The sequence below is a fragment of the Helianthus annuus genome, chromosome 3 (assembly GCF_002127325.2).
Source record: "Helianthus annuus cultivar XRQ/B chromosome 3, HanXRQr2.0-SUNRISE, whole genome shotgun sequence".
Taxonomy (NCBI): Eukaryota; Viridiplantae; Streptophyta; class Magnoliopsida; order Asterales; family Asteraceae; genus Helianthus; species Helianthus annuus.
This window is the reverse complement of record NC_035435.2, coordinates 157081905-157226083: the sequence shown is the minus strand read 5'-3', so window position 1 is coordinate 157226083 and position 144179 is coordinate 157081905. Positions and strand designations below refer to the sequence as shown.

Here is a 144179-nt window from a genome sequence, read left to right as displayed (position 1 = left end):
ATTTTCTTTTAATATTGTGATATAAATTTTATAGAGAATGATAGCGATCTCAATCGATCGATACCATTCGAACAACACTGGTATCGATACCTATGTTTGTTTTATTGTTTTCAATCAATATAAAACACGCGTTGATTTCTATATAAAGTGCATGTATCATACTAGTATTGTAACGAACCGAAATTAATCAAATGTTTGCGGTAATGTACCGCCGCAACGTGCCGGGCATATAAATCTAGTTACAAATCATTATAAAGTGTGTTATATATTAGTAATACAATAATATTTAGAGTTAATTATATAAATGGGTCCTGTAGTTTATACCTAGTTTTGCTTTTAGGTACTAACTTTTTTCTAACAGATTTAGGTTTTATGATTTCAATTTTGTAACACCTTTGGGTGTTTTGGTCAAAAATCACACAAGGATAATGTAACCAAACTTTATGAAAACGGGGTATGATGCTTGGTTAATTATGAAAGTAAAGGATCACTTCTGTGATAAAGATGCAAAGACACAATGATTTGTACGAGGAAAAAGCCCTTGATCAATGAATGATCTCCGGCATAAAAAACCTCGGGTGATGGCAACTACCGATCACCAACTTCAATATAATAAAAATGTAGTTACAACTTCGGATAGTAATGAGCTGAGTACAAGGATCACTGAGTGTCTAAGTGTTTGAGAGTTGTGTCGTATGTCGTGTGTGTTCTTCCGAATGAAGAAGGGTGGTACTTATACGTGTGTAGGTGACTTATTTTAGGTAAAAGGACTAATTATCAGCTCATTACCCCTTTTAGAAATAAAGACAATCTAGCCTAAATTGCTGCCCATGAATCAAGCCATGTTTCCATATCCTGTGCAACGTCCTTCTTCAATTAAGCTCTTGCCATATTTGTGAAGACGCGTCCCTGGATCATGATGTCTAGAGCATATCCTGCTGGATGTTCCTGCAAAACAATATTGTATTGAGCGGAAGTAGCCGTTAGCATGAGGATCACCATAATGTCCCATGATCCTGATCCTGAAGTTCTGCTGAGGATCACTGTCTGCCAAAGAAACAAGGATCACTGGTTAGGATCATTTGTAAGGATCACCTATAATAAAATCCAGCCCTAACAATTGCCCCCAAAATATAAGGAGTTAATTGTAAATAGACGAGTTATATTTTGATTCGATCTTATCTCTAACGGGCGATTCCGAATAACTAGCCGTTACACATGGACTAGCCGTTGTTATCATTACGTCATAGATGTGACAATCCCTGCAAATCATCATTATAAATAGGAGATAGGGTTAGGATCATTTTAAATTCGAGATATCTTCCCTTTATAATCGCTACCGAAGACTGATCAGGTATCCTCTTCTTCTCTCTTTCCCTTCTTCCTTCTCTTTGCTCTGTTTTTTCTACTCCGTCTCTGTTTCTGTTCCGTCACAAACATGTTGCTCCGGAATTCTCCACACAAGGATTCCAAGAAGGATAGTCCCCTGAAAAGCCAAGGGATCATTAAGGATTCTCCTACGGAGAGATGTTGCTTTACCGATGCTCATGTAGATAGGATTCGTCATTGCTTCCCGGCGGATGCCGTTTTCAAATCCTTCACATCCACTGCCTTGAGTGATTTTACTTCAGATACCTGGGTGATCTTTCCTGCAACTCCATTTATTATAGGATATTCGTATCCTTTTCCGGCCTTCACCCAATCTTTCTTTTCTCTGACCGGCATATCTTATATCCAAGCTATGCCGATGATCTGGAGGGTCTTGTATACCTTCGAGAGGATCATCGAGCATGAGGGGATTGATTTAGGGATGGCAGAGCTGGCCGCACTTTATGATCTTACCACGTTTGGTTCTCATCGATATTTGTTGAAACGGAAGGCCGGGGAGGATCATCCTGTTTTGAAAGTTACCAAAAATGACACAAATTGGAAGCGTCGTTTCTTCTTCGTGAGAAGGGATTCCCTCCCTAATGGGAATGATCTGCCCAAGGAGTGGGCTACTCATGGTAGGGTAGAGGATCCTCGAAGGATCACTATCAGTCCTGTCTCATTTGATGAAGATCACTAATATCTCTTTTCCTTTGCAGCTATTTCCATCGCTCATCTCAAGTTAACCCCTGCTGCAAGAGAAAGAGTTTTAGCTTTTAAAAGGCTTAATCCTGAGGTCAGAAGTTTTCAAGTCACCATCCGAGATTCACAAGAAGTATCTTCCGCGTCTGCCACAATGTCAAGTAAGTATCCTTACCAAAAAGTAAAATATTAAATTAGTTAGGAGACTTATCTTGTTTTGATTGTGTAGGTGCTGGGAAATCCGCTAAGTCTGCCAAATCTGCCTCCTTGTTTGGGATTGATGATCTTGCCAAGGTCACGTCTTCGAAGAAGAAGACTTCGGTTGCTAGTCCTTCTGCTTCAGCCCCTAAATTACCTATTAGGGGTAAGGGAAAGAAGAGGAAAGTTTCTGAGGATCTTCAAGGATTCCCCCTCCTCCGTCAGCAATTTCTTGATTCTGTCAACGAGGTCAGGATCACTGCCCCTGTTGGTTATCCTGATGGTTTTTGAGGATCACCCGTGTCTGACGTTATATCCTGTTGTTTTTGCAGAAACTTACGGAAATAGAATCTTATGTTAGCCACGTTGAAGATCAGGATCGCCAGATTGCCGACCTTCATCAAATGGGTGTGCTGAAGGATCTCAAGATCACTGATCTTGAGAAGAAGATCCGGGCCGTTAAGGATGAGGCTGTCAAAGCATTGATCAAGTTCGATTATGAGAAGCATGACATTACTCAGGACGCTAAAGTCTCTGCCGCGATAGCTATGTACAAGATACAACTGCAGATGGCCACGGAGGCTCAGGATCCTTCCTTTGATAAGAGCACATGGGATATTGAAGGCTGGAAGGCAAGGCTAGCAGAGTTGGAGGATGACGATGATGTTGAGGATATCCCTATGCTTGAAGGTGGAGATGCCGGTAAGGATCAGGGGGAGGCGAGTGGAGCTGGTGGTGATGGTGCAGCGAAGGTTTGAGCTGCAAGATTGGGCAATGATGGAAACTTCTAGACATAGCCGGAGCCCAATTTTTTAAATTTTAATAGTAGTTTGTGGTGTTTGAAACAATTATGGTCTGTAATCTCTGAACAATAGTTTCTTAGGGTTAAGGATCCTGGATCCTTTGAACAATAGGTAGGATTGCAAAAGGTGGAGGGATCCTCTGTTTGGGGGATGAAGCCTTTGTGATCCTGCCGCTTTAATTTTCCTGCACAATGCTAAGACCGCATAGACAATGGACACCCTTTGCCAACCCATGTGGACGGGCCACGTTTTGCTGGTAGAAATGTGGGTTGGCAATTTTGACAACTTTTTGAAAGGGTTAATGATCCTTTTGTTTAATAATATAACTTAACTTTTCTGGCTTATCTCGTGTTGTTATCCTTATCTTCTTGTTTCTTAGTTGTCTTTGTAATATATTTATCAAGAGTTGAAAATATGTTTTTAATAAATTTAGGATATGATCCTAGATCAAATATCCTGATATCGAAAATATTCAAAGCATTTTAGTTCAAGGATCATAGGTTTGGTTGTCAAAGTATAAGGGTCGGTTAGGATAATGAGTATAATCAAAATAGTCAAGGATCATACCTGAGGATCCAAGTTAGGATCCTAACCTTCAATCGGGATAACCACAAGCAGAACTTTAATGGATGATAAGGATTAAGGATCCTTATTTGTTTAACTTCGAGAACCTGAAAGATGGAACATATCTTGGGACTAAGCCAATGTAAGAGATAAATTAGCAACTGGGGACGTGCCCAAAGGATAACCGAGAATGATCCCGGAGGATCACTGGGGACAAGCCCAAAGGATAACTGGGGATGATCCCGGAGGATCACTGGGACAAGCCCAAAGGATCGTATGTAAACTGGAGTATGGCCCTTACTGGCGACTATCCAAACTTAGTGACATGAAAATGTCAAAACCTTAGCTAACGTGAAAACGTTAGAAACCTTAGGAACGGATGTATGGTACGTCTACCATTATACGTAGGATCCTAAATATAGCCAGTACGATGAGGTTGTCAGCCCCGGAAGTGGGTACTGGTCCCAAAGACGTGAACTATATCAGGATCATCGAGCGCTGCTGGCGGAAACTGGGGATAATCCCAAGGATAACTGGGGTTGGACCCAAGGATCTGTGGTGCTTTTGAAGATCTTTGACGATTTGCTGAAGATACCTGAACTATCATAACTCAAATGGTTTGTGAGTAGAGGATGAAGGATACATGATCCTTATCCTTAGGTAAAAAGTAAGAAAATGCAATAGTTTTAGGATAAGCATATTACCAGAGTAGGGATCATTGATATCACCGGGATCCTTTAAGGATACTGTAAGGATCACGTGCACGGAGGTTCATGTTCACATGAAATATTTCTTTAAGTGAACAGCATTCCAGGCTCTTGGCAACAAGTTTCCTTCCATGGTTAGCAACCTGTATGCCCCCTTTCCTGCTTCAGCTTCAATCAAGTAGGGACCTTCCCATTTCGGTGCTAGCTTCCCGTCAGTAGGATTGATAGTATTTTGAAATGCTTTTCTCAACACCATATCTCCGACTTGGAACTTCCTTATCCTGACATTTTTGTTGTAGGTACCAGCCATTCTTTGTTGGTAGCTTGCCATCCTTATTCTAGCTAGATCCCTGACTTCCTCAATAGTATCCAAATCCTGAGCTAGGATTGCAGCATTTTCTTCAGGATCACAAGCAATTGTTCTAGCAGTTGGGATCACCATCTCTGTTGGGATCACTGCTTCTGCCCCAAATACTAAAGAGAAAGGTGTTTGACCAGTGGCATTCTTGGGGGTTGTTCTATCAGCCCATAGCACATAAGGTAACTCCTCTGCCCATTTCCCCTTCTTGGATCCTAGCTTCTTCTTCAGATTGTTGATGATGATCTTGTTGGATGATTCTGCTTGACCATTGGCTTGTGGATGGACTGGTGTTGATGTTATCATCTTGATTCCCCAACTGTCACAAAAGTTAGTGGTTCTGCTTCCAATGAATTGGGAGCCATTATCACATACAATTTCAGAGGGAATGCCAAATCTAGTTATAATGTTTCTTTTAATGAAGGATATGACTTCCTTTTCTCTGACTTGAGCGAAGGCCTCAGCTTCTATCCACTTGGAAAAATAGTCAGTCATGGCAAGCATAAATACTTTCCCACCAGGTGCTTTAGGGAGCTTGCCAACTATATCCATTCCCCATCTCATGAATGGCCAAGAGGATGGTATTGGGTGTAAAAATTCAGCTGGCTGATGGAGGATATTGCTATGCCTTTGGCAAGGATCATATTTCTTAGCATACTCTATAGCATCCCTTTTCATGGTTGGCCAGTAGTATCCTGTTCTAAGGATCCTTGAGAATAATGCCCTGCCCCCAGTGTGGTTTCCACAATCTCCTTTATGGAAGTCCCTCAATACTTCTTCAATTTCAGGATCCTCAATACATCTTAAATATGGTCCTGCAAGGGATCGTTTATATAGCACATTATTCAAGATTGTAAATTGAGATACCTTGATCCTGAAAGCTCTAGGATTTTCTCCCATTGGAATCTCTCCGCTTTGCAAGTATTTCATGATTGGTGGGATCCATGATCCTGAATAAGATTGAGCTTCTTCACTAGGGATTACTGCAGTATCCTCTTCTATTTCCATGGCCACTTGATTTTCAATAGCAGGAGCCAGGATATGGATGATAGGGATACTTATGTCTTCTGGAATTTTTAAGGATGATCCTAGGTTGGCCAATGCATCAGCTTCCGTGTTATCCTCCCTTGGTACCTGTGTCAAGCTGAAAGAAACAAAAGAGAGTGCCAATTCTTTGACTATCTCTAAATATTTGGTTAGTTTTTCACCTTTAACAGCATAGGATCCGTTAAAGTGATTAGTGATCATTAATGAGTCTACATATACTTTAAGATACTTTACCCCCATATCCTTAGCAATTTGTAAGCCAGCAATTAAGGCTTCATATTCAGCCTCATTGTTAGTTGCTTGGAACTCACAGGCTATGGAGTGGGGTATTATGTCCCCCTGTGGCGATTTTAGTAGGATCCCTAGCCCCGTGCCTTTGATATTTGAGGATCCGTCAGTGTGTAGTATCCAAGGATCCTTGGTCTCATCCAGCTGCTGGACCTCCAATTCTGCTTCTTTTTGTAGATCACTACTGAAATCAGCCACAAAGTCAGCTAGTGCTTGAGATTTAATGGCTGTTCTTGGTTCGTATCTTATATCATGGGCACTAAGCTTCACTGCCCATTTAGCCATTCTCCCTGACATATCTGGTTTCCTGAGGACATTCTTAATTGGAAAATTAGTTCTAACAACAATAGTATGGGTTTCAAAATAATGTCTTAACTTAGTCGATGCCATGATTAATGCAAGGATAAGTTTTTCGAGGTGTGAGTACCTGGATTCGGCATCAAGTAGACTTTTACTTACATAGTAGATAGGATATTGTGTACCTTCGTGATCCTTGACAAGGACAGCACTTACAGCGGTTGAGGATACCGCCAGGTATAAGGATAACACATCTCCTTTTTCTGGTTTTGCTAATGCTGGTGCTGAGGACATATATTCTTTAAGGGCTTGTAAAGCGTTCTCATGTTTCTCAGTCCACTCAAACTTCTTATTCTTCCTTAGGATATCGTAGAATTCTTTGCATTTTTCTGAGGATTTCGATATGAACCTGTTTAAGGCTGCTATCCTGCCTGTCAGTCTTTGAACATCCTTGGCATTGGCAGGAGATTTAATATTTATCAATGCTTTGATTTGTTCCGGGCTTGCTTCAATGCCCCTCTGGGTTACCATGTATCCTAAGAACTTTCCTGCCTTAACACCAAAATGGCATTTTGAAGGATTAAGCTTCATGTTGTAATTATCCAGGATATCGAATGCTTCTTCCAAGTCCCTTAGGTGATCCTCAGCTTTCTTTGACTTGACCACCATATCATCTATGTACACCTCCATAGTTTTTCCAATTTGATCTTTGAACATCATATTTACCAGCCTTTGATATGTTGCACCTGCATTTCTTAGTCCAAAAGGCATGGCAATATAACAATATAAACCGGTTGGGGTCATAAAGGCTGTATCCTCTTGGTCAGATGGTTCCATCTGGATTTGTTGGAATCCAGATGATGCATCCATAAAGGTCAGCAGTTCATGCCCCGCCGTTGCATCCACCATGGAGTCAATGTGGGGTAATGGGAAAGGATCCTTGGGACATGCCTTATTCAAATCAGTGAAATCGACACATACCCTCCACTTTCCGTTTTTATTTTGGACAACAACCACATTGGCTAACCATTTTGGATACCTTACCTCTCTGATCATACCTGCTCGAAGTAGTCTCTCTACTTCTTCTTGGATAATGGCATTCCTTTCTGGTGCAAACTTCCTCCTTTTTTGATGGATTGGTTTGATAGACCTGTCAATGCCAAGTTTGTGAGTAATAATATCCTTAGATATACCTGTCATATCTTCATGTTTCCAAGCAAAGGTAGATTTTCTTCTTTTGAGGAAGGATATCATGTCTTCTTTCATCTCGCCAAGGATCCCTGATCCGATATAGATTTTTGATTCAGGATCACTAGGATCCAAGAGGATTTCATCTACATCTTGTTCCCTTGCCTCCAATACATTCCTTGGAGGATACTGTAATTGCTATTGCTCCCTTGGCTTCGAGGTTGGCTTCATAGATGAGGTATAACAATCCTTAGCCTCCTGCTGGTCACTATCGATCTTGATTATTCCCCATGGGCTAGGGAGCTTCACACATTGATGGTAGGTAGATGGGACTGCTTTCATATCATGTATCCAAGGCCTGCCAAGGATAACGTTGCAACAAGATAAACAGTCAATAACACAAAATTTTTGGTAATTATGTAATCCTTCCACGTAGATTGGGAGTTTGATGTCCCCCAGAGTTTTCTTCGTTTCCCCACTGAATCCTACAAGCACGGAGGATCTTGGTGTGATGTCTGATTCTGGGATTCCCATCTTCTTCAAGACATCAAGCTGGATAATGTTCACTGAGCTCCCTCCGTCAATAAGGATCCTGCGGACAAAATGGTTAGAGATAAAGAGAGTGATAACTAAACTATCATGGTGAGGATCCTGAATGTTAATGCGATCACCCTCATCAAATGTTATCATCTTCCCTTCTGAGACACTTGAGGTTCTAATAGGCCTTTCTCCATTATCCATTTTTGATTCTTTTGCATGTCTTTTGGCCGCTGAAAAGGATGTACCACAAATGTCCGATCCTCCGGATATAAAGTTAATCACTTGTGCGTTTGCCGGGGGTGCCGGAGCTTTTTCAGGGATCCTTTCAGGATCCTGGGTCCTTTTGCTTTTTTCTCCCCAACAATTTCTTATTAGATGCCCCTTGCTTTAGCAGGTTATCCAATTTCTTTTCTTAAGGGGCTATGCAATTCTTCAGTTAGTGCCCGAAATCCTCATGGTAATGCACACCCATTTGGACTATGTGTAGGTGACCTATTTTAGGTAAAATGGACTAATTATCAGCTCATTACCCCTTTAGAAATAAAGACAATCTAGCCTAAATTGCTGCCCATAAATCAAGCCATAGTTTCCATATCCTGTGCAACGTCTTCTTCATTAAGCTCTTGCCATATTTGTGAAGACGCGTCCCTGGATCATGATGTCTAGAGCATATCCTGCTAGATGTTCCTGCAAAACAATATTGTATTAAGCGGAAGTGGCCGTTAGTATGAGGATCACCATAATGTCCCATGATCCTGATCCTGAAGTTCTGCTGAGGATCACTGTCTGCCAAAGAAACAAGGATCACTGGTTAGGATCATGTGTAAGGATCACCTATAATAAAATCCAGCCCTAACAATTGCCCCCAAAATATAAGGAGTTAATTGTAAATAGACGAGTTATATTTTGTTTCGATCTTATCTCTAACGGGCGACTCCAAGAAACTAGCCGTTATGCTCGGACTAGCCGTTGTGATCATTACGTCAGAGATGTGACAATCCTGCAGATCATGATTATAAATAGGAGATAGGGTGAGGATCAGTTTGTATTTAAATTCGGGATACACTCCCTTTATATTCTTCACCGAAGATCGATCAGGTACTCTCCTCTTCTCTTCTTTCCTTCTCTCTACTCTCTTTGCTCTGTTTTCCGTTTCTACTTTGTTTCTGTTCCAAACATGTTGCTCCGGAATTCTCCGCACAAGGATTCCAAGAAGGGTAGTCCCTTAAAAAAGCCAGGGGATTATCAAGGATTCTCCTACGGAGAGGTGTTGCTTAAGTGATGCTCACGTAGACAAAATTCGTCATTGTTTCCGGCGAATGCCGTTTTAAATCCTTTGATCCTACTGCTTTGAGCGACTTTGTCTCGGATGTCTGGGTGGCTTTTCCTGCTACCCCGTTTGCTATAGGGTACTCGTATCCTTTTCCAGACTTTACCCAGTCTTCTTTTCCTTAACCGCATCTCTTACATCCAAGCTATGCCGATGATCTGGAGGGTTCTTTATACCTTCGAGAGGATCATCGAGCAGGAAGGGATTGATCTGGGGATGGCGGAGTTAGCTGAGTTTTACGATCTCACCACCTTCGGTTCTCACCGGTATTTGTTGAAACGGAAAGCTGGGGAGGATCACCCAATCTTCAAAGTTACCAAGAATGATACAAACTGGAAACGTCGGTTTTCTTTGTTAAGAGGGATTCCATCCCGGATGGGAAGGATCTGCCCAAGGAATGGGCCACTCATGGTAGGGTAGAGGATCCTCGAAGGATCACTATCAGTCCTGTCTCATATGATGAGGATCACTGATGTCTTTTTTCCTTTGTCTTTTATGCAGCTATTTCCATTGCTCATCTGAAATTAACCCCCTGCAAAAGAGAGAGTGTTAGCTTTTAAAAAGCTTGATCCTGAAGTTAGAAGCTTCCAAATCACTATCCAAGATTCTCAAGAGATATCCTCTGCATCTGCCACAATGTCAAGTAAGTATCCTTAAGAAAGTTATATGTAAAGTTGTTCAATTAGTAAAGGAACTTATCTTGTTTTTTGATTGTGTAGGTGCTGGAAAGTCTGCCAGGTCCTGAATCGCCTCCAAATTTGGGATAAGTGATCTTGCCAATGTCACGTCTTCAAAGAAGAAGGCTCCTGTGCCAGTCCTTCAGTCAGCTCCTAAAGCACCTATCCGAGGCAAAGGGAAGAAGAGGAAGGCTACTGAAGATCTACAAGGATTTCCCCTCCTCCGTCAGCAATTCCTTGACTACGTGAATGAGGTAAGGATCACTGCCCCTGTTGGTTATCCGTCCCATATCCTGTTGTGTATCCTGTTTTTTGAGGATCATCTGATTCTGAACTTACTTTTTCCCTTTGCAGAAACTTGCCGAGATTGAGACCTATCTTGGCCATGTTGAGGACAAGAGAGCCAGATTGCCGACCTCCAGCAAATGGGTGTGTTAAAGGATCTCAAGATGGCAGATCTTGAGAAGGAACTCCGGCTACCAAAGACGAGGCTGCTCAAGGCTGATTGATATGGATAAGAAGCAGGAGATCACCCAAGACTAAGGTTTCCGCGGCAATTATATGTACAAGATACAACTTCAGATGGCCGAGGAGCTCAGGATCCTACCTTTGACAAAGCTCGTGGATGTTGAAGGTTGGAAGGCAAGGCTGGCGACTGGAGGACGAGGATGAGGCTGAGGACATCCCATGCTGGAAGGTGGTGATGCTGACAGGATCAGGGGAGAAGCTGGTGGTGATGGAGCAGCAAAGGTGTAGGCTGCATGATTGGGCGATGATGGATATTGTTGACTAGGCCGGAGCCCAATTTTTTAGGTTTGGTAGTGGTTTTTGTGGTTGTTGATGTTTGAAACAATTATGGTCTGTAATCTCTGAACAATAGTTTCTTAGGGTTAAGGATCCTGGATCCTTTGAACAATAGGTAGGATTACAAAAGGTGGAGGGATCCTCTGTTTGGGGGATGAAGCCTTTGTGATCCTGCCGCTTTTATTTCCTGCAAATGCTAAGACCGCATAGACAATGGACACCCTTTGCCAACCCATGTGGACGGGCCACGTTTTGCTGGTAGAAATGTGGGTTGGCAATTTTGACAACTTTTTGAAAGGGTTAATGATCCTTTTATTTAATAATATAACTTAACTTTTCTGGCTTATCTCTGTGTTATCCTTATCTTCTTGTTTCTCAGTTGTTTTTGTAGTATATTTAAAGTAGCAAGAGTTGAAAATATGTTATCCAAACTTAGGATATGATCCTAGATCAAATATCCTGATATTGAAAATTTCAAAGTACTTTAGTTCAAGGATCATAGGTTTGGTTGTCAAAGTATAAGGGTCGGTTAGGATAATGAATATAATCAAAATAGTCAAGGATCATACCTGAGGACCAAGTTAGGATCCTAACCTTCAATCAAGACAATCATAGATAAGACTTTGATAGTTAATAAGGATTAAGGATCCTTATATGTTTAGACTCCAAAACCTGAAAAGTGAGATATAACTTGGGACTAAGCCAATGTAAAAGATAAATTAGTAACTGGGGACATGCCCAAAGGATAACTGGGGATGATCCCGGGGATCACTGGGGACAAAACCCAAAGGATAACTGGGGACAAGCCCAAAGGAATCGTATGTAAACTGGAGTATGGCCCTTTCTGGCGACTATCCAAACTTAGTGACATGAAAATGTCAAAACCTTAGCTAACGTGAAACGTTAGAAACCTTAGGAACGGATGTATGGTACGTCTACCATTATACGTAGGATCCTAAATATAGCCAGTACGATGAGGTTGTCAGCCCCGAAAGTGGGTACTGGTCCAAAGACGTGAACTATACCAGGATCATCGTGCGCTGCTGGCGGAAACTGGGGATAATCCCAAGGATAACTGGGGTTGACCCAAGGATCTGTGGTGCTTTTGGAGATCTTTGACGATTTGCTGAAGATACCTGAACTATCATAACTCAAATGGTTTGTGAGTAGAGGATGATCGCCTTTTACTAACAAATAGTTAGAAAATGATTTTAGGTACATTCAGGTAAGGAAGTGCTTCACAGGATCCTTGCTAAATCCAAGTTCCGGAAATTGTCATACAGGATTATCTTAACTAAATTAGTGGTGATAACAATTCTCATATTGATCCTTTATGCATTATTGGGCTTAACAGTAGCCTTCCTTGTGTGCTATTCTAGATTTTATATACTATGAATGATCCTTATACTTGATCCTAACCAGTGATCCTTATTCCTTTGGCAGGCAGTGATCCTCAGCCGGACCTCAGGATCAGGATCACGGGACATTGAGGTGATCCTTATACTAACGGTCACTTTCGATTACTACAATATTATTTTGCAGGAACATCTAGCAGGATATGCCCTACATATCATGATCCAGGGACGCGCTTTTACAAATATGGCAAGAGCTGAATTAAAGATGAACGTTGTGCCGGATATGGAAACATGGCTTGATTAATGGGCAGCAATTTAGGCTAGATTATCTTTATTTCTAAAGGGGTAATGAGCTGATTAGTGGTCTATCTACCTAAAATAAGTTACCTACACATGTATAAATACCACTCTTCCTCATTCGGAAGAACACACACAACATACGACACAACTCTCAACACTTAGACACTCAGTGATCCTTGTACTCAGCTCATTATCATCCGAAGTTGTAACTACATTTTTATTATATTGAAGTTGGTGATCGGTAGTTGCCATCACCCGAGGTTTTTTATGCCGGAGATCATACATTGATCAAGGGCTTTTTCCTCGTATAAATCATTGTGTCTTTGTATCTTTATCACAGAAGTGATCCTTTACTTTCATAGCTAACCAAGCATCATACCCCGTTTACATAAAGTTTGGTTACATTATCCTTGTGTGATTTTTGACCAAAACAGTTTGGCGCCCACCGTGGGGCAATTGGTGCTTCATTCATAAGAAAATCTTTTGTTCGAAATCATTTCAAAGAATTACATGGCTTCATCATTGAAGAACACGTCCACGGCGATGTCTGCGGTCACCTCATCACAGATCACCTTGCCTCCTCCACCGGCAGGATCTCAGAAAAATACTGAGAAGAGATCAACTCCCACTTTCTCTAAACCTCTATCTTCTTCTGCTATGAATTCTTCTATTCCCAGTACTAGTGATGTATTTGCTTTAATTTTGCAGATGAAGGATCGTATGCAGCGGCAAGATGAAACCAACGAAAGGATCCTCAGGGAAATTGGAGATCTCAAAAGACAAAAGAAAGCGGCAGAGGATCATTCTCCACTGATGCCCAAATCCTTGAGCTTCGATACTCCAATAATCACTTCCCAGCCATCAGGGATCCCGGACGTACAAATCATAGGGGAGTCAAGAGGATCACGTTTCAACTCGGCAGCAATGACTCAGACATCAGATTCACATTTTCAGCCAATAGGATCCTATCCTCAGTACATGGGATCCTTCATGAATCCGGGAGCCTATCCGGGGGCACAGCAGTTTCAAGGATCCTACTTTATTCCAGGATCATTCCAGGGCCAAGGATCCTCCTTTGTTCCAGGATCATCCCAGGTTCAAGGATCCTCCTTCGTTCCAGGATCATCCCAGATACCAGGATCCTTACAGATGCCAGGATCCCTAAAAAGTTTGCAAACAGGAAGTCTAGATGTCCATCAAGGGGACTTCATTCCAATGCAGACCATTGCTTCCACTGGTCCCTCCGTTGTTCCAGAATCCCAGCAATGTGGATTCCCTAACCTGAACCCAATGGGAGGTAACACTTTAAATAATTATCCTACTACTAACCTTGGATTTATGCAGGATACAGGTACCAATCATGTTATGGCCAGGGAACTACAGAAACTAAAGGACATGATCTCAAGTGTTCCAGGGGTAGTCAAGCCTATCCCAGAGATTGCAGATGGAAGCCACAAGGTATCTCGCTTTGCACCACCAATTTGTGATGCAGAGGTACCCAAAAGGTTCCATATCCCTACCATGAAGCTATATGATGGCACAACGGATCCAGAGGAGCATATAGCACAATACAGGGAAAGAATGGAAATCAATCCTATCCCAGAAAAGTTGAAGGAAGCGTGCCTATGTAAAGGATTTGGATCCACTCTAACTGGATCAGCTCTTAAGTGGCTGCTAAGTCTTCCCCCTTACTCTATTACTTCATTTGCTAATTTAGTTAATTTATTCAATAACCAATTCTCTTGTAGTAGAAAATTTGAAAAATTAACTAGCGATTTATACAGGATAACTCAAAATCATAATGAATCATTAAGGGATTATATAACTAAATTTAGTAAAGAATCCTTGGATATTCCCAACTTGGATATGGCTACGGCTGTTGAAGCCTTCAAAATGGGACTTCTTAAGGATTCATTATTCTATGATGATCTTGTTATGACACCTTGCAGGAATTTAGATGAAGTAAGAACTCGAGCACTCAGGTTTATCCGGCTAGAGGATGACAAGAGGATCCAGGAGAGACAAGTAGGATCCTCAAAACAAGATAAGCAAGGATCCTCCTTCAAAAACAACAAGTTCAAATCCTACCATAGAAACGAGAACAAGAACGTGCATGCTGTCGACCAAGAAGAGGATGATGAAGAATATCCTCCAATCTCAGAATATTGTTTTTCCGTTGATAATCATGAACTAATCCTTGCAATGCAGAATCTAGGTGAAAAGGCTAGGTGGCCCAGGAAGAATGATAAACCATCCGGGACTAGAGACAAGTCCAAATGGTGTGCATACCATGAGGATTTCGGCCATCTGACTGAAGATTGCATAGCCTTAAGAAAAGAAATTGGATACCTGTTAAGCAAGGGGCATCTAAAAGAATTACTGGGGAGAAAAAAGCAAAGGACCCAGGATCCTGAAAGGATCCCCGAAAAAGCCCCAGCACCTCCGGCAAATGCACAAGTGATCAACTTTATATCCGGAGGATCAGACATCTGTGGTACATCCTTCTCAGCGGCCAAAAGATATGCAAAAGAATCAAAAATGGATAATGGAGAAAGGCCTATTAGAACCTCAAGCGTCTCAGAAGGGAAGATGATAACATTTGATGAGGATGATCGCGTTAATGTTCAGGATCCTCACCATGATAGTTTAGTTATCACTCTCTTTATCTCTAACCATTTTGTCCGCAGGATCCTTATTGACGGAGGGAGCTCAGTGAACATTATCCAGCTTGATGTCTTGAAGAAGATGGGAATCCCAGAATCAGACATCACACCAAGATCCTCCGTGCTTGTAGGATTCAGTGGAGAAACGAAGAAAACTCTGGGGGACATCAAACTCCCAATCTACGTGGAAGGATTACATAATTACCAAAAATTTTGTGTTATTGACTGTTTATCTTGTTGCAACGTTATCCTTGGCAGGCCTTGGATACATGACATGAAAGCAGTTCCATCTACCTACCATCAATGTGTGAAGCTCCCTAGCCCATGGGGGATAATCAAGATCGACAGTGACCAGCAAGAGGCTAAGGATTGCTATACCTCATCCATGAAGCCAACCTCGAAGCCAAGGGAGCAATAGCAATTACAGTATCCTCCGAGGAACGTCTTGGAGGCGAGGGAACAAGATGTAGATGAAATCCTCTTGGATCCTAGTGATCCTGAATCAAAAATCTATATCGGATCAGGGATCCTTAGCAAAATGAAAGAAGATATGATATCCTTCCTCAAAAGAAGAAAATCTACCTTTGCTTGGAAGCATGAAGATATGACAGGTATATCTAAGAATATTATTACTCACAAACTTGGCATTGACAGGTCTATCAAGCCAATCCATCAAAAAAGGAGGAAGTTTGCACCAGAAAGGAATGCCATTATCCAAGAAGAAGTAGAAAGGCTACTTCGAGCAGGTGCAACATATCAAAGACTGGTAAATATGATGTTCAAGGATCAAATTGGAAAAACTATGGAGGTGTACATAGACGATATGGTGGTCAAATCAAAAAAAGCTGAGGATCACCTAAAGGACTTAGAAGAAGCATTCGATATCCTTGATCAGTACAACATGAAACTTAATCCTTCAAAATGCCATTTTGGTGTTAAGGCAGGAAAGTTCTTAGGATACATGGTAACCCAGAGGGGCATTGAAGCAAGCCCGGAACAAATCAAAGCATTAATAAATATCAAATCTCCTGCCAATGCCAAGGATGTCCAAAGACTAACAGGCAGGATAGCAGCTTTGAACAGGTTCATATCGAAATCCTCAGAAAAATGTAAAGAATTCTACGATATCCTAAGGAAGAATAAGAAGTTTGAATGGACTGAGAAACATGAGAACGCTCTACAAGCCCTCAAAGAATATATGTCCTCAGCACCAGCACTAGCAAAACCGGAAAAAGGAGATGTGTTATCCTTGTACCTGGCGGTATCCTCAACCGCTGTAAGTGCAGTCCTTGTCAAGGATCATGTAGGTACACAATATCCTATCTACTATGTAAGTAAAAGTTTACTTGATGCCGAATCCAGGTACTCACACCTCGAAAAACTTATCCTTGCATTAATCATGGCATCCACTAAGTTAAGGCATTATTTTGAAACCCATACTATTATTGTTAAAACTAATTTTCCAATTAAGAATGTCCTCAGGAAACCAGATATGTCAGGGAGAATGGCTAAGTGGGCAGTAAAGCTTAGTGCCCATGATATAAGATACGAACCAAGAACAGCTATTAAATCTCAAGCACTAGCTGACTTTGTGGCTGATTTCAGTAGTGATCTACAAATAGAAGCAGAATTGGAGGTTCAGCAGCTGGATGAGACCAAGGATCCTTGGATACTACACACTGACGGATCCTCAAATATCAAAGGCACAGGGCTAGGGATCCTACTAAAATCGCCACAGGGGGACATAATACCCCACTCCATAGCCTGTGAATTCCAAGCAACTAACAATGAGGCTGAGTATGAAGCCTTAATTGCTGGCTTACAAATTGCTAAGGATATGGGGGTAAAGTATCTCAAAGTATATGTAGATTCATTATTGATCACTAATCACTTTAACGGATCCTATGCTGTTAAAGGTGAAAAACTAACAAAATATTTAGAGATAGTCAAAGAATTGGCACTCTCTTTTGTTTCTTTTAGCTTAACACAGGTACCAAGGGAGGATAACACGGAAGCTGATGCATTGGCCAACCTAGGATCATCCTTGAAGATTTCAGAAGATATAAGTATCCCTATCATCCATATCCTGGCTCCTGCTATTGAAAATCAGGTGGCCATGGAAATAGAAGAGGATACTGCAATGATCCCTAGTGAAGAAGCCCAATCTTATTCAGGATTATGGATCTCACCAATCATGAGATACTTGCAACATGGGGAGGTTCCAACGGGAGAAAATCCTAGAGCTTTCAGGATTAAGGTATCTCAATTTGCAATCTTAAATAATGTGCTATATAAACGATCCCTTGCAGGACCATATTTAAGATGTATTGAAGATCCTGAAATTGAAGAAGTGTTGAGAGACTTCCACGAAGGAGATTGTGGAAACCACACTGGGGGCAGGGCATTATTCTCAAGGATCCTTAGAACAGGATACTACTGGCCAACCATGAAAAGGGATGCTATAGAGTATGCTAAGAGATGTGATCCTTGCCAAAGACATAGCAATATCCTTCACCAACCAGCTGAATTACTACACCCCATACCATCCTCTTGGCCATTCATGAGATGGGGAATGGATATAGTTGGCAAGCTTCCTAAAGCACCTGGTGGAAAAGTATTTATGCTTGCCATGACTGACTATTTTTCCAAGTGGATAGAAGCTGAAGCCTTTGCTCAAGTCAGAGAGAAGGAAGTTATATCCTTTATCAAAAGAAACATTATAACCAGATTTGGCATTCCCTCTGAAATTATATGTGATAATGGTTCTCAATTCATTGGAAGAAGAACCACTAACTTTTGTGACAGTTGGGGAATCAAGATGATAACATCAACACCAGTTCATCCACAAGCCAATGGTCAAGCAGAATCATCCAATAAGATCATCATCAACAATCTGAAGAAAAAGCTAGGATCCAAGAAAGGGAAATGGGCAGAAGAATTGCCTTATGTGCTATGGGCTGATAGGACAACTCCCAAAAACGCCACTGGACAAACACCTTTCTCTTTAGTATTTGGGGCAGAAGTAGTGATCCCAACAGAAATGGTGATCCCAACTGCTAGAACAAGTGCTCGTGATCCTGAAGAAAATGCTGCAACTCTAGCTCAGGATTTGGATACTATTGAGGAAATCAGGGATCTAGCCAGAATAAGGATGGCAAGCTACCAACAAAGAATGGCTGGTGCCTACAACAAAAATGTCAGGATAAGGAAGTTCCAAGTCGGAGATATGGTATTAAGAAAAGCATTTCAAAATACTATTAATCCTGCTGACGGGAAGCTAGCACCAAAATGGGAAGGTCCCTACTTAATTGAAGCCGAAGCAGGAAAGGGGGCATACAGGCTGCTAACCATGGAAGGGAACTTGTTGCCAAGAGCATGGAATGCTGTTCACTTAAAGAAATATTTCATGTGAACATGATCCTTCATGCATGTGATCCTTACATTGGAGTATCCTTGAAGGATCCCGGTGCCATTGATGATCCTCATTCTGGTAATATGCTTATCCTAAAACTATTGCATTTTCTTACTTTTTTCCTAAGGATAAGGATCATGTATCCTTTATCCTCTACTCACAAACCATTTGAGTTATGATAGTTCAGGTATCTTCAGCAAATCGTCAAAGATCTCCAAAAGCACCACAGATCCTTGGGTACAACCCCAGTTATCCTTGGGATTATCCCCAGTTTCCGCCAGCAGCGCACGATGATCCTGATATAGTTCATGTCTTTGGGATCAGTACCCATTTTCGGGGCTGGCGACCTCATCGTACTGGCTATACTTGGGATCCTACGTATAATGGTGGACGCACCATACATCCGTTCCTAAGGTTTCTAACGTTTTCACGTTAGCTAAGGTTTTGACATTTTCATGTCACTAAGTTTGGATAGTTGCCAGAAAGGGCCATACTCCAGTTTACATACGATCCTTTGGGCTTGTCCCCAGTTATCCTATGGGCTTGTCCCCAGTGATCTTCCGGGATCATTCTCAGTTATCCTATGGGCTTGTCCCCAGTGATCTTCCGGGATCATTCTCAGTTATCCTATGGGCTTGTCCCCAGTGATCCTTTGGGATTGTCCCCAGTTACCCTTTGGGCTTGTCCCCAGTTATCCTTTGGGCTTGTCCCTAGTTACTAACTTATCTTTTATATTGGCTTAGTCCCAAGTTATACTCCATTTTTCAGGTTTTCGAAGTTAAACAATTAAGGATCCTTAATCCTTATTGTTCATTAAGATTTTTACTTATGGTTATCCTGATTAAAGGTTAGGATCCTAACTTGGATCCTCAGGTATGATCCTTAACTACTTTTAATTTCATTATTCATTTGAATAACCTTTAGACCTTGACAACTGAACCTATGATCCTTAAAATAAACTATCTTGAAAACTTTCGATTATAGGATATTTGATCCAGGATCATATCCTAAATTTCTTAAACATAATTTGCTCAACTTTTCAAACAAACATGTGTCAAAACAATTGAAAATCAAAAAGGATAATAACACAAGATAAGCGACAGAAGTTTAAGATTTTATTTATTAAACAAAAGGATCTTTAACCCTTTCAAAAAGTTGTCAAAATTACCTACCCAAAGCATCTACCAGCAATACGTGGCCCGTCCGCTGGGGTAGGTAAAGGGTGTCCATGATAATAGGTTCAAAAGTATTGCAGGGAAATTAAAAGGCGGCAGGATCACAACGGCTTCATCCCCCAAACAGAGGATCCCTCCACCATGTGTAATCCTACCTATTGTTCAAAGGATCCAGGATCCTTAACCCTAAGAAACTATTGTTCAGAGATTACAGACCATAATTGTTTCAAGCATCAACAACCACAAAAAACCACTACCAATCCTAAAAAATTGGGCTCCGGCCTAGTCTCGAAATATCCATCATCGCCCAATCATGCAGCTTACTTCTTCGCTGCTCCATCACCACCAGCTTCTCCACCCTGATCCTTGTCAGCATCACCTCCCTCCAACATTGGGATGTCCTCAGCATCATCATCATCTTCCAATTCTGCTAGCCTTGCCTTCCAACCCTCAACATCCCATGTGCTCCTGTCAAAGGAAGGATCCTGAGCCTCCGTAGCCATCTGCAGTTGTATCTTGTACATGGTTACCGCGGCAGAGACCTTAGCGTCTTGGGTAATGTCATGCTTCTCATAATCAAACTTGATCAACGCTTTAACAGCCTCATCTTTGACTGCCCGGATCTCCTTCTCAAGATCGGCAATCTTAAGATCCTTCAGCCCACACGTCTGTTGAAGGTCAGCAATTTGACGATCCTGATCCTCAACCTGATTGACGTAAGTCTCCATTTCGGAGAATTTCTAAAGAAGACAACAGGAAAGCAACATCAGACACATGTGATCCTCGGACTTGTCGAAGACAATTAACAGGGGCAGTGATCCTAACCTCATCAAAATAGTCAAGGAATTGCTGACGAAGAAGAGGAAATCCCTGAAGGTCATCTGAAGCCTTCCTCTTTTTCCCTTTGCCTCGGGCAGGTGCTTTAGGGGCTGAGACTGAAGGGCTGGCAGCAGGAGCCTTCTTCTTCGAGGACGTGACATTGGCAAGATCACTGATCCCAAACTTGGAGGCAGATTTAACAGACCTGGCAGATTTTCCGGCACCTACACAATTCAAAAACAAGATAAGTTCCCTTGTTAAATTAAATACTTTCACATAAAACTTATTTTTTATAAGGATACTTACTTGACATTGTGGCAGACGCAGAGGATATCTCTTGAGAATCTTGGATAATAATCTGGAAGCTTCGAACTTCAGGATCAAGCTTCTTGAAAGCTAACACTCTTTCTTTGGCAGCAGGGGTCAACTTTAAGTGAGCAACAGAGATAGCTGCAAAAAAGAAAAGACATCAGTGATCCTCATCATATGAGACAGAACTGATAGTGATCCTTCGAGGATCCTCTATCCTACCATGAGTGGCCCATTCCTTGGGCAGATCCTTCCCATCCGGGATGGAATCCCTCTTAACAAAGAAAAACCGACGTTTCCAGTTTGTATCATTCTTGGTAACTTTGAAGATAGGGTGATCCTCTCCAGCTTTCCGTTTCAGCAGATAACGATGTGATCCAAACGTAGTAAGATCATAGAGCTCGGCCAGCTCTGCCATCCCCAGATCAATCCCTTCTTGCTCAATGATCCTCTCGAAGGTATATAGAACCCTCCAGATCATCGGCATAGCTTGGATATATGAGATGCCGGTAAGAGAAAAGAAAGATTGGGTGAACATCGGAAAAGGATATGGATACCCAATGAGGAAGGGAGTAGCAGGAAAAGCCACCCAGACATCTGAGACAAGATCGCTCAAAGCAGTAGGATCAAAGGGTTTGAAAACAACATTCGCTGGGAAACAATGGCGAATCTTGTCTATGTGGACATCAGTAAAGCAGCATCTCTCCACGGGAGAATCCTTGATAATTCCCTGGCTCTTTAAGGGACTCTCCTTCTTGGGACTCTTGTGCGGAGAATTACGGAGCAGCATATTTTGAACAAAAAACAGAGTAAAAGCACGAAAGAACAGAGCAAAGAAAAGAAAGAAGAAGATGATACCTGATCAAGAGTCTTCAATGATGGTTATAAAGGGAGATACTTCGAATTTAAATACAAAATGATCCTAACCCTATCTCCTATTTATAATGATGATTTGCAGGGATCGTCACATCAGTGACGTAAATATCACAACGGCTAGTCCATATGTAACGGCTAGAAACCCGGAGTCGCCCGTTAGAGATAAGCTCAAAACAAAATATAACTCATCTATTTACAATTAACTCCTTATATTTTGGGGGCAATTGTTGGGGCTAGATTTTTACTATGAATGATCCTTATACGTGATCCTAACCAGTGATCCTTATTTCTTTGGCAGGCAGTGATCCTCAGCCGGACCTCAGGATCAGGATCACGGGACATTGAGGTGATCCTTATACTAACGGTCACTTTCGATTACTACAATATTATTTTGCAGGAACATCTAGCAGGATATGCCCTACATATCATGATCCAGGGACGCGCTTTTACAAATATGGCAAGAGCTGAATTAAAGATGAACGTTGTGCCGGATATGGAAACATGGCTTGATTAATGGGCAGCAATTTAGGCTAGATTATCTTTATTTCTAAAGGGGTAATGAGCTGATTAGTGGTCTATCTACCTAAAATAAGTTACCTACACATGTATAAATACCACTCTTCCTCATTAGGAAGAACACACACAACATACGACACAACTCTCAACACTTAGACACTCAGTGATCCTTGTACTCAGCTCATTATCATCCGAAGTTGTAACTACATTTTTATTATATTGAAGTTGGTGATCGGTAGTTGCCATCACCCGAGGTTTTTTATGCCGGAGATCATACATTGATCAAGGGCTTTTTCCTCGTATAAATCATTGTGTCTTTGTATCTTTATCACAGAAGTGATCCTTTACTTTCATAGCTAACCAAGCATCATACCCCGTTTACATAAAGTTTGGTTACATTATCCTTGTGTGATTTTTGACCAAAACATCCTGTACAAATCGCTAGTTAATTTTTCAAATTTTCTACTACAAGAGAATTGGTTATTGAATAAATTAACTAAACTAGCAAATGAAGTAATAGAGTAGGGGGGAAGACTTAGCAGCCACTAAAGAGCTGATCCAGTAAGAGTGGATCCAAATCCTTTACATAGGCATGCTTCCTTCAATTTTTCTGGGATAGGATTGATCTCCATCCTTTCCCTGTATTGTGCTATATGCTCCTCTGGATCCGTTGTGCCATCATACAGCTTCATGGTAGGGATATGGAACCTTTTGGGTACCTCTGCATCACAAATTGGTGGTGCAAAGCGAGATACCCTGTGGCTCCCATCTGCAATCTCTGGGATAGGCTTGACTACCCCTGGAACACTTGAGATCATGTCCTTTAGTTTCTGTAATTCCCTGGCCATAGCATGATTGGTACCTGTATCCTGCATGAATCCATGGTTAGTGGTAGGATAATTATTTAAAGTGTTACCTCCCATTGGGTTCAAGTTAGGGAATCCATATTGCTGGGTTTCTGGAATAACGGAGGGACCAGTGGAAGCAATGGTCTGCATTGGAATGAAGTCCCCTTGATGGACATCTAGACTTCCTGTTTGCAAACTTTTTAGGGATCCTGGCATCTGTAAGGATCCTGGTATCTGGGATGATCCTGGAACGAAGGAGGATCCGTGAACCTGGGATGATCCTGGAACAAAGGAGGATCCTTGGCCCTGGAATGATCCGGGAACAAAGTAGGATCCTCGAAACTGCTGTGCCCCCGGATAGGCTCCCGGATTCATGAAGGATCCCATGTATTGAGGATAGGATCCTACAGGCTGAAAATGTGAGTCTGATGTCTGAGTCATTGCTGCCGAGTTGAGATGTGATCCTCTTGACTCCCCTATGATTTGCACGTCCGGGATCCCTGATGGCTGGGAAGTGATCATTGGAGTATCAAAGCTCAAGGATTTGGGCATCAGTGGAGAATGATCCTCTGCCGCTTTCTTTTGTCTTTTGAGATCTCCAATTTCCCTGAGGATCCTTTCGTTAGTTTCATCTTGCCGCTGCATACGATCCTTCATCTGCAAAATTAAAGCAAATACATCACTAGTACTGGGAATAGAAGAATTCATAGCAGAAGAAGATAGAGGTTTAGAGAAAGTGGGAGTTGATCTCTTCTCAGTATTTTTCTGAGATCCTGCCGGTGGAGGAGGCAAGGTGATCTGTGATGAGGTGACCGCAGACATCGCCGTGGACGTGTTCTTCAATGATGAAGCCATGTAACTCTTTCAAATGATTTCGAACAAAAGATTTTTCTTATGAATGAAGCACCAATTGCCCCACGGTGGGCGCCAAACTGTTTTGGTCAAAAATCACACAAGGATAATGTAACCAAACTTTATGAAAACGGGGTATGATGCTTGGTTAATTATGAAAGTAAAGGATCACTTCTGTGATAAAGATGCAAAGACACAATGATTTGTACGAGGAAAAAGCCCTTGATCAATGAATGATCTCCGGCATAAAAAACCTCGGGTGATGGCAACTACCGATCACCAACTTCAATATAATAAAAATGTAGTTACAACTTCGGATAGTAATGAGCTGAGTACAAGGATCACTGAGTGTCTAAGTGTTTGAGAGTTGTGTCGTATGTCGTGTGTGTTCTTCCGAATGAAGAAGGGTGGTACTTATACGTGTGTAGGTGACTTGTTTTAGGTAAAAGGACTAATTATCAGCTCATTACCCCTTTTAGAAATAAAGACAATCTAGCCTAAATTGCTGCCCATGAATCAAGCCACGTTTCCATATCCTGTGCAACGTCCTTCTTCAATTAAGCTCTTGCCATATTTGTGAAGACGCGTCCCTGGATCATGATGTCTAGAGCATATCCTGCTGGATGTTCCTGCAAAACAATATTGTATTGAGCGGAAGTAGCCGTTAGCATGAGGATCACCATAATGTCCCATGATCCTGATCCTGAAGTTCTGCTGAGGATCACTGTCTGCCAAAGAAACAAGGATCACTGGTTAGGATCATTTGTAAGGATCACCTATAATAAAATCCAGCCCTAACATTGGGTACTAACACCAAAATTATCAATATAATGACTAAAATATCCTTCCATTCTTTTTAATTTTATCAATGTAACACCTTTGGGTACTGTTTTGGTCAAAAATTACCGAAGCAATTAAGTGATCAAATTAGTTAAGTGAGGTAGTGTGCTAAAAAGTGTGTTGAAAATATGCTAGTTAAGTTGTTTGGAAAAACAGTGTTCAGGATATTGAGCTGTAACTACGATCAAACAATGAACAAAAAGTAAAGGGGTTGACACGAGATGTACGAGGAAAGCCCTTGATCAATCTAGATCGCCAGCATAAAACCCCGGGAGCTGACAATCGCAGCTACCTAGTTCTTCTTATTGCTTTAAACTTCAGGATACAGTGCAGGATATTGACCAGATCGCTAAGTATTACAATGCTTTGTGTAAAACTAGAAGTTGCGAGAGAACGAGTGTGAGAGTGTAGTGAGTGTTGTTGTGATGTCCTATTCGATCTGATATATCCATCTATTTATAGTAACGACATGTAAACTATAATTCCTATAATCATGGGATGCTCCGAATATTCCAAAGTGAACGTTGTAGGCCGAGTAATGCGGCTTCAACGGCTTCTTGTGAACGACTTGGACCGAGTCTTCAGTAGAAAAGGTCTTCATGAACGTTGCTAGCTTCTGATCCACGTACCTGCACATAATCCATTAGTGATCCTGAGGATACCATTCAGGATGTTACCAATATCCTGAATCAGCATCCTGGATGTGAACAGATATCATATAACCAAGATACAATTCAAGATAATTCTCAGGATATGGGCTCAGAATTTCACCCATAACAATTGTCCCCAAAAAATGTTACCGTTAAGTATCCTGGCACTAACGGTTATATTTTTTCTGGAGAACGAGGCAATTAAGTGATAAGACCCATGATGTGACCACTTGTAACCGTTCAGTCTATATTTACTCATTGCTCCCTATATCTTCTCATGCTTATCTTCTTTTAACCATCACTGAAGAAAAAAAAGGTAAATATTTTCTCTCTCAACTCCATCTTCCTTTTTCATCATCCTCAATATTCCGGCAACAATATGACAAGGCAAACGAGATCCAGCTCCGGCGATTCCGCCCCCACATTTATCCACCAGAATATTCTCCAAGATCCGGAGAAAGAAATAGCACCTTTGACAGTGCACATTTGTCAGCCCTAAAAACCTCCGGCATCTTCCCAAAAGGGAGAGTGTTCCGGCCATTTGATCGGGTAATCCGATCGGATATGGTTTCCGACGAGTGGTTGGGCTTCAATGCTTTTCCTTTTACTTTAGGGCTACAATTTCCTTTTTCTGAGTTTATCACCGAGTTTTTCAACCTCACCAAGATTTATTTTAGTCAAACAATGCCAATGCTTTGGCGGGTCCTGTCTGTTCTTGATCAAATCAAGAATAACCATATCCCTGATCTTTCTGTTCACGACCTTCCTTTAGCATACCGGCTTAGATGTCATGGCTCTTGTCGATTTTTGTTTTACTCCACTTCCAGTGACCAACTGATTCTCCGAGCCACCAGGAATGAAGAGGAATGGAAATCCAAGTTCTTTTTTGTAAAAAGAGATTCAATCCCTGGTGGGGCGGATTATCCGGTGAAATGGTTGAAAAACTGTAGGACCTAGGGTTTTAGGACAATCCTGTCTTATATCCTGCCACATATCTTGAACTGACTTTGTTATTTTCTTGTACACAGCTGATTTTAGGAAGCTTGCACCTCCCTTTGCTGAATCACAGAAGAGGATTGACGCTATCAGACTCCTTCCCGAAGCTGAAAGAAGTTTTAACCCATCTCCACCGTCTCCAAGCCCTCTTTCCAGTGTAAACATGTCTGGTAAGGATCCTGCTCAATATCCTGCACACATGCTTTTATTTGAAATATTTAGGAAAGAATTTTTACTCCCTGTGTGCAGATTCCAGCAAAGTTCCAATCCTCCTTGACATTGACGAACTCGACAGCTATCCTACTCCAGTCATGGTCAAGAAAGAGACACCTGCTGCCACCAGCTCCAAGCCACTCCCGGCCCCCAAGGCTAATCCAAGGACCCGTGCTTCCACAGCAAAAAAGAGGAAGGGCTCTGAAGTTAGTGCCCCAGGCTCTGAAGGGTTCTCCTATGATGAGCTCAGCTTTTCTGACTCCTTAGAGCCAATGACATCCTTCCTCAACAAGGTAATATCCTGCTACACATCCTGCATATATATCCTGATAGGATATCCTGACAGGATATCCTGACTAATATATTCTAACCCATACCTAAATTTAATGTGCAGGGCCTTCAGCATTTGCTCCATCTGTATAATGAAGCCTGCGGTACTGTTGCACTCCACGAAGCCAGAATTAAACAGCTCGAAAGCACTGTTGCTGACCAAGGTGCCATTGCTGAAGCAAAGTCCCGGCACTACGAGAGCATGATGAAGAAGGTCACCCAAGAGGCTGAGCTCAAACTTGCCACCGCCGAAATGGATCACAAACAGGCCATGGTTTCTTTTCGGGAAGGGATCAAAGCCTCTGCCATCGTCTCCTTGCTACAAGCTCGCATCAAGATGGCCTACGAGGCCAAGGAGACAGGCCTCGTGTGGCCAGCTTGGCCGGTTGACTCCTGGGTGGCCAAGCTGAAGGAGCTTGGAGGAAAAGCTGTGCCACTCCCTGCAGAAGCTGGTGAGTCCTCTAAGTCAGTAGAGGTGGCAGATCAGGCTGGAGACAAGAAGGATGCTGGAGCGGATGCTGGTGAGGATGCTGGGCAGGATGCTGGTGCTGAGAAGTCGGAGAAGGTTGGAGAGGATGCCGCTGCGTGAGGGCATCTGAGTGGGCGATGATGGATATTGATGCTTAGGCTGGAGCCCACTTTTTTAGACTTGATGGCTGGTGTTTTGAACAATTTACTTTTCTTGTCTGTTGAACAATTTTAATTTCCTGCACGTAGACAATATGATGGCCAAAGGTGGAGGGATCCTGAGTTTCAGGACGAAGCCCTTGGTCATCAGTTAGTATGGTTTATTTTGAACACTTTTAACAATTGAAGGTGGAGGTATCTTGGGTTCCAAGATGAAACCTTCACTTGTTAAGTAAATATGGTAGAAAACTAATCATGCTTTTGGTGGATGGGTCTCGGTTTGAGACGAAGCCAAAAGCACAATCTTTTGCTATGGTAATAATATAACTCTTTTTTGGCTTTACTCCTTTCATTGCATGAATTTTACTTATGAAAACTGTTTTGCTTGAGAACTCTTGGAAACATTATGGGAACATCATCTAAGAATATCCTGACAAGTATCCTAAGAGATATCCTGGTCAGGATATCATCATACAACTTAGAAAACTTAAGTCTTTTGAAAAAAGGAGAGATCATACCAAAGACCCATGGAGAGTCAACTCCAATCTTCCACCTTAGGAATGTCCCCAGTGCACAGTTATAAACTTGGATCCAACCTTTGAATAGTATAATGTATGTCCCCTGTGTATGACACAGAAATGCAAATGTATTCATGCTCTGGCTTGAATAAATTCCAAACACCTTGAGGCAAAAACCTTGATATCCTGAAATGAATCCTTAGCATACTGGGGTAAACCCTTAATATCCTGGGGATAAACCCTGAGTTTCATGCGCTACAGGCGAGAGTGTATAAACTCCAAGTCTTAGAAAGGTGAAAACCTTTAAACCTTAGAGAGTATGAAAATACCCTTTCGTGAGAGAAGGTGATCAATCCTCATATACCTTCAGGATCCAGGATATAGCCAACAGTAACGAAATTGTCAGCCACTTTTACATGAACTGGTCCCGCTACCTTGAACTATACCTAGATAACTTGCGCTCTAGGCGAGGTGTTTAAACCCAATTCGAAAGAGTTGCACTTGGAAACCTTCATAACCCAAATTTTTGGAGATTCCTGGAGCTCAAGACCTCTTCCTAGTGATCATTAGTCGTGCTTAGGACCTTTGTAAGTGTCCTTAACCTTCCTTAATTCGGTTTAGCTTAGTTTATTAGCTTAAAGTCAATCCGTCGTAATTAAGGTTTGACTTCGTCATTAACCTTAATTTGTCCAGTCAAATTTCAAATTGAAAGTACCTATGAGTTGGTATTTATGTGGGCAATAAACCCTTAAAAGGGGATTCTCTGATTCCCACTCTAATTAGGTCAATTGTCGAGTCAAACTTGATTATAAAAAGTCAACAGGAAGCCTATTTTCAAATAAATGCATAATTAGCAATGTAAAGACTATGCAACCTGTTTGGTCAATAATATAACTTGGTAATTAATGTAAGAACATGTCTAAACATGTTCAACTCGACAATTTTCAATTTAGGCTCGGTTCGGGACCGAAAGTCGCATAGTTTGACTAATGCTTTGACTTTCAATTCTGACCCGTTTGAGCATGATTTAGGAATTCCTTAGAGCCTTAATAGGACCAAGTTACCTATAAGTATAACCCTTTGAGATTATACAACTTGGTTCATTAGTTATCCAATTCATATGCATGATTCCGTTAAATGCTTAAATGTTGACTATTATGCCCATATGGCCTTAAATCATGAATTTTGAAAATGTAAAAGAGTAGAAATCTTAGGTACTGATTTATAAACTCGTACCTAGAATTTGACATCAGTTTGAGGTCTAGATTAAGAGTTACGCTCAATAGCGTAATTAGAAAGCTTTTTAGTAATTAAATGGCGTGATTAGCATATAGCCTATCTAAACCCAATTTTTGATACCAAAATTTTTACCCACTGATATAAAATAATATATTGGGATTTTTGGAGATTTTTATTTTTTTTAGGCTAATCATAACCTAGGGTTCTAAGCTTATTTCGGTAGTTGTCGATTTTACCCCTTTTAAGCTATAAAATGAGTTTTACCAAACCTTTTGATACCAAACCTTTTTCTACTGATCTACTATGATAAATAAAGTATTTTGAGCCTTCTGGAGTAATAAAATTATCAGCTTTCCTTTGAAAACCCGGAAATGGCTCCAAATCGCCTTTTTAAGCGTTTTTAGCACATAAGTATGCACTAGAACCTATTTTAGCATATGGGATTGAAACCTACTGATGTATTCAGTAAAATTTTATATTTTAACAGTAGGAGGATATCTTAAACTCAGAATTTCGGTTTTGACCTTTTAGGCATTTGTGAAATTACCAAAACGCCCCTACGGTGTCTAGAATGATTAAGATTGATAAATTTCACATAGGATTAATACCCTACTGTTATAACTTAGTAAATTAAGTATATTTACTGATTTAATCAGACCTGTAACTTAGGTTATTATTTAAACCCTTTTACACCATTTAAAATGACCAAAATGCCCTTATGAGGCATAAATTGGGTTTAAAACCAATTGGGGCATAATGGAAGGTATCATTCTGATATCACAACATGTTTAAGGCATATTAACTTAGGAAACTTGTATATGACTCTTATGGTTACTCGTTACGCACTTTATGCGTTCGGATCGGCGTAGGTAACTAGTTTACCCATTTTAGCCGAAACGGGTCAAACCATATCATTTCAGTCTCAAAATCCAGAATGTGATTAAGTTACCCATATTAAACAAGTATGCAAGCTTGTTGGGTCAAAACCACATTCTAAAACGGTCTTCGCCTTATCGCGCGTTTAAACCGTAATCTTCATTTAAGAACTAACCGGTCTAGGCTTAGGCCAAATTAAAAGACCCGTTAGGATTCTAATAGGTTATTAAAAACCTTCGTTCCAGATTTAGGAGCCCAGTAAAAGCTATCTGTACTTGCTTGGTGGTATACGACTGGGATAAATTGTATAAATTTGCTCAGGTAAATACGTTTAACTTATTTTCCCTTTACGGGCTTGGGGTACGGTATATAAAATACCGCTTGGTCGGGGAATTGACCTTAACCGGTCGGTGGTTAAGTGTTGTCAAATTAACCCATTTGAAAATGTTGTTTTGTTTGTTTAACGCCTTTGGGGGCTTAATGACCATGTCCCGGATATCCTTGGCATCATTCAAAGAATGGCCACGAACTTAGCACACGGGTGTAGGCGTACACCCGTAGTGCATTTCAATAAAGTATAATCGTCGGTCGAGAGAAGTCTCGCGGCGGAATTATATTAAGTGGTGTGTCTATTAATCTTTAACCCGGCACGACCCGGGCAACTGAACGCATAACAAACATGTAATTCTTTTACAAGATTATTAAGCAAATAATTATCCCAAGTTATAAAATGTTTTGTGCCGTTTGCACTCAAATCAATTTTTAAACTATTTTCAAAATGAGTCAGTTAAATTATATTTACCAGTGAAAACTGACGTATTTTCCCAAAAAGACTAAGTGCAGGTACTACGCGTAATAGGCTGGTTTCTCCTAGCATCAAATAGAAGTCTCGCAAGCTTAGATGCCTGAAGTCTGTTGAACAATGTTATATTTTATTTGCGATCCGCCTGTGGATCTTTTACTCTTCGTTTGTAATACTTGGATATTACTTTTTACCGGATTGTAATATATTTATCTTTTGCTTCCGCTGTGCATATAAATTGTGTTGTTTGACCATGATGATATCAACTACGTCACTATACCCCCACCGGGCCCACCGGTGACACGTGGCAAAATAGGGGTGTGACAGGTTGGTATCAGAGCCAACATTGAGTGAATTAAACACTAGCCTTTTGTGTTTAATCTCAGTTACACAATTGCACATTCTAGAGTCTAGACAAGAACTTAGGACTAATCCCAATTCGTTTTAATTGGTCCTTGATTTGTTCCTTTGTTATTTTCTGATTAGCCCCTGCTGGGCAAGTCATTTTTGTAGAAGTCCCGTTTAGGGCAATCATGTATTTGTTTAAATTTAAGGGAACAGTTAGATTTAAAATAACATTCCCATTATAAGATCTACCATTATAGTAAAATGGCAAAATCTAGAAAGGACAAGACCTAGCTCAGGTGTCGTTCTAAGACAGGGCCAAGATGGTAGTTCCTCAATTAGATTCAGATCCTTGTTAACATCTCAATTTAGGATTGATCTGCGTTTAATATTAAAAGAGAATCTTGGGGGTAAAACCTAGCCACGTGTCATTATAGACATGGCCAAGACGGTAGAACCTGTCCAAAAGATTCCAAATTTTGTTAACATCTGAAAGTATGTTAACATGTTGGGCAAATTGTGATGCAGTACAAATCACACAGGCCATCTTTAAAATTGGGATAATTTAAATTCCCTGTAATTATATAACCATCCTTTGAGGATGAAGTGCCTACGGGTAATAATTAACGTCCTCTGGGACTAAGAGATAGTAGAAGTCTGCAACTCACTGTCTAGAAAAGATAATGAACTTGGATTCAGACCCTAATACCTCGATTCTGTGAGAATCCTGGTTATAAATTAAACTTGTCTACGTGACTAGGCCTTTTGTGCATGATGTGTGGTAAAATACACATATTTGTCCCGTGTAAATTGTATAATTTATGTATAGTTTTTATTTGTTTTTATTTAGTTTTAGTGTATATTATATTATTTGGTGTTTTGCCAGGTCTTGGTGCAAATGGAGCGAAAACGAGTAATATGGAAATGACCAGCCAGTTGGGCAGAGTAAGATGGCAGGAACCGAAGCGAAATTACCGCTATTTTCCGTGATTGGGTCAAGCCCACTACCTCTATATTATTAGAGGCAATAATGAAGGACCAATTATAAAAGAATAGAACTATGAATATTTTTGCATGGCGGCTGCAGTTAGAGGAGAATTGCATTGTGATTAATTAATTAGTTAATTATTAATTTATAGAGGACGGTGGCAGCCAATTTTTGTGAGGGGCGCATATAAGTCAACATCGGATGACATGGGCCAGCCAATTACAAGACAAAATCTAGTGGGCCACAAAAAAAACACATGCAAGCCAAGCATAGCATATGAACGTGAATAGCCTTGGGCCATGTAAAGCATTCATTGTTCAAGGTTGTGGATATATGATTGAACCCTAATCCAAATAGAATATATACGCAAAAATTGGAGGTCAGACGGGGACATCAGAAGGTCACGAAAGAAATAGGAGCCGCACATACAACAGGAATCATCAGACGAATTGTGACGCACGAAGACAAAAAAAGGCACGTACATCAGAAACAATTTTGGGAGGTGACGATCAAGAAGCAAGGGACGAAGAACATCAGTTTTTGAAGATTGTCTTGCAAGAAATCAAGCTCGGGATCGTTGGGGTCAAGTGGGAAGCTTAGAGATCAAGAAATTTACGGGTTCTACCTTACGATTTCTTTTATTTTCTAGTTTCTTGTTTTTACTTCAATGAATTCTTATTTGAGATTTTGTTTGATTGTTTTTAAGACTATGTTTCTTGGCTAGATTTCTTAACTACCTAGGTATGACAATAGTTTAAACAAAGTTCGGATTTTTATTTGATTTTTGGCATGGTTGTGGATTTTTCTTGCATTGTAAAAGCTATGGGAATTTAACTTGGTGCGTATGCATGCTTGTGATTATATTATTATTGTTTATTGCTTCGTTCGATTCTTGGTGACGGTTTTTATCACGGAATAGAGTCGGGCTAGGGTTTTAGGTTTTGGTGAGTGTCTATATTATCACATAATAAATCTTTGATCCTTTAGGGTGAAAATCGAGTAAGTAACCTTAGAAGTAATAATTGGTAATTAAATAAAATCAAGTGTTCTGCTAGACTCGTCGCTGAAAGGCTCGAGGATATTAATAGGTCTCGGTTTGGTTATAAGGACTTAACATTCCATTGTCTATTAAGCCAAGATTAAAACCCATTGTCGCTTTAGACGTTCGCGCTGAAAGGTAGAGCGTCTTACATAAGCACTTTCAAGAAACTAGAGGACGGAAAAGAAATCTAGAAAACCGGTGAGCGTAACAGCCTAGGTAGTGCCATAAGAATCGCCTTGAGAGTGTTTGAGGGGCTTAGTGGTGTCTTAATAGGTTTAGTATCCAAAGATCCCGGTTCCACACCACAAAATTATCGAATAGAGATCCATTCTCAGTTTAGCTTGCGTCTAGCCTAGGTAGTCTTCATCTCCACTGGTCAAAGCCTTCGCCCACATTCGTGTTTAGTCTTTTCTTTGATTTTTCTAGTTTAGTATTTTATTATATTTTTTTAGGATATTTAGAAAACCCCCCATCGAATAAACAATTAGTTAAGTTCGTGTCAGTCTAAGTTTAGATAGAGTCGTTAGCGTAATTCAGTAGAGTCTCTTGGGTTCGATACTCGGACTTCCTTAGGCTATACTGCATCGATCGGTACACTTGCCGGTCGTGTGGTTTAGGGTTTAGAGAGTCTTAGTTTTATAAATTTAAAACTTAGAGAGTCTAGTTTAGGGTAATTTTAGTTGTTTTTAATTAACCCATTTTCAGCACATCAAGTTTTTGGCGCCGTTGCCGGGGACTCTTTGGCGATTGCGTTAATTACTTTGTTTGGACTTAATTGACATCATACGTGCTACTTGCTTTTGTATATTGAGTCGTAGGAGTCTAATTGTCCGTGTCTTTTATTTTTCTTGAGTCTTGTAAATATGTGTGAAATTTGTGGAGGACCTCATTTTACTGTTAAGTGCCCACAATATGAGGGGTCCTCTGCACGATGTGACGCCAACCCTTTTATGTGTCAAAATTGTGGTATACCTCACATATCTATATTTTGTCCATATTCCCCGAGGTACTCCACACGTTACACTAACCCTGTTGTGCAGCCGCAGCCATATTTTTCACAGGGGTATGCTCTGCAAGGTTATGATCATCGGCCATATTACAATGATCTGTATCAGCAGCCGCAACGTAACCTGGTTCAGACGAGCGATAGAGGTTTTGAGGGTAGTATGAGTAGGATAGAAGAGATGTTCGCTCAGACAATGACACAAATGGCGCAGTTCATAGCGCAAAATCAAGCTACCGTGGAAAGCATGGCTGAATATACGGAGAGAAATAAAAAGAGAGTAGAGGAGTTAGTTCGAGAGCGGGGTGAGCTAGAGGAAGTAGAAGAAGAGTCAGATGAGGAGATCATTCCAGTCACGGAGACGATAATGGACGACGAAGTCCCACCTCCGGTCCAGAAGGGTATTATATATGACTTCGGGAGTGACTCTGATGATGAAATAGATGAAGAAGAATGGGTGGCGTATCAAAGGTCGTTAGTGAAGAAAAAAATAATTGAAGAAGAAGTGGAATTGGGGGATTCCACTGGTTGGATGTTTGATGAAGTGGAAAAAGAAAAAGTAATGGAGGAGGAAGTAGAGTTAGGAGACTCAATTGAGTTAATGTTTGGTGCAGAGGAAGAAATTGAAGAGGTTGAAATTAAGTCGTCTGGGGAGGATGAGTTTTTAGAGTTAGAATTAGATGGTTTACCGGTCTATGAAGAGGTAGGAGTGTTGGATCCTGATGGGGACATAGCATACTTTGATGCTCTACTTGAAGGTGAACTGACAGTGGTGATCGAACCTGCCCCAGACGAAGAGACTAAGTGTGGGGATCATCCTGCGAGAGTGGTGGAAGAAGAAGAACACCACAACTGGCCCATGGTATTAGTGATAGGTGAACCTGAAAAATCAGAAAAACCGCAGGAGAGGGCAAAGAAACGAAAAAGAAAGAGAAAGGATCTAAACCGGAAGAGGATCGAAGGTTGGGTCGAGATGGAAAAGAAGAAGCCATTACAATTCACGCACGATCAGTCTTCTCACTACATGTCATGCATTTGGTTTCTTCCAGGTAAGTATAAATTTTGGTGGTCTGACCCGTTTCAAATTTTTAAAATATTTTATAATTCCACCAATAAATTTTTAACTATTTTTGAGGACCGGGTGGAATTAAACGGGTTGGACAGGGTCCAGATCAAAGAGAAGCCTCCTGATTAAATTCAAGTGTGGGGAGGTTTTGTAGAGTTTGTAATTTTATATATTTGGTATATTTTCGGTAGTTTGTATAGTGAGTCATTTATTTTGTATATTGAGTCTAATTTAGTAGTATTGAGTCAGTCGTTTGTGTCAAGTCGGTACTGCTTTGGTGTTTGCTTGTTTTTGTCTATGCAGGTTTAAATCGTACCACCCGTACTCAATCTCCATTCGGGTGATTTTGGAGCTGTTTATTCAAATTTCAGGCATTTATCAAGTATACCAGTTAGAGTCAAGCCGATCGCGAATGAAATGCTATACGATCGAGCTGGATTGGACGAGAGTTTTGGAGCATCTGCGAATTAAACCAGCTAAGTCCTTTCCGATTTGCCCTTGGTCTTTTATTTTTTATTTATTTTTTAGTTTTTTGAGTCGGTTTCCATCTTACATTGAGGGCAATGTAAAATTTAAGTGTGGGGATGGGAACTATCGTTTAGTGTCTAGTTAGTAGTGTCTTGAGTCTTAAAAATTGAAAAAAAAATTCAAAATTTTGAAAAATCCAAAAAAAAATTGAAAAAATCAGAAAATGTCCTTTGAAAATAGAAGTTTGCAAAATAAAAACGGAAAATGATAGAAAAGTAGAGTTTTTGTTTGGGGTTCAAATAATGATAATATGAGAATAAATAATTGAGATTGTGTCTAGTTTGGGATATGCGGGTAGGCTCGGTTCGGTTTTGAGTTCCTTTGATCTTAATATACCTAATGTCGGTCTACTAGTGGGTTCTCATCTAGGAAAAGTGGGGAAGTTGAAACCGCCAAAAATAACATAAGGGGCACCGTTATAAGTTAAAACCGTTAGAGTTTGTGATCATGTGAAAAAAAAAATAGAATAAAAAGTGAGCTAGAAACTAAATGAAAGTAGCCACTTCTATGTAGTCTGTGGTTGGGGATAGCGACTCTACAGCCGGATTACCGCTAGAGTGTGTGAAATCGACCGTGCAAAGCTATGAAAAGAAAAAAATAATAAAAAGTACCGAAATTAAGTAGTCTGTGGTTGGGGATAGCGACTCTACAGCCGGATTGCCGCTTGTTTCGGGAAAGCACCGTCTAGACTCACGGAAAAAAAAATGAAAAAAAAAAGAGAAAAAGAAAAATTTGATTGTAAACTCTCCTGGTTTTGATATAAAACGGTTGGGAATTGGTCCAGTGATCGTTCTCTTTGTCCTATAAGTTTGAGGTGGGAGTAGATGGGCCTGCAATTCTAGTGTGAGACCCTAGGTGGATTGACCCATATTTGAACCTAAATTGCATGATAAGGGCTTGGAACCGGGCTTGGGTTTAAGAGGATCGAAATACTTGCAATGGCAGCTAACACATGTCTCGGTTTTAAATAAATTAATATAAGCTTTTGTCCCGAATGATTATCTCGACTATGATTCCGTTTGCATAATTCTTTTTCGAGGACGAAAAAAGGTTAAGTGTGGGGATATTTGATGTGTGGTAAAATACACATATTTGTCCCGTGTAAATTGTATAATTTATGTATAGTTTTTATTTGTTTTTATTTAGTTTTAGTGTATATTATATTATTTGGTGTTTTGCCAGGTCTTGGTGCAAATGGAGCGAAAACGAGTAATATGGAAATGACCAGCCAGTTGGGCAGAGTAAGATGGCAGGAACCGAAGCGAAATTACCGCTATTTTCCGTGATTGGGTCAAGCCCACTACCTCTATATTATTAGAGGCAATAATGAAGGACCAATTATAAAAGAATAGAACTATGAATATTTTTGCATGGCGGCTGCAGTTAGAGGAGAATTGCATTGTGATTAATTAATTAGTTAATTATTAATTTATAGAGGACGGTGGCAGCCAATTTTTGTGAGGGGCGCATATAAGTCAACATCGGATGACATGGGCCAGCCAATTACAAGACAAAATCTAGTGGGCCACAAAAAAAACACATGCAAGCCAAGCATAGCATATGAACGTGAATAGCCTTGGGCCATGTAAAGCATTCATTGTTCAAGGTTGTGGATATATGATTGAACCCTAATCCAAATAGAATATATATACGCAAAAATTGGAGGTCAGACGGGGACATCAGAAGGTCACGAAAGAAATAGGAGCCGCACATACAACAGGAATCATCAGACGAATTGTGACGCACGAAGACAAAAAAAGGCACGTACATCAGAAACAATTTTGGGAGGTGACGATCAAGAAGCAAGGGACGAAGAACATCAGTTTTTGAAGATTGTCTTGCAAGAAATCAAGCTCGGGATCGTTGGGGTCAAGTGGGAAGCTTAGAGATCAAGAAATTTACGGGTTCTACCTTACGATTTCTTTTATTTTCTAGTTTCTTGTTTTTACTTCAATGAATTCTTATTTGAGATTTTGTTTGATTGTTTTTAAGACTATGTTTCTTGGCTAGATTTCTTAACTACCTAGGCATGACAATAATTTAAACAAAGTTCGGATTTTTATTTGATTTTTGGCGTGGTTGTGGATTTTTCTTGCATTGTAAAAGCTATGGGAATTTAACTTGGTGCGTATGCATGCTTGTGATTATTTTATTATTGTTTATTGCTTCGTTCGATTCTTGGTGACAGTTTTTATCACGGAATAGAGTCGGGCTAGGGTTTTAGGTTTTGGTGAGTGTCTATATTATCACATAATAAATCTTTGATCCTTTAGGGTGAAAATCGAGTAAGTAACCTTAGAAGTAATAATTGGTAATTAAATAAAATCAAGTGTTCTGCTAGACTCGTCGCTGAAAGGCTCGAGTATATTAATAGGTCTAGGTTTGGTTATAAGGACTTAACATTCCATTGTCTATTAAGCCAAGATTAAAACCCATTGTCGCTTTAGACGTTCGCGCTGAAAGGTAGAGCGTCTTACATAAGCACTTTCAAGAAACTAGAGGACGGAAAAGAAATCTAGAAAACCGGTGAGCGTAACAGCCTAGGTAGTGCCATAAGAATCGCCTTGAGAGTGTTTGAGGGGCTTAGTGGTGTCTTAATAGGTTTAGTATCCAAAGATCCCGGTTCCACACCACAAAATTATCGAATAGAGATCCATTCTCAGTTTAGCTTGCGTCTAGCCTAGGTAGTCTTCATCTCCACTGGTCAAAGCCTTCGCCCACATTCGTGTTTAGTCTTTTCTTTGATTTTTCTAGTTTAGTATTTTATTATATTTTTTTAGGATATTTAGAAAACCCCCCATCGAATAAACAATTAGTTAAGTTCGTGTCAGTCTGAGTTTAGATAGAGTCGTTAGCGTAATTCAGTAGAGTCTCTTGGGTTCGATACTCGGACTTCCTTAGGCTATACTGCATCGATCGGTACACTTGCCGGTCGTGTGGTTTAGGGTTTAGAGAGTCTTAGTTTTATAAATTTAAAACTTAGAGAGTCTAGTTTAGGGTAATTTTAGTTGTTTTTAATTAACCCATTTTCAGCACATCAAGTTTTTGGCGCCGTTGCCGGGGACTCTTTGGCGATTGCGTTAATTACTTTGTTTGGACTTAATTGACATCATACGTGCTACTTGCTTTTGTATATTGAGTCGTAGGAGTCTAATTGTCCGTGTCTTTTATTTTTCTTGAGTCTTGTAAATATGTGTGAAATTTGTGGAGGACCTCATTTTACTGTTAAGTGCCCACAATATGAGGGGTCCTCTGCACGATGTGACGCCAACCCTTTTATGTGTCAAAATTGTGGTATACCTCACATATCTATATTTTGTCCATATTCCCCGAGGTACTCCACACGTTACACTAACCCTGTTGTGCAGCCGCAGCCATATTTTTCACAGGGGTATGCTCTGCAAGGTTATGATCATCGGCCATATTACAATGATCTGTATCAGCAGCCGCAACGTAACCTGGTTCAGACGAGCGATAGAGGTTTTGAGGGTAGTATGAGTAGGATAGAAGAGATGTTCGCTCAGACAATGACACAAATGGCGCAGTTCATAGCGCAAAATCAAGCTACCGTGGAAAGCATGGCTGAATATACGGAGAGAAATAAAAAGAGAGTAGAGGAGTTAGTTCGAGAGCGGGGTGAGCTAGAGGAAGTAGAAGAAGAGTCAGATGAGGAGATCATTCCAGTCACGGAGACGATAATGGACGACGAAGTCCCACCTCCGGTCCAGAAGGGTATTATATATGACTTCGGGAGTGACTCTGATGATGAAATAGATGAAGAAGAATGGGTGGCGTATCAAAGGTCGTTAGTGAAGAAAAAAATAATTGAAGAAGAAGTGGAATTGGGGGATTCCACTGGTTGGATGTTTGATGAAGTGGAAAAAGAAAAAGTAATGGAGGAGGAAGTAGAGTTAGGAGACTCAATTGAGTTAATGTTTGGTGCAGAGGAAGAAATTGAAGAGGTTGAAATTAAGTCGTCTGGGGAGGATGAGTTTTTAGAGTTAGAATTAGATGGTTTACCGGTCTATGAAGAGGTAGGAGTGTTGGATCCTGATGGGGACATAGCATACTTTGATGCTCTACTTGAAGGTGAACTGACAGTGGTGATCGAACCTGCCCCAGACGAAGAGACTAAGTGTGGGGATCATCCTGCGAGAGTGGTGGAAGAAGAAGAACACCACAACTGGCCCATGGTATTAGTGATAGGTGAACCTGAAAAATCAGAAAAACCGCAGGAGAGGGCAAAGAAACGAAAAAGAAAGAGAAAGGATCTAAACCGGAAGAGGATCGAAGGTTGGGTCGAGATGGAAAAGAAGAAGCCATTACAATTCACGCACGATCAGTCTTCTCACTACATGTCATGCATTTGGTTTCTTCCAGGTAAGTATAAATTTTGGTGGTCTGACCCGTTTCAAATTTTTAAAATATTTTATAATTCCACCAATAAATTTTTAACTATTTTTGAGGACCGGGTGGAATTAAACGGGTTGGACAGGGTCCAGATCAAAGAGAAGCCTCCTGATTAAATTCAAGTGTGGGGAGGTTTTGTAGAGTTTGTAATTTTATATATTTGGTATATTTTCGGTAGTTTGTATAGTGAGTCATTTATTTTGTATATTGAGTCTAATTTAGTAGTATTGAGTCAGTCGTTTGTGTCAAGTCGGTACTGCTTTGGTGTTTGCTTGTTTTTGTCTATGCAGGTTTAAATCGTACCACCCGTACTCAATCTCCATTCGGGTGATTTTGGAGCTGTTTATTCAAATTTCAGGCATTTATCAAGTATACCAGTTAGAGTCAAGCCGATCGCGAATGAAATGCTATACGATCGAGCTGGATTGGACGAGAGTTTTGGAGCATCTGCGAATTAAACCAGCTAAGTCCTTTCCGATTTGCCCTTGGTCTTTTATTTTTTATTTATTTTTTAGTTTTTTGAGTCGGTTTCCATCTTACATTGAGGGCAATGTAAAATTTAAGTGTGGGGATGGGAACTATCGTTTAGTGTCTAGTTAGTAGTGTCTTGAGTCTTAAAAATTGAAAAAAAAATTCAAAATTTTGAAAAATCCAAAAAAAAATTGAAAAAATCAGAAAATGTCCTTTGAAAATAGAAGTTTGCAAAATAAAAACGGAAAATGATAGAAAAGTAGAGTTTTTGTTTGGGTTCAAATAATGATAATATGAGAATAAATAATTGAGATTGTGTCTAGTTTGGGATATGCGGGTAGGCTCGGTTCGGTTTTGAGTTCCTTTGATCTTAATATACCTAATGTCGGTCTACTAGTGGGTTCTCATCTAGGAAAAGTGGGGAAGTTGAAACCGCCAAAAATAACATAAGGGGCACCGTTATAAGTTAAAACCGTTAGAGTTTGTGATCATGTGAAAAAAAAAATAGAATAAAAAGTGAGCTAGAAACTAAATGAAAGTAGCCACTTCTATGTAGTCTGTGGTTGGGGATAGCGACTCTACAGCCGGATTACCGCTAGAGTGTGTGAAATCGACCGTGCAAAGCTATGAAAAGAAAAAAATAATAAAAAGTACCGAAATTAAGTAGTCTGTGGTTGGGGATAGCGACTCTACAGCCGGATTGCCGCTTGTTTCGGGAAAGCACCGTCTAGACTCACGGAAAAAAAAATGAAAAAAAAAAGAGAAAAAGAAAAATTTGATTGTAAACTCTCCTGGTTTTGATATAAAACGGTTGGGAATTGGTCCAGTGATCGTTCTCTTTGTCCTATAAGTTTGAGGTGGGAGTAGATGGGCCTGCAATTCTAGTGTGAGACCCTAGGTGGATTGACCCATATTTGAACCTAAATTGCATGATAAGGGCTTGGAACCGGGCTTGGGTTTAAGAGGATCGAAATACTTGCAATGGCAGCTAACACATGTCTCGGTTTTAAATAAATTAATATAAGCTTTTGTCCCGAATGATTATCTCGACTATGATTCCGTTTGCATAATTCTTTTTCGAGGACGAAAAAAGGTTAAGTGTGGGGATATTTGATGTGTGGTAAAATACACATATTTGTCCCGTGTAAATTGTATAATTTATGTATAGTTTTTATTTGTTTTTATTTAGTTTTAGTGTATATTATATTATTTGGTGTTTTGCCAGGTCTTGGTGCAAATGGAGCGAAAACGAGTAATATGGAAATGACCAGCCAGTTGGGCAGAGTAAGATGGCAGGAACCGAAGCGAAATTACCGCTATTTTCCGTGATTGGGTCAAGCCCACTACCTCTATATTATTAGAGGCAATAATGAAGGACCAATTATAAAAGAATAGAACTATGAATATTTTTGCATGGCGGCTGCAGTTAGAGGAGAATTGCATTGTGATTAATTAATTAGTTAATTATTAATTTATAGAGGACGGTGGCAGCCAATTTTTGTGAGGGGCGCATATAAGTCAACATCGGATGACATGGGCCAGCCAATTACAAGACAAAATCTAGTGGGCCACAAAAAAAACACATGCAAGCCAAGCATAGCATATGAACGTGAATAGCCTTGGGCCATGTAAAGCATTCATTGTTCAAGGTTGTGGATATATGATTGAACCCTAATCCAAATAGAATATATATACGCAAAAATTGGAGGTCAGACGGGGACATCAGAAGGTCACGAAAGAAATAGGAGCCGCACATACAACAGGAATCATCAGACGAATTGTGACGCACGAAGACAAAAAAAGGCACGTACATCAGAAACAATTTTGGGAGGTGACGATCAAGAAGCAAGGGACGAAGAACATCAGTTTTTGAAGATTGTCTTGCAAGAAATCAAGCTCGGGATCGTTGGGGTCAAGTGGGAAGCTTAGAGATCAAGAAATTTACGGGTTCTACCTTACGATTTCTTTTATTTTCTAGTTTCTTGTTTTTACTTCAATGAATTCTTATTTGAGATTTTGTTTGATTGTTTTTAAGACTATGTTTCTTGGCTAGATTTCTTAACTACCTAGGCATGACAATAATTTAAACAAAGTTCGGATTTTTATTTGATTTTTGGCGTGGTTGTGGATTTTTCTTGCATTGTAAAAGCTATGGGAATTTAACTTGGTGCGTATGCATGCTTGTGATTATTTTATTATTGTTTATTGCTTCGTTCGATTCTTGGTGACAGTTTTTATCACGGAATAGAGTCGGGCTAGGGTTTTAGGTTTTGGTGAGTGTCTATATTATCACATAATAAATCTTTGATCCTTTAGGGTGAAAATCGAGTAAGTAACCTTAGAAGTAATAATTGGTAATTAAATAAAATCAAGTGTTCTGCTAGACTCGTCGCTGAAAGGCTCGAGTATATTAATAGGTCTAGGTTTGGTTATAAGGACTTAACATTCCATTGTCTATTAAGCCAAGATTAAAACCCATTGTCGCTTTAGACGTTCGCGCTGAAAGGTAGAGCGTCTTACATAAGCACTTTCAAGAAACTAGAGGACGGAAAAGAAATCTAGAAAACCGGTGAGCGTAACAGCCTAGGTAGTGCCATAAGAATCGCCTTGAGAGTGTTTGAGGGGCTTAGTGGTGTCTTAATAGGTTTAGTATCCAAAGATCCCGGTTCCACACCACAAAATTATCGAATAGAGATCCATTCTCAGTTTAGCTTGCGTCTAGCCTAGGTAGTCTTCATCTCCACTGGTCAAAGCCTTCGCCCACATTCGTGTTTAGTCTTTTCTTTGATTTTTCTAGTTTAGTATTTTATTATATTTTTTTAGGATATTTAGAAAACCCCCCATCGAATAAACAATTAGTTAAGTTCGTGTCAGTCTAAGTTTAGATAGAGTCGTTAGCGTAATTCAGTAGAGTCTCTTGGGTTCGATACTCGGACTTCCTTAGGCTATACTGCATCGATCGGTACACTTGCCGGTCGTGTGGTTTAGGGTTTAGAGAGTCTTAGTTTTATAAATTTAAAACTTAGAGAGTCTAGTTTAGGGTAATTTTAGTTGTTTTTAATTAACCCATTTTCAGCACATCAGTGCCATAGTTATATTTAAAATAAATTTAGGATAATTATAATGAAAATCCTGAATAAAATAAATATCATTCCTGTTCTGCCAGTGAATATATTAAAAAGAATCTCAAAGGGTATAACCTAGCTTGAATGTCATTAAAGACCTGGCTATGATGGTAAGACCTGTTTAAAGAGATTCAAATTCTTGTTAAACACCTGAAAACGTGTTAACACTCCTGACAATGGGTGATGCGTTGAAATCACACTTGTCATCCTTATATTAGAAATCTTCCAAACCCCCCCCCCTTATTTAGCCTAAATGATCAAGAATGAATCATGGCTAATAATCGTCGAACATGATGTATATGTCAAAACATCCTTTTAAGATGTATGCCTACGGGCAAAGATGTATTCATGATAAAGATAGTTATTCATAACTTCCTGTCAAAAGGTAATGAGTTATGAAATTTTCCGATCCAAAGGAATCATTGATTATGTTTTAGATTGTCCTTGTGACAAGGCTTTGTGCCATCTAAAGAATCCTTTGAAACAAGCCTTTGTGCTGTATAAAGTGTCTGTACGACATTGACAGTTGTGACTTATATCCCCTGTCTAATAAGAAGGATTAGATTCTGTGTGAACGCCAAAGATGGTTTATTTATAAACCTAGGCAAAACATAATCAAATAAATCCTATACGATCTATTGGCCTAAATGGTTTGTTCGCACCTTGGCTAATTAATTATCAAGTTCGACAATTCTCCATATAATTAAATAAATTATTACTACTTAGTTAGTAGCCTTCAAAACTTCGCAATGGCTGACTCCTCTAAAGCTCACAATCATCCAGTTGATCAAAATGATGATGCGAGACTGAATTCAACAAGCACCGAGTTGCAGGCTATGATAGATATAGCCGTAAACAACGCTGTGGACCGTACGTTGAAGGATCATAAGCGAAGGTGCGATGATACTCAAATAAGGGTTATAAAAAGGGTAAGACCGGTTCAAGCTATAACCAGTCCAAGCCAAAGAAGGCAAAACCCAAATCTAAAACCTGCGGGAAGAAGCACTTCGGAAAATGTATCCAAAAGCATATCACGAGGTGTGGCATCTGTAGGAAGACAGATCACAAGACTCATGAATGCAAGGACTTGAAGGACGCCACATGCTATGGTTGTGGCAAGAAGAGGCACATAAAGACCCGCTGCCCAAAGAAGGCGACTAAAGAGAAGGGCACTTGGAATTCACAAGCTAAGCCTTGTGAAATCTATAATAAAGGAAGGCACAAATTTTTGGAGTGCCAAGATAAAAAGGACTCAACCTGCTATGGTTGTAAGGAAATAGGGCGCATCGAAAACTAATTGCCCAAATTAAACCAACAAGCCTGGGGAGGCTAAGAAGACCAAAGCTGGGGACTCTCAAATAGATGCTCAAGAGGCTATTCAGGATGACAATGTCACAACCGGTACTTTCTTTATCAAATAACGCTCATGCGGGAGTATTATTTAATTTAGGTTCAGATAAGTCTTTCGTAGACTATGGATTTTGTAATCTTTATATCTGCCTGTTAAAACTCTAAGCGTTAAGCATAAAGTAGGATTGGCCAATGGTACCTTAGAGACTGCTTCAGCAATTTTAGATGGATGTTTTATATCCATTAGGAACCATTCTTTTCCACTGTCCTTGTTTCCTTTCAAATAGAGGGACTCAATTTAGTAATAGGAATGGATTGGTTGTCTTAAAACCAAGCCCATATTGTGCTTGATAAGAAGCAAGTAGTTATCAAGACTCCTTATGGGGAGCCTTTGACAATTCGAGGAGACACTGGGTATGGATTGCCTAGCTCTTGCCGAATTTGGTATTTAATGCCAAAGCTCCGAGTATGGAAAACTCGGAAGAGATAAAACAACAGTCGCAATGTTAAAGATGCGACGAATGATAATGGTGCATCAAATGTGAACCTCGATGTTAATGGAGTTAATCTCCAAAACTGTAAATAACGCAGCTGTTAGAAAGACTATAAGAAAAGTCATGAAAAGGTTCAAGAAGCCAAATGCTGCTCGCATTAGAACGCATATCGCTGCTCATGAGAAGAGCCATATTCATACTTCAATTGCGAAGAATAAACCCAACAAAGGCATATATGGCAAGGAGCCCATTATTTCTGGATGTACTTAAAAGTACTTCATCTCTGGGAAGTCCAGAGACTTCAATAATAAAAAGGGACCATCGATTGCAGGAAATTGTTGGATAAAGTAGAAACCATTAGGTGTATCAGTGGTTACGCTGAAAAGAACGCTATGAGTTATGCATCACAGTCATCCGATGGCAACACCCTTAATGAGTAAGGACATTAATGAAGTCCACAAGAAAGATCCTCTTGTACATTATGGGATGGTCCAAGTTTTAAGGACCCTATTAGAAAGACCTATTATTCGCATCGAAATGGAAAAAGATGGAATAAGAAATTTCTGAATCTCGCCATAAAAGTTCTAGGATGACGACAGTAGGTTACAAATGTTGATTCATTGGCTGAGATAATACCCTATTCCAATTACCCAAAATCTAAGCTTAAATGCAAGCAATTGTTGGTGGTTAGCATCGGAAATAAGAGGGCACATTAAGGTTTCAAAGCCTGCCTATTATAAGTCCATTATGGATCTACCCCAGCTACTCATGTTATTTAGATTAAGAAATAACCAGTCAAAGCTGAGACTGCCCCGAAATTGTTAAAGATTCTGCAGCTGAGTTTAAAAGGATTAAGAATAGAGGCGTTTAGCCCTCCTGATTTATGATTAGGGGCAGTTCACATTAATAATGATACTAGATAAATCCCCTATTGTGATTTTAGTACTAAGAATTTCGTTTGGTTTCGGGTACTGATAAGTTTTTCATAAAACCATAAGCTTAGCAAACATTTAGAAATTTTCCCGTAAGAACCTTGGATATTAAGTGTAAGGTAAAACTTACAAGTGAAATCATAAGAACCATTTCTTCAGTTCCCATCAGAAACCTTCAGCCGTAAAATTTTTGAACTATCTTCTCTATAGAGGAAGTGCATCGACATAAATAGTTGATATCTCTTTGATCTCTATCGATTACGAATACCAGACGGTATGATAAAAGCGCCATATGGGGATTTGTGTATCTTATTATGTTCCATAGATTGCTTCCATGCCTGATCAGTATGGAGGTTTAATGCATGGAACCACAAAGATATCCCAATAATCATATGATACTAAAAGTCAACTAATGGTATTCAAAAAAGATATCCTCAATGGAATTGTTCAAATAAATGTTCCCGATTAAGGAATTCGTGAACTTATAACATGAATGTGTCACTTATTGGACACAAGCAATGATGGATGAACTGGAGCCTGAGATTTGGAAAATCTCTGTGACCTCCTTGTATCTTGATTATCTCTTCCTAAGATTACCCTACATACCTCATGTGAGGCAAGTAGAGTTAAGATTTATATCCCATTTAGGGCTGTATTAATATGAAATCTCCAAGGTGGCTAGTACCATCATTGGAAGAATCGAAACCCTAATTAAGTAAGTTTTAAAAATAGAGGATTCATATAGCCTAACTCAATATTCTGAGAATTCGGTATAGTTGATTAAGAAAGACGGTACATGTCGCTTATGCATTGTTTACCGCAACCCTAATTAGGCAATAATTAAGAATTGCCGTCAGCTGCCCAGGATCGTTGATTTATTCGACTGACTGAAGGGTTAGCCATCCCTTAAGATAAATTTAAGCAGTGGTTGGAATAACCATCTCACCTTAAGATAAGTTTTTCTATAATAGTTATATAAGCATCAAGGCTGCTCCTTGGGAGACCTTGTATAGATGAAATGTTAAACATCTATTGTTAGAACAATAGATTGGTAAGTCCAATTATCGGGATCTGAAAGTTGTATTGGAAACAACGAATAAGATCATTCGAATTCATAATCATCTTAAAATTTGCCAGTAATCGGCAGAAGAATTAAGGATCAATGCCAAGAGCATTGAGGTCAAGAACAGTCTGAATGAAAGGTTGTTAGCTGCACAGAAGGAAGCTGTGTCAGAAGCTAACTATCCTAATAAAAAGCTGGGAGTAACTGAAGAACAGTTATCCTATGGCAAAGACGGAATCCTGAGATTAAATGGAAGGATATGGGTTCCTGTATATGGAGGACTTCGAGACGTCATCCTTCAGGAAGCCCATAGTTCCAGATATTCCGTTCATCCTGGAACGGATAAGATGTACCAGGATGTGAAGGCAAATTATTGGTGGATAGGCTTGAAAAAGTCTATAGCTACCCATGTGGCTAAATGTCTGACGTGTGCCCAAGTCAAGGCTGAGCATCAGAAGCCGTCAGGTTTGCTGCAACAACCTGAAATTCCCACTTGGAAATGGGAAATGGTGACGATGGATTTCATCACCAAGTTGCCTAAGACGCAGAAAGGAAATGACACTATTTGGGTGATAGTTGATCGACTGACTAAGTCAGCACATTTCCTACCCATTAAAGAGACTTTCAGCTCCGACATGCAAGCCCAACTGTACCGGTATCCATTATCTCTGATAAGATTGTATCCTTACATGGCGTACCGGTATCCATTATCTCTGATAGGGATACTAGATACACGTCCCATTTTTGGAAAAGTTTCCAACAGTCTCTGGGCACGCAATTGAATTTTAGTACGGCTTACCATCCTCAGACGGATGGGCAAAGTGAGCGTACTATTCAAACGTTGGAAGACATGCTGCGTGCATGTGTGATCAATTTAGGTGGTAGCTGGGATAGGCACCTACCTCTGGTCGAGTTCTCCTACAATAATAGCTACCATACCAGCATTCAGGTTGCGCCTTTTGAGGCATTGTATAGTAGGAAGTGCAGAACGCCCATCTGTTGGGCAGAAGTTGGAGACACTCAATTATCAGGTCCTGATTTAGTCTTCGAGACAACGGACAAGATTGTCCAGATTCGCGACCGCCTTAAAACTGCCCGTGATAGGCAGAAGAGCTATGCGGATGAAAGGCGAAAACCTCGCAAGTTCGAAGTTGGTGATAAGGTCTTGCTCAAAGTATCACCTTGGAAGGGGGTGATGCGATTTGGTAAGAAAGGTAAGTTGAGCCCAAGATATATAGGACCATTCGAGATCATCGAATGTGTAGGATCAGTGGCTTAAAAGTTAAACTTACCAGAAGAGCTCAACGGTATCCATAATGTATTCCACGTCTGCAATCTGAAGAAATGTCTAGCTGATGAATCACTAGTCATACCACACACAGATGTGCATATAGACGAGAGCTTGAAATTTGTGGAGAAGCCTGTGTCGATTGAGGACCGACAGGTAAAGAAGCTTTGAAGGAAGCATGTGTTTATTGTCAAGGTGAAATGGGACGCCCGAAGAGGTCCCGAGTATACATGGGAGTTAGAGTCCGCAATGAAAGAGAAGTATCCTCAATTATTCCCATAAATCTCGAGGACGAGATTTCTTTTAAGGGGGTGAGGATGTAACACCTTGAAAATTTATGTCCAATAATGTATGAACACGTGTCATAAGCTCTGAACGTGTGCAAGAATACCTTAGAGGGACTAATGTTGACAAACGGGGAAACTATGTGAATATAAGGGTCCAAAGTGTCAACGATGGATAATTATATTTAAAAATAGCCCTACAAGATGTTTATACCTTCAAACGAATAAATCATGGATCATACGAAACTAAATATGAAAGAAAGTGAGAAGTTACAAACTGCAGGGGCTAATTGTGTCAACATGTGCAAAGTATACCTCTGAGTGACCTTTTTGGCAGACCCGAAGCTTTGTAACGATAAATTATACTCACTAGAATATGTGGTAAAAATTTCATAAAGTTTCGTTATCGTATGAGAAAGTTATGATCAAATTCGTGTACGAGGGGTTAAAAGCGTCAACATTGAATTCTATGGCCTTATGAGTGGTTACAAGGTTAGTCAAGGACTTAACTAAGTTGGTAAAAGTCCTAGAGCCCTTAAAAATAAAGTTAGAGGGTTGAAAATGCAATTTGGACACTTAAAACCACGTTACAAAGGACCAGGGACCAAAAATGCAAAGTTTGAAACTTATTTGGCTGGTTACCTACTTGCTAGCGTAGCGCGAGCAACTCCCCTTCTGTCGTAGCGCTACGCGACGACCAGTGCTGGGTAGAAATCATGCACACCTGCGAGTTAAACCTGTTCCACCGCCTTAGAAGCCTTGTATTCGATTCTAGGGGCTTGTTTGATGGTTTTTCAAGCTTAGGGACACTTGTAAATGATCAAGGAACATCTATAGACTATTGTGGAATGATCTTGTTGCATCTAAAGTGCTATATAAGGAGTTCTAAGTTGCAACACTTAGACTTGCACTTGGAAACCTTCATAACCCAAATTTTTGGAGATTCTTGGAGCTCAAGACCTCTTCCTAGTGATCATTAGTCGTGCTTAGGACCTTTGTAAGTGTCCTTAACCTTCCTTAATTCGGTTTAGCTTAGTTTATTAGCTTAAAGTCAATCCGTCGTAATTAAGGTTTGACTTCGTCATTAACCTTAATTTGTCCAGTTAAATTTCAAATTGAAAGTACCTATGAGTTGGTATTTATGTGGGCAATAAACCCTTAAAAGGGTATTCTCTGATTCCCACTCTAACTAGGTCAATTGTCGAGTTAAACTTGATTATAAAAAGTCAACCGGAAGCCTATTTTCAAATAAATGCATAATTAGCAATGTAAATACTATGCAACCTGTTTGGTCATTAATATAACTTGGTAATTAATGTAAGAACATGTCTAAACATGTTCAACTCGACAATTTTCAGTTTAGGCTCGGTTCGGGACCGAAAGTCGCATAGTTTGACTTATGCTTTGACTTTCAGTTCTGACCCGTTTGAGCATGATTTAGGAATGCCTTAGAGCCTTAATAGGACCAAGTTACCTATAAGTATAACCCTTTGAGATTATACAACTTGGTTCATTAGTTATCCGATTCATATGCATGATTCCGTTAAATGCTTAAATGTTGACTATTATGCCCATATGGCCTTAAATCACGAATTTTGAAAATGTAAAAGAGTAGAAACCTTAGGTACTGATTTATAAACTCGTACCTAGAATTTGACATCAGTTTGAGGTCTAGATTAAGAGTTACGCTCAATAGCGTAATTAGAAAACTTTTTAGTAATTAAATGGCGTAATTAGCATATAGCCTATCTAAACCCAATTTTTGATGCCAAACTTTTTACCCACTAATATAAAATAATATTTTGGGATTTTTGGAGATTTTTATTTATTTTTAGGCTAATCATAACCTAGAGTTCTAAGCTTATTTCGGTTGTTGTCGATTTTACCCCTTTTAAGCTATAAAATGAGTTTTACCAAACCTTTTGATACCAAACCTTTTTCTACTGATCTAATATGATAAATAAAGTATTTTGAGCCTTCTGGAGTAATAAAATTATCAGCTTTCCTTTGAAAACCCAGAAATGGCTCCAAATTGCCTTTTTAAGCTTTTTTAGCACATAAGTATGCACTAGAACCTATTTAAGCATATGGGATTGAAACCTACTGATGTATTCAGTAAAATTTTATACTTTAACAGTAGGAGGATATCTTAAACTCAGAATTTCAGTTTTGACCTTTTAGGCATTTGTGAAATTACCAAAACGCCCCTACGGTGTCTAGAATGATTAAGATTGATAAATTTCACATAGGATTAATACCCTACTGTTATAACTTAGTAAATTAAGTATATTTACTGATTTAATCAGACCTGTAACTTAGGTTATTATTTAAACCCTTTTACACCCATTAAAATGACCAAAATGCCCTTATGAGGCATAAATTGGGTTTAAAACCAATTGGGGCATAATGGAAGGTATCATTCTGATATCACAACATGTTTAAGGCATATTAACTTAGGAAACTTGTATATGACTCTTATGGTTACTCGTTACGCACTTTATGCGTTCGGATCGGCGTAGGTAACTAGTTTACCCATTTTAGCCGAAACGGGTCAAACCATATCATTTCAGTCTCAAAATCCAGAATGTGATTAAGTTACCCATATTAAACAAGTATGCAAGCTTGTTGGGTCAAAACCACATTCTAAAACGGTCTTCGCCTTATCGCGCGTTTAAACCGTAATCTTCATTTAAGAACTAACCGGTCTAGGCTTAGGCCAAATTAAAAGACCCGTTAGGATTCTAATAGGTTATTAAAAACCTTCGTTCCAGATTTAGGAGCCCAGTAAAAGCTATCTGTACTTGCTTGGTGGTATACGGCTGGGATAAATTGTATAAATTTGCTCAGGTAAATACGTTTAACTTATTTTCCCTATACGGGCTTGGGGTACGGTATATAAAATACCGCTTGGTCGGGGAATTGACCTTAACCGGTCGGTGGTTAAGTGTTGTCAAATTAACACGTTTGAAAATACTGTTTTGTTTGTTTAACGCCTTTGGGGGCTTAATAACCATGTCCCGGATATCCTTGGCATCATTCAAAGAATGGCCACGACCTTAGCACACGGGTGTAGGCGTACACCCGTAGTGCATTTCAATAAAGTATAATCGTCGGTCGAGAGAAGTCTCGCGGCGGAATTATATTAAGTGGTGTGTCTATTAATCTTTAACCCGGCACGACCCGGGCAACTGAACGCATAACAAACATGTAATTCTTTTACAAGATTATTAAGCAAATAATTATCCTAAGTTATAAAATGTTTTGTGCCGTTTGCACTCAAATCAATTTTTAAACCATTTTCAAAATGAGTCAGTTAAATTGTATTTACTAGTGAAAACTGACTTACTTTCCCAAAAAGACTAAGTGCAGGTACTACGCGTAATAGGTTGGTTTCTCCTAGCATCAAATAGAAGTCTCGCAATCTTAGATGCCTGAAGTCTGTTGAACAATGTTATATTTTATTTGCGATCTGCCTGTGGATCTTTTACTATCCGTTTGTAATACTTGGATATTACTTTTTACCGGATTGTAATATATTTATCTTTTGCTTCCGCTGTGCATATAAATTGTGTTGTTTGACCATGATGATATCAACTACGTCACTATACCCCCACCGGGCCCACCGGTGACACGTGGCAAAATAGGGGTGTGACAAGTAGGTATCGTCATTTCCGTTGGAATCATTGCTTCTGCTCCAAATACCAAGGAAAATGGGGTCTGGCCTGTCGCATTCTTTACCGTTGTCATATCAGCCCATAAAACAAAGGGTAATTCTTCTGCCCCTCTTCCTTTTTTGGCTCCAAGTCTCTTCTTTAAGTTATTGACAATGATCTTGTTTGAGGATTCTGCTTGTCCATTCGCTTGAGGATGCACCGGAGTAGACGTGATCATTTTCATTCCCCAACTCTTGCAAAAGTCAGTAGTCCTCTTGCTTATAAACTAGGACCCATTATCACAAAGGATTTCAGCTGGTACCCCAAACCTGGTCAGGATATTCCTCTTTATGAAGGATACTACTTCTTGGTCTCTAACTTGGACAAATGTCACACCCCCAAAATCCACTCGCGGAGTATCACCACTTGGGAGCGTGACTGACCAGGATCAAGCCACCAATCATATTGAACATGTAAGAAATAAGTAAAAGTAAATGTAATTCAACCAAACCAATATGAAAGGTGATCAAAACATAAGTGTAATATCAATGTTTAGCGGAAGCATAAAAATAAACCCAACATAAGTATGAATATGTAATGTCAAAATGTTTAATCAAAGCATTCACGATCCTTGTCCACAACGACCACGCCTCCCAGTGCAAGCTCCATGTATACCTAACGACCTGCAAGGCATGTAACAGAGAGTCAACAACTAGTTGAGCGAGTTCACAGTGGGTTGTTTAGTAATAGTGTTCATTTCGTAAAACGTTTGTTTGTTTAGTAACCCATGTATCGTTCATTATTACATCGCGGCCCTCCAGGCATGTTTGCGAAGATTAGTGGGGGTTTCCCATATATTGTAGACTAGTTTTATTTGTATCGCGGCCCTCCAGGCATGTGTGCGAAGTTTAGTATCAGTATTGCAGCCATTCCAGGCATGTGTGTGAAGATCAGTATCAGTATCGCGGCCATTACAGGCATGTGTGCGAAGAGTAGTGGGAGCTTCCCCGTGTATCACTAGTCTAGCAGTATCTATAAGTGACCTTTCCCAACCGAGGTCAGTATTTCATAATTCCCAACAACAACGTAAATACAGATAATCATCCAATCCCATTCCCTACCCCCGGGAATCCCATGCCTTAGTAAGGGTGTGAACTCACCTTGGTTTGCTCGGTTTGTTATTGTGCTTCTAGTGTTAATTAATGGTTAGGTCCGTTACACACGACCTAGGGTACATTGCACATAAACTCGATGTAAGTATTTACGTTCAATTAGGGTTTAAATTCCTTGATGTCCAAACAACTGTGTTCCGTGTGATAATTGTGTACAGAATGACATGACATAGATTGTTCATACATACAGTATCATCCAGTAACATACAGTAACATACAGTAATATACAGTAACATACAGTAATATACAGTAACATACAGTAGCATGCAAGGTGTTCCTCATACAGGGTTTTGAACTTGGCATTATAAGTAAACTTGGATCCCTAGTGTTAACATTAGGCTCTAACACTGGTGTTTGCAATAAACTCAGACACTTATTTATACATGAAATTCAGACCATATAGCATCAACAAACTCAGATCATGCTTTCCCTTCACAAAGTCCGGACCAAGCACCCCCCCCCCCACAAAACTCGGACCAAACACCCCCTCTTAAAACTCGGACCATGTATCAATACTTAAAAAGTCGGACCATACATTACATCACAAAAGTCGGACCATGTGTTCAATCCAAAAGTCGGACCATACATGCATCAAAAAGTCGGACCTTGTGCATTTCATAAAACTCGGACTCAAGGAGTCCTTATAATATTCGGACCATGATTCACTTATATAATTCGGACCATGTTTCATTTACAAAACTCGGATTTTTGTGACTTCACAAAACCCTGACACAAATCTTCGGACTAACAATCATGCAAAATATTCAAAACCAAATCACAGTTTTTCAATGGAACAATTACAGGTTACGATCAAAACCCTACTTTTCATTCATTGGCAAATGCTGTAACCTAATAGACAATCAACCAATTCTAACATATCATGCATCTCATTGTCAGGCATTTGATTACACAACTATTCACAAACCATTTAGGAGGATCAATAAACACAGAACCATTATTTGGAGAACTAGGGTTTGCAAGAATCAAATAATCAATGATTAACAACAAATAATCATTAAACATTTACCTTAGATTGATTCTAGATGAAGAGAGAGATCAAAAGTGATGATTGAGAGCTTGTGCCACCAAGAATGATGAAAAAGATGATTGCAGGAGATGATTGTAGAGGAAGATTGAAAATACGTATAATGATTTGTGAGAGAGATTAGGGTTAGGGGTTATTAAGGTTTCACTAACTACTCTACTCACCCTTAAGTATCATCTTTTACATAAAACACCACGCCACATATAATTTACAGTTTCATCATCAAGTTCATGTATTTGTCAAATCATTCGTAAAATAACACATAACCATGCAACAATCACAATACACTTTATCATATCACAACGTATACAGTTACAAAGCGAACAAATTGTGTAAGTAAACAACTAGACAAACAGTTAACGTGCAATAAATGCGAAAGTGGAATCTCGGAAACTCGAGTTGTCACATTATCCCCAACTTGAAAGGAATTTCGTCCCGAAATTTAGCATGCGGTTACTGAGGAAGCTAATTAAGTTGTATCGTTTACTGGTTTTCTCGGGGTGTCACATCATCCCCCCGTTGATTTGGAATTTCATCCTGAAATTCTGTAGTAGCTTCAGCCTCAGTAGTAGTTGCATTGTTCTGGAATAACTGGGGATATTTGAGTTCCATTTGGTCTTCTCGTTCCCAGGTAAACTCTGGGCCACGACGAGAGTTCCAACGGACTCGAACAAGAGGTATTCTGGTGTTCTTGAGGACCTTAACATCCCGGTCCATGATTTCAACAGGTTCCTCGACGAAATGCAACTGTTCGTCGATAGTGAGTTCCTTCAAAGGGACTATGAGGTCTCATCTGACAGACACTTCTTCAGATTCGACACGTGGAAAACGTTATGAACTGCACCGAGTTCTGCTGGTAAGTTCAGTTTGTAGGCCACCTTGCCTATTCTTTCAATGATTTCGAACGGTCCAACATACCGCGGATTGAGCTTGCCTCGTTTACCAAAATGAACCACACCCTTCCAGGGTGAGACTTTGAGTAGCACTCGATCCCCAACTTGGAACTCGAGTGGTTTTCTGCGTTTATCAGCGTAACTTTTCTGACGGTCACGAGCTGCCGCCATGCGTTGTCGTATCTGTGCAATCCGTTCAGTAGCATCAACTACCATTTCTGGACCTGTAATCTGACTATCACCCACCTCTGCCCAACAAAGAGGTGATCGGCATTTACGTCCGTATAATGCCTCGAATGGAGCGGCTTGAATGCTGGTGTGGTAACTGTTATTATACGAAAACTCCACTAACGGGAGATGTTTTTCCCAGCTGTTGCCGAAGTCGATAACACACGCCCGAAGCATGTCTCCTAGAGTCTGGATAGTGCGCTCAGACTGCCCATCCGTCTAAGGATGATAAGCTGTACTCATGTCTAGCCGTGAGCCAAAAGATTTGTGCATTGCTTGCCACAGTTCTGAAGTGAATCATGCATCACGATCCGAAATAATAGAGGTTGGCACTCCATGCCTCGAAACAACTTCTTTCAAGTAAATGTCTGCTAATGTAGAGAACTTGTCAGTTTCCTTGATAGCCAAGAAGTGAGCAGACTTAGTGAGTCGATCCACGATCACCCAAATAGTATCGTTCCCACGCTGGGATCTAGGCAGGCCAGTAACGAAATCCATGAAAATTTCCTCCCATTTCCATTGTGGTATCTTTGGTTGCTGAAGTAGGCCTGATGGTTTCTGGTTTCTGGGATCTAGGTCAAACACTTGCCGACGTAAGTTGCTATGTGGGCTTTCATGCTAGGCCACCAGTACGTAGTTCTAAGATCGTGGTACATTTTATCCGATCCTGGATGTACCGAGTAGCGGGACTTATGAGCCTCATCCATTACAAGCTCGCGTAAGTTGCCATAATGTGGAACCCAAATGCGTCCTGTTACGTAGTAGGCGCCGTCTTCCCTTTGTTCTAACCGTTGCCTTGAGCCGCGTAAGGCTTCAGCCCTGACGTTTTCTGGTTTCAATGCTTCTACCTGAGCATCCCGTATCTGTGCAGGAAGACTGGACTGGATTGTGAGTTGCAATGCTCGTACGCGCCTAGGCGTAGTGTCTTTCCGACTGAGGGCGTCAGCCACAACATTGGCTTTTCCTGGATGGTATTTGATAGCGCATTCGTAATCATTAAGTAGCTCGACCCATCGACGTTGTCGCATGTTCAATTCCCTCTGCTTGAAGATATGCTCCAGACTCCTGTGATCGGTGTAGATAGTGCACTTGGTACCGTACAGGTAGTGTCGCCATATCTTAAGCGCGAAAACAACAGCTCCAAGTTCTAAATCATGTGTAGTGTAGTTTCGCTCGTGAACTTTAAGTTGCCGCAAAGCGTAGGCTATGACTTTATCCCTTTGCATCAATACACAACCAAGACCCTGAATCGACGCGTCGCAGTAGACCACAAAATCATCCGTGCCCTCTGGCAATGAGAGAATAGGTGCGCTGCAGAGCCTATCCTTTAGGTGTTGAAAAGCCGTTTCTTGTGTATTACCCCAACGATAGGTAACACCTTTCTGTGTTAGTAATGTAAGCGGCTGTGCGATCTTTGAGAAGTCTTTGATGAACCGTCTGTAATAACCCGCCAAACCCAAGAATTGGCGTATTTCCGTTGGTGTACGCGGTGCAGGCCAGTTCCTGATCGAATCTACCTTGGATGGATCAACATGAATCCCATCCTTGTTTACCACATGGCCCAAAAAGTGAACTTCACGAAGCCAGAAGTCGCATTTCGAAAACTTAGCGTACAGATGCTCCTTTCGAAGAAGTTCCAAGATAAGCCGTAAGTGCTGCTCGTGTTCCTCCTGACTCTTGGAGTAGATCAGGATGTCGTCAATGAAAACAATGACGAACTTATCTAGATAAGGCTTGCACACTCTGTTCATAAGATCCATGAAGACTGCCGGTGCGTTCGTTAGCCCGAACGGTATGACTAGAAACTCGTAGTGGCCGTAGCGTATTCTGAATGCTGTCTTAGAGACGTCCTCATCCCGAACTCTCAGCTGATGGTAACCTGACCTCAGGTCAATCTTGGAGTAGTAGCTCGACCCTTGCAGCTGGTCGATTAAGTCATCAATACGTGGCAGAGGGTAGCGGTTCTTCACTGTCACCTTGTTGAGTTCGTGGTAATCTATGCACATCCTGAAAGTTCCATCTTTCTTCTTCACAAACAGTACTGGAGCTCCCCAGGGCGAAGAGCTAGGACGTATAAAACCCTTATCCAATAGTTCTTGCAGTTGTTTAGATAGCTCTTCCAGTTCAGTTGGAGCTAATCGATACGGTGCACGAGCTATTGGTGCTGCTCCAGGAGCTAATTCGATTTGAAATTCGACCTGGCGGTGAGGCGGTAGCCCAGGTAAACCTTTAGGAAACACTTGAGGAAAATCACGTACAACTGGGATATCCTCTAATCTCTTCTCTTTCGTTGACGCATCTGTAACAAGTGCTAAAATGGCAGTGTGACCCTTTCGCAAACATTTCTGAGCCTTCAAAAAGGAGATGATGCCCACCACAGCACCACTCTTGTCGCCTTGAACTTCGAGAGGTTCTTTACCAGAACGGGGAATACGAACTATCTTCTCCTTGCATAGGATCTCTGCTTGCTGCTGGGATAACCAATCCATACCAATAACGATGTCGAAACTACCCAGAACTATAGGAATGAGGTCAATGGAGAAAGTCTGACCGGCTAAGACGATGTTACAACCTTTGACTACATGTGTGGCCTCTAAACTTTTACCGTTGGCTAACTCTACGAGATGTTTGGTGTTTAAGGGTGTTGGTGTACGTTTTAACATTTGACTAACTTTTAGAGACACTAACTGGTATCCGCACCCGAATCAAACAATACAGAAACGTAAAAGTCGTCGAGAAGAAACTTACCCATAACCACGTTAGGATCATTCCTTGCATCACCCTGCCCCAGCACGAACACTCGACCCCTAGCATCATTGCCATTATTGTTTCCCCCGTTGTTGTTGTTGCCATTGCCCTGATTGTTGTTATTGTTGTTGTTCTGGTTCTGGTTTAACTGGGGGCAATCACGTTTGAAGTGGCCTTCAGCACCACATTGATAGCATCCTCTGTTGCCTCGCTGCTGGTTTCGTGGAGCAGGTGGTTGTTGTTGCTGATTCTGGTTCGCAGGTCGTGAGCTTCTGCAATCTTTAGCCTCATGACCCATCTTGAGGCACCGCTGACAACGACCCTTGTTGCACTGGCCGTTGTGGTGCTTGTTGCAAGTATTGCACCTTGGGAGATTTCCTCGATATCCACCCTGTCTTTGATTGCCCGAAGATTGCTGACCAGGGCTCTAGTAGTTATCAGTCTTGCGCTGCTGAACCTGAGACTGAGCTGTAGCTGAACCTTTGCTGGAATCCCCATCCCATTTCCGCTTGTTGTCACTAGGAGTAGCGGAAGTAGTAGCATCGGTAGCACTGATACGTTTAGGCAGCCTGTTCTGTTCCACTTCCTGATCTGTGAGGCGATGAGCAAGGCGCTGAATATCCTGGATGTTAGCAAGGTTGGCCAATTTCACGTGGCTTTGAATTTCTGGTGCCAACCCTTTGAGATACAACTCAATACGTCTGATAGGAGGGTCCACCATAGTTGGACACAGAACGGCCAGCTCGTTTGACCTTTTAGTATATGCCTCAATTTCTGACCCAGTTATCTTCAGATGAAAGAACTCCGCCTCTAACTTGTGGATGTCATCACGTGTGCAGTATTCCCATTTAATCAGCTCCTTGAAATCATTCTAAGGAGTGGCGTTAGCAGCTGCCAATCCTAAAAGTTGAACTTGCGCATTCCACCAAGTCAGCGCAATTCCTTCCAGTGTGCCAGTGGCGTACTTCACCCTGCGAGCCTCAGGGCATTCACACATCTCAAACACTGACTCGAGCTTTTCAAACCAATGGAGGAGTCCCACTGCTCCCTCCGTGCCACTGAATGTGCTAGGACGACAGTCCATGAAATTCTTGAAAGTGCAAACAGGTGGCTGAGCGTGTTGACCTCCTGCTTGTGCGGCTGCAAGTGCCGTAGCAACTTGTTCGTTAATGAGAGCCGTCAACTGGGCTTGTGTCAAGTTAATGCGTCCAGCCATGATCTTCATAGCAAAGGTAACATAAGTGAGAGAGCGTTCGCGAATAGTACGATGACAGAAGAGAGTAAGCACACAAGTGTTCTCAAGAAATAACGAATAGTAGGCAAGGTAATCTAAGCATACCACGAGCAAAGTTCTGTGTAATTCTAGCAAGTAGGTAAAGTAAACATGAATAGCAGTACCTATGATGTTGAGCCTTGCATGTGGAGCGAAGCTTCGTTGTGTATCGTTGAGCACTGTACTGGTTATAGTCTGGTTTTAATAAAAACGTTTTCCCCATATTAAAACCAAGTTCTCTATAACCAATGGCTCTGATACCAATCTGTCACACCCCCAAAATCCACTCACGGAGTATCACCACTTGGGAGCGTGACTGACCAGGATCAAGCCACCAATCATATTGAACATGTAAGAAATAAGTAAAAGTAAATGTAATTCAACCAAACCAATATGAAAGGTGATCAAAACATAAGTGTAATATCAATGTTTAGCGGAAGCATAAAAATAAACCCAACATAAGTATGAATATGTAATGTCAAAATGTTTAATCAAAGCAATCACGATCCTTGTCCACAACGACCACGCCTCCCAGTGCAAGCTCCATGTATACCTAACGACCTGCAAGGCATGTAATAGAGAGTCAACAACTAGTTGAGCGAGTTCACAGTGGGTTGTTTAGTAATAGTGTTCATTTCGTAAAACGTTTGTTTGTTTAGTAACCCATGTATCGTTCGTTATTACATCGCGGCCCTCCAGGCATGTTTGCGAAGATTAGTGGGGGTTTCCCATATATTGTAGACTAGTTTTATTTATACCGCGGCCCTCCAGGCATGTGTGCGAAGTTTAGTATCAGTATCGCGGCCATTCCAGGCATGTGTGCGAAGATCAGTATCAGTATCGCGGCCATTACAGGCATGTGTGCGAAGAGTAGTGGGGGCTTCCCCATGTATCACTAGTCTAGCAGTATCTATAAGTGACCTTTCCCAACCGAGGTCAGTATTTCATAATTCCCAACAACAACGTAAATACAGATAATCATCCAATCCCATTCTCTACCCCCGGGAATCCCATGCCTTAGTACGGGTGTGAACTCACCTTGGTTTGCTCGGTTTGTTATTGTGCTTCTAGTGTTAATTAATGGTTAGGTCCGTTACACACGACCTAGGGTACATTGCACATAAACTCGATGTAAGTGTTTACGTTCAATTAGGGTTTACAATTCCTTGATGTCCAAACAACTGTGTTCCGTGTGATAATTGTGTACAGAATGACATGACATAGATTGTTCATACATACAGTATCATCCAGTAACATACAGTAACATACAGTAATATACAGTAACATACAGTAGCATGCAAGGTGTTCCTCATACAGGGTTTTGAACTTGGCATTATAAGTAAACTCGGATCCCTAGTGTTAACATTAGGCTCTAACACTGGTGTTTGTAATAAACTCAGACACTTATTTATACATGAAATTCGGACCATATAGCATCAACAAACTCGGATCATGCTTTCCCTTCACAAAGTTCGGACCAAGCACCCCCCCCCCCCACAAAACTCGGACCAAACACCCCCTCTTAAAACTCGGACCATGTATCAATACTTAAAAAGTCGGACCATACATTACACCACAAAAGTCGGACCATGTGTTCAATCCAAAAGTCGGACCATACATGCATCAAAAAGTCGGACCTTGTGCATTTCATAAAACTCGGACTCAAGGAGTCCTTATAATATTCGGACCATGATTCACTTATATAATTCGGACCATGTTTCATTTACAAAACTCGGATTTTTGTGACTTCACAAAACCCTGACACAAATCTTCGGACTAACAATCATGCAAAATATTCAAAATCAAATCACAGTTTTTCAATGGAACAGTTACAGGTTACGATCAAAACCCTACTTTTCATTCATTGGCAAATGCTGTAACCAAATAGACAATCAACCAATTCTAACATATCATGCATCTCATTGTCAGGCATTTGATTACACAACTATTCACAAACCATTTCACAATAATCAGGAGGATCAATAAACACAAAACCATTATTTGGAGAACTAGGGTTTGCAAGAATCAAATAATCAATGATTAACAACAAATAATCATTAAACATTTACCTTAGATTGATTCTAGATGAAGAGAGAGATCAAAAGTGATGATTGAGAGCTTGTGCCACCAAGAATGATGAAAAAGATGATTGCAGGAGATGATTGTAGAGGAAGATTGAAAATACGTATAATGATTTGTGAGAGAGATTAGGGTTAGGGGTTATTAAGGTTTCACTAACTACTCTACTCACCCTTAAGTATCATCTTTTACATAAAACACCACACCACATATAATTTACAGTTTCATCATCAAGTTCATGTATTTGTCAAATCATTCGTAAAATAACACATAACCATGCAACAATCACAATACACTTTATCATATCACAACGTATACAGTTACAAAGCGAACAAATTGTGTAAGTAAACAACTAGACAAATAGTTAACGTGCAATAAATGCGAAAGTGGAATCTCGGAAACTCGAGTTGTCACAACAAATGCTTCAGCTTCAACCCACTTAGAGAAATAATCCGTCATTGCTAGCATAAAGACTTTTCCTCCCGGAGCTTTTGGTAACTTCCCTACTATATCCATCCCCCATTTCATGAACGGCCAAGGGGATGCTATAGGATATAGCGGTTCAGCTGGTTGATGTAGTATGTTAATATGCCTTTGACATGCATCACATCTTCGAGCATATTCTGCAGCATCTTTCCTCATTGTTGGCCAATAATATCCTGTCATTAATACTTTGGAGAACAATGACCTGCCCCCAGTGTGGTTACCACAATCCCCTTCATGTATATCCTGAAGTACTTCTTTGGCTTCAGGATCCGCCAAGCACCTCAAATACGGTCCTGCAAGAGATTTCCTATACAAAACATTGTTTATAATAGTGAATCGTGATACCCTCATCCTAAATGCCTTAGGATTTTCATCTCCGAGGATATGTCCTTCTTTGAGATATCTCATGATTGGAGTCATCCAGGATTTAGGATCCTTTTCAGGATACTCCGCTCCAGGATCCTGAATACCTGCTACTTCTTTATCCTGAGGATTCGTTGCAGGATACAAGATATGTAATATTGGTATTTGGGTCCCATCTGGTATCCTGACCGATGATCCCAGGTTTGCTAAGGCATCTGCTTCAGCATTATCCTCCCTTGGTACCTGTTCAAGTGTAAAAACATCGAAATATCCTGCTAATTATTTGAGAATACCGAGGTATTCGATTAATTTTTCACCCTTGACTGCATAGGATCCGTTAAAATGATTAGTAATTAATAAGGAATCAACATATACTTGCAAATTCTTGATACTCAAATTCTTAGCCAATTCTAATCCTGCAATCAAAGCCTCATATTCTGCTTCGTTATTGGTAGCAGGGAATTCACACCTAATAGCCTAGGGTAATATGTTCCCCTGTGGCGATTTTAGTAGTATTCCCAAACCTACTCCTCTTACATTAGATGCACCATCAGTATATAATGTCCAGGATCCTGAGGATTCTCCTAACTGCTGGACTTCTAGGTCTACCTCATCCTGAATGTCACTACTGAAATCAGCCACAAAGTCAGCTAAAGCCTGGGACTTTATGGCATTTCTAGGTTCATATACTAAGTCATAAGCACTCAACTTTACCGACCACTTAGCCATCCTACCGGACATCTCTGGTTTCCTAAGCACATTTTTAACAGGATAATTAGTTTTAACATGAATCCTATGTGTCTCAAAGTAATGTCTAAGCTTTGTTGATGCCATAACTAGAGCCAATATTAACTTTTCTAGGTGAGAATATCTAGTTTCAGCATTTAATAAACTTTTGCTAACATAATAAACAGGATACTGCTGACCTTCGTGATCCTTTACAAGGACTGCACTTACTGCATTCCCTGATACTGCAAGATACAGGGATAATGGTTCACCATCCTCAGGCTTCATCAATAGGGGTGCGGTTGAAAGATACTGCTTCAAATCCTGCAGGGCTGCTTCATGCTTCTCACCCCATTCAAATTTCTTATTCTTTTTCAGGATATCATAAAACTCTTTGCATTTTTCTGAGGATCTTGAAATAAATCGGTTTAGTGCTGCCACTCTCCCTGTTAATCGCTGAACATCTTTCATATTTGAAGGTGATTTAATATCCAATATGGCTTTAATCTGCTCCGGGCTCGCCTCTATTCCCCTTTTGGTCACCATATATCCTAGGAATTTTCCTGCCCCTACTCCGAAATGGCACTTAGCAGGATTTAGCTTCATGTTATACTGGTCCAAGATAATAAATGCTCCCTTAATATCCTGGAGGTGATCCTGGGCTCTCTTTGATTTTACCACCATATCATCAATGTATACCTCCATGGTGTCCCCCAGCTTGTCTTTAAACATCATATTTACCAATCTCTGGTATGTTGCACCTGCATTTTTCAAACCAAAAGGCATAGCCGTATAACAATAAATACCTGTTGGTGTCATGAAGGCAGTATCCTCCTGGTCAGAAGGTTCCATTTGAATCTGCTGAAATCCTGAGGATGCATCCATGAAGCTCAACGTTTCATGCCCGGCAGTAGCATCCACCATTGAGTCGATATGTGAAAGAGGGAACGGGTCTTTTGGACAAACTTTGTTTAGGTCTGTGTAGTCTACACAAACTCTCCATTTCCCATTCTTCTTTTAAACCACTACCACATTTGCTAGCCATCTAGGGAATTTGACTTCTCTGATCATCTTGGACTTTAATAATCTCTCAACTTCCTCTTGGATAATTGCATTTCGTTCAGGGGCGAACTTCCTCCTCTTTTGTTGTACAGGCTTGAATGACCTGTCAATTCCAAGCTTGTGAGTGATAATGTCTTTGGATATACCTGTCATATCCTCATGCTTCCATGCAAATGTTGACATCCTGCATTTCAAAAAGTTAGTTAACTGCTCCTCAATATCCTGAGGGATATTGGTTCCTACAAGCACCGAGATATCAGGATTATCCTGATCCAGGATAATTTTCTTTACATCCTGCTCCGGATCCTCCACGATATCCGGGGCCCGCATCTTTAATTGCTATGCTGCACTAGGCTTGGTTGAGGATTTCATCGAGGATGAGTAACATTCTTTAGCTTCCTGCTGATCACTATCAACTTTCACAACTCCCCAAGGAGTAGGGATCTTGATGCATTGGTGATATGTTGATGGCACAGCCTTCATATCATGAATCCATGGTCTTCCCAGTATGATGTTATAGCAGGATAGAGAATCCATCACACAGAAACGCTGTATCGAGTTGACTCCTTCAACATATACTGGTAACTTTATCTCACCCACTGTGTTCCTAGCCTCCCACTGAACCCAACAAGCACGGTGGACTTTGAAGTGATATCCATCGGAGACACATTCATTCTCTTCAGAGTCTCTAGTTGGATTATATTGACGGAGCTGCCATTATCAACCAATATCCTGCGTACAAAATGGTTAGCCACATATAATGTTATTACTAGAGCATCATGATGAGGATCTTGGATGGTATCCCTGTCATCAGCATCAAATGTGATCATTTTTTCAGTTGTGAGGGTAGTCATCCTGACAGGTTTGTCTCCCCTTTCAGCCTTAGCTTCTTTTGCATGTCTCTTCGCCGCCGAATACGAAGTCCCACAAATGTCGGATCCTCCCGAAATGAAGTTGATTATCTTGGCATCTGCGGGAGGTGAGGCTGCTCGTTCAGGATCCTTCTCAGTATCCTGACCTTTATTCTTCTTTCTTCCTAAGAGATCTTTCAGATACCCCTTGCTCAGAAGATAGCTTATTTCTTTCCTTAGGGCGATGCAATCCTCAGTCACATGTCCGAAATCTTCGTGGAAGGCACACCACTTTGACTTATCTTTCCAATCAGCTTTTTGTTGATTCTTTCGAGGCCACCTAGCCTTGTCTCCTAAACCCTGCATGGCATACATTAATTCAGGAATGTTAACAGAAAAGCAATATTCAGATAACTCGGGATATTCTTCAGGATCCTCATCTTCAACAGCATTCACTCTCTTGTTATCATTTCTACCATACGGCTTAGAGCGGTATGGTTTGTGCGAGGATTCTGACTTCCTGTTAGTTGATTCATATGTCGAGGATGCATTCATCCTCTCTTGCATCTTTCTGTCATCCTCTAATCGAATATATCTTAGGGCCCTATTTCGAGCTTCGTCCAGGTTCCTGCACGGGTTCATTACAAGGTCTTGGTAAAATTGAGAATCCTTTTGCAGCCCCATCTTGAAAGCTTGCACAGCTATTGCAACATCAAGATGCGGAATGTCTAAGGATTCCCGACTAAACTTGTTCACATAATCTCTTAGGGACTCTTGAGGCCCCTGTGTTATCCTGTAAAGGTCACTTGTTAGTTTTTCAAAGCTTCGGCTGCAAGAAAATTGATTATTAAATAAGTTAACCAAATGAGCAAAAGAAGTAATTGAGTGGGGAGGAACGTTTAACAGCCATTTTAAGGCTGATCATGTCAAGGTAGAACCGAATCCCTTGCATAAGCATGCTTCCTTGAGATCTGGAGGGATAGGATTGATTTCCATCCGTTCCCTATACTGGGCAATATGCTCTTCAGGATCCGTGGTTCCATCATAAAGCTTCATGTTGGGAGTTTGGAATCTTTTTGGGATTTCAGCATCACAAATAGGGTGCACAAACCGAGATATCATGTGGCTATCCTGGGATACTTCAGGAATTGGCTGAACCACCCCAGGTACACTGGATATCATATCCTTTAGCTTCTGAAGCTCCCTAGACAACGCTGATGTCACAGCTGTATCCTGCAAAGATCCAACACTGTTAGTGGCAAGAGTATTATTATTATTAGATACGTTACCAGCCTGAGGATTCTGCCCATATCCTGAAGCATATCCTGAGCTCCTCATGGTTGACATTCTGACCGAGGAGGGTATTTCAGGAGTATGATTCTGAGGAAGGCTGGGCACAATATTCCCCCTATTATCCTCAGTATACACAGCCGAACTGAAGTTCAAAGTTCTGGGTTGTAGAGGAGTGACGATATCTTCGGTGGATCTGCTCGAGCCAGCCTTTAAGAGTTGTATTTCTCTTAACAACATTTGGTTTGTTTCCTGTTGCTGCCTCATTTGTTCCTGCACACTTCCAAATAAGGTTAGAATTTCATCATTAGAAGCTAAGATCGGAGCAGATCCCTGAATACTCCGAGTAGGGATAACATCCTGAGGTTGTGAAGGAGCTGGCATCCTTGGAGGAGGTGGTGGAAGCACGGACCAGTAGTAGCAGAAGTCGTAGCAGACATAGTGGAGGAGCTCATGCTTGATCTTGAGGCCATTGTGGACAATGTGGCAAAAAGTTTTGAAAACAGAAAACCAATTAATGATTTCACAAAGATTTTTAGTAAATATAGCACCACTTGCCCCACGGTGGGCGCCAAATTGTTTTGGTCAAAAATTACCGAAGCAATTAAGTGATCAAATTTGTTAAGTGAGGTAGTATGCTAAAAAGTGTGTTGAAAATATGCTAGTTAAGTTGTTTGGAAAAATAGTGTTCAGGATACGGCTCAGGATATTGAGCTGTATCTACGATCAAACAACGAACAAAAAGTGAAGGGGTTGACACGAGATGTACGAGGAAAACCCTTGATCAATCTAGATCGCCGGCATAAAACCTCGGGAGCTGACAATTGCAGCTGCCTAGTTCTTCTTATTGCTTTAAACTTCAGCATACAGTGCAGGATATTGACCAGATCGCTAAGTGTTACAATGCTTTGTGTGAAACTAGAAGTTGCGAGAGAACGAGTGTGAGAGTGTAGTGAGTGTTGTTGTGATGTCCTATTCGATCTGATATACCCATCTATTTATAGTAACGAAATGTAAACTATAATTCCTATAATCATGGGATGCTCCGAATATTCCAAAGTGAACGTTGTAGGTCGAGTAATGCGGCTTCAACGGCTTCTTGTGAACGACTTGGACCGAGTCTTCAGTAGAAAAGGTCTTCATGAACGTTGCTAGCTTCTAATCCACGTACCTGCACATAATCCATTAGTGATCCTGAGGATACCATTCAGGATGTTACCAATATCCTGAATCAGCATCCCGGATGTGAACAGATATCATATAACCAAGATACAATTCAAGATAATTCTCAAGATATGGGCTCAGAATTTCACCCATAACAGGTACTAACACCTAATTTTATTTAAGTTTAAATCAATTTTACAAATCTATTTTTTTTTTATTTTCATCTTTTTATTATATCTCTTAATTAACATAAAATCTATTTATTTTTTTATAAGTAAATGTTTATATAAAATTTTTTACGAAATGATAAATAATTTAGCACAATAGAAGTTGCTCAAAATCTTAAATAATTAAAAATTCAATAGGTATAATAATAGTTGGTAATATGCAAATAAATTATTATTAAGATATTAGGTTAAAACTCCGTGTATTACACTTGTTTAATGTATAAAACTTAGTTTTAATTTTTATAGTTTTAAATATATGGGATTAACTAATGTAAAACCAATAACAATAATAATAAAAGACAGTATCTCATCGGAATTAAAGTGTTTCCTAAGCACATAGTTACATAAATAAAATAGAGATGTCATGGTTTAATCACACCGTCTCAAAATGTGCCAAGTAATTGATCGTGAGAAACAAATCAAATTAGATTATACATTTTTACGATTTTACTACAAAATATATTAAATTAGTTGTAGTTATTTTTAAACATTTTTTCTCGATTATGCTATATATCTTGATATATTAATTTAACTAATTTTCAGATATTATATTCGTGTGTTTTCAAGATTGCTATGGATTTTAATAGATACTTATTATATCATTTGTTTCATTATTTAATTTATGTTTTAAAGAGTTTTTATATATTCATAATATTAGTCAGATATTTATCTAGTATTATTTAGTAATATTATTAATAGATAAAAAATGGAGCGGACGTTTTCTGACTTTTTTAATTTATATTTATAAATGAAAAAATAAATAGATTTTATGTTAATTAAGAGATATAATAAAAAGATGAAAATAAAAAAGATAGACTCTGTAAAATTGATTTAAACTTAAATAAAATTAGGTATTAGTACCCAAAGGTGTTACATTAATAAAATTAAAAAGAATGGAATGGTATTTTAGTCATTATATTGATAATTTTGGTATTAGTACCCAAACGTGTTACAAAATTGAAACCATAAAACCTAAATCTGTTAAAAAAAGTTAGTACCAAAAGGCGAAACTGGGTATAAACCACAGGGCCCACTTATGTAATTAACTCTAGTATTTAACATGATAGTTTTACTTAAATCCAATTAACCTTGCACTTGCAAGGATTTGTACAACACCACTTTTGTGGGGGACAACTACAATACCACTAGATCCAGTGGCGGATCTAAGAACTTTTTTCACTAAGTTCCTTTCTGTAGATTCTCATTAATTCTCCCTGTTTTTTTCCAAATCATACGAGGTTCTCACTAATTTTTTTTTGAAACCGAATGGGTTCCTGAGAACCCACAAAAGTGGGCTAATTCCGCGCCTGACTAGATCACTAGTTCATGAGTATTTAACCTAATAGTTGTTGTCAACTCTTTGCCAATTGTGTTATTCTAAACTGGTATGGAAGGAGATCGATAAAAGGCAAACATGGATTATGTTTCTCACGACTCATGTACACGTGTGTTGCGATCAGACCGATATACAACTCCATGTGTGGCAAGAAAGAAATCGGAAACAGTTTTAGCAAGACCGTAAGGTTGGGTTTTTCCTTTGCAAGCATATTTTTTAAGGTGATTATACTTGAAATCATCAGTCTTGAGCTTCAAATAATGCAAGGTGAAAAGGCTAAAGAAATAATAATTAAGCTTAGGATAACTAAGTGGCTATTTGTTTCAACTTTTAATGGGCTCTTAACGGTTCAGACATTTTTACTCTTCAGTACTTAATGGTTCAGTCTGTTTGTTTGTTTGTTTCGCGAGCAGATGTCTGAATGGTTCAGACATTTGCCTATGAATGGTCAAGCATTATACTGAGTCTGAATGGTTAAGACATCTTATCTGAGTTAGTTAGACATTTGCTTCTAAACGGTTAAGCATTATACTTGCTCTTAACAGGAATGGCAAAAAGCTCGCGCCCAACGCGTATACCCAAAACCCAAAACATACGGGCCGGGTATACCCGAAGCCCAACAGGCATGGGCCGGGTATGGGATTAAAAAATTAAAAAAAAATCGGGTACAGATAAGGGATTGAGTGACACCCGCCCGATACCTGGCTCGTTCACCTGAATAATACACGAAAATTATTTTAATTTAGTTTTCCATTTACATAAACTTAGTGTTACACTTATTACCTCTACTTCTCTAGTACTAGGCTACTTTCACAAGTCATCTCCACAATTATATTTTCATAAAAAGATTTGAATTGATTATTGCTGCTATTTTTCATGTCTAGTGTTCGATTAAACGCATAATTAGGGCTGTCAATTTTAGACACGTATACGAATACACGACATGAATCTACACGAAGTTAACAGGTATCGTATATGGCCTTAACATGTAAAATACTTGTTTACCTGTTTAGTACCTGTTAATACATGTTAACAATTTTAATATAATAAAAAATATAATTTAGTGGGATCATGTGATTTGAAAACTTGATCTTATTACTTATCTCTCTAGTTTCCCTAACCCTCTCGGCACGTTCCCATTCTAATGGACATATTAAAAAAGCCCAAATTATTCCCTTCTCCAGCCCCACTCCCAGCGACACCACCCCAACCATTGGCCGTTAAGAAGAAAGACCCATGTGAACTTTGAATTGAAGATTTAAGAAGAAATACCCATGTGAACTTGCGTTTATGCATTATTTAAGCATATTGTGAAGTTTTGACAACTTTTGATTCACTAAATAGGTTCCTACATATGTAATTATTGAAACATTCGTAAACAGGCATTAACAAGTAATTATCGTGTATACCTGTTAAAAAAATATTTCGTGTTCGTGTATGAAAAACTGGACACGAAAACTTATCATGTCGTGTTCGTGTATGGGATTTCGTGTGTCGTGTGTATTATCGTGTACAGGTATACACGATATGCCAGCCCTACGCATAATACATAAACTGACATTATATGTCTGTCCCAAAGTAGTAGTACCTTAATTAGTTAAGTATGTAAATATATGTTTCAAATGTGCATTTGAATATGATATGTATGTATGTTATTTGTCATATTGTCCTTTGTTTTGGTTATTAAAATAGTAAATTATACGAACATTAATTGTTGTGGCTATTAAAATAGTAAATTATATAACGGGATATTGGATTTTAATAACTCCAACTTTTACCAAGGCCAACAACACTCACAACTTTCGATTTGTACACCAGGACTCCCAACTTTCAACTTATTGGCCGATAACATTCCCTAACTAACTGAACCATAACTCAGTTAGTTTTTGCTGATGTGGCACATGACGTGGCAACAGATGTGGCATTTTGATGATGTGGCAGCTGATGTGGTAACTGACATGGTTTTTTGATGACGTGCCACTTGATGTGGCAGCTGGCATGGCATTTTGATGACGTGGCAGCTGACATCGGCTAACTGGGTTAGGGTTCAGTTAGTTAGGGGATATTATCGGCCAATAAGTTGAAAGTTGGGAGTCCTGGTATACAAATTGAAATTTGGTAGTGTTATTGGCCAATTGGTGAAAGTTAGGGTTATTTAAATCCAATATCCCTTTATATAAACATTAATTAGAGTAAGAAATGCACATGGGAGTTTCAACGGGTATTTTTAATAAATTAGCGGGTATACCCGATACCCACGGGTAATGGGCTGGGTATGGGACAAAGTATTACAAACGGGTATAGGTCTTGGATTACCAATACCCGACCCATTGTCATTTCTAGCTCTTAATGGCTTAGACATGTTTAGGCCTGTAAACGAACCGAACGTTCATGAACTTGTTCGGCGGGAAGTTCGTTTATTTAATAAATGAACGAACACGAACAAAAAATTAAATGAATGAACATGAACACACCTTGTGTTCGTTTATTTATGTTCGTGAACATTCTTTTATGTTCGTGAACGTTCATTTATGTTCGTTTAAATTTAATAAATACATAAATAGTTATATTTATATAAATATTAGGTTTTCTAACTACTTATATAAAATATAATTAATTAGTATATCTATGAATACTTATTTAGATGTGTTTTCGGATGAAATGTAATATATTAGACTTGTTTCTTCAATTATGTTAAATTTATGTTTATTCAAATATAGTTAATTTTTTTTATGTTTGTTTGTGTTCGTTTATGTTCATGAACTGTTCGTTTAGGCTTTAAACGAACGAACATAAACGAACACGAACACGTCTGATTTCTTAATGAACGAACACGAACAAAAAAATGTGTTCGATTATATGTTCGTGTTCGTGTTCGGTTAAAGTTAAATGAACGAACACGAACATGCCTATGTTCGTGTTCGTTCGATTCGTTTACAGGCCTAGACATGTTGTTGTCCAGCACTTAATAGTTCAGACATCTTATTAATTCAGCACTTACTCATTCAGAAGTTGTCAACTAACCATAACACACAAAGCATTGATGACACATTGGTTGTTAATATCCCGGTTTTGATTTAATTATCTTACAAATTTCGATTCTATTAAATAATAAACATGTTGAAACTTCAGTTTGCGTAGGACTCATCTTTAAGATATAATAAGAACCCGATACGATTTTTGTTGGTTAATTTGAATTAATGAAAAATTTGTTGATCTTTCGTAAGCTCGTAAGATATTAAACGGATCCAATTTTGCTTGACGAATTAGTGAATTAAACTCATAATGGGCTGACTTGTTAAGATAAGAAAACATGTGGATTAACCAGCTAATAAGGCCCATAACAATGGTAATACTTTAACAGCTAAATATTGAATATCTTATAGCCAAATTTTATAATTTAATTTACTATAAGTCATATTACGTAATTGCTACCTTGTTATAACTTTAAAATTTTAATTTTAAACAAACTTTAAAAACATAGTACAATCTCTAATTTTATATACATAATTGTTTTATTTTACCTCACTAGCATACTTGTTCATAACCTATTATTTAAAATACCACATGCTTTTTGATGAGAAGCATACATATGATTTTACTCCCCGACTGACTTGTGTCGAAAAGCCCAAGGGGCTTCAAGCGGTCTCCCCTTGCTCTCAACTCTCTCTACCACTTTAAGTATATTATGGAGACACATGTAGTTTAGTATATGCCCTTGATTGACTTGAACATCATAGTGTCCATAGGATTTCAAGTCGACATTACATTAGCACCAAGATCGATCTGAACTGGATCCGCCTTCTCTTAGAATTGTTATCACAGCCCGCACCTAACTGACCGGCATTTGGTAGCACCACTTTTATTAAATTTTATCCATTAAAAATCACATCATTCCACCCACAATTGTGTGATCCCATAATGGTTAAAATGGCTCTCTTTAAAAACGGGCTTAAATCCAAACCCAATTACCTCACATCTCACAATTTAGTCATTACTCATTAGCCATTTAGGTTCCCTTATTATTATTTTTTTTGAATTTTAATAGCAAATTTTATCGTGACTGTACTTTACACTAAATCCTTAAATACGGTTCATGCTCAGATTTGGACCTAAGACCTACCATTTAGGAGACAAATGTCTCTATCAGGTAGGCTATTTCACATTGAAAAGGTTTTGAATTCTTAGTTTTAATAATTCGTACATTCTACCTTACTTTTTTTTTTTTTTTGAATGGCTAACTTTACTCTCCCAAACTCCTACATTTACAAATAACTCACTCTTGCCTGGGATTGAGCCCAAGACCTCCCACTAAGAGGCAAAAACCTCTACCAAGTGAGCTAGCCCCACTTGGCTTCTACCTTACTTAAATGCTTGAATTCATTACGTGTTTTATTTTTAAAAATTCATTAATTCTATATTTGCATGTTTTATTCTTATTTTAAAAAAAAGTTAAGATTTTCATTAGATTTTACACTACATTCGAAACCTTAAATCAATAAATAAAATATTAGAATTCACTATTACCTCTTCATATCTATTCCTTATATATTTTGTGAGTGGTTGTGTCTAGAAAAAAAGAGTAATTTCAGTTAATTTAATTAAATTAAGATAGATATGGGGAATTGGATATGAAAGCTACTATTTTAGATAAAAGCGATTTTAACTAAGAACTAGATTGTTGTCATATGTCTTCTGTTGCCTTTGCGACGTCTTAGTTGGTGAGAGTAGGGGCCATGTTATCTATGTAATGCATTAAGCATATAAAATCATGTATTTCGACGCATCTGATCTAACTTAGTGTAACCTATATAAGCATTGTGGTTACAAAAGAAACAGAATCGAACTCGGGTTGGTTCGTTTAGTGAGGGTTCCACCTAACCACTACACCACCCTTACCTTTGCATCAAGACTTAGCGGTGTCAAAATGTACAGCTACTTGAATTTATACCGTCGAATGAACACGTATTATATATGAGCCGACTCGTTTCCGAACACAGTTTACGTCAAAACATAAACCAACCATAAACATACACAAAAATAAGCTTGAAAACGTATTAGATTTAACCAAACTTGTTTCAGAAAAAAAATAGTGTCGAAACGTGAATTTTTATCGTTTACATTGAATTGTTAATTTATACCAACTTGTACGTCAAAACGTAGACCTGAAAATGTATATAAAAATAAGCAAAAAAGAGCATTATATTTTACCCAAATCGTTTCCGAATAAATTAACGTCGAAACATGAATTTATACCAACACATCCATATAAATAACCACGTGGAAATATAGTATTTTTCTTTTAAGCTAAAGAAACGCCAAAACATGAATTTATACCGACACATCCATATAAATAACTACGTGGAAATATAGTATTTTTCTTTTAAGCTAAAGAATGAGCTAACGCCCCCACCATCTCTACTTATTTATATCCCCCTTTTTAACCCCAAGATAGCCATATTCAACTCAAGACAATTACTATTGTCACACAATAACCTCAAATATATATATATATATATATATATATATATATATATATATATATATATATATATATATATATATATATATATATAGGCAAAGGATCCTGTAAAAAAGACCAAAAGTGTGAGAAGGGTAAGAAAGAATCTACACCATTAGATCTTTGATCTAATGGTTGAAATTAATAGGGACCAAATTGTAAAATTTGTTTTATTTTTTTTTAACTGAATTGAAAATTCTAGGGGTAATAAAGTCTTTATATCCATTCAAAAATAGGAAACTGTAAATCATAATCCCTATAATTACGATCTCTCTCTCTCCAGATGATCTTTCTCTACAATTTCGGATCAATAGAATCTGAAACATAGAAGCATGACTGGGATACCTGAAGCCGATGCAGCAGATACATCATAAAGAGGTGCACGAATACCTGCGTATCATTGTAAGTTATCTCCAAAACAATCACATAGATCTCTCTGTCATCATCATCATCATCATCTAACATCGTTATCATCATCGACACCGGCTCTGCCGGCTTCGCCGGCCGGAGTCCGATCGGGTTTCTTTAAAGAGATAGAACGAGGGTGAGAGAACGAAGGGGGTTGGGGTGTCTTTGCTGGAGAAACCGTCGCCGGCAGCCGCCGGAAAAGGGGCGCCGGTGGCCAGAGAATAGAGAGAGGGAACCGAGATAGTGGGGGTGAGAGGAGGTGTGCGTGTGACGGAATCCATGTCGAGCGACGAGTGGCAGCGGCGAGCGGCAGCGGCAGTGGTGGTGCGGATCGGCAATGGTGGTGCGGCAGTGGTGGTGCCGGAAGTGGAGAAGATGATACAGAGGTGTTATATTCTTTACTGAATGGTGTTTTTTTTCTGAATGGTGTTATTTTCTTTTCATTAATAGTGTTTTTTTTCTTTTCAGTAATGGTGTTTATTTTATTTTCTGAATGGTGTTTTTTTTAATGGTGTTATTTTGTTTACTGAATGGTGTTATTTTGTTTACTGAATGGGGTTATTTTTGTTTACCGAATGATGTTATATTGTTTACTGAATGGTGTTATTTTTTGTTTACTGAATGGTGTTATATTATATATGGAATGGTGTTATTTTTTGTTTACTGAATGGTGTTATATCTTGTACTGAATTGTGTTATTTTGTGTACTGAATGGTGTTATATTTTGTTTACTGAATGGTGTTATATTATTTTGTAAAAACACCATTAATTGAACTATGAATTTATTTAAAACACCATGTCATGAACATGCTCTGATTATGGACGGTTATAAGTCCTTAAATCAAGGATTTTCTCTCTCCAAATCCTTAAATCAAGGATTACCATATTTGAATTTGTTAATGCATTTACAATTATACCCTTTTCAATTAATTTAGATCTAATGGCTGAGATTCTTTCTTACCTTTCTCACACTTTTGGTATTTTTTACAATAACTCCACCCTATATATATATATATATATATTAATAATCCAATACAGCTTGTTTCAGTATGTAAATGTGTGTTTGTATTTGCAGCTATATAGCTCCTGAATATGCTCTTTACTGGGAAATTGACCAAGAAATTTGACGTGTTTTCCTTTGGCGGCGATGCTTCTCAAACTGATTACGAAACGTCGACCCATCGATAATAATTAGTTCTTGGATGGTACATTGTTGATTGGGTGAGCTTTATCTTAATGACAATCTTTTGATAGTCTTTGTTTTAGTCACATTTGTTTTATTCCTCTATTTACTGAAAATTAATAATGACATACCTTATATTTAAGCAAGGTCATTGCTACATCAAGCATTGAAGGATAGAAATTTAAACACATTGGCGGATGAGAGATTGCAAAGTGTTTATGATTGCAAATAGATGTCTCGGGTGATTGCACGTGTCACGATTTATCTGCTCATTTTGGTTAGACGAAGACCGCCAATGAGCCATGTACTACTTTTAATTTTTCACATGTCACCCGTTATTGAAATTTTGAAAGTTAGGGGTGGGCAAGTTGCTTATGGTAACTAGTAACTTTAGGTACGGTCGAAACATGCCGAGTTGGGTTGACAGGACAAAATTCCTTCAAATAAAATATATGTTTTTTACAAAAAATAATTAATGTAAAATATATAGTATAATATAATATAAATGGGTTAAACGGGTCAACCTGCCAACTAGACTGGGTTGAACCAAACTCGTTTAGACGAACCCAAACCCACAAATTTCGTGTTAGGTTCGTGTCATGTTTTTTGGTCGTTTCAGAAAATTTATAAGCCTAGTTTTAGGTGAATAGTATTAGGTTTTTGAAAATAGGACCACCCAAATGAATTACGATAATGTATGCATAGGCCACCCAAATATTACAAACAACATTTTACGTCTTAGTATCTATTTTGTTTCGTTTACTCCTTTAAAAGGTTTTGTAAATGGGCTAAAACATGGTTATTCTTTGATTGTTTAGTCTAAGAGAGATTCTTGACATGGAGTTAGTCTTTTAACTTTCATGTGGCCTTAGACAACGATCTAAGTAAGCCTTTTCGACTTAATGTCCTTGGATCTAAGTAGTGGAAGTCTTGAAACGAATTGTCGGATCGTAAGTAAAGTGCTTGTAATACTTGAACACACATATACAAGTAAAACACTTTGCATTACTAAAGAAAGTTTTATAAAGGTGTTAGTTGTTTACAAGCTGCTAGAGATGTTTTAAGTGAGCCCAAATTGCCTATTTATACTACTTAGACTTCATCTAGATGGTTCATATACAAAGATCTACATGCTAGTATCTAGATATTTCTAAGTTAATATCTAGATACTAATACAAAATAATCTAGGATGTTTAAGGGTCTTTCTAGAGTGTTCCCATGTAACTTTCCTTGTCAGCATTCTAGATATATATATATATATATATATATAAAGAAATATCTAGTGCCATTGATGAAATGTCTTCATGTTTCCAGGTCCTTTCGAGTAACATTGTTGGTCCAGAAAGGTTCCAGAGAATTCCATCCAAGTCTTGATGATTCTAGATTTGTCTGGAAAGTTCTAGATTCTCGGAATTGGGATTTAAGTTTAAGGGTCGTGGCATCCACCCCCACCTATATTCGTGACGTTCTCATCATGATGCTTGAATGCTTTATGATTTTTCATGAGTTGTATCGCGAATAATGTCTTGCCTCAGCGCCTTCTATCTGACTCCAAGGTTGTTGTGTGTACATGGTTTCCTTTGATGATGTAGAGGGTGTTTATAAATGCTACTAGAACGACTTTTTCCCTTTGATAAAGTTTCGGACTAAGCTGAGAACCCAAACATTCAAGCACTAACCCAAGCAAAACGACCTTCAAACATTTGGCCCGTGACATAGCTTCCTCAATTTCAAGGTAATGATGTTTGCTTAATAGTTTGTTTATGGTTATCCAAAAAAACCTGAATCGATGATAAGTGTTATCTACATTCTTAAGATTGCAATTTGTAACACCCCAAAAGTAATAGACATCAAGATAAATGTGTGTGTGTGTGTATACTTGTATCTTATGTGACAATAATAATGATCGGTAACTAGGAACATTTAGACCTAGTTAAACACATAGCAAATTATAACAAAACAACAGGTTATAGTTCTTTTAAAATGAAACAAACAAATTTGAGGGACCTAGGTTGACCAAGATGAAACTAGATGTTTTAAAACATCAAAAATTGAAACTATTGTGTCAACCAGAGAAGAGAAAAAGGAGGGAAACCCTCGCAAAGCCTAAACCAACAAATTTTACAAATCGAAAGGCAATCGGGACTAAAGCTCATGCATGAACTGCAAATATTGATCACCCAAACTAAGAGATCATAAGGTATGTTGAAATTTTGTCTTTGATGGGATAGTGAAATTGGATGAGCACCATGGTTTGCAATTCTTAAATGGATTCTGGAATTTATGGTGAAACTGATAATATATGCATGCTTAGAGACTAACCCTTTGAAGAAATTATTAAATAATTGTTGTGTATCAAGTGTTCGGATTGTTAGTCATGTGTATGTAAGTGGGTTTTAGTGAAAGTATGGAATACACGAATCATGATGGTTAATTTATGCATTTGAAGTATGATAAACTGAAATCTGTATGGTAATTTGATCATATTTAGCATATTGACTTGATAAGTTGATAATATACGGTTTAATGATGTTTACTTGAATGAATAGAAGTAGCATAAAAATCCATGTCCATAAGGTGTTTGAAAAAATGCTTGAGTGAAAATTTGATGTGAATAATGTATGGAAAATTTATGAAGAGAACCTTGTGATTGATTGTTGGCAAGTTTACATGCCATAGATATGAGTTATGAGTTCTTAATGATAATTGGGTTATACTCTTGAAGGCAACTCGAGTGAAGCTTCGGGAGGTCAAGCCGGGGTGGACACGCGATCGAAAGGAAAGCATTAAGGTACGTGGTTAGATACCTCGTTATTTTCTTTATTAGTTAATATAGTTGATCCGATTAAATAATTGTAAATATGTTATAAGTGAAATTGGTTTGTTCGTAAGTGATGGTATTAACAAGAGCAAACCAAACGGGTCAAAATAAAGTAAAACGTAAACCGGGTAACGGGAGCGTAAAATTTTGATTTTAATGAACCCGGGTATTGGGTGAAGTTAAGTGTCAACACAAACCGGGTAACAGGAGCGTAGAGCACAAAGAGACGGGCCCGGGAAAATGGGTTGTAGATGAAAAACGAATAATTCCATGAAAGGAATATGAATGATTCAAGTTTATGAACTTGAACATCAAACGGATCAAATATGTGTTCTCACAATTCGGGTATTGGGAGCATGGAACACAAAGTTATTAAACACGGGTAATGGGAATAATCGTGGGAAAATAATCCCACTAAAAAGTTACAGATGATTTGAGCTTAGGTGCTTAAACATCAAAACGGGTCAAAATAAAGAAAAACTCAAACCCGGTAACGGGAGCGTAAACTATATGAATTACGGATCCGGGTAATGGATTACAGTTTACATATGTTAAGAAATGAATCCCAAGCGATTGAAATGAGTTTTGGATAGACTTGGATGTAAATTGGGTGAAAAGAAAACGTGTTCAACTGACACGACCGGGTGGACACCTGACCTGGCCAGGGGAGGGTTTTGCGAAGAAAATATATTCAGCTGACACAACCGAGTGAAAACCGGTTTAAACCCGAACCAAACCTGCGGTTTGTCAATTGGTTAATGTTCTTGATGTTTAAAACCGGTTTAAAATCCAGATACCGATTTTAAAAAACTGGTTTAAACCAGTTAAAAGCCGTTATGTTTTGCCCAAACTGGTTTTTAACTGAACCGGTTAGTATTCGTTTGGGTTTTCATCGTAAAGCCGATAAAAAAAACGAACCGTTTTTTCAACCGGTTTTTTCCAGAAAAAACCAACTCAGTTAAGAAAGCGGACCGATTTGTACACCTCAAATTCGATTGGCTGTGAGTGTGGGGTCTGTCCACCATGGTACCAAAACAGCCAATCACAAGCAAGGAAACACGTATACCAGTCTCAAAGGGCAATTTTGTCCAATTAATTACACCAAACTCAACACTCTCCAACTGCTGTTTCTTCCTGCTACAACAACTCTCTTGGATCTTCCACACACACACAAACACACACAGTAATGGTGAATTCGATCAGACAGTGATGTTTAAGTCATTATTTTTTTTACTTTAATATTATGTTCATCATGGATACAAATCTCATATTCTTCAAAACCAGCTGGAGTTGCTCGTAAAGATGACATTCCTTTCATAATCAGTTTTACATATTTACTTGTTGAAAACTCACATAATATCCATATTATTGAGTAGGGATTTTTACATACAAAGATTTAAAAATATTATTCAAGTTGTTACTTTTAAATTTATAATTATTGCAGGAAGCTAGGAAATATATTGTAATTATTTATTTAATAAACTCATTAGGGGTAAAATAGTAATTCTATAAGAGTATTTTTAATGAAATGGGTAAATATGTAATATATGGGGTTTAGGAAGGTGAAATATGTAATTAAATTTAGAGATTGGGGAAATATGTAATAAAAATTTAGAGATTGGGGAAATATGTAATAAGGCTTCTTTAGGAAGGGTAAATATATAATTAAATTTATGGGTTGGGGAAATATGTAATAAAGCTTCTTAGGAGGGGAAAATATGTAAAAATCCCTAAATAATAAATAAACTGAAATCATAATCAAATCATGTTTTATGCAGATAATAAGTAAGCATTTAACCATTAACTTGTCACACCCCAACCGATGGTGGAAACATCAGAGTAAGACGAACGAGATTGCTCGAGACTTCATAACACTAAATATAACAAGTGTTTAAATAAATAGTTTTCATTTCATTTCTAATAACAAGTAAATTGTATGAAATTGGAATACAACAAGTTTGAAACGAACAAATTACAACAACTAGCGAATGACTAAACTAATAAACACGAATTTAAATTTAGTGCGTTTCTAGGCATTCTACTAAGTTTTGTGCATTATCACCATCATCATCATCATCATCATCATAATCCTGCAACATGTATTAAAGTATAGTTCAATACAAAAAGTATTGGCGAGTATACAAGTTTTGAGTACTAGCATATAATAAAAAGAGTTTGAACAATCTACATAGCAATCTTAGTTATCAAGATTAACGTATAAACTGGCATGTGAATAAACAAGTCAACTCAAAGTTTACGCAAGTACGAATAAATGACTTAACATGACCTCACGAACATGGGCGGTGCATTACTCCTATAGCGCTATACATGTTAAGGGTATGCTCGTACAAAATTAATGACAAACTTATCACAAAAAGAATAAACCCAAAATAACGAATCAAGTATAACGTATTAGCATGCATGTATTGGATTGTTTGTATGATTGCATAAAAGTATTTATGTTGAGTGTGTTTTGTATATGTACTCATATTGCACCCAAAAAGTGTCAAAACGGCAAAAAGGGCGTCGAGTATACTCACAAGTTTGCAAAAGCTTTCCGATTATCCGTGTATTGATGAGTTGACGAGAATAGGAAAATGAAGGTGTTCGGGTGTTTGGAGTTTTTGGAATGTTTGGATTCGGAATTAAGTATAAAAGTATATGTATGCAAAAATATATCTCGTCTAGACACTTGTTTGGACACTAAGTTTTAAAGTGTTTTCATGGGTCCTGACGTGCCCATTAGAATCACAAACGAGGAATATAGAACAAAGAGAATATAACTTATATTCGCGACGTGTAATCGTGATCCGATTAACATCAAGAATTCGGTTATGTTTATATTTATATAGTTATAATATTAATCCTAAGCTAAGTCCATCATGAGTTTTCATACAAGTCAAGCATGGAGGGTTAACCTCGTTATATGATTCACCACTAAACAAATCATCACATGGATGATTCGGAGGGTCATGAATAACAAGAAATAAAAACCAACTAATACATGCTCAAGTAGCCAAGTAAATCCTAACCCGGGTGAACCACCACGACATGGAAAGAGTTAACTAAGTGTCGGAGGCTAGACGGGGTTATGTTACTTTAATACTAGGAAGCTACTTGAGTATTCATACAAGAGGTTCACAAGTGAGGTAGTGGAACTAGGTTGGAAAGCCAAAGCTCCCACGGTTCACACTTTGACAAGTCACAAGTTCAACCATATTGAAGATGGTGAATCGTGATTGTTTTCAACACTTGGATTATAACATGTATGAACTTTAAAGTAAAGAGTTTTGAACTCATAACTTAATGGAAATCACCTCAACACAAACCCACAACTATATGCTAAGTTGTGAGCTTGGTGGATACAAGATTTCACTAAGTTTTAGCAAAGGAATTGAAGTTATAAACATGAACAAAAAACAGAAAATAAATCTCACTTTCCACCTCAAATATGGTGAGTTTTCACCTTACTTTGCCATGGAAAACTTGTGAAAACCTTCCTAGAGGTTATCCAAGTAAGATAGAAGAAGAAACAAGCAAGAATGAGTGAAACAGTGAGCTAGAACTCACTTTAAAGACTTGAAAGTTTTTTGCCCAAAATCAGAAATTTGGATGTTCTTGAGAGGATTTGAGAGTGATTGTGGAGTTTGGAAAGTGAAAATGAGTGTTAGAAGTGTTGTATTTATAGTGGGTGATTAAGGTTAGGAGTTAAAAGTGTTTTAAATGAAGTTAGGTGGGAGATATGAGTGAAAATGGACCAATCTTGTAGCTAAAAACAACATTCTGTGGATTAAGGGTTTTCATGGGCCACGATAGACAGGGCTTAGGGTATCGCGCCCCGTGAAACCCCACCTTATCAGCACCAAGTTTGATTTATTGTATTTTGGCCCTTGAACTTTGATATTCTTATTATTTTAAGCTATAACTTGTGTATTTGGCATCAAATTAAGTATAAAACATGTATGAAAGCATAGATTGAGTATCATGAATCCATGTACAAGCATTTACACGTATAAATAGCATTAAAGCATGTATTTACAATTGTTTGTACGTAAGATAAGTACGAATTTGTGCGTAAAACGAATGTGCATCAAACATATATATAAATTTAATGTAGGATAAGTATGTATAATAAATGTATAATTTATGTAAGATGACCAAGTTTTATTACGATCAAAGCCTTTGATCACAGTAATTGGAAATAAAATACGATTACAAGAGAATACGAGTTTCCATAAATAGAATAGAAGACAAACTTCTGAATAAGGAAAGTTCTAAAAAGCGAGGCGTTAGAGCATTTACATCCATGCCATCAAATTATGTGTGTAGAGTTTTTATAATATAAAGAGTATAAAAAGTGGTTGTGAGTGCAGGAGAGAAAATGTTACTGTTCATCTGTATAGTTGGGGGGGACACTATTCACCCCCTATAATTTTTTAATATATTTTGAAAGTGGTTGTGGGTGAATGAGAGAGAAAATGTAATGATAAAGGTAAGAAGAGAGAAAATGTAGTGTTTTTTAGTGTAATTTAGGGTGAAAATATGATGGAATGGATGTGAATGCTCTTACATAACTAGAGTTTACTCTATCAATATTTAATAGAGTAAATTACAAGTTTTGTCCTTTATGTTTGTAGCAAATTGCAGATGGTGTCCTTTGCCTTTAAATTTGACGAGTTTTGTCCTTAACGTTTCAAAATCCTGCACGTTATGTCCTTTAAACCTAATTCAGTCAGACTTTTTTGTTAAATATGGTCATGTAAATTGCACATGAGGACATTTTTGTCATTTCACCTTCTAGGGATAATTGTGTAAAAAAAACTTATATGAAGGAGATATTGTGTAAAAAATAAAAACATGTTTAAATAAAAAAAAATCAGCACAAACTCTCTCTCTCTTCTCCTCTCTCTAAACTCTCTCTCTCTCTCAAATTCACCCTGATACATGTATTGTCACTATCACCCCCACCCTGCTCCTATTTCAGATCCCTATTCCCACCACATTCCATCTCCAATCTCCATCCCCAATCAATTGACCAACCCCAACACACACTCTCTCTTCCTCTATACCTCAACCGGAGCTATGATTCTGAGATGAAGGAGCGTCAACGCTGGCAGCCTGAAGAAGACGTTCTCCTCCGCGACTACGTTAACCAGTACGGCCCTAGAGAATGGAACCTCATCTCTCAACACATGTCCAAAACCCTAGATCACGATCCCAAATCCTGCCTTGAACGCTGGAAGAATTATCTTAAACTTGGAATTAAGAAAGGCTCTCTCACTCCACAAGAGCAAGCACTCGTGATTTCTCTTCAGGCTAAGTACGGCAACAAGTGGAAGAAAATCACAGCTAAAGTCCTCGGCCGCACCACCAAGCGTTTAGGAAAGTGGTGGGAGGTTTTCAAAGAGAAACAGATCAAGCAGCAGATTCAGAACAGTAAAAAAACCGGATCATGCACGTCCAATCCGTTACCACCGCCACCGTCCGTCGCCGTTGGGTGGTACAACTACCACCATGGATGAACCAGTTGGGTAATTTCCTGTGAGAAATCATCAAGATGTTTTTTCAAAAAAAGATTGTTATAATTCCGACAAACTTTTCAATCTCCGACGAGTTTATAGAGAAATTCTGATTTAAATAGAGTGAATTTGGGAGAGACTTTAGAGAGAGAAGAGAGAGAGAGAGTGTTTAGAGAGAGTGTGTGTGAGTGTGTGTAGATTTCTTTTATTAAAACCTGTTTTTATTCTTTATACAATAGCCCCCTTCATATAAGTTTTTTACACAATAGTCCCTAACAGGTGAAATGACAAAGATACACTCATGTGCAAGTCACATGACCATATTTAACAAAAAGTCTGACTGAGTTAGGGCTAAAGGACATAACGTGCAGAATTTTGAAACGTTAAGGACAAAACTCGTCAAATTTAAAGGCAAAGGACACCGCCTGCAATTTACTACAAACATAAAGGACAAAACTTGTAATTTACTCTATTTAATATATAATAGTTTATCAAGTTTTACAAAAATAATATTTTTATTTTTTATTTTTTGTAATTTATGGTATTGTACCTCATGTATAGGGTTTTTTTCTTTTCTCATTTATAACCCGAAACCTTTCATCTTTTGCAATTTAGACCCTTTGTTTTTTTACTTTTAACTCAAAGCTTTTCATCTATTGCAATTTAACCCAACTCATTATTATTTTCAATTTTGGTCCACCATACTTTTCACATTTCCCAAGTATTTCGTTTCGTTCTAAATTTTATGAGTTAACGCACCGCAACGTGTGTGTGGATTTCAACATTTTTCCGTATATTTTTTTCCGTTTGACTGGTCCGTCGCAACACATCTATTTTTCTCAGTTTGACAAGTTCGTCGCAACGCGCTGGTCCTGGACTGACTTAGTTATTTTTTTCTATGTTTTATGTTTCGCTCTAACTTTTCTGCAAACGAGCGTGCGTGATTCAAAGATTTTTCGTCTGTTTTTCGCTCTGTGTTATTGTTTTCCGTTTTTATTTATTTTGTTTTTACAAGCTTTTTTGGTGTTGGTGATCGCTGACAGTGGTATATCATTGATACTAGCTGACACAGTTATACGACAACCACTGCAACGGAGGGGCTTAATACTAGTATTTTCATAAATTTCTGATACATCAAAATTCATTTGCACCCAATAACTATTTTATTTCATTTTTATTGGTTCATTTTTTTATTGTTTCATTTTTTTTTGTTAATCTTCAATGAGTGACTTTTTCTTGTGAAGTATAAAAATTATGAAAGAAATAATAAATTTCATGGATATCTTTGGCTGCTGTGTTATCGTCAGTAACCACAATATGAATATTATTTTTTAATATTTAAAGTGATTAATATAAATCAAAAGTGACCTAAATAATTATTTAATCCAAAGGAATAGATTCAAACATCCTTTCAATCGTTTTCATCATAAGGGCGTGGTGTGCTGTTTCTTTCAACGACTGTTTATGACGGGGATTGCTATGAATTTAATTCTTAAAAATCTTCTACCTTCAAACATTTTTATATATTTTATCAGTATTTTCTAATACAATTTCACATCCGCCCCAAATCTACACGTTTTTATGTAAACGGACCAAGTCACCCGTAAACTTCTTAAGACCTACTCGCTAAAACCATGAATCAAATTAGTTTAAACGAGTTAAAACCTATATTAGAGCTCATATTAACAAGCGGATCAAACCCTAGCTTCACATATCGAACTTGATCAAACTCACAAACCTAAACAAATCTATTTTTTATTTAATATCCTTTACAGGGCCGTCTCCGAAAATCACAAAAAAAATTTTGGCCCTGTTCGAGATAAAAAATTTGGGCCCTATTCGCAAATCTTCATATAACAGAAACTCATCAATCATTCAATCATATATATATATAAATACTAAAAATTGATAATACTAAGGTAATTGTTATGAAATAGATAAAACAAATTAACAAAAATAGTGTAGCAAAAATGATCGAAGTATCAAACTTACTTGCTAAGCAAACAGTGTGGTTCTCCTAGCGTTTTTTGAAGCAAAGCTCTCGATCAACTCCTTGTAATCCATAGTATCTAATATTTCACTTTCAATAGATATTGTCGCCAACCCGGATAGGTGTTTGTATTTAGGAACGGGAGGCATTATTTCTACATATTAACGAATAAAATCCATTCAATAACAATTCACACGAAGTCTAATACATTTGAAGTATAATTAATAAAACATAAATAATTATTATTATCAAGATTTTACCAATTTACCTCAAGATGAAGTCACTTTAGGCTTCGGCAGTGGGCTTAAGAAGACGGATAGTCGGAATGTCGGATATCAACTGCAAAAAAAAAGAAAAAAAAAAGCAATTCACATCATTCATATTTGATATTTCATAACAGATGACAACACTTGGGTGGGCTTGAAAGTGGCAAAAGTCTAGAAAAAGATAACCGGCTATGAAAAAACAAAAAAATCAATAGACAACAAACAAATACCGTGGTTGCAATCAAGATGTAACTCAGTAACTCGGAACCGTAAATCGGAAAAAACAAACATCATTCATCTTTGTTGAAATCAAGATGTAACTCGGAACCGTGGTTGCGACTCGTAACAGATAACAACAAGCAAAAATCAACAGACAACAAACAAATACCTCGGAACCGTGCAGCGGTGATTCCGTGATGATGATGACTATTATCTGCGAGAATGATTATGATGTCCTGAATCGCGACGATGATGACTATTGTTGTGTTGAATCGCGATGATGATGACTATTGTTGTGTTACACAGTGTTCGATCAGAATTCAGATTTCAGAAATCCCTAGCGCAGAGAAGAACCGCGTCGTTTGATTTGCAGCGAAAATTGTATTTTTGACAAAGGATGGGGCCTGTAATCTGTTAAGGGTTTGGGTTTGTACAAAGCTTTGGGCCTTTAAAAAATTTTGGGCTATATATAAAGAAAACTTAAAATTTTTTGGGCCCCTTAATTATTTGGGCCCTGTTCTCAAGCCCACCCAGCACTTGGGTATAGCCGGGCCTGATCCTTTATATAGAGTTACGTAATAGTTATTATATATAAAAATAGGGTGGGGTTCGACTACAAAGTGTACAAAGTCATAAATCACCATAATTTTAACCATAAAACACACTCGAAACCCACAAATAACAGAGTGAAGATCACTAAAACACAATATCCAAACCTCAAGAGTCCATAAAAACTTTTAAACACATCATTGTAGAACTATGAATATAAAACACAACATGATAATCAACATAAAACACACTAATATTAGTCATTCGATAATCAAAGCCTTATCATCCAAAACACAACATAAAACCCACAAATATGGTGTTTTAGTAATTTCCACTTTGTTATTTGTAGGTTTTGAGTGTGTTTTATGACTGCAGTTGTGGTGTTTTATGACTTTTTACACTTTGTAGGAAAATGGACTTTGTAGCCAACTCCCACCCTATAAAAATATGATAAAAGTACTGACTTATAATATATATATGTGTGTGTCTATGTGTGTGTGTCTAATAGTATAATATTATAAGACTCAGCATTGTGGGGTGACGTCACATGCCACCTCACGCAAACTTGGCGTTAGACACCAAAAACGCAGCAGTGAAAGAGGAGTGCCAAAGACACGAGTGTCAACTCCATAACAAGTTTGAGATGGTAAGGATCGAGATGAGGCCCATAATCCTTTCAACCGATTACCATTTTTCTTTTTTTTTTCTTTTTTTTATTTAATTTTTTAGTTAAACCATAACATTGTAAAGGATGATTTGTTAAAGTCCGACTACATACGTGAAAGTGACTTAAGCGCATTTTTTAGTTAACCAATTACCAATGTCTAGCCTAAATGATAACTATAATTACTAACATATGGATTCTTTATTGGTAAACGGTATGCTTTTCCAATAAATCCAAAACAACTAGTTACTGTATTTTTATAATAGGTTCTATTTCAAATCAAGGAATTGGAAGAAAAATACTTTTTTTATGATAGGAATCGGATGCTTTCACTTAATTGGTGTATTTGTCCTCCATACGTCTCATTAACCATGTTTGGGATCAACTTTTGTGATATCAATTATCTATTATTCCACAACTCTATTCTTGATATGACAATTAGTTTCGGATAAAGGTAGTAGGGATAAAGGGTTTTCGCATCATACCTAAGTATATTGGTAATTTATGTATTCGTGTGAGCGCTTTCATAAACATTTTTTATATTCCTAGACTAGGTTGGAGTTGGCTACATGTCACATTGCGATATAAGATGTCGATACAACAAGATTGATGTAATCAACATAAGATCACATGGTTTAAATTAAAAAAGGTCTCAATTGTGGCATCGTGCGTGTGTGTATATGCATAGATATACATATACATGTATATATATAATTAAAGAACTTGGTAACGTAAGTATAACATGAATGCGTTGGACTGCTCAAGTGTTACTTTATCAATGGATTGTAGTCTGCGATGAGGGTGTTTTTCATGTTTTTTTTTTGTTATAATCAAAGGGCTTGTAGCCTAGTGGTACTGTGGTGTTTAAAGGTGTTATTTCCCGCTTAGTTGATAGTTTTAGTCATATACTCATATATCGGACAAAAAGCATAAATTTAATTGTAGTATGAGTTAGCATTTAAAAAACAACACTTGGCAATATAACTAATACATGGAATAAGTTGGTTACTCATTTAACATGTCTATATATAAAGAGGTTTTTTTAGTTCTTTAGTATTCATTTAATCTATTGATAAAATATTGTGCTCACGTGACTTTGTACACATAACACTTGTTTTCTTGTTTGACCCGTGCATAAGGGGATACCAAGCAGCAATTATTTAACTCAATACATAAAAAAACTACTTGTTTTTTCTATTAAAGTATTAAGGTGAGAGGGGCACTCCTCTCTTAGGGGAGTCCCCTCTCTTACGCACGGCCAATCAGCACGCGCCACGTCAACTCCCCTCTTAACTCCCCTCACACTCTCAATTTGATGGCGGCACTCCTCTCTTGGGGACTTGGTTTTATTTTTTTTATATAAATATTTTTATAAAAGTAAAACATAATTTAAATAAATTAAAACTAAATAAAAATAAAAAATAAAACATTTCATTTAATTAAAAACAAGTTTGAGGGGTATTTTTAAAGTAATAAAAAAATCACAAGGAAAAAAAAAGAAGGAAAAAACAAAAAAAAAAAAGAAGGAAAAAACAAAAAAAAAACAAGAGTTAATTACACAAATGGGTCCTGTGGTTTATACATAATTTCGCCTTTGGGTACTAACTTATTTTTTTAACAGGTTTAGGTTCTATGGTTTCAATTTTGTAACACCTTTGGGTACTAACACCAAAATTAGTTAATTAATGACTAAAATACCCTTGCATTTTTTTAAGTTTATCAATGTAACATATTTGGGTACTAACACCTAATTTTATTTAAGTTTAAATCAATTTTACAAAATCTACTTATTTTTTTATTTTCATTATTTTATTATATCTCTTAATTAACATAAACTCTATTTATTTTTTTTATTTTCATATTTTTATTAAATTTCTTATTTAACATAAAATCTACTTGTTACACTAGTATTTTTTTAAATAGATTTTTTAAATAAAATCTACTAGCTATATAGTTTTATGTAAAATAAATTTTTGTTTTCAATTTTGGATTGAAATGATTGATAATAATAAATATCTTTCATGTAAAAAAATTTAAGCCTTTTTTTAACTCGTTTTTTTTGTTCATTTACATTTTACTATTTTAGAAAGATATTTAATTTACATAAAACTATATAGCTAGGTATTTTAGATAAAACTATATAGCTAGGTATTTTAGATAAAACTAAAAAAAATTAAGCCTTTTTTAACTCGTTTTTTTTTTGTAAAATAGATTTTTAATTTACATAAAATTATATAGTTAGTAGATTTTACTGGTGCAACTAGTAGATTTTATGTAAATTAAATATCTTTCTGAAATAGTAAAATGTAAATGAACAAAAAACGAGTTAAAAATGGCTTAATTTTTTTACATGAAAGATTATTATTATTATTATTATTATTATTATTATTATTATTATCAATCATATATATCCAAAATTCAAAACGAGTAAGGTTTACATTATTTAAAACTAGTAAGAAATTTAATTTACATAAAACTATATAGCTAGTAGATTTTATTTAAAAAATCTATTTAAAAAATATACTTCTGTAACAAGTAGATTTTATGCTAAATAAGAAATTTAATAAAAATATGAAAATAAAAAAAATAAACAGACTTTATGTTAATTAAGAGATATAATAAAAAATGAAAATAAAAAAAACTAAATAGATTTTGTAAAATTGATTTAAACTTAAATAAAATTAGATGTTAGTACCCAAATGTGTTACATTGATAAACTTAAAAAAATGCAAGGGTATTTTAGTCATTAATTAACTAATTTTGGTGTTAGTACCCAAAGGTGTTACAAAATTAAAACCATAGAACCTAAACCTGTTAAAAAAATAAGTTAGTACCCAAAGGCGAAATTATGTATAAACCACAGGACCCATTTGTGTAATTAACTCAAAAAACAAAAAAGAAAATGGCATCTCTCATCCTCCTACATCTCCTTCATCCTCCTACATCTCCTTCTTCATTACCTGCATTTGTTCTTCATCCTCCTTTATTACCTCACAAGAAAAAGAAAAAAGAAAATGACATCTCTCACGCGGTGAACATCCACCAATCCACCTCCCCGCTTACGCTCTCCGATTTGATGGCGGCGATGTTCCCGCTCGAGGACTTCACTCACCGCACGCCTCCCCGTTAAATGCCCCGAACACCTTAAGATTTAAATATCGTACTTGAGTACGGTGAATTTAGAAACATTCATATGTAATTTGCCGTTCAAAAAAAGGAGCATATTTTATTAAGAATAATCAAGAGAATATCTTGTCATTGTGTTATTTACATGATTTATTTATATTAGTAGGAAATTTGCAAGAAACCCATGTGTCGGGTTAGAACCGGTAAGCAGACAAAAGAAGCCATGTGTCCAGTTGGTATTGGTTGTATCTCCTTGATGTTGGTGAGCTAAATCGTATTCACCCGCCCACGTTGCATGACTTTGACTACTTTCATGTTCTATATTCGCCTACCTTAAAAAACTATTTTTACTTTTTTTTTTTCTGAAAGGCAAGAAGCGCTGGGTAGCCCAAGCCGGCAAGGCCACCATCATCAGTATATGGAAAAAAGTCCACCGCTCGAAGGTATTACGGTAAAACCTGATTAGGTTCAGATTCGAACTTAAGACCTCTTGCCTCAAACCCAACTTGTAAACTAAATTAGGTTCATCTCTGCAGTTACTTTATTATACCATTTACATTGTACAAGATACGTGTCAAACTATAATTATGTGATTATACCCTTTTACATTGTACGGTTATATCATTTTCATAATACAGATACACGTCAAATGATTATACTGTTGATAATACAGATACGTGTAAATATGTTCAAATAACCCTTGGTTCGTAGCAGCCTTGCTTACGCTTCTTAGATGAAATTCACGTTTAGCTATAAATAGATATACACCCACGCTGCCACGCACACATGAGTATAAGTATGTAAATTAATAGTGTATTTCTTAATTTGATTATTTAATTTACCGTAAAATGATAAAAATCAAACTCTAGTGTGTCAACTAATTATGCAATTTGCATTATATAAAGTGAAAGTAAACAAAAAAGGGAATCAAAAGATGGCCTTCGTTTATATATCCTAAGAAAAAGAACACACGTTTCGATAATTACTAGGGCCAATTCACACGATTGCCAAAAATTAAAAAACGTGTTCCTTTAAAAAAGTTTTCGACCAAAACTAGCCAAAAGGATTAAACATTTTTTTCTCCTTTATCATCTTTTACTTTAACTTTTATGGGCCGCTGACTCAAAAATAAGTATGACTTTTATATATTTTTGGGCACAAGGATCATGTTTGTAATTACTTAATTAATTTAAAAAAAAAAAACTTTGCCATATTAAACAAATTGTGTTTAATAAATAATCTTTATAAATTAATAGTATAATAGGCCTGATTTTAAAAAAGTATATGATGAAAATAAGAATGTAAACTTGAGCAAAAAAGAATCAAATACATTTTGATTTGATGGGGTAACCCTTTTTTATCACAGGAGTTTTAACACAAGGAATACAATGCCAAGATAAGACAAGACAAGACGGGAGAAGCTCATCGCCATACCAACAGAAAGACGTAAAAGGAAATATCGTTTGCCATGGGGTCGGGCATCATTTACACAACTTAGGTCCTAGCAAAGGACCTGGGATAAACCAACACAATGGCTAACTCAATCGGCATTATCAAATGTGTCGACGAAACATGAGCCCCGAATGATATGGCAAGACCGGGGCACATATCATAATGGTGTGAAATAATCTCACAAGGTTTTGATATCCACCACCCATTAAAATAGTATTTTAATTAAATAAAATATGTAAAAAGAAATGAAAGTTTAACATGATTGGTAGATTGCCTTTGGGGCCCACTTCCTTCATCGGGGCATGGAACAGAATACGCCCCCTTTAACCCTACATTTACACCCCCATAACCTCTACATCATCAGGGTGTTATCTCGTAACGAATGACCTTATGATAATTGTTTTGGGGTAGCGTACGTGTTGATGTAAACCTCAATCCAATAAAGCCTTATGATAATTTAAATTAATCGAAACCTCATAAAGAATTAAAGACAAAGCAAGGATTATTTCAAAGGATAAGAAGGGACATATATCGTTAGATATTTTAAACCTCCAGTCAATTCCTTTGTACTTGTCGCCAATCTTGAAGAGAACCTGAAAACCAGTTTTTAAAAACAGTGGTCCCAGTTGACCCTCACATTTGATAGATATCAAACAGAATATTTAAAATATCATTTAATAATACACAATACTTATTTCATATCATTATAAAAGCAAACCACATTTTCCAAACTTTAGACCACGACAACCATAGTTACATTCTTTTTCCTATAATTAAAGAAAAAAAAAAACTGTATAACTCCACTCCAACTACTCATAATGACACTTTTACCCTTCTTTTCCTACTTCTAACTTATACTATATACTATAGGAGACAGTAGACTGCTATTTTGTACAAAGGGTAACAAGGGCATTTCACATTTCACAATTCCCACCCAGAAAGTGGAAAAGGGATGCATTTCACAAAAGTATAAAACTAAAAGGACTTTATAGTAATTAAACAATAGTCTAGGGGGCTGTTTAGACTTCTATGATTATTCCTCCCATTGGTGCTCTATGAGGAATCCCCTTTCTCCGCTTCGCCGCCCTGAAACCGCCGGCCATCGGCGGCGGCGTCGACGGCGTAAAGCTGTGAACTCTTCCGTTACAGATACTCATCCGCCGTCCATGCCTGTTACTACTATACGACTCCTCTGAATCCGATACCGGCACCATCAATTGATTACTCTTCCGTTCGTAATTCTTCGATGTTCCGACGATCTGCATCGATCGGAATATTAATATTAGTTACTGATTTCCGGTAATATAGTAACGGAAATAGAATGTATATATTGATTATTGTATTACTGATCATGATTTCATTTACCTTGCATCCGAGCGAGCAGAAGCGGAACGAGTCTAGAAGACTCCGTTCGCATACTTCGCAGGTGTTCGTTACACCTTTTCCTGGCCTCGGTTGTGGCCGTTCGTTAAGAAAAACGACTTTCGCACTGTTGATGACGTACGTCTGTACTGAAGTGATGTCTAGGTGTTTCTGAATCTCAGAAACCCTAATTACATCGTGATATGATGATCTACGAATCTGTAAATTCGATTAAATTAATTCATAAGTACTAATGATCAAATAGGTAATTGTGAAAAGAGAGATTGACATAACGAATAAGAAGAATCAATGGCGAAAAGATGAATATGAACCTGAATGCTACGGTGGTCCTTATGGTGATTGAGACAGAGAGAACATAGAGGGCCGTTCATACAATCCAAACAGTACATGTTACATTCTGACTTGTGCGAATCCGCGTGTAGTTTGCATTGAACGAAAAAACTTTCACGAAGCATCGGTTTCAACCACGGCGGCCATTTCTTATCGTCTTCGTTAGGTCCTTCGGCACCCTGCATTACATTATACAACGAAGTTTACATGGATACATAAATAAATAAGATGATGAAATCAACAAGCGAATATAAAGTTATAAACTCTTGGTTGGTTTGTAATGTTGTCTCGTCCTGTCTAGCTTCTTGTAAACCGGTTCCTTTTAATAAAAGTGTCGTTAAAAAGAAAAGTTGTAGCGAAAGTAAGGTAAATACGAACCATGACACTGCGGTTTATAGGCTTGAATTCACGGACGACGATGGTTTTTTGGTTGTCGATTGCCAGTTTCACGACGGGGGAGACTGATGGTAGGAGCAAAGGAGTTGAAATGAGAGAATGGAGTGAGTGGGTTGTTCTTATCACAAAGTGAGTTTGAAATGTATAATGAAGTGGACAAATCCCGAACCTAGAACCGAACCTGTGCTCGAAACCGAACCTAAGAGACCGTCCGGCTCAAGGAACCGACCTCCTTCTTTCCTTTTTCATATTCCTTTTTCATGTCCCTTTTTATATTTCCTTTTTAAATTACTATATATCGGTTTAAATAAAGATGTGTAGCTAGCCACTATGTAGGGGTAAATTCAGCTGATTGGATGAATGGTTATATTATATCGGTATTTTTTTATGGTAAACATGAATGTTATTGGTTTTTTTTTTGAAAAATGCACTTCATTAAAAAACACCAAATCCGGCAACTATCTCCAAGACAGAGAAAGAAGCCGGAACAACCAAGGAAAACCAACAATACAACAACGTTACGTTACATCAAATGAACACCAACGAAACCAATCAACAATCCCTCCCTTAAACCTATGCTTATACCAAAGAAACCCCCACGACTTGATATCCGCCACCAATGTCACCACATTCGAATCAATGCCATTAAAGATTTTGTCATTCCTAGCTCTCCACAGTCTCCAGCAAGTAATGATGACGATACCATGCAAAACCTCCTTCTTGACACCCGTGCCTCCACTGTGCTCGTGAAGAGAAACCACATCTCTAACATGAAAAACGAACGGACGCGGTATTCTACACCACGCGGCAATCCCCTCCCAAACCCCGTGCGCCACAACACATCCCGTAAGGAGATGCTCTATCGACTCTTCGTAAGATTGGCACCATGCACAATAGAGATTATCCACCATAATATTCCTTCTAGCTAGAGCCATTTTCGTTGGAAGCCGATCCAGGAACGCGCGCCACAAGAAAATATTACACTTATTCGGCACCCACGGGCTCCATCTAAACTCAAACGTAAGACTATTCACCGGTGACCCGTTTAACCACCGTTTAACATCCGCCACCTCAAACCCATTATTCACCCCATGAGACCAATACCAAGTATCTTCTGTATCATTTAAAAAGATCGGCTGCATTAAAGCTTCAAGCGCTATCTTGCAATCAACCTCTTCTGAAGTATCCAAATGCCGCGTCCATTCCCACCTCACCGACCAAGTACCTCCCGAACAAGCCAGACGATCGGAAAGAAGGACTCTTTTAGACTTCTCGAGAGCATACAACAAAGGAAAAGAATTCTTCAGTGGCTCGTTCCCCAGCCAAGTGTCCAACCAAAAACGTATCCGCGTACCGTTCCCAGGATTGCCACGTATAACACAATTTAACCCGACTCCATCTACCTTGTGTTTGTTCCAGAACTTGACGCAGTTCTTCCACACACCTGTAAAAGCATTATTGCATGGAGCAATACCCCAAAACCTAGCCGAGCCATGTATAGAAAAAACGACCCTTCTCCATAGCGCGTTTGGTTCATTTAAAAACCTCCACAACCATTTAATTAACATAGCATTATTATTCACTTCTAACGACGGCACCCCCAACCCCCCATCTTTAACCCGTTTCTTAATAATATCCCATGCCACCCAACTCATTCTCCGAACCTCGTCCGACCCACCCCATAAGAAGCGCCTCATGAGCCCTTCTAATACACCAATAACCTTCTTAGGAGCCTTGAACAAAGAGAAATAATATATCGGGAGACTATGTAACACCGACTTTACTAGCGTCAAACGACCGGCAATAGAGAGAGTGTTAGCTTTCCATTTGGAAAGCCGGCTTTTAAACTTGCTAACCACCGGATCCCAATTCGAAACCCTATTCATGTTCGCCCCCACCTTTATACCCAAATACAAAAAAGGTAACGAACCTTGTTTGCATCCCAAATCTGCGGCCATACTAGCAACCTCCTCCTCCTCGACACCTACCCCATAAAGAACCGACTTATGAAGATTGATTTTTAACCCGGAACAGAGATAAAATATCCGAAGAATACGTCTCATATTGTTAAAGTTGATAACCGACCAATCTCCCATAAGCATAGCATCGTCGGCATATAAAAGATGAGACAAAGAGGGACCATCATTAGAAAACTTAACCCCTTGAAAGGCACCAATATCACAAGCCTGATTTATCATCCCCGAGAGAGCTTCCATCAAGATAATAAACAAGAACGGGGACAATGGATCTCCCTGGCGAATGCCTTTCTGACAACCAAACTCAAAAGTATGGGACCCGTTTACCAGAACTGAAGCTCTAGAAGAAACTAAAATACCCCGAATCCAATCACACCAAATCGAAGGAAAACCCATCTGAGACAACACTGAAAGTAAAAAATCCCAGTTGACGTTATCATATGCCTTTTCAAAATCGATCTTAAAGAGAAAAATTTTTCTATCTCTCTTCTTCGCCCAAGAGATAACCTCACTAGTCATCAAAGGACCGTCTAAGATATACCTGCCAGATAAGAAAGCCGACTGCGTCTCAGATACTATACGGCCCAAAACCACCTTCAGACGATTCGCCAAGACCTTAGAAACCACTTTTATAATGCTCCCAATTAAACTAATTGGTCTAAAATCCCCCAGATTCGAGGGATCACCAATCTTGGGAATTAAAGTAATGAACGAAGACCCAACCCCCGGACTGAACCGGCACACCTGAAAAAAATTCTCGAAAATGGAACTGAAATCTTGCTCAAACAGGTTCCAAAAATGCCTTATAAATCTGAAATTGAAACCATCGGGCCCTGGAGCTTTATCCGCCCCACAATCAAATACCGCACGTTTTATTTCCTGATTAGAGAAATTGGCAACCAAAATTGCGGCCTCTTCACTGTTCACAATATTCAACCCGTAACAAATAAGAGACGGACGAGTAGCCATAGTCTCCTTAAATTTATCCCGAAAAAAAACCATAACCTCCCTTTTAATGATACTCGAACCAGTCACCCACCTGCCATTAACCTCCAACCCAGGAATATGATTAGACACCTTTCGTTTATTAATACAACCGTGAAAATACCTGGAATTGTCGTCCCCATGAGAAGCCCAAGAACATCTAGCCTTTTGCTTCAAATCACGTTGCTTATAACCGTCTAACTCGCCAAGCCGTCTCTTAATCTCCGTCAAAGACCAAACTTCCTCCTCTTTAAGACTACGATCCTCCACGGCTTGATCTAAAGAATATAATTCAGCTTCCAATACCCGTCGCTCCTCCATCTCTCGACCTTTAACCATCGCCACCCAAGTGTTAATGTTTTGACGTAACAACTTGAACTTTGATAATAAACGAGCGTCTGGCGAGCTCTCAAAAATACCATCCTGTAACGTGCCCTTAACAATCGCCTCAAAATCTTCACGACCAAGCCAGGAGTTGTAGAACTTGAAAGGCTTAGGACCAAAATTGCGCGATCCTGTCTTCAATAACAATGGGCTATGATCTGACTTAACTCTTTCCAAAGCTATGTACTCTGCGCATGGCCATTCCATTAAGACATCCCAACTAACGAACAACCTGTCAATGCGGCTCAACTTATCACCTGCTACAAAAGTAAACCGCCTCCCTTTTAAGGAGTATTCATGCAAGCCCGAATCATCAATAAAATCATTAAATTCAGAAGCCTCCGCCGAATTAAAATTCGAATTCCGTCTTTCTTCCGGGTATCTAACAGAATTAAAATCGCCAGCCACTATCCATCTACCACCCCCCTCACCTAGCAACCGATGTATATCCTCCCAAAGCACGCGTTTAGCTGCAATGTTCTGAGAGGAATACACATTTAACATGTGATACATATGCCCACTACCCTTGATCACCCCAGACACGAGCAACCAATTGGAATTTTTAACCACCCTATCCATAACAAACATTCTAGGATCCCATAATGACACAAGACCACCTGACCTTCCCGTCGAATGTTATTGGTTAGTTTCATAAGTAGTCTAAGAATCCATATATACATATAGTTAAAAGGGTGTTGTAGTGGTAATAAAGTAGTATAAGCACTTACGAGTCACGACAATGGACCAAATCTATCTCTAGTCAGCATGTTATATCATTTCAAACCATCACCAATCACCACTTCAAACATCATTTTCTTCTCCAATAATAAATCATTCTAAACCTCCATATCACACACCAGTTTTTACACACAAAAAACTATTATGAGTGAGTGGTCCCCACTCATTCCAAATCACACCCATCTGCTCCACCAAACTGACTCCCATCGGACCACCTCCTCCAACGGACTAGCCGTTGAGATGCTCTAAAGATAACCCATCACCGAAAGGTGAGGGATCAAATTTTGTGAGTGTCGTAAAAATGTTAGTAAAATAATTTTTCTTGATAATCATAACAGTTAAAATGGTAATTAGAAGTGTACCTTTCAGTCATCATATTTATTATATGTATGTGTATGTTTTTGGAGATGCCGTTTTTTTCATAAAATAAATCATGTCTTTAGCTATAAAGAAGTTTACTGATCAAGAAACACTAGAGTTGGTTGAGGCCTCGTGTATGACTTGTTCTTTTAAACCAACTTTCTTCGCTTATGTGTTGAATTTTGGATACATCTTAGCTCGTTGGAAAGCTGTTGAATTTTCACTGGCAAGATATAAGTTGTAACAAAATTTTATAACTTACACATAAAAATAATTATATGTATTAAATTTATATATGTATAGAAATATAAATGTCATGTGTTTATTGTAACGTTTTACTTACATAACATTTCTAATGGATGCAGGTTAAACATGTGTGAATTTTGACACTTTATTATACAGAACTATCTTTGTGAGTTGTTAAAAAGTAATTATAGTTTACCATTTTGAGGAAAATGGTTAAATAACATTTCTTCGAGAACTATTTCCTACATTAGATCATTTCCATAACTGATTTGTCAGTGCCACAAGATGAGTTGGCAGCTTTTTCCTTTCAATTGTTTTTAACTACGAGTTTTTTGTATTACGCTACTACATTCTCTAAATTGAAGAGCCCTATTTTCCCACTCTAGTCATACTATGTTGTCTTAACCGGACCCATATTTCTTCAGAAATCCATACCGCCGGCTGCCACTTGACAGTAGTTATGCCACCACAAGAGCAGAACTCTTTGGCGTAACACACGGTGGGACGAAAACCCGGATGGTCTCTAGATAGTGCCTGATACCTCTGCAAGAAGGCTAGGCTCTATCTATCATTGCCTTATCCACCAATAACACAAGTGAGCATTGAACTTGAGTATACATTGAAGAATCCAAGTTACCCTACCAGAAGGCCACACATGGTAGATTCCTTTCGATTTTCTTGGGATATTTCTTTTAAACTTGTATCCCCTTTAATAGCATTAATGCTTCTAAAGCCTTCCTTTTGGCATGCTATATTGCTATGTATTATTCTATATATTAATTTTAAAAAGTGTAAGAAGATATGAATAGAGGAAATGGTATCAGGTATTGGTTCGGAATTGGTATTGGTATTGGTATTGGTATTGAAGTTCTCGAACCGGAACTTTTCCGGTACCAATATTTGGTGTTTTCGATACCGGTATCTACCGGGTTTTAACTTTAAATACTGGTATCGAACCATACTATACTGGATATTTTCGGTACCGGTACTAGTACCCATTTTTTGGGATTTTCAGTACCGGTTGGTACCGAGCTCATCCTTAGATACAAGTAGGGGTTTGAGATTTAGAGATGAGTGGTATTTGTGTTAACACATTATTTTATATATATACACAAAACCAATGGAGGGGAATAGTGTCAGGCAGCTGCCTAGCACTCCCCATTGGTCTGTGTATATTACGATTTTACCCCTAATTTAAAATTATGAATTTACCCCTGTTTAAAATTACAGTATTGCTATCGCTTTAGCTTTTGGTGAATTACGATTTTACCCTAGCCCAAAATTACCGTTTTGCCTCCAGTTAAAAATCACAGTATTGCTATCATTGGTAGTTTTTTTTTAAAGGTGTGTTGGGGAATAGTGCCAAGCTGCTGCGTGGCACTCCCCCATTGGGCCGGGTATGTTACGATTTTACCCACAGTTCAAAATTATGAATTTGCCACTGTTCTAAGTTACGATTTTGCCCCCGGTTCAAAATTACAATAATGACATCGCTTTAGTTTTTGGCAAATTACGATTTAACCCCAATCAAAAAATATAATTTTTCCCTGAGTTCAAAATTACAGTATTGTCAGCGTTTTAGTTTTCTTAGCAAAACTATAGAAGTGTTTTATTTTAATTGGTTGACACGATTTAATTTTTTTTTTTTGTCAAGGAGTTGTCTAAAACTTGCTCATTAATTCTGACAAATTACAGTTTTGTCCCGACTTCAAAATTACGGTCTTGTCATCGTTTTAGTTTTTTTTTTTTTTTTTTTTTGTAGCAAAACTATGGTAGTGATTTTTTTAATTGGTTGAAAAATATTCGGCCTAACGCTCCACAACGCCGACATGCAATCATCCAATTATTATGTTAACAACATATAATGAAGTGGATGAATAGTATAACGGGTTAGATACACAATTATAATGATGGAAAGGTCCTTGCATAATTCAAGTCATTACAACATTGAACAATTGGAATTGGATGCACAACAGTAATGATTTGAACACATCATTGTAGTTGGCAGGAGTATCACAATCTCATTATTTCAAAATAATTAAAACTTGAAAATTACACACATTACTGTAATAGACATACACACCGTTGTAACTTGTAAATAAGTTAAGACACAAATGGATTTCTACAATCATCAACGCACACTGAATTGAGTGTTGAGGCCCGTAAGAAATCAAGCCATAGATCATAGATGTCGAAGGTGTGAGTATTGTTGAATATCAACAATTATCAAGGAATGTTTATTCAATTTACATATATGTAGTTTTTGTTTTGATCAAGTGTTGCTTTATTTATTAATGTACATGTGTATTTAAAAATGCACTTTTGTCCATCGCCGATGTGTTAGGGTATTACAACCGATTATATTAGTCCTTTTTATATCATTAAAATAACCCCTCCTAGGGACTTATCTTCCTCGATGAGATTTGTCACACCATAGAGCCGGCCCTGAAAATTCGTGTACCCTGTTCGAGCTTGAAAAAACATGCCTTTAGACTTTAACAAAATTGGGTATGTAGAGTTTATTAAATGCACATATGAATGCATGGTTCACCTATTGAGAATTGTTTTGATAACACGTCGATTGCGTCATCTGATTTCAACAATATCCTTTGAATGAAAAACCATATCATCGACTTAAAGATTGTGCGTCCTTTTTTAGAATAATCTTGAAACGAGCATATACGAGAGGGAGCGAGAAATTTTCTAGATAACAAAGAGGGTAAGAAATTTTCATGTTGTTATAAAAAACCAAAAGATGTGCACTTATACCATTTACACAATACGCATTATTACATTAAACCGTTATATACAATGTTTTTATGTGTGTTAAAAACTTGTGCATATAAAAAGATGCAAGTACCACTTGCCATCATGTACATGTGTCACCACCTCATTGTTTCCTACGATTTTTAGACGAAAACCGTTTTATAGCGAAACCTTCTCATATACACACTAGTGTGTGTGCATATATATTTGTTTGACGATAAATATATGTTTAAATAATGATCTTCACCTTCATTTGCTTTGTTTGTTTCTTGGTTGCCTTGTTAAAAGTTGCCCAAATTGTGGTCTTCTTCTTTGTAAAGCAAGCTTCGTTTTTTTGTCCAAATGCACCCTAAATCAAGCACTTTTTAGACATATGTGCAAGAGAAGGGGTCCCTAATTTTTATTTTGTATTTAAGAGTTTGAAATTGAAAGATTCGTTTGAAATGATCAATTCATATTACAAAATGGTGTATCAAATAAGTAATATTTATAATGATCAATATCAATGGTCTAGTGGTATACTGTTTATTTTTTAAAAGAATAATATGAGTTTAAGTCTTTAAATATGCAAGATTAGGTGGTATTTAAGTGTAAAAAGTTATTAGAAGGTAAGATGTAATACAGTAGTTTTATACAATAGTTTTAAATATGAAGCATGTCAAATGGATTAAAATCATAGCGGTTGACGTCAACTTCGTGTCTTTAAAGTTTGTGAATTAAGTGTTTTTCATTTTAATTGTGGACCCCGTTAATAGTGCATCAATGAAATTACACCAATGTGTAATTTAATGTATATAATATACATGTTTTTAATGACAAACTAACTTAATCCTAAACTGCTTCCAATAATCATCAATATTTGCATCTTATAAAATTTGAACCCGTCACATCTATAATAGTGAGGAGGCACCTTGTCACCACATCATATTCCTTGGTAACAATGTATGTTATGATAAGTTCTTACAAGGGTCATAGAATATGTCAGAAGATATAAAAGCTGGAAATCATTCCAGTTTATTATCAAAGTTTTATACAGAGAGGAATAAAAAAGCTTAGTTTATTGTCAAAGTTTTATACGGGTTCGATTCCCACAAGAGGGTTTTCCCATATTTATTGGGTTTTCTTTTAAATTGGTGTATAGGCATTATGTCTAGTGGGGATGCTTGATCTGGTGATTCCGTTGTTGGCACGATAATACTCCGGTGATCTGTTAGTGATTCAAATTTACCGGTTAAAAAAAAATGAAAGAGAGGACCTCCGAAATGATGTAATTAACATTTGAAGTTATGAAACTTTTTTTTAGTAGTTTAGACATGTGACTAGGGCAAAAGTATGCAAATCATGAATTCCTGATTAAGAATTTAAGAGTATTGAATTTGAAACAATAAATGACTTAACATTATCAAAAAATTACGCATACTACTACTAACAACAAGCAAAAAAAAAAACTAACAACAAGCAAAAAAAAAAAAAAAAAAAAAACCCAACAAGCAACAGGTGCATTAGCATCTAATTTTGTCTGTCAGAACTCACAACCATAACATTCTCATAGAATAGATAAACTAATACTTAGAATAATGGAGTATCAAGTAGGTTAACCACTTGTTCAACAATACAAATTATTAATCACATTAAAAGACTAGATCAAAGTCCAATATGTTTATTAATAAAAGAAACATTTAGATATATACAAGATGATTACATAAAAAAGTAGGAAATTACATAATAGCAGTAGGTTGGCTACAAGCTACGCTGCAACTCTCTTTTGAATTGAAAACCGATCCTACTGAAAACAAAGCTCTGGTTCATTAATTATACATATATTCATGGTCCGTTTTTATTTATAACCTAATACTTCATTAGAATTTGAATTGAGGGTTTTCAAACAAAGTAGAAACGATCCTGAATTACCCTTATAAGATATTAATAATGGTATAAAATTTCCTCAAATTCGAAACATTATACTTTAGATATTTGGCTATCATAGGAATAATAATATAACTACTGTATTTTTGTTGCTCCAAAAGACAAAAACAAAAACAAAAAGTTGTATTTTTTAAGGCAGGGTTTACCAAATACTTACATTAGAAAAACAAATTAAAAACTTGTTAGGGAGCATACAAAAATTAATGGGATTTTTTTATGGTTAAAAAGTATATTTATAGTCATCCACTAAAAAGTAAGCATTACTTAAAGTGGTATCTCATGCCCTTTGGCCATTATCATCTCCTTTTGAATATTGTTAGGCACACATTATAGCTTTATATCAAGTTCAATTACAAGGGTTGGAATTTAGGGTTTCTTCATACCTAGTTTTAGCTTAATTTAGTTACAAATTTCCCAAATTCATCTAAATTATTCAACAAAGTCCATATGCTATACAAAAATTGTCTTCCAAGAAATTGAAAATCAAACTTATGATGTACATGACAATGGACTTTTGTCAAAAAACCATGGATCTTACTTGAAAGAAGATTTACCTAAGCCACTATATTATTAACCCTAAATGTTAAACTGGTGAAAGATACGAGACAAACTTCTCATAAATACAAAGAATGAGACTAGACTCTGATCAACATGATCAGACCTCAATATAAACCTTAAATGCTTTGAGAAGACAAAGAGGAAGACTTAAAAACGAAGATAACAGACAAGAGAAACCCTAATTCGACCGACTTTATTTGTTGTAGAAGTCAGTAACCACAGATATGCGTACGCTTCTAAGTAAAACACACAAGTAGTCTTTGGAAGCTTAAAATATTGGCTCTTCCTATGTTCAACAAACTGCTCCAAGACCCTAAGCTTTCCATTGCAACAACATTAGTCCATCAACATACAAAACACATATAAACATGCCAAATTAGACATTAACCACAATATGTTTGCTAATGAATCAATATTTTTAACAACTTTATTATACAAAATACATTCAAGTCACATATCGTTTTTGTGTGTCAGCAGTGTGTACCCACAAATTTTCGTCATTGTAGGTTGAAAAAGAGGTTGGGATGAAAAGTCGGGTAAAAATAGAATGTAAAAACTTAATTTTGAAATGGGGTTATGTTAAGAAAATGGTTTACAACGGCATAACGTATCTTATGAAGAAACATGTTAAAATATAAATTAAGTTCACATATTCATTTTGCCGTCAAGAACCTTTAGGCCTGCCCGTGCCCCCGCCCCTATGTGTGAGTTTAAAGACATAAGATGATGATTTGTAAGAACATTTCGACAATTATATAATACGGCAGAGTGAGTGTTTCATACAAGAGTGGTTGTTGACTATATGCTGCTAAGGGTAGCATGGTAATATATCCTGTGGTAGTTGTGTTTCGATGGTGGTTGTTGACTATTTCACCAAAGAAATCAACTAAAAGAAACATCAATGTGCAAGTTGAACTTTGGACTTAAATGATTCCGAGAAAAAAAGAGATTGGTGTTGACTACCACCATTATTGCCATGGCCCATGACCCAATTTAAGTTTTAAGTGCCCCAAATTCTCTTTTTAAGATATATACTTTATTAATTTCTCAAATTGTTATAACCATATTATATTTTTCTAACGTTGATTTATGAAGTAAAATCAAAACTCTAAAGATTTGAAACTTTCAACTTTGAAATGTATTCAGGAATTATTCAACCTATTTATCAGTTAGAAAACGGGCTAACCATATTATATGTCTAGAAAATATGGAACAATCTAGGAATTACTCTACAAAAAAAATCTGATAATACATTATATTGAGAATTGTATCATCAAGATCAAACCAATCGCTAGATACTACTCTTTGAGAACTAAAGAACTCATCATTATCATACTCAGTAAATCACACCAATATGTACACAGTCTTACCTCTACTTCGTAGGAATAGAGAGTTTGCTTTCAATGAAACCTCCGGCTTGATAGTAGTTTTGTATCAAACCTTAGACATGAGACACATAACACTACTACATCTAATATAAATTTCTCTAGTGTGTGTCATAACTTTTGTGATAAATTGATAGGAGCTTAAAATCCTTAATTAAACAGTTAAACATACACATTTAATATAAATTTCTCTAATAAGCCCAATGAACAACTTTTGGCCAACTCCGATCTATCCTACTCGTTTATAAAGAGAGACTGGATTAAAACCATACACATCTTTCTAGTATGATGAAAGAAACCGGATGATTGTCTAGTTAACATGGCCCGTGTCATGTGTTTAACTTGTTATATCGTCTTTAACAGAGCTTGAACCTATAATCTTTTGGTTTATTGGATCAAATAGACACTGCTAGGCTAAATGTATGTTAGTCTTAAAATATAGAACAATTATTTTAAATTTTTATGTGAAATTCCATTTTAAGAATTTTACTTTTGGTTTTCTCCACCATAACCAAATAACCAGTCCATCTAGTTTTTGATATCATAAGCAAAAGTTTTGAGTATAAAGTATAAACAATCATAGTGTCGGATATGGCGAACAATAAGTTTGGTGATTATTTATATGTACTCTTGAGCCTTAACTTTTATTGATAAATTTATTGTAGGGAATATATTCACTATTTTTTTATTAAGTGTTTATGCATATTCTGTTTATTAATTAAGTTTTAGAGTAAATCATAGAAAACATCCTTTATGTTTATAACGGATTGCAAAGTGTGCCATCTACCATCAAACATTAAAAAACGTACTTCATGTTTGAAAACCCTTGTATAGTTTGTCATTTGCCCTAAATACTAAATAAATAATCATAACAAATAAATAAAACAATTTTGTTTAATATGTATATATACACACACACATCCAAATACCCCCTGATCTCTGTATCTCAACTCTCTTTCTCTCTCTCATTACCCGACCACCACCACATGCCCCCATCAGCCACCACCAGCTCCCGACCACCACCACCTGCCCTTCCCCACCACCTACCACCACCCTTACCCCACCCCATATCTCAATGTCGTCCATCGCAACCACCACAACCTATTTCATCTCCACAACCACTAGTAAGATCCACCACCTGCCACCACCCCTACCCTGCCCCTCTATCACGATGTCATCCACAACAACCATAAGTAAGATATGTCACCTACTTGGCCTTGTTTCTGGTTATACAATGAACACTTAGTCGAGTCTGGCCGTAAGATAAATGAAAAATTGGTTGAGCTAACTGAATGAATGTCAAGGATTCGTGAAAAACAAGTTGAACTGCAATTTGAATCAATTAATGTAGTTTATGCGTGTTACGCTAACCCTAGTAACGTTCACATGGGTTAGCATTTGCAGGTGTTGTATACTTTAGTAATTGTTGATGGCAATCAATGATATGTTTTTATGTTAGCATTGTCTAGTTGAACGTGAGTTGTGGAGTCGAAAAATAAGAAGACAGTTCCTAACGCATTATGGCAAGGCTTAAATCTAGTTACTATGATATGATATACATATTTACTTTATTTTTTGCATAGCTAGCTCTGGGTGGGTGGGAAGGACCTCCGGCTATAGCATATTTTATCGGGACACATTTGAAAAATATATATATATATATATATATATATATATATATATATATATAGGATAATGCTAGATAAAAAACCCTAAAATTCTTAGAAAACTTTGGAAACCCAAATGGGAAGCCATTTTTACCCAACCTCCCGACATTTTTTTTTTTTGAAAAAAATTACACATGTAATATACATGTTTTAGAGTGTTTTGGGCCAAAAAAAACAAAAAAGCGCCGAAGGGATTTTTTTAAAAAAAATAAACAAATTTCAGCTCCTAACACGTGTTAAGCAAAAAAGACAGAATTTCGCTGAAAATTGCTGAAACTTGTTTTTTTTTTAAAAATATCCCTTCGGCGCTTTTTTGATTTTTTTGGCCCAAAAGTCTTAAAAACATGTATATTACATGTGTTATTTTTTTAAAAAAAAAAAAAAAAATGTCGGGAGCTTGGGTTTTCTCGGGTTTTTTATATATATAGGGTTTTCTATCTAGCCCTACCCACCCTATATATATATATATATATATATATATATATATATATATATATATATTATAGAGTAAACTGCCATTTTGGTCCCTAAGGTTTGGGCAATTTTGCCACTTTAGTCCAAATCTCAAACTTTTTACATCTGGGTCCATGTGGTTTCAGTTTTATTGTCATTTTAGTAAAAAAAAAAAAAATCAGGTCTTATTTGTCTTATAAAACCATGTTATTTTGTCCTTTTCCTCAGGGGCAAAATGGTCATTTTATTTTTATAAATAAATACATTTTCCCCTGTAATCACAAACACACAATCAACCCTGCTACAATCCTTTTCCCATGTAATCACAAACACACAATCAACAATCTGATCCCCTATTTAATCAATCTTGAATCCTGTGAAGTATCATCGAACCAAAACCAGAAAACTCTATCCATGTTTTTCGATCAAGAATCAAAATCAGTCCGTTTCAAAGATTTGATCAAACCCGTGATCAAATCCTGTTCAAAATTATCACATACACACCAAATCGTTCATACAATCGAGAATTGTTTCGTTTTCAAAATCAAACACAGAAATCAAAACCCCTGTTTTACGTTTTGACACCGTCGCCGGCCACCACCTTCATCATCATCATCATCTCAACTTCAACATCATCATCATCGGAAAAAGACACACATAACTGCCGATACACTCAGATCTTAAAAAAATTCAAAAGAAAAGAGAGTGTTATGAGGTTTACCTGAGAAAATTAGTCGGGAACAGTGGTGGCCGGGAAATCGGCGTCTCCGCCGTCTTCTCTACTTCTCAGATATCTCTCTCTCTCTCGTCGCCACCACCACAGTGGTGGACAGCCATTAAATCGAGGCGGAATGGGGGTGGTGTGGTGTATTTGAGATGAAAAGGAGAATAGGAGATTGAGGATGGTTGTGGGTGTTCGTTGTCGGCAAGAGATGTCACCGGAGAGACAGAGAGAGATGTGGTGCGGCTGTGGAAGTGGTGTAGATTAGGGTTTCTTCAAGTCTGAGGAATGCAGAGGAAAGGAGGAGGTGTTGGCTGGTATTTATTTATAAAAATGAAATGCCTATTTTGCCCCTGAAGAAAAGGACAAAATAGCATGGTTTTATAAGGCAAACAAGACCTGTTTTTATTTTTGGACCAAAATGACAATAAAACCGAAACCATAGGGACCCAGATGTAAAAGGTTTGAGATTTGGACTAAAGTGACAAAACTGTCCAAACCTCAGGGACCAAAATGGCAGTTTACTCTATATTATAATAGAAAACTCATATAAAACACAAACTTATAGTTTAGCCCATTTGAAATTATCAATCTCAAAATCTATAACTTAAGCCCATTAGGTATTAGCCCAATACCCATTTTAGTTAATAATAGTAATAATAATAACGACAAAAAGCCCACCTATTTTATAACACAACGATATAAGGCGTTAGGCATCGGCGAGTGCGATAGTAACCACCATCGTCCACCACGGGACGCGTATTCCCGAGCTCGAACAGTGTGCTGAATTCTCATTACAGACATGATTTCTTGTTACATTTTATGTCTTCTAATGTGCAAAACTAACACGTCTCTTTTAAAAAGTAAAGTATGTGTGTGAAAAAAGTGGATACATGAAAATTAGATATTCGAAAGTAGATTTGCGAATTAATATATACATGAAAAATAAATATATCAAATTTGGACGATGCATTGTTCTACACAAAAATATAGTAGATGCATGAGATGTTTAATATTTTAGGACGTTTATTTGAAAAGAAAATTTAATTGAGAAGAAAAAAAACAAATGATACAATTGTAAAATATTATGTAGTTTTTCATTAATCTCATTTATTACTATATTTAAGTAATTAATTACTCATAAATACTATCATTCTTTACACTATTTTTTTATGTCTACACACATAAAAAATTATCTTACATATTTCAAAATTTATCCTCCACGTATTTAAATTTATCCTACACAACTCGTAAGTTATCCTACACCTAGTAATTTGTCCTACACCCCAAATTATTTTTTTTAAATATATATTTTGAAAATAAGTTACAAATTTAATGTAATATATATATATATATATTATATAAGAAACCAGTGGGGGACACGTGTCACCCTCTGGTTAATCCTTATATGGTTTTCCCTCCTAAATGTACCTCAAATACGGAGTTGAGTTTTTTTCCAAATTACAAACAGATTTTTTAGGGCTTTTGATCAGAACGATGATACGAGTCCATTGATGTAAAACTTACTTCGAAATGGTGCTCCAAGTGACTTGATTTTAGTTAATTGGAAATTTTAACACCCGAATTGAAGCGCCATTTTTATGGTTTGGAGCACCGTTTCGAGGCAAGTTTTACATCAATGGACTCGTATCGTCGTTTTAATCAAAAGCCCTAAAAATCTGTTTGTAATTTGAAAAAAAAAAAAAAAAATTAACTCCGTTAAGTTTTTTTAACGGGGGACCATTGTAGGAAAAATAGGTGAAAGGTGGGACTGGTGGGGAAATATTCTGAGGTGGGATTATTAATGGCCAATAAGGTTTAGGTGAGATTATTCCAGACCAATTCTCCTTAAAATAAATATGTATTTTGCTCTTTGAAATTTTGTAGAATTAGTACTTTTTGCTCTTTGAAATTTTCTAGAGATTATGAGTCAGAACAAAGAATCGGTCTATTTGAGTTGACACTTTACAGACCCCAACACTCACGGCACACCAATCGTGACCATTTCACCGTGACGTTGACTCTTACGCAACCCCTTCCTTTTCAGTTGTTCTCACACAACCACATTCTATTTTAATACGGGAAATTTACATCAATGGACTCGTATTATCGTTCTGATAAAAACCCCTAAAAAATCAGTTTGTAATTTGAAAAAAAACTTAACTCTGTTAAGTTTTTTAACGGGGGATCATTGTAGAAAAAATAGGTGAAAGGGGGACTGGTGGGAGGGAATATTGTGAGGTGAGATTATTAATGACCAATAAAGTCTAGGTAAGATTATTACAGGCCAATTATTATTGATGTCCAAAATATTTAGTGAAAAACTCATTTTCACTAATATTTCCAACAGGATCTAGCCAATCAACGCATCAACTGGCCGGTTCTTATCAACATTTTTTAGCGATCTTAACTGGTTTTGCTTGAATTTTTTCGTAAAAAACTTTAGATTAGTTTTCTTATGTAAAATTCATTTGCTTTTTAACTTAACCGATCCAAATCAGGTTGTCGCAATTATCGATACACCAAAGGAAGTATTAATTTCCAAACAAGGAACACAACCTAACATAGCATCAAAACTTTCATTTAAAAGAAAAAAACAACCCATCAAACCGAATAACCAAACAAACCATTGGTTTTGGAAATCTCAAATCTCAACATGATCAAATCTTATTACGTGTAATCATGAATTCTCATAAAAAATCAGATTCAAATATATTTAGCAATGGATGTTCATAATCATGGTTATTAATGATAACAATACCAAATGCATGCATCATGCATAATATCATGATTCATGCATGTATGACTTACGAGGGAAATCAACCCAATCAAATTTAATAATTTATTATTACAGGAATGTAAATATAGACCACATATCTTTTTATTTATATACCCCGCGTTGCGGCGGGGCGTAAATCGTGCCAAGTAGCACCATTGTTATATTCGACCAGCAACACCGAAAAAATGGGTAAAAACAAAATAATAAAAAAGGAAAAACAACACCGAACGAAAAACATACGTAAAATCATTGAACCATGCCTGCATGTTGTGTTGTGTTAATGTGAAAAAATCAGACTAAAACGTAAAATATAGAGAAGAATAACTAAGTCGATCTAGGACCCCGCTCGTTGCGACAAATCTGTCAAACAGGGAAATAAAGACGCATTGTGACGAGCCTGTCAAATGGAAAAAAATAGACGAAAAAACATTGAACCCACACGCACATTGCAGCGTATTCACTTGCAAAATTTAGAATGAAACGCAAAACAAAAAATTTAAAAAGATGAAAAGTATGGGGATCAAATTTGAAAATAAAAAAATATTAGGGGTTAACTTGCAAAAGTTGAAAATGTTTGGGTAAACGTAAAAAAAATCAAAAAGGTTAAAATAAAAAAAAATAAAAAACCTTTAAATTAAAAATGAAAAAGCCAACTTTTTTTTAAAAACCACCCTATACTTAGATTACAATATTATGAAGCACCAACAATTTATAGTATGAAAATATTAAGAATAAGGATGATATTTAATTTGACTCTTCAAGAAGCTGAATTAAACAAACGCAATTAAATAACAATAAACATGACCCTTCAAAATTTCTGGGTACTCTATAACCATATTAGTCTCATGATTACGATTGATGATGCCTTGTTTTAGTTTATACGTAATACTAAGTACAACAATTAGAACCTTTAAAAGACAACTTATTTTGTTGAACTAATTTCATAAAAACCAATAGATTTCCTATTTTATACTAAAAAGACAACTCAGTTTTGATATATTAAATTCATTAAATTTTAACAAAAAGTATTTGTTATCCTCTAAAATTTCTCAAAATTTAAAATTTTCACATTTAAAGACAGTTCACTTTTATTGAAATTTGTGAAAGTTAACGGTGTTGCGTTCCACATTTGCAATAGAGACATGTCAAACAAAAATCACATGTATAGTATTCACACATATGTAATGATTGTGCTAGTAACCAAGATCTCACTTGTTACTAATCATACCTCCCATATTCATATCGATATCAAATAGGGGTGGAACTAGGCTACTTTTGTAGGTTCTCAAAAATCCATCCGGTTTAGAAAAAATAGGAAAATTAGTGAGAACCTCGTATGATTTGGGAAAAAATAGTGAGAATTAGTGAAAATTTACTAAAAGAAACCCAGTGAAAAAAGTTTTTAGATCCGCCACTGATATCAAAACTATTGATGGTGTATGATAAAAGTAGCACCTAAGCAAGCACTTTGTCCCTAGAGATAGAGAGATGATATTTCCAGCAACATCTGTGTCTCTAAAATTATAACAACAAATACAAGCTAAATTAGGATCTACTTTTTTATGCAAACAAAATATATATTAAATCATACATAAACGATGTAATCCTCTATCTATTAAAAAAATATATATTAAATTTTACATAGACTATGTAATCTTCCTACTTATTAAAAAATATATTAAATTTTACATAGACGATGTAATCTTCCTACTTTCTGTCAATGATCTCTAGATGAAGTGGTGGAAGACTTGCATTTCTCTTGAGAGTTGCAGGTTCAACTCCCACTTGGTGTAGAGTGAGACACTGGTGGGCAATGATAGGAGACCCATGAAACCTGGGTTTGATCCTTGCGCCAAACGAGTTTTACCGGTAATTTTACTGTCGTGTCTACAGGCGGTGGGTTACCGGGTTTTCCCCGGAATTGGTGGTGGACTCAGGTTACTATCGGAGTACTCCGTTTGGTCCAATGAATACCCCGAAAGTACTCGGCATTGATTCTGTTGGCCGTTAAAAAAAATAAAAAAAAATCTTCCTACTTACTAAAAAATATAATTAAATTTTACATAGGCCATGTAATCTTCCAATTTATTAAATTTAGGGTTTCTCCTTTAAAAGCCCATTGGTTTTAGCCCAAGTTGCGTGAGCATTCTATTTTAACAAACATTAAAAAACCACCCCAAAATCCAACACTATATTAACCAATCACCACTCATTTTCCCCTTCTCCGGCACGCATCGGAAACTCATAAAATCGCCGGAAAACAATGACGATCTCCGTCACCAACGGCGCCGATGCACCAAAACAAACCCTAATATTCTCATACGGCACTCTCAAACAAGGCTTCTCTAACCACAAGCTAATGCAAGACCTAATCTCCAAAAACGACGCCGTATTCGTAGGCAATTACATCACCGACCGCCGCCTGCCGCTCGTCCGCGGCCCCTACGGCGTTCCGTTCCTCTTAAACCTCCCCGGCGCATCTCGCCACCGTGTCCGCGGCGAGCTTTACTCCGTTTCCGACGCCGGACTTCAACGTCTCGATGTGCTTGAAGGTATAACCCTAGGTCATTACGAACGGCTTCCGATTGCCGTACGGCCGGAAGGCTCTGACGCTGTTGTAGAGGCTGAAGCGTATTATGCTCACCGGAATTTTGCGGAGGATATGTGGCGGAGGAGTGGATATGAAGGATTTGAGGCGTTTAGTGATGAGGTTGCGAAAGGTTATGTGAGGAGAGATTTGAGGCCTAAGGATCGGAGTTTTCGTGAGCAGATTACGTTGTTTTGTTCTTCGAGTTAGACCTAAATTATGAGGTTTGATTTCTGTTCTAATTGTATGCAAGTTTTTTGTTGTTTAAGTCTCTTGAAGTTATTGCAAATGGTTGTGTTGTCTTAATCATTTAGGAGGTCCTAAGCGAAGTAAAAATCGGAGGTCATTTTGTGTTGTGTTTGTTCGGTTAAAGTTATGATATTGTTATATAGTTTATGTGGCCTATTGTGTGACTTGTTAGCTGTGAAACACAACCCGAACCGATCTATTTATGCCCAACTACAACGTATAAGTGACATGCGAATAAAAAATTCGGCTCGAGTTCTGCTCGATACCTTTTGATACAAAGTTGTCTTAGTACATACACAGTTGTGTAAGTAACAAATACACGCGTTTATAACACGGATGCTAGACAGTACACAGGGGATATAAAGGGAAAAAAATGAAATGCATTAATAGGGCATTGAAAAAAATAATTAGAAGTTAATTTTCACAAGTAACAAAATAATTGATGGATGTTTCTACATCGGTATTGAAAGCAAGATCTACAAAACTAACTAATATGAATATGCCTAATAATTAAGATGTGTAATTTTCAAGTTCAAGAATCTTCAACTATGTTATTTCTCCTTTACCTTGATTTGTTCTCCATGAACGGTTAACTGATGGAATTTATTAGTCTCAAGAGTATTTTTGAGCCCTGGATACTTGGGCCGAAAAGACAAGTCATGAATCATATGTTACTACGTCATTAACATAGATAGCTTCGTAAAATCAGACTTTTTTCGGGCCTAAAGGGGCCTGTCCCCTTTCTAAGTGGGAAGATCCATCGCATGCAAAAGGAGAAAAAATGGAACCGCTCAGATTCGTGCATCACGAGATCTTTACCTCTAGACTATAACAAAGATATTTTTTGAACGAATCAAAGTTCAGATAATATACATAAATATATATTTAATTGTTCTTGAGCATATTTTTGGAGATTAGGGCAAACATAAGATATAAGTTGTAGTTTTCTTCTGCATTTTATATAAATGAATCAGAATTTGATCTTGTTTTATTAATATAGAGTAGAATAAACTAGCAATCTTTATGGAAATGGTTCAATAATGTTTTGTTGACCGAAGGCGCCAACACTTATACATGCTATGGTTTTAATGTCTTTTCTAACAGTTTCTGGAAGAAGCAACCGGAGTTGCTAATTGGTCTGTATAAATCTTCATTCAAGCTTCAGCATTGATGAATTATCCTGTGACGTAATATCACAGCCGGATTGCGGTGTAAGTATGTACTTATTGTCGAAAACTTGAAAATAAGCTCAATGATTTGTATTTCTATGGGCAAAATCTGCGACTAGAAGTCTGGAATAGAAGCCACACTTAGATTTTTACTAAAATCTTGGTAGTGGCAATAATTTGTATGCTGATGTAATGATGTTATGGTACTTCATTGACATATCTTAAGAATCTTTGTAACCGTGAAATATGCATCTGCAAATCCATGTTGAGCGCCGACAGTGATATCAAGTTCTTCATTGACAGCCATTTACTTTTACGTATGGCGCGTATATAGATTATAGAAGCTAAACACAAACTTCATACATTACAGCATAACACACAAATAGTAACTTAATACAAATCTCACATGCTTATTTTAGGACAAACACAATATCTGGACGTAGTTTAGTAGCAGAAACATATCAACTTTGTATCGTTTTGTGAGGTTTTAACCACCTGAAGACATGAGGCAATTCAGGCATCAGGCGCATACAACTTTCACAGTGTTTGTTTCATCTATGACACAAATGCAACCTTCACCACACTCAAAGTAGGTCTTGCCGGCATCGGGGCCATCGGTTTTGGTTACAACACAAGACCAACCTTCACCACACTCACAGAATGCTTTGGCTTCTGCAGGGATCTCCAATGGCCGTTGCACCACAGTTGGCTCGCTGCAATACCATATAGAATATTTTAGTTTTATTACTTTATATAGTAAATAAAGGAACTGTATGTATTAGAAAACATACGTGACACATGTGCAACCACCGCCACCACATTTTGCGAAAGGTTTGCCAACCTTGGACGGCTCAGTTTTGGTGACGGTGCATTTCCATCCTTCTGAGCACTTGCAGTTTGGCTTGTCGTCAGTGCTGCACAAGTGAACAAGGTATTGTAAATAACATTGAACATGTGCTAACTACTATTAATTACTAAATAACTAGTTATTAGAATTTTACAAGTAAATAAGAAATACCTAGGAGAAGTTTGGCTCACACTTTGAGACTCCATACTTGACAAGTATATCTATTTTCATGAAATTGCTTATTGGGTTTTTATGGTATTTATTGTCATGTAGCTTTGAGTGGAGAATTTGTCGTTTTTAACTTTTTTAGTGTAACGTAACGTCTTCTTTTTTATTATGAGGTTGTTATTACCCGACCTGTAATCAGTCATAAAAGTATTTATGTCCCACTATATTTGTCCTACTCACTTTTAGATCCTTCCAGAATCCAGATACTTTGATGGGAGTTCGGCTGGTATGCATCTAGGTCTGATGATTGAATTAGGGTGCGGTATGGGCTTGGAAATAGTCCCGGTTCATGTTTTGGTCTAGTGATTACTCGGGACTTGTGTATGGGCCTTGATAGCAGAGTCGGTTAATCTCTTTCTAAGTCACTGGCTCGGGCCTAGTGGCCATACTAGGGACTAGCCTGATACTGTATTTGGGCCTAGGTATAGGGCTAACTTGCTTTTAGCTCAGTGTCACAGGCCTACAAACTGGTCTTGGGCTCAAGGCGGGACTAGAACCTTGAAGGGCTAGATTTGCGCTTACCAGGTGGCGGGTCTGCATCTTGGTTAGTGAGCTATGTTGAGTATTTGACCTCAAAATTAGGCTTGCCAGTATTTATACTTGGGGGTTACGCTTGGCTCGTGTATTTGACTGGGCTGGCTTGTATCTAGGATCTGGTGATCAAGCTGGGGTTGGCAATCCGCCTGGGGCTTACAGACTGGCCCAACTTCAAGTTGTAGTAGTATATGTGATTGAACATGCATGGTGTGCACAACTGGTAGCTTTTACGCATGGACGTGCATTGAGTTAGGTTTAAGCTCAACTGAAAAAAAAAAAAAAAACAAAACCATCTGTTCAGTTTTTTCGGTTCGGTTATTTGTTTTTTCAGTTGAATCTTACTTTTAAGATAATTTGATTTCTTATTTTTATCAACATTATAGGAAAATGGACTAGTGTATAAAGTTGTTTATACATTATGGTGATTTGTAGAAGAATATAAACAGTGGCGAAGCTTGAGATTTCCGACCGGGGGTTTCATATATACCAAAAATTTCTATAAAACCGTGGGGGGGGGGGGGGTCAAAAACGTATATACCCAAAAAGTTATATACGAAAACTACATACACTCCACTAATGAACGAAAAGTTCGGGGGGTCGGCCGCCCCCTCCTGCCCCCACAAAACTACGCCCTTGAATATAAAGAGTGGTAGATAAATGATAGTTGACCTAACATCTTTCTTGGATGAAAGCAATCTCATAATGGAGCATTGGAGTGTATCACATGGGATTGGAAGTGCCCACAATGCAAATGGATTTTTCGTGTCTTGTAATACATTTTGCTTCCATGAATACCAAAAGAAAGAAAGCAGGAATAAACCATGCATCTTTTTTTTTTTTTTTTTTAACTTTTTTTATAATATTAAAATCAATCAATCCTGTTTGGGTTTATACATATTGATCGATTGAAAAGATACTATCCCTAGTAGTTAAAGGTGCAAGATGAAAAAAACGTGCACACCCAATAAAACAAAGGCACAATTATAAAAATAACAAAAGTTATATAATAGGCATATAATGTTAATACTTTAAGTTCATACTATTTAAGTAATAAATCAAATGTAGTTTTCTTTTAAAACAATGTCCAAAGTAATTGAATAGTGAACTTAACAGTGTCTATCAACACAACCTAAAAGACTTTTAACTTAAATAAATAGTTAAAACCTTGAAGTTGAATTTTATTAATGTATTAATTATGATTATAAAAAAGATACCTTTTTAGATAAGATGATATACTCAGATAACTTCAAGCAAATGTTATCATCTTATCCGATTGATAATTACCATGATACAAAAGTATATTCAAAGTCGTTTTTGAATGGTTGAAGATGTGGGTGACAGCAAAAATGCACCATATTTAGGTCTTGGCTACATAGCTACGGGCTGTGGTGCACTCTTGATACGCAGGCAGCAGGCTTAGTGCGTTGGACCAATACTACACTTTTTTTTTTTTTTTTGGGTAAAGACCAATACTACACTTTTGCCATGTGCACACTCACCGTTGCCCAATACTCATGGTTTTAGACCCAATGGAAATGCCTATAAATTGCATTCGACTTCTTTGTTGTTACTCCATCAACTTTCCATAAATGGGTAATCGGAAAGTTGTCGGTGTTTTCTTCGTATTCTTTTGCATTGGGATTTGTTCAGGCGCTAGATCACTTTTTAATTATGAAAGTGGTGGTGGTGTTGGTGGGGGTGAACATGTAGTGCCAGGGTATGGTTCTTATGGAGGTGGTGGGGGGAGTGGTGGTGGTAGTGGGTATGGAGGTGGAGGAGGAGGGTATGGTGGTGGTGGGGGACATGGTGGTGGAGGTGGATACGCTGGTGGATATGAACATGTTCCTAGTTATGGAGGAGGTGGTGGCGGTACAGGAGGTGGTGGTGGCTATGGAGAACATGGTGGTGGGTATGGAGGTGGAGGTGGTGGAGGGAGTGGAGGTGGTAGTGGTGGATACTATGGCGGTGGTGGGGAGCATGGGGGAGGTTATGGTGGAGGTGCAGGAGGTGGTAGCGGTGGTGGTAGTGGTGGATACAATGGAGGTGGTGGGGAGCATGTAGGAGGTTATGGTGGAGGAGGTGGAGGTGGCAGCGGTGGTGGTAGTGGTGGATACTATGGCGGTGGTGGGGAGCATGCAGGAGGTTACGGTGGAGGTGCAGGAGGTGGTAGCGGTGGTGGATATGGAGCAGGGGGTGAGAATGGTGGTGGGTATGGTGGCGGGAGTGGGGGTGGACACGGTGGTGGAGGCAGTGGAGGAGCTGGAGGAGAAGGTGGATATGGAAGTGGTGGTGGAGAAGGCGGTGGTGCAGGTGGGGCATATGGCGGTGGTGCTTATGGTGGAGGAGGAGGTGGTGGGTCGGGAGGTGGTGGCGGTGGTGAACATGGAAGCGGTGGATATGGTGGAGGTGGCGGAAATGGGGCCGGTGGCGGTCATGGTGGCTATATTCCATGAGATTCGAGTTCTATCCTATGCATCTTGTGTTTTCATCATCTAAAAATAATTGGTATTGTGGAATCTTGTATTTTTAAGCTTAATTTGTGCTTTTGAATTGATTCAAATTATGATGCAAAACAGTCTTGGTAGTTATTGGTATTTCATAAGGCAAAGCAACACCTAGGTTGGGAAGGAGAAGGTCTTGGGTTCAAGTCACGACAGGGGATTAAAGAAATTAGCCGTTAAAAAAAAAGTAATTGGTATTTCATCAAATTTAAAACACGTGAATGATGATCAAATTAACCTTGTAAACATGTTTGAAAAGAAAAAAAATAATGGGTAATTTACTCTAAATGAAATCAACAAGGCTTGTAAACGTATGTAAAAAAAAACATGAGAAAGATGGAACATGCTGTAATGTTATCAAAGGCTTCATAAACCCTTTTTTACTATTGTGCAAATAAATCATACAATGAGTTAATAAGGAACAGGGTCTAAATCCAAACATAAAGGAGGCTGGAAAACATGATGATGGAGTCAGGCTTCTTGGTCATACTGCTGACATAATAATACAAGCCCGTTACTCTTAATTTCTTGTGTTTTAGGCGACTTCTTCTTGGGGACAGTAGTTAAGTGATAATATGTTGGCTTCCTCTTCTTATGAAGCTCATGTGGTGATCTTTGGAAAACGTATGGCGGCTGCATTGAATCATCCACAGTTACATGCGCATGCTGCCTGCAGCGTCGTGATCTTTGGAAAATGTCAAGCTGCTGTTTGTCTTCTTCTTCAAGCGGTAACGGCTGCAAGGCTTCAAGCATTGAATCGACACTTAGATGCGCACGCCTTGACTTCATGGACTTGAGTTCATCGAGTGCAGAAAGGATCTCCGTTTGTCTTTTCGAGGTCTCCATGGCATCTCCCACTTCATCTTGTTCTGCTGCTGCTGCATGAGGCTCGAAATTTCTTCGAGCTCCAGCCTCAACAAGATAATCAGACTGTTGAGGATCCGTCTTGATAGCAATTTCAGCGCAACAGTGGGGGCACTTAATATAAAATCTAAATATGGGGATGATTCCAAGATATGTGGTCTCATCCCCAATCAGTTTTTCTTGGCGTGAATTGAATTTAGTACCCTTGTAGATATAGCTGCCGCATGTGCCACATCTGATGCTCATAGGGAGCATATATCGAACTTTAATCTGCTGCTGTTGTTGGCTTCTTCGAGGAATTTTAGCGGGATCGAAATCAGGTGGATAGTACTTATTCACCACCTTTCTCTCAGACATCTTGTTGTATCAATCGCACGCACGAAATTTTTTATATATCACCGATCTGAAAAACGCAATACACACCCTGTCGATCGATCTCTTCTTGTTGTACGTGGAATAAGGCAATGAATCGTACCTGTATCTCCCTTCTTCAATTCGACGATCGGTGATCCAGAAAGAACCCTAATCATAGTTAGTTATATATATGGGAACCCCAACTTGTTCAACACGAAAACTTTAAACATCCCAAACCCACTTTTTTTACAATTGGCCCGGCCCTCTTGTCAAAACCATCCTTTTTTTTTTAATTTTAATGAGTAATCCCCTCTTGTTACTTTTCATACCCTCTTTTCATAACATCACATTTAAACTTATCATATTTACCCCTTATACATGTCATTTTTTTTAAAGTATTCTTTTTGTTACAAAACAAATACAAAAGTGTAAAAAAATATTGTAGACGTTTTTTTCTTCAAAATTTTTGTTTGTTTTTTTATGTTAACTAGTTATTTTCATCCCGCGCGTTGCGGCGAGACTTAATGACTACAAAAGGCGTGTCAGCAATGGCAAACAGATACTGAATATCAAAACATAAATAAAATGACGTGGTAAGGATAGTCACTCCGTCATAAAAAACGATTTTAAATAACCTAATATATAATAATAGGGCTCACATGTCCTACACGTTGGAAATTCGGTTGTTTTCAGTTCAGTTATTACGGTGCTAACACGTTAAAATATGGATGAGCTCGGTACCGGTAACGGCAGCGAAAGTACTGATCCGGAAAATCATCAAAATTAGGTACCGGCACCGAAAATGCTCGGTACAATACGGTATGATATTTGAAGGTAAAAATCAATAAATACAGGTATGGTGCTAGACCGGTGTCGAACCGAAAGTAATGACTCTGAAAACGCCAAAAGGTGGGTACCAAATTGGTACCGAAAATGATTTGGTATAGTAAATTTGGTACCGATACGATACCGGTTTGTTTACAGGATTTGATACGATTTGCTCATCAATATTCTAAATATCCAAGTTAATTTTGACATGCTACAATTCATTCATTACAGAAAAAGACAAAAAAGAAAGCAAAATAAGTTGTTGTGTATATAAAATCTCATTCAAACGAAATACAGTTTACTTACTGTGTGTATGAAAAGTAATCTAAACGGTGCAATTACTTGCATTGTTGCGTTGCTACAGGATTTGATGAGCTCGTTACCAACCGGTACCGAAAATACCGTTACCGAAATCCCCAAAAGTGGGTACCGGTACCGAATATACATAGTATGGTACGGTTCGGTACTGGTCGGTACAGATACGACACCGGTATTTGAGGGCAAAAACCAGTGAATACCTGTGCAGAACCGGTACCGAAAATACACCGGTTTGGTAAATTTGAGACCGATACCTATACCCGATACCATTTGCTCATCTCTTAATGATGTTACTATTCATTCCATTCTAATTTTAAATAATTCTAATTCTAATTCTAATTTTAATTCAATACTAAATCACTGTTCATCCAACTTCTATTTTATCATATATATAGATTTAAAAAACATATTTTTTAAAGTGTTCTCTTCGATCGAAGTCCTAAACTGCTTTTAACTTCTTTATAACATACTTCTTACACTAATTAAATTTGAACTTATATAGATTGTTAATTTATAGTTTGATAAAATTATTTTAGTACCTATTGTTTATTTGTTCACTTACATAGATGGTTTGAATGATTAATATGTACTAGGACTATAAACACTATTTTAAAAGAAAAAACTTTATTACTTTTTAATAAATAAAAATTCTAATTATTTTAGGAAAATTGGTTTTTAATAAACCAACCTTTGTCCCGTTGGTAAATAATAATCTTACCTACGTAATTGGTATACAATAATCCTACCTATCAACATGTTTGTACTCAATGAAGTTTCGTTAATTTTTTTTAACTGAAGTTAGTTTTTAAGTTTTATTTATTACACAAACAGTCCCTGTAGCTGTTTTACAGGACACATATGTATATATAAAATTTAATTACATGGCCCTTGACGTTTTTTTGTTTTACAAAATAGTTAAAACTAGTAAATTACAACTATAGGGACTGTTTGTGTAATAAATAAAACTTAAAAACTAACTTCAGTTAAAAATAATTAACGGAAGTTCATTAAGAATCAACATGTTGATAGGTAGGATTATTGTATACCAATTACGTAGGTAAGATTATTATTTACCAACGGGACAAAGGTTGGTTTATTAAAAACCAATTTTCCATTATTTTATAAACACATTTAAAGTACTAAAAATATAAAAGTAAGATCTTTAAAATATAAACTAGACGAGGGAAAAACATAATATAGATTTTTTTTAAAGAGAGTTCAAAACTTTTTTATTGTTTTTTTATAAAAAATGTTAGTATTTATTTATAAAGATGTTCAATAAAAAAGCATAATCAAAATACTATTTGAAAAGTGTCTTTAAAAACAATATCCGAAAACTTTTAAAAAAATATATTTTTTAAATGAAAATTTAAAAACAATTTAAAAAAAAAACGTTTGTAATCTTTTTTTACACTTTTGAATTTATTTTGTAACAAAGAAAATATTTTTTAAAATGATAATTTGTATAGGATGTAAATATTACAAGTTTTAATGTGATTTTATGAAAGGTGGTATAAAAAGTAATAAGAGTGGGGTACATTTAGCCTACCCCTTTTAAAATTGGGCATTTGGGCTAGGCACTCTCTTCCGATGGGCTGTTAGCTTTGTATTATCATTATCATTATCTACAACTACAAACCACAAAGTCGGCGTGTCGGCGGGAATAGCCCTGCCCCTTTATTGGACTAAATGGGCGGCAAAGGAATAGTGCCAGGCAGCTGCCTGGCACTATCCTATTGGCCTAACAAATTTACGATTTTATCCCACTTCAAAATTACGGGTTTGCCATAAGTGCAAAATTATGTTTTTGTCCCCACTTAAAAATAAATTTACGCTTTCGCTCCCAGCTAAATATTTCAATTTTGCCCCCGGTTAAAAATTACGATTTTGCCCTGTTTTAATTTACAGTTTTGCCATTAGTTTTTTCCCTTAAAATTACGATTTTCCCATCAGTTCAAAATTATGTTTTTACCCCCACTTAAAAATAAATTTACGTTTTTGCTCCCAACTAAAAATTCCAATTTTTCCCTTAGTTCAAAATTACGATTTTGCCCCGTATAAATTTATAATTTTGCCATTAGTTTTTTTTTTCTCACAGCAAAGTTACGATTTTGCCCTCAACTTAAATTTACATTTTGCCCATCATTTTTTTTGTTTTCCTGGTAAAATTACAATTTTGCTCCCAGTGTAATTATGTCTCTTTCATTATTTAAACCAAAGACACTCATTCTTAAGTCACTTGTACAAAGCTTTAAAGACTTGTACAAAATTGAACAGTATAACCTACTCACTAAAGCTTTTTCCAAATTAACAGAGGGATAATAAGGTTAAATCCTAAAGGTTTAAAGTTTGTTTATATTAGTGGAAAAGTTTATTTATATAATTATTTAAAGTTTGTTTATATTAGTGTAAAAGTTTACTTATATAATTATATTTGAGTTTATACTAAATTTAAATACAAAGTGTCGACGAGGGCCCCTGATTGGGCTCCTCGTCTGAGCTTCTAACGTAAAGGACTATAAAGCCCTTTAAGCTTTACACAAAGTCTAGGCCTCGAGAGATGGAGTACTATAAGATGATCAGAGAAATCATCACCTCAAGATACTGTTCCGGTCATGGAAACCGCCGATAGAACATGTCAATGGTACTTAATGCATGAGGAGGAGAGAGAGTTTTTTCGGCGATAGTACGAGGAAAGGACAACCCCCATTAAATGCGAGGATCCTCTCATATCTCTGCAGTGGGCAGAAAGCTTAAAGGAGGAGAGATCTCCTCTGACTAATAGAAGACTGTTAGTTCTCTGTAGAAAGCAAACCACCCGATAAACACAAGGCTTTATATAAGTCAATGAAACAATCAATGGAAGGTAAGCAATCTCATATCTCATAACTACAACATACACACACTTAAGAAGCATTTACTGAGAGACATTCTCTGATAAACTCATTGAATACTCACAATTCAGAATGCACACCATTTACTTCGGCTAGAACACTGTGCCGGAATCTTGTTCATTCTCCGGCAAGCTTTCTTACTCTCACGCCGGAGCTTGGTCACGGATTCCCCTCCAGGGTCCTCCGTGGCGAGGCTAACAATATTCTTTTTGTAGATCACTTCGAAGATCCTCTTTGGATGTAGACGAATCTCTACAACCAGACTCTCTGAACTTTGGGTATTCGACAATAAGGTTAAATCCAAAAGATTTAAAGTTTCATTATATTAGTGTTAAAGTTTATTTATATAATTATCCTATATGTTAATAGGGGAAGGTTCATTTGAGAAGAAATTTAATGTGAGAAGAAAAAGAAGAAAGGGCATATTAGTAAAATGCTATTTCATTTATAACTCATATCATTAATTTTTCTCTCTTTAATTAATTAGTCAACTAATCATTAATTAATTATCCTACATATAATCTACAAAACCTACACATATCAAAATTTTCCTACATATACCCTACACATTATAGAATTTGATCCTACACAGTCGAAATTTATCCTATACACCTCGAAATACATCCTACACAACTCGTAATTTATCCTACACAACTAGTAATTTATTCTACACTTTAAATTAAGTTGTTTTTTTTTAATTTGGAAAAAGTATATATATTTTGAAAAGGAGTTACAAATTTAATTTAGTTAGTTATTAAAGGGGAAGAATACAAATTAATGATTTATGTAAGTTTACCAATATACCCTTATATTAAAATTAAATGCAAATATTAAATGAAGTAAAATAAAGTATTCTTATTGGTTGAAACTTCTTCTTTTTTCTTCTTCCAAAAGAAATCTTCTCATTTGAACCCTCCACTATGTTAATAATTGAAGGAAATAAACAGTTGAAGCAATTTACAATACATACAAAATAAAGTGGCCGGCGGGAATAGTGAAAGCATTTGGTTGGCCAAAAGTGGCGGCCAACTTTTTTTTTTTTTTTTTGCATTTGCATAAAGTAGTTATTTATAAGTCCTATTAAATTACGATTTTATCCCCTGTTTAAAATTACGATTTTTCCCCCAATTCAAAATCAAATCTACGATTTTACCCTCAGTCAAAAAATACGATTTTGCTCTGGTTTAAAAAAATTATAGTTTTGCCCCAGCTACAATCCTGCCAAATTACAATTTGGTTCCCAGTTTAAAATTACAATTTCGCCCACAGTTCAAAACAATTTTTTTTGCCCCAACTAAAAATTACGATTTTGCCCTTAGTAAAAAAATTACGATTTTGCCCATAATTCAAAATAAAAAAAATGGTTTTGCCCTCAGTTCAAAATATTATTTTACCTCCAGTTTAAAATTACGATTTTACCCTAGCTAAAAATCGCAACCTTACCATTGTTTTTTTGGCAAAACTATGATAGTGTTTTATTTTACTTGGTTGACTCAATTTAGTTTTTATTCGTGCTAAACAGCTGCTAGCACTCGCTAATTGATCCAAACAAATTATTGTTTTGCCCCCAACTCTAAATTACACGCTTGCATCGTTTTAGTTATTTTTTTATCTTAACTATGAAAGTGTTTTTCTTTACTTCGTTAACTCAATGTATCTTTTTTGATATTGTGTTATAAGTAGCATGTAAAACTAACCGAAATAAATGCGTACATGTTATTAAACTAAGAAATATTCGGTTTAGCGCCCCGCAACGCGGGCAGCGTATAACTCTAGTGTAATACAAAGAAGATGGCGGCAATAATTCTGCCAACCCATTGGTGGAAAATGGACGGCTGCCCTTTTTTTTCTTTTTACATTTTTAATATGATCTTGCCCGAGTTCAAAATAAAATTATGGATTTACCCCCAACTTAATATTACGAATTTGCCCTCGGTTTAAAATTATGAGTTTGCTCTCATTTAAAAAATACAATTTTGCCGCAGTTAAAATTTGTAGTCTTTCCATCGTTTTAGTTTTTCCCCTAGCTCAAAATTACGATTTGGCTCCCATTTCAAAAATATGATTTTGCCCCCTTTTCAAAAATTACGATTTTGCCCTGAGTTGAAAATTAAGCTTTTGCCGTTGGTTCAAAATAAAATTATGCTTTTAGCCCCAGCTAAAAACTATGATTTTGCCCATCGTTCAAAACTATGATTTTGCCCCGATTCAAAACAAAATTTTGGTTTTGCCCCCCAGCTTAAAATTACGAATTTGCCATCTGTTTAAAATTATGAGTTTGCCCTCTTTTAAAAACTTATGATTTTGCCCTCAGTTATCTGTAGCCTTGCCATCGTTTTAGTTGTTTTTTTTTTTTTTTTTTTTTTTTTTTTTTTTTTTTGCAAAACTATAGCAGTTTTTATTTTACTTGGTTGACTTAATCTAACTTTTTTGTCAACCAGGTGTCTAACACTCGCTCATTGTTTCTGACAATTTACTATTTTGCCCCAGCTCAGGCTTGCCATCTTTTTTTTAGCAAAACTATGACAATGTTTTGGTTTAATTGGTTGACTTGATGTAATTTTTTTGAGATCGTGTTATGAGTAGTATGCACAAGTAACTAAAATACATGCGTACATGTTATGAAACTAAGAAATATTCAGCTTAGGGCTCCGCAACGCGGGCGGGGCATCCAACTAGTTATATTTGAGTTTAAATTCAAATTTAAATATTTTAAAAATTCTAATTTGAATTTTCTTAGAGATTGATAAGTTTATTTATATCAGTGTTAAAGTTTATGTATATAATTATACTAGATTTTTGCTCTAGGTCGCGCGTTGTGGCGGCGACGCCTTAGTTGTTTATGGTTGCCGACACGTTATGTAATCGTTAGTTATATGAAAACGCGTGTTTCGATGTATCCGATCTAACTCAATGTAACCTATATAAGCATTGCGGTTACAAAAGAAACAGAATCGAACCCAGGGTGGTTCATTTATTAAGGGTTCCACTTAACCACTACATCACCCTTACATTTGTATCAAGACCTAGCGCCTTCAAAATGTACACTAACTCAAATTTATACTGTCGAATCAAAACGTATTTTATTTGACCTCGCTCGTTTCCGAGAACAATTTAAGTAAAAAACATAGACCAACCGAAAGGTACACAAAAATAAGTATAAAAACGTATTATATTTGACCATACTCGTTTCAAAAAAAAAAAAAAATTATGTCGAAAGTTGAATTTATACCGTTTGCGTTGAAACGTGAATTTACACCTACACATAATAATAAACATGAGAACATATTATATTTGACTCGACTTGTTTGCGTAAAAAAATAATGTCGAAACGTGAAATTATAACGACATGTAGGTAGTAATAACCATATCATAAAATAGGTTTACGGCGTATACGCGAAATAAAAGAAAACAAAAAGGGAAAAAACACGAAAAAAAGGAAAGGAAAAAACAAATAAGAGAAAACAAGAAGGGGGAAAGGCGAAAAAAAATAGAAAAAGAAAAAACAAATTACCTATATAATAAAATTACAAGTTACAAGTTAATGAATAGTAAAATCACCTACACATGAGCAAATGGTACCGGGTATCGGTACTGAATTTACCAAACCGGATATATTTTCGGTAAAATTACAAGTTAATGAATAGTAAAATCACCTACGGTTGAGCAAATGGTACTGGGTACCAGTATTGAAATTACCAAACCGGGTATATTTTCAGTACTGATTCGGTACTGACTTTTAACATTATCGGTACCGGTTCGGTAGCTGTATTTACTGGTTTTCCCTCAAATACGGGTAAAGTATCATACCGGGTATATTCGGTACCGGTACCCACTTTTGGGGATTTTCGATACCGATTTTCGGTAGCAGTTGGTACGGATCTCATCCCTAACATCACCTTTGAGCTTATACCACGTACCAACACATTAAAAATAGAACTTAATGAATAGTAACATCACCTAGGGATGAACAAATGGTACCGGATACCGGTAATTTACCAAAACGGGTACATTTTTGGTACCGATTCGGTAGTGACTTTTGACATTGTCGGTACCGGTTTGGTACCTGTATTTACCAGTTTTTACCCCAAATACAGGTACCATATCGTACCGGGTATATTCGGTACCGATACCCACTTTTGGGGATTTTTGGTAGCGGTTGGTACCGAGCTAATCCCTAACATCACCTTTGAGCTTATGTCACGTACCGACGCAAATAATTGCACCGTTTAGATTTCTTTTCATACACGTGGTAAGTAGAATAGAACTTATTAATAGTAACATCACCTAGGGATGAGCAAATAATACCGGGTACCTGTACCGAATCGATACCGGTACTGAATTTACCAAACCGGGTATATTTTCGGTACCGACTTTTGACATTTTCGGTACCGGTTCTGTACTGGTATTTACCGGTTTTTACTCTAAAATACAGGTACCGTACCGGGTATATTCGGTGTCGGTACCCACTTTTGGGGAATTTCGGTAGCGGCTGTTATCGAGCTCATCCCTAATATCACCTTTGAGCTTATGTCACATACCAACGCAAGTAATTACACTGTTTAGATTGCTTTTCATACACGTGGTAAGTAAAATGTATTTCGTTTAAATGGGGTTTTATATACACAACAACATCTTTTGCTTTCTTTTTTTGTCTTTTTCTTGTAATGAATGAATTGTAGCATGTAAAATTAACTTGTATATTTAGATTATTGATGACCAAATGGTATCAAATCCTGTAATCAAACTGGTATTGTATCGGTACCAAATTTACTATACCATATTCGGTACCAATTTGGTACCCACCTTTTGGCGTTTTTAGAATCGTTACTTTCGGTTCGACAAAAGTCTGGCACCATACCGGTATTTACTGATTTTTACCTTCAAATACCTTACCGCATTGAACCGAGCATTTTTAGTGTGATTACCTAATTTCGATTATTTTTGTGATCGGTACTTTCGATGCCGTTACGGTTCCGAGCTCATCCATATTTTAACGTGTTAGTACGTGTTAGTACTGTAATAACTGAACTAAAAACAACCGAATTTCCAACGTGTAGGATGTGTGGGTCCTATTATTATATATTAGGTTGTTTAAAATCGTTGTTTTTAGAACAGAGTGACTATCGTTACTACATCATTTTTATCTATGTTTTGATATTCACTATTTGCTTGCCGGCAACGGCAAGCGTTTTGCAGACATTGGATCCCCGTCGCAACGTGCGGGTGGAAAATCAACTAGTAAGTATTAAATGGAAAAAGACTTTGAAGGGGTGCATTTGACAGGATTCGAACCAGAGCAATGAAGTGAAATCACCAAAGCCTTATCCATTCCATCAAACCTTTGTTTAGCTAATTACTTTGTAGCCATTATAATATATATCAAAGAACAGGTCGGTGGCTTTTGATGTGACAGCCACCGACATTTATCTTTAATATTATATAAATTTGAGTTTATATAAAATTTAAATTTGAATTTTCTTAAGAGATTGATTTCTAAATTTCATGTGGGTCATTTTCATACATTTTATACTATTAACGTCGATCACTCTTGTTTGGATTTATACATATTGATCGATCCAAAACATATTATTTATAGTAGTTAAAGGTACCCGATTGTTATACTTTTGGAAAAAAAAAATTGAGAACGCAGTTGTGTAAAACATAATGGACATAACGTAAAACAAAATGAAAAATAGACTAAAATCAAAATTGACATCAGATAAAAAAAAAGCAATGGACAGTAAACTAAAACATAATAGACAACAAACTAAAAACACAATAAACAACGACTAAAACACAATAGACAGTAGATTAAACACTATGGACAACATAACAAAAAACAAAATGGATAACAAATTAAAAGAATGACCATAACCAATAACCAGTGTTTTTGTGGCTGTACAGGACCGGCCGGCCCAACCGGTCGGACCGGGAACCGCTTACATAGTCGGTCTGGTTCTTGTTGTTAAAATGGTCCTGCAGCGAACCGGCGATCAGACCGGAGACCGGTGACCGGCGGTCGACCCGGAAAACCGGCGAAAATAGGAAGTCGGGCCGCTGGGGTTCTTCATGTAGATCTCAATTTTTTTTTCTCTTTTTAACCTTCTGTTACAGCCATACATGGAAAGAAACATGATTTCTCAAACAAAAACACTAAATTGAAACCTCCTAGCCTCCATCGGGGATATGAAGTGTAGGAGCTCTGCAAGTTTTTGTAATTTTAAAAGAGAAAGGAGAAGGAGAAGTGCTTAACTTTTTAATTAACTTTGAAGCTAGTACTAGTAGATGTAGGGCTTGACTTTTAATTAACTTTTTATTTATTTAATAAATATTTGAAATGTTACAGTGAGTTCTAATTTTTATGTAACTAGAATTGATTCTCCGCATTGCGGGGCTGTTTTTATTAATGTGATTTGAGCGTACGTTTTTTTTTAACCCTTTAGATACTTTCAAAGTTGTTTGAGAAATCAATTGTAGTCGGATTTTATGGTGTGTTAATACGGTTGAACCCACATATATTTTTTCAGATTTAACCCTATTAATTTTTATAATATTTACGATACCTTCCGGTTCTTACGTCCGGTCCGACCGGTTGGACCATTGAACCGGTAAGAAGATCGGTTCGATGTCCGGTCCGGTTCTGAAAACATTGCCAATAACACAATGTATAGAAAACCCACCCAGTTGAAAATAGGGATGAGCTCGGTACCGATCGGTACTGAAAATCCTCAAAAGTGGGTACCGGTACCGGTACCAAATATACCCGGTACGGTACGGTACGGTTCGGTACCGGTACCGGTTCGGTACCGGTACGGCACCGGTATTTGAAGGTAAAAAACGGTAAATACCGATACCGAACCGATACCGTACCGGACCGGTACCGAAAATGTCAAAAGTCGGTACCGAATCGGTACCGAAAAGGTACCCGGTTCGGTAAATTCGGTACCGGTACCGGTTCGGTACCGGTTCCGGGTCCATTTTGCTCATCCCTAGTTGAAAACACAATAATCAAAGCTAAGAACACAATGTATAGAATACTCAAATATAACACCATCTTCATTGTGTTATAGGTTCTAATAATAAATACACAATGGTCATAACCCAAAATAATATTGTGTTATAAGTTATGATAATATCTAAATGAATAGTAACTTTTGTCTTATATGTGTTTTTTTTTTATTTTGTCTTTTCGTGTTTATTTTTATCTGGTTTGTGTTTTTTTGGTAACTTCAATGAACAACGATTTTTTATATATATTTTTTAAAGGTACGGTGACGAACTAAACACAACCGGCTGAATAACATCCCCATATAATAATCGTGTTGGGCATTTGGGTTTTATCTTCTTTCGATTGTTATAGTGAGTGCCGAAATCGCAACGAACCAACCCGATAACGTCCGAATTCCAATAACGTTATATGCCGAACCAATACCGATCAAATTCCAGCCGTGAAGCGCAGGAGATACCACTAGTTTTATTTTAAAATATGAAACATGTCCACACAAGTGTTTATTCGATGTGGTTTTGATCCAAGAGTTGCTTTATGTAACTGACTAGTATGAAGGGCTACTTTGTTGCGTCGCAGGCACCATGGTGACTGAACATATATACTCGACACCTATTAAATATCCGATTGATTTGTATAACTACTTTATACAAAATTTACAATCAATTTAACGTACGATTACTAATTAATAACATATCTGTTTACAATAATAGCTAATCTAAACATTGGTCTTCAATTTCACTGCATGACGCGCGTATAGCGCATCCACTTCATCTTGTAGTAGCTGTTGTTTTGCACGAATCAGTGATCCTCCGAGTAAGATCGTCTAGTTTATCCGTTATGTGTGGATCGCACGCAATAACCTTATCGACCAAATGTTTGTAGTCGACGTATAAACATGCCAAAAATTTTCTTAATTAAAGGTTATAGAAAATCTTTATTATTATTATAAGTTTCATTTGGTTTGCATAATATTATGACCCATATGAAATAAATGTTTCCGATAGGCTTGTAGAAATCTCTTCCTAGCTGCAACAGGTAGCCATGTCAGGTAGCGATATTGCAGTGTATTGTTTTATGTAATTTAAACACGAGGCTTAGACAAGACAAGACGGGTTATTGTAGCTACAAATAACGCAATCGCCAAGCCATTACACGAACGTCAATTATGTATAATCACCATTTCTGCAAAAAATAGAAACACCACTTTCGTAACATACAATAGGCTTTGTAAGCATACAATTATATAGGCATTTGCCTACATATCAACACAATGAGGAATCCACCGATCAAATAAGTGTGTTAGAATAAAAACCTAATAACACGTGTCGGTCTAGGTCAAAGCCCAAACACCAAACCAAACAAATAATAATGAAAATCATACAATAACCTATTGTATACAACAACAACATTGCATAATGTACGGACAAACAAAGTCCACAAAGGTTGATAATTGATATCATATTAACGAGTATAGCATATTGCTAAGAAAACTAAGTCCTCCAATGTTTAGTTTATATTTCATCTGATCTCAAACCCAACTAAATGACACTTGTCCAAAAAGTTGGTAATTTATAGAGTATCAATTATCACCCATTGTACACTACAAGTGAGCATAGGATCAGATAAAAGTTGGCGTGGTTGCATGTTAAAAGCCATCACAGTCGCCACCAAAATATGGTTATCATCATAGCCGAATATTAGTAGACCCGAGTCCGATAAAATCGATAAACAACAATAAAAAGGCTTAACAAAGCCTCATTGCCAAAATTTCGAGCATATACGAATAAAATGCATCGCTTAACCATAAATTATGCATCTTTTAAGTCGAGGAGGGCAATCTAAGTAACCCATGCTATCAAAGATATTGACCAAAGACATCATTAAAATCTCCTCACAACAAAACATTAGCAACCTTGGTTCTAAAACACAACAATCATAAACCCTAATGTATAGTTAACATATACACGTTAACACATCATAATCGTGGCTCACCAAAAGTTCATCGACATTAAGAAATCCAAAAAAATCCCGTTTACGTACAGCACAAATAGAGTTCTAAAGATCTGGCTAAACCTTTTTTGGGAAGACAACATACAAATGGCTCAAGTACATATCAACATCCTTGCATTAATAAAAAAATGTTCAATCAACAACAAAATCATGTTTAGCTACAACACAAACACAGATCCAAAGACCCGGCTAAACCTTTTTTAGGAACGCAACATACACAGGGCTCAACTAATTATCATTTTCGCTGCATTCAACAACAGAAACAGGTTTAGCTATAACAAAAACCCAGATCGAAAGTCCTGGCTAAACCATTTTTGGAAACACAACATAAACAAGGCTCAAGTTCATATCATTGCCGCTTTATTCCTTAAAAAAGGTCGATTAAAGCCAAAAACAAAACAAAAAAATGTAAAGGTAAGACAATGCTCACCAACAGACCATCGCCTCCAAGGCTCACAAACACATCATCAATTCAACATTTGGAATGTTAAACCTTAAAAGAGTCATAATGTAAACACTTCAAAGATAACACTAAATCAACCCATACCTGATAACGATCAAACAACAACTAAAGCACAAATAAGCGAGCAAGTTCTAGAGAGGGAGAGAGTAAAGATACAGGTAGAATAAGAATGATACAAAACAAGTGCGATACAAATAAAATGAGGAATCAACCGAACAAAAGGATTGCACATATTAAATATGTGTGGTGGGCTAAAAGCCTCTAGCTAACACATAACGGTCCAAGGCAAAGCCCAAAGACAACCAAACCTAACACACAATATTGCATATCATACATAACCAAATGCAAACAACAACAACATTGCATAACATACATATTATATAAATTTTGAGAATTGCATAAGGTAAATATTATATAAATTTTGAGAAGTGAGATGACTATAAAAGGAAGCCAATTCAAAACAAGGAAGCACAAGTTGGCTCAAGCCTTTTTAAGGCGGGCGAAGCCTTAGGCTTGTTTTTTCGAGTTCAAACCAGGGATGGGCAAATGGTATTCAATACTGAAACCGAACCAGCATCGTACTGGTACCCGTACCGAAGTGTATTGGGCCATTTTTGTAATCATCTCAGTACCCATTTTTTTGCCATTTTTACTATATAAAGGATCTGTTTGTCCTGAATTGTAACCACAAAAAAAAAAAAAAAAAATTAAGACACCCAACACAAGTTTTAATGTCTAAGGTACAATTTATCAATGCATGAAAATGATTTCTTCTTATTTAATCCTTATTAATAACATATGAACCTTATTAATTTTAGTTATTTATATCATGTAAGTCTTTCATTTTTAATTAGAAAAACTAAAATAACATCAAATAATAAATAAATTAAGCCATGGAATATGGTATTTTAAAATACTAAGTAAATAAATCAATAATAATTATAGTTATAAGAAAATATATGAATAAAGTTTGATTTTATAATTTGTATTTTACCACTTAATATAAAGGTCTAAGTGAAAAGAAATCAAACCAAGAGTGTTCAATTTGTATTTTAATTATTAATATAAGACTCTAAGTGAAAAAATCCAACACAGGATCGGGGGATATGTTGGATATGTTCCCAAACCAGGTAAATTTGATTTAACAAAATAAAAAACTATGCAAAGTGTGTGTTACGTTTTGCTTTTTCTTATATAACATTTTCTTTTAGAGGTGCTTCTAACAGAATAAAAACGTTACGCAACATGCATGTTAGGTTTTCTTTAAGAAGTGTATAAATGATTTTGTTAACAAAATAAAACCCTTAAATTTATTGAGACCAAAATGAGACTTGTTGTAAAGCACAATTTAATAAAGGATTGATATTTCAAAATACGGTTTTTGTATCTCTTGCGAAAACTTTAAATGATTATTAAAAATAAATTTCAATTTAAATGTTAACAAAAAAATAGTGTTGTTTAAGAACAAATGGCTTGAAAGTGGATTGGTTGTAAACCACTCGAAATTGAACCAACTCTAGGCATGGTGTCGTCGTAGATTTCCACAAAACTAAATTATTTTAATTGAGTAAAATGCCAAAATCGTCCCTGAGGTTTGGACGTATTTGCTTATCCCTCTAAAATGATTTTTTGTGCATCTGGGTCCATGAGGTTTGTGTTTTATTGACATTTCAATCCAAACTAATATTCATGAACACAAATGGAAACAAACGAACACAAACAAACGTTCATAACCAAAATATTTAATACCTTGACACTTATTGAATATTTTATTTGTCGGAATTTTTGAAGTGATTAAATAAAATATAAAAACTAAAAACACTAATGAACTATCGAATACAATCAAACAAAAACCGACGCGTTATCAAACTTATAATCGTATAAAGTATATCTCCATGTATATTGTTAATTGCACCTCTATATATAATGTTAATTGCACAAAATACAAGTATTATTTTACATGATTTGGTTGTAAACAACATATCTACATTTGAATATAATAATGTAGTTAAATAGTTGGTAAATTGTCTAAAGGCAGTGGTTGTTGTTATTTCGGTGAAGGCTTGGCCCGGGGTTTTACCCGGGTTCGAGTCTATAGGGGGGGGGGCAGTTTTACCTATTTCACGGGGTTTCTGCGCATCAGGGGTGTGCTACGCTTTCTAGCAGTGGTCGGGTAATCGGCCTTTGGACATAGCTACGAAAGGGTGGGTTTACACATGGAAAACAGTTAGCCGCTCAAAAATAAAAAAAAGGGAACCTCAAAAACTTTTTATTCGAAATGATTAAACGTTGAACTTGAGTTTTATTAATGCATTAATTAATTATGAATTATGATTAAAAAAGTTTATCTTTTTAGATATATAAGATGATATAATTAAATGACTTTAATCGAATGTAATCATGTTATCTGATTGATTTACCATTATACAAAAGGAAACCAAATTTATATTCAAAGTTGTGAGATGTGTTAGTTTTTAAATGGTTGAAGATGTGGGTGACAGAAAAATGCAGGTATTGCCTACATAGCAACGGGATATGGTGCACTCTTGATACGCCGGCGGCAGGCTCAGTGCGTTAGACCAAATATATATATGGGGTTCATTTTGTCAAGCCCAACTAACGTTTTGCCATGTGCACACTCACCATTGCCCAATACTCATGGTTTTAGACCAAATGGAAATGCCTATAAATTGCATTCGACTTCTTTGTTGTTACTCCATCAACTTTCCATAAATGGGTAATTGGAAAGTTGTTGTTAGTGTTTTCGTCGTCTTCTTTTGCATTGGCATTTGTTCAGCCGCTAGATCACTTTTTAATTATGAAAGTGGTGGTGGTGGAGGTGAACATGTAATGCCAGGGTATGGTTTGTATGGAGGTGGTGGAGGGAGTGGCGGTGGTAGTGGGTTTGAAGGAGGGTCTGGTGGTGGTGGGGGACACGGTGGTGGAGTTGGATTTGCCGGTGGATATGAATATGTTCCTAGTCATGGAGGAGGTGGTGTTGGCTATGGAGAAAATGGTGGTGGGTATGGAGGCGGTAGAGGGAGTGGAGGTGGTAGTGGTGGTTCCTATGGAGGTGGTAGGGAGCATGGAGGTTATGGTGGAGGTGTAGGAGGTGGTAGCGGTGGTGGTGGTGGTGGTGGGGAGCATGGAGGAGGTTATGGTGGAGGTGGAGGAGGTGGTAGCGGTGGTGGTAGTGGTGGATATTATGAAGGTGGTGGGCAGCATGAAGGTAGTTATGGCGGAGGTATAGGAGGTGGTAGTGGTGGTGGGGAGCATGCAGGAGGTTATGGCGGAGGCACAGGAGGTGGTAGCGGTGGTGGTAGTGGCAGTGGTGGTGGGGAGCATGCATGAGGTTATGGCGGAGGCGTAAGAGGTGGTAGCGGTGAGGGTGGTGGTGATGGTGGTGGTGGGGAACATGGAGGAGGTTATGGCAGAGGTGCAGGAGGTGGTAGCGGTTTTGGTAGTGGTGGATACCATGGAGGTGGTGGGGAACACGCAGGAGGTTATGGTAGAGGGGAAGGAGGTGGAGGTGGAGGTGGAAGTGGTGGCACTGGCAGCGGTGGTAGTGTTGGATGCCATGGCGGTGGTGTAGATCTTGTAAGAGGTTATGGTGGAGGGGCATGGGGTGGTAACAGTGATGGGGAGCATGCTGGAGGTTACGGTGGAGGCGTAGGAGGTGGTAACGGTCATGGGTATGGAGCCGGGGGTGAGAACGGTGGTGGGTATGGTGGTGGCGGTGGAGGTGGAGGTGGACACGGTGGTGGAGTTGGGGGAGCCGGAGGAGGTGGGTATGGAAGTGGTGGTGGAGAAGGTGGTGGTGCAGGCGGGGCATATGGCGGTGGTGCATACGGGGGAGGAGGAGGTGGTGGTGGGTCTGGAGGTGGAGGTGGAGGAGGGAGTGGTGGATACTATGGTGGTGGCGGGGAGCATGGGGGAGGTTATGGTGGAGGTGCAGGAGGTGGTAGCGGTGGTGGTAGCGGTGGATACAATGGAGGTGGTGGGGAGCATGCAGGAGGTTATGGTGGAGGAGGTGGCGGCGGTGGTGGTAGTGGTGGATACTCTGGAGGTGGTGGGGGGTGTCACACCCTGGCTTTGCGGAAGCGTGGTTAATTTTGGTGTGACTTCTTAATACCATAGCTTAACCATAACAAGCTATATGAAATAAAACCATGCAAGATCATCCATTAAATTAAGTTTTAAAAACCAAATACAACAACATTGTTTTAGGACGTTGACTCAAGCAACTGAAACTACAACCTGATCACATATATCATTGTTCAGAAAACACAAACATCGACATGAAACAAACACAGTTTAAGGACTGTGACTCGTCCAGGAAAAAGTCACATCCCCTAAACCTGGATGACCTCGTAACTCCTATGCAGCGGGAAAACATAACATACCGCGTCAGATCTTTAGTTCCCTGAAATACATGTAAGTTGGAAAAATCAACAATAATGTTGAGCGAGTTCATGTGTAAGTGAGTAATAAAACCTTTGTATGTATAAAATCCTGGTATGTAGCAAATAAGGAAAAAGAGATCACCAATGGTTTGCAAGGCCATTGATATGTGTGAAGTGCAAGTAGGAAGACTCAAACCTAGCGGATTTATGCGTTAGGCACAAAGTCACACCGAGGTCCGTACTGTTGGGCCTGGGGCTGGGCTCGCTACACCCAGATAGATCTACCGCTCCTGTCCCTCGGTCCTACCCTGAGGATTAATGGCCTCAAGTTTCCGCCTACCCACTCACATGATCTAAGTAGTAAACCTCCTTACGCTAACCATACCATGTATAAAGTTCTCATAAATATAGTAACATGTATTTCACCCCCGCAGTTTAGAAAACTGAAAACAGTTAAGAGAAAAGGGGGACATGAACTCACAGTGGTGCGTCTCTAATAAGAAGATCTCCTGATCAAACCGCTGAGCGACGACCTACACGTACTAAATCTATTAGACGGACGGCCGTGCCTTAAGGTTTAAGTTTTTGGGAAATAGTTAGACAACTATTTCGTAATTACACTTGTCAATTATTTGGTAGATATTTTCCTTCCCAAGGATGGGGGATTCAATTCATGTGCGTTCGTAAAATTCGAAATATATTATTAAGTCTCACTTAAAATATATTTTATTTCTAACTCCAAAATATAAATATTTTTCCCAAAAATATTATATTTTAATACATATGATTTTCCCAAAATAATACCTTGACCAAATACGCGTTCATAAATATTTTCTTAAAATGCGTAAGTTACGTTTTAAAGGTCGGGTGGTATTAACTATACCATTGTAACTTAAATATTTATCGTAAAGGCGTTCGTATTATTTTGGAATCGTTAACATTTGGTAATATTATTTTTACCCTAAAAATAATATTTGCATAGTTCACAAAATAATCATAAACATTTATACAAGTGATGTTACGGAAAATACATATACTAAATATATATTTTAGCAAGTTTTATTTTGTGAAAATCCCACCTCCGACACTTAGTAATTTTGTAATAAAGATCGTGGCGAAATTTATATTTTTGAAAACAAGTTAGAAATATATTTATAATACTTGTAGTGAAAATATTTCTAAGTGTTTGGTTTTTGGAAAAATTTCGCCAGAGTTTCCCCTGTAACTGGAGGTGGCCACGCTTTCAAGCGTATCATTTTCCTTTAAAATTCAAATCAACAATTTTCTCATTCAACCAAAACAATATCCAAAGCATCAAACTAGCCATAATATATATAAATCGCAAAAATTACATGAACTTGTGGTTTATCCAAAAATATGTAGTAAATCCCATTAATTTTAGTGGATTTTTGTATAAATCAACTTGGTTTCTTGAAAGTCTCGTTTTTAAAGGAATTTCATCTTTACAACTTCTTGTAAAATTTTACAAAAATAGTTTTTGTCGAAACTTAGTGTCACACAAGTGTTTACACACTTGTGTACTTTCAAAAATCACTTTTGTTTATGTAAGATCCGGTTTTAACATATGTTTTCTTTTGACACTTGTTTCTTTGAAAATACCACTTGTAGATCCGTAGATCTACTAGTTTTGAACACTATTTCATAAGTAAAATCGTTTTTACACAAGTTCATGCTTCGTGTGTAGTAGTGTTTCATCATTTAACCCTTTTTACACTTAAACATACTCTATGTCATGATTCATGAACATGACTAATCCGGGTTAGATGATGATCCGAGCTACCACAACATAGATCGGCACTATATAATCACCACAAGACAAGTTTTACAAGATTTACACAACATCATAGCTTTTATCCAACATTTTTAACATTTTAGTAGACTTTTAATATATCATCTTGTAAGTTCATGAGTTTTAACCGTCATATTTCATTTTAACCACTTTAAAATAGATCGAGAGGGCGTTTATAGCAACTTACTACTAGCTCGAGGCTAGGGAAGAAACTAGTCGAAAAACGCGTGGATAAAAGCAATGGGGTGAGGTTCTTCACGATCCGAATGCACCAAGCTTCTTTGTATGAGATCCTTAACACTTGTATGCCCTTGGAAATGCAAGATCAAAATCGAAAAATGGATGGGTGGATGTGGGGGTGTTCGGCCGTGAGTTTAGCAAGGAGAGGGAGAGAGAGTTTTGGTGAGATGAACATGATGGTCTAAGCTTCATTCTTATAGGCAAATCTCACTTAATTACCCAATGGTCCTAATGTCAACTAGATATTAAGCACATGAGATTATTTTAATCACATAAAGGACATGGGTGTCCCCCTAGGGGACGAGTTCGGTTAGGGGGGGGGGGGGGGGGGTTATCCGGTTAGTTTCCAACTAATAGTTAGGCATTAGATAAGTTAAGTTGAAGGTTAACTCGGTTACTAGTGTGTTATGCATTATAGCGGGTGTTAGGGTATTCGGAGACCCTAACTGGCTCAGAAAAAAAAAGAAACAATGTAAATGGCAATATTTTTATGTTCCGGGTAAAGTCCGGTTGTTCGGTTGGATAGTGATCCGTTAAAGTGCTTAACAAAGCTTTAAAGTGTCGTTATTACTATTTTTAGTGACACAACTTATTCCCGACACTTTGGAAAGTGTCTAGTAATATTTTTCTCATGTTTTGGCACTTTATTAGTTAGCTAGATGCTGAATTTTTAATTAAAGTGCTGAATTTTGTACTTAAAGTACGTTTTAGGCACATCCGGTCACTGTAACTTATACCTAGTGACGCAGTTCTACAACCTTCTTGTCCCTACACTCTCTACTAGTGTAGCAAACTATCTCTGGCTCAAACAGGCCTTAGAGGCAGTGTCTGCCTGATGCTGGCTATATCAGCATGTTTAATAGGTTATCCGTTCATAGTGCTACTGTGCTTTCGTGCATCAAGGTTGTCACTAGAGTTCAGTATGTAAATAATAGAGTGACAGCAAATAGAGTATGATGCAAGCATGTACATGTATCTGTTAGTACATTTATGTCTATCGCCTCCGTCATCTCAGTTCGTAGCAGAAACAGAAGATCTTTAGTGATTATATTGTTATATCTTGTTACTAAAAGGCAAGGTGGCATGATTGTAAATAAGGAGAACTCTCCTTATACCTTGGCCTATAAATAGAAGCCTTAGGCTTTTAGTTAGAGACTTTTGCCATTTTACATCTTGGAGCTTAGAGGTTAGAGAGAGAAAGTAGAGAGAGAAAGGCAAAAGGTGATTCGTGTTGCTTGTATACTTTCATACATTTCTATAGAATCACAGATTGAGTACGTCTCGTGTGTTTCGGTCGTTCACGTTCACGGATTCCGCACGTCGAACGTGTCATACGCAATCGTTTCGGAGTCAAACCGGTCCTAACAAGTGGTATCAGAGCAGGAGCTCGATTGCACAGATCAAACGCACGAATTCGCACAGAAATTCTTCAGATTCAGAGTCAAATTTACTCAGATTTGTCAAATTCTTCTTAACTTTCTTGTTCTTCACGTTTTTATCTGAAAATCGCAAAATTAACAGTGTTTTTACGGTTGAAATTGGTTGAAATTTTGATATGTTGTGCGCCTATATCTGATCTATGATCCTACAAATTTTCAGGTCAAAATTCCAAGCCGTTTGGGAGAAATCGTTGATTTTGTGTTCGTTTTTGCTGAAAATGTTCGTGAAATTGTTCATCAGGTCCTACTCGATCGAGTAGGCAAACCGTTCGGTTAGGCTACTCGAACGGCTAGCAAAGTGCTAACCGTTCGAACAGGAAGTTATCACTCGAACAGCATACATTGCAAACCGAACGGCTAGCATTTGATTCGGTTAGGAAGTGTTACTCGATCGAACGGGATTTTGGATCGAACAGAGATTTTTGGTTCGAACAGGAATATTGTACTAAACCATCGTTCGGCTAGCATACCTTTGAATCGAACAGCTGTTCGATCGATTGGCCTAATCGAACGGCTAGCACCTCCTGTTCGATCGAATAGAAACCTCTGACATTCATTAAAAACGTTGACTTGTTGACCTAGCC

General features: G+C 37.6%; 7 protein-coding genes and 1 long non-coding RNA gene across 8 annotated transcripts; 4 read left to right on the top strand and 4 right to left on the bottom strand.

Moving 5' to 3' along the window:
• Window positions 1-85098: 85098 nt before the first annotated feature.
• LOC110932358 (protein rough sheath 2) lies at window positions 85099-85527 on the top strand. The gene has a single exon (XM_022175700.1). It carries the CDS (start codon window positions 85099-85101, stop codon window positions 85525-85527), a length of 429 nt encoding a protein of 142 aa, XP_022031392.1.
• A 1990-nt stretch (window positions 85528-87517) lies between these two features.
• Window positions 87518-88239, bottom strand: LOC118490224. The gene is made up of 3 exons (XR_004888704.1): window positions 88169-88239; window positions 87783-87853; window positions 87518-87668 (listed from the first exon to the last, which is right to left on the bottom strand). It is a non-coding gene; the product is annotated as an uncharacterized LOC118490224 (long non-coding RNA).
• Window positions 88240-94463: 6224 nt separating this feature from the next.
• On the bottom strand, window positions 94464-96171 carry LOC118490223. Its single transcript, XM_035987633.1, has 4 exons — window positions 95882-96171; window positions 95485-95682; window positions 95156-95371; window positions 94464-95049 (listed from the first exon to the last, which is right to left on the bottom strand). Exons 1-4 carry the CDS (start codon window positions 95882-95884, stop codon window positions 94810-94812), a joined length of 657 nt encoding a protein of 218 aa, XP_035843526.1. The 5' UTR covers window positions 95885-96171; the 3' UTR covers window positions 94464-94809.
• Window positions 96172-115012: 18841 nt separating this feature from the next.
• Window positions 115013-117118, top strand: LOC110930305 (putative gamma-glutamylcyclotransferase At3g02910). The gene is made up of 2 exons (XM_022173594.2): window positions 115013-115653; window positions 116783-117118. Exon 1 carries the CDS (start codon window positions 115106-115108, stop codon window positions 115637-115639), a length of 534 nt encoding a protein of 177 aa, XP_022029286.1. The 5' UTR covers window positions 115013-115105; the 3' UTR covers window positions 115640-115653; window positions 116783-117118.
• On the bottom strand, window positions 117113-117943 carry LOC110930306. The gene is made up of 3 exons (XM_022173595.2): window positions 117866-117943; window positions 117639-117761; window positions 117113-117560 (listed from the first exon to the last, which is right to left on the bottom strand). Exons 1-3 carry the CDS (start codon window positions 117898-117900, stop codon window positions 117368-117370), a joined length of 351 nt encoding a protein of 116 aa, XP_022029287.1. The 5' UTR covers window positions 117901-117943; the 3' UTR covers window positions 117113-117367.
• Window positions 117944-120048: 2105 nt separating this feature from the next.
• Window positions 120049-121061, top strand: LOC110932356 (glycine-rich cell wall structural protein 1.8). Its single transcript, XM_022175699.1, has 2 exons — window positions 120049-120811; window positions 121036-121061. Exons 1-2 carry the CDS (start codon window positions 120049-120051, stop codon window positions 121059-121061), a joined length of 789 nt encoding a protein of 262 aa, XP_022031391.1.
• Window positions 121062-121431: 370 nt separating this feature from the next.
• On the bottom strand, window positions 121432-122181 carry LOC110932355 (splicing factor YJU2-like). The gene has a single exon (XM_022175698.1). The coding sequence runs from the start codon at window positions 122179-122181 to the stop codon at window positions 121432-121434; it is 750 nt and encodes a 249-aa protein (XP_022031390.1).
• A 16255-nt stretch (window positions 122182-138436) lies between these two features.
• Window positions 138437-139964, top strand: LOC110932354 (glycine-rich cell wall structural protein-like). The gene is made up of 3 exons (XM_022175697.1): window positions 138437-139022; window positions 139068-139779; window positions 139931-139964. Exons 1-3 carry the CDS (start codon window positions 138437-138439, stop codon window positions 139962-139964), a joined length of 1332 nt encoding a protein of 443 aa, XP_022031389.1.
• The last annotated feature ends 4215 nt before the right edge of the window (window positions 139965-144179 follow it).

Coding starts and splice junctions, on each gene's coding strand:
- LOC110930306 (XM_022173595.2), bottom strand. CDS start 117,900: ATGGAGTCTCAAAGTGTGAGCCAAACTTCTCCTAG. Junction 117,762..117,865: donor GTGAGCCAAACTTCTCCTAG/GTATTTCTTATT, acceptor TCACTTGTGCAG/CACTGACGACAAGCCAAACT. Junction 117,561..117,638: donor GGTGGTTGCACATGTGTCAC/GTATGTTTTCTA, acceptor ATGGTATTGCAG/CGAGCCAACTGTGGTGCAAC.
- LOC110932358 (XM_022175700.1), top strand. CDS start 85,099: ATGAAGGAGCGTCAACGCTGGCAGCCTGAAGAAGACGTTCTCCTCCGC.
- LOC118490223 (XM_035987633.1), bottom strand. Junction 95,372..95,484: donor AGGACCACCGTAGCATTCAG/GTTCATATTCAT, acceptor TCGAATTTACAG/ATTCGTAGATCATCATATCA. Junction 95,050..95,155: donor TCTGCTCGCTCGGATGCAAG/GTAAATGAAATC, acceptor CGATCGATGCAG/ATCGTCGGAACATCGAAGAA.
- LOC110932355 (XM_022175698.1), bottom strand. CDS start 122,181: ATGTCTGAGAGAAAGGTGGTGAATAAGTACTATCCACCTGATTTCGAT.
- LOC110930305 (XM_022173594.2), top strand. CDS start 115,106: ATGACGATCTCCGTCACCAACGGCGCCGATGCACCAAAACAAACCCTA.
- LOC110932354 (XM_022175697.1), top strand. CDS start 138,437: ATGGGTAATTGGAAAGTTGTTGTTAGTGTTTTCGTCGTCTTCTTTTGC. Junction 139,023..139,067: donor AGGAGGTGGTAGCGGTGGTG/GTAGTGGCAGTG, acceptor GTTATGGCGGAG/GCGTAAGAGGTGGTAGCGGT. Junction 139,780..139,930: donor TACTCTGGAGGTGGTGGGGG/GTGTCACACCCT, acceptor ACATTGTTTTAG/GACGTTGACTCAAGCAACTG.
- LOC110932356 (XM_022175699.1), top strand. CDS start 120,049: ATGGGTAATCGGAAAGTTGTCGGTGTTTTCTTCGTATTCTTTTGCATT. Junction 120,812..121,035: donor TTATGGTGGAGGAGGAGGTG/GTGGGTCGGGAG, acceptor GATGCAAAACAG/TCTTGGTAGTTATTGGTATT.